Source organism: Amphibalanus amphitrite, unplaced genomic scaffold (genome assembly GCF_019059575.1).
Source record: "Amphibalanus amphitrite isolate SeventyFive unplaced genomic scaffold, NRLGWU_Aamphi_draft 000149F_arrow, whole genome shotgun sequence".
In the NCBI taxonomy this organism is placed as follows: Eukaryota; Metazoa; Arthropoda; class Thecostraca; order Balanomorpha; family Balanidae; genus Amphibalanus; species Amphibalanus amphitrite.
In genome coordinates, this window is record NW_024881644.1 from 122,551 (window position 1) to 248,337 (window position 125,787).

The following is a 125,787-nucleotide window of genomic DNA, read 5'->3' on the forward strand; positions in this document are numbered from 1 at the left end:
TCATGAATGAAAGTGCCTTGACGGGGCTTACGCGTGGTGAGTTTGAGACGGTGATTGACGTTTTCGCATCGTTCTCTTTTTCTGTTTGAGAATCTATAGGCATGGATTTTCACTATGCTTTATATTATTTTCATAAGGACTTGTAACTCTCATTGCTATCTAATGTGGTCATTTTTATTCCATTAGGTGTTGGTACATGCGATGAAAATGAGAGCCACGATTTCCGGTCCCCTCCCATCACCGAGGTTTACGTTACGACGCACGGGCTGACGTACAGCAGTGCGAAAACGGAAAAGATTTTATCGGCCGCCAGGTGTCAGGGCTATCACCTTGACAGATGGCGCTGGCAGTGCTCGCAAACTAATAGAGATGGGTCACGAATGCTGGCTACGAGGTACTGTGTAGGATGTAAATTTACGATTGAGATAATTTGTACACTGGTGTGTGTGGGAATGAAAATTTATCTTTTATTTTTCAAGTGTCAATAATTTCTGCTAGCACAGTGATTTCCGATCCCACGCAGGGCCTGAACACAACAGTGTCTGTACCTCAGCGCACTTGTCCGGACTGTATACATTTGCTGAGGGTCTTGAGCTTTATTGATTACACATTGAGAGTGAGCCCTGTTCCGACAATGAAAGTACTATTTTTGAAAGCACATCCATTTGATCATAAGATCACGAAGTATGCCTCCCCTGAGCACGCTTGCTATTTGCTTTCTTATGCTTTTAATGTGGATATGTTGAGCGGCTGTAAGAATAGCTCTGGATTCAGTGTCTTCATTCAATTTGAAAAAATGTTAACCAATATGAAAATAACGCAAAAAACGTCTTGATGAATTTGTGCGGCAGTTTCATCAGTAGTACTTTCTTCTCGAAAGTACTCTCATCACATCTCGACCACCTCTAAATACAGGTACAGTCGCCATTTTGAATAGTCCGACGGTGAGTTTCTTTTGTGTTATTTGTCAAGGTTTTTGATACGCTTGTGTAAAATGTTCAGTTTTTATTATTGTAAACGTAAAGTTTGAGTAAAAAACTACTCAACTCTGTCTCATCTTGGTATTTTCGGTGCTAAAGAGGAGTGTAAGAGCCGTCCGAAAATTTGACCCGGATAGACCGAATTGTGGCGCGACCTTGCGCTATCAACAAGGCGAAAAAGTATCTTTCGAAATTATCTGTTTTCGAGGTGTGTTTCGGGTGGATATGGTAGATAAGTGTCTTGTATTTAATTTCTGAGTAGTTAGGTGCTGAATCTGTCTGCAGAAGCAAGGTGAAATATTTATTTTGTCATTTGTGCTTGTGGTGTAATGTTTATATTTCTGAATTAAAATGATGGATTTTTCATGATTGTTTCGAGTTTTTACATTCTTTATGCTTATATAATATTGTTCTGTTTATGCCTTTGGGAAATTAGAAGTTGGTAGTTTCTTTCATGCTCAAGGGGTGCAAGTAATTATTTTCCGAGATTCTTAGTAAACAGCATGATTGACGTAGATAATGTACAAGCATTGGAACTTTTACTTGTTAGAATATTGCAATCATTAGTTATGCTTATTTTTGACAGCATGTTAACCACACAAGCCATTAGCTAAATAACTAAATAGCATTAGGTTAATGATTGATCCTTTGCTTTTTAAACTTGTCTGCTTGTGATTTTATATAAATGTTTTTTCGGCTATTATTTCTTAGCTGAGGCAGTAACATGCTTTGTTAAATCAAGAACTTGCTCCATTTTATGCATTTTGCTGTCAAATGTTTGTTGAAGTAGGCATGTGATTCTATGCTTGTTGTCAAGTGGCACCAATTTGTACCTGTATTTTTAATCCTTATTAAAAAACCCTAGTGTTTATTCATGCATTGCCTGACTTTGTGTTTGAATGACTGTGATAAATGTGTATGTCTGCATTCTGCTGTACTGTGTTGTGGTACTAGCTGGAAGGTATGATAGGTACAGTAACTGGGGCCCTATTTTTATTTTGTATGAAGATTTATATCCCTCAACAGTATTTTAACCATTTTGGATTCAATAGCTTATTGTAATACCTACAAAAGAAAGCTGCAGCTCGAGTATATTTGAACTTGCTCTGCTTGCTTCCAACTTATTTTCTCTAAAAATACCTACCTAGGCATTTTCTCAGTCTCATTGTATGTTGCTGCTTCTTTTAGAACTTGATTCATCCACAACTCACAGCAATGCATGGTATAATTGAGTACAGTACACTTGATAATGCACAGCCTTTATCATTGTTTACAAAACTTGCACTTGTAAAATGTGTAATGTGTTTTCATTATCATGTTGTGATAATAATTATTAATTTTCAAAGCAATTTGCTTGCTTGTTTGTTGAATGCCTATCTTAAATTGTTTTGATCACTAATGCCATTAATAGTTTAAGCACACAGTTCTAATTGGACTTAAAGAAGATAAGGTGTCTCATATTTCATCAAAAGATGTTAATTTCTTACAGGAATGTGTTCTTGGTCAGTATTTGTATCTAAGTACCTTATGAGATGGGCTTTTTCAATAACCTACTGGCTACCTACTAGTTAACTTCAAATTTTGTCCCAGACCTGTATTTCTGTGCATTTTTCTATGATTGTGATGCTGCAAGCTTGAAGCTACACATTGTTTCAGTTTAATGCATGTTTATTATTTGTCATGAATTTCATCATACTTCTCATTTCACTCTTTTTTGTCATTTTATGCCCACAATGATTTCAGTACATTTTGTTTTTATTGTCTATGGGCCTTCCCCTACACATTCTCATTTTATTAAATGACAAACTGAAACAGTCCTTTGTAATATGGTTTGATTAATAACTATAACCTGCACTGATGAAATATCATTATTATATTCAGCCACCAATAAAGGCCAGCCATAATTGGTATTCCAGGTTGACAAGCACCAGATTGTTGTCATAATCACCTATTTTTTAAGTGTGCATGGAACATGCTGTGATAAAAGGTCAGCATTGCTATTATCCTCCAGTCTCAAATATATAGCAGACAAAATGTTTGTACTGGTCAATGCTCTTCCTGACTCAGTTAATAAATGTTGTATTAAAGATACTAATATTTTATAAGGATTTTTAATTGATAAGCATATTGCAATATTTGCTTCATAATGTAAATTATTTCATGACTTAATGATGGGTTGCAAGTTGAAGTGTGACCCAATACAGAATTTAGTGCTACTGATGTGTTAAGATTCCTCACTTATTCATGACTGGAAATGAATTGTGTGGTGTGGAGTTGGTAGTGTCTGAAAAGTGGCCACCCCCTCCAGATGCTTTTAAACAAACAAAATGATTATTTGAAAAATTGACTCTAAAAAAATAAGCGTTCTTATTATTTGCATGAACACCTAACTGAATGACCAGTCATTATACAATGCTCTCCATCTAGAGTAGGTATGTGAAGAACAAAATGTATAAACCTGACCACTTGACCTGACTTGACCAATCATCTTGATTTTTCAATCAAGTTTTTGGTGGGGAATGGTGGATGGCCCACCAGCAGATCCTTCACAATCCATATCTCTCAGCATGTTCTTGGTAATATGCTTTCAGAATCATTTTATTATTAACTTATACCCATGCAACTGTGAATGCTGAAATCGAAAATCTCATTCTATGAGCTTGAATTGCAAACCACTTTTCCTAGCACTTTGAGTGTGAACTGTAGTATAATTGATATGAATATCCAAGTTTTCATTGAGGCACTAAGCACAGGGCAGGGTGGTTTATATGCTAATGCAGGGCTTGCCATAAAAATTGGAGATAAATCATTTGAGCACTAGATCATTGCATCTGTGGGTGACAATGAAAAGTGCAACCTTGATGCCCCTTAAACCATCAAAGCAAACCATCAGAACATTAAAATCCAGCAGGGCAGCAACATCAGTCATCACTTGAATGTTCAGTGCTCATTGCTGCAATACCCAGTCCATCTGTTTTCCTGTGATATACTTGTCTTGCTAGTATAATGTGTCATCCAGTCCCAGCCTTTTCTAGTCCTTGTGTCTAGCTAGCTGTCTGCTTTAACCCGCGTCCCGCTGGGCTATTCAGCCATACGCGCCCTGCTGGGGGGGGGGGGGGGGCAGATTCTGCCCCCCCTGTCTAACTTCCGAACCGATGGTCGTAGAAAGACGGGGAAAACGGCAATCGAAAGCTCTCAACAAGGCGGATCTTAAGAGCCCAATTTTTTTGCTCAAGTAGGTCAGAGGTCAGGTCAAGGTCAGGTCAAGGGTACAAAATGCAAGTTTTTACATTATCGGCCTTACACCGTAGTTGCCGAAGAATGGACTGAGACTGATTGCCCAAAACGTATTCTTAGGCTACCAAGACAATATTCGTTGCATACAATATCATTCAAAGGTCAAGGTCAAGGTGAGGTCAGGTCACCAAAAACAAAATATAGAAAAGGGCATGTGCGACACATGTTTTATGGGTCATTTTATTCATAGAATTCAATAGGCACACTCAATAAGTGATATGGACCACCTCTGAATGAATTTCAGGTCGAGGTCAGGTCAAGGTCAGGTCAAGTGAGGTCAAATTTTGAAGTTGGTTGTTAAGGCATAAAAAGGTGTCTATCTGATGCAGTTTTTCTCGGCGAATCGAATGGTGCTATTTTTGTTTCCGTACGAGGTCTAGAACTTCCAAAAAATCATTTTTCAAAATGTTTGTGTGTCGTGACGTCTTAAATTTTGAATAACTCTCACATTTTTTAACTGAAAATTGGTATGTAGGTGCACATAGACCACTTCCCTGAGATATATTCCGTTTTTTTTTTTCGATGCACTCAAAATTTTGGATTTAATAATTATTTTGCCAAAAAAGTCAGTTTTTTTTTAAAAATATTGGGCCAAAATCAAAATTTTCAAAAACCGAGATAGCCATTTGATAGACAAAGTAAAACTACGTATAACCTTTTTTGTTACGTCTTGATTCCTTTAAGAATGAAGATGTTAGCGGCGTTTGAAATTTTGCCGTTTTTTTAGGCGAAAATGGTGAACATGACGTCACTTAAACGGCATTTTCTCAAAAAATTTCCGACGGATTTCGCTCAACTTTTCAGGGAACGTGTCAAATTGATGTATGATAAGGTACCTACTGAAAGTTTTACGTCGCTGGCGTAACGCGTTTAGAAGTTATTGGCGAAAACGGGAGGGGGCTGATTTTGCCCCCCCCCCCCCCAGCGGGGCACGGGTTAACATGCTTGTTTTACTGGTATAACGTTATGGGTGCAAAATGACCACCTAAATCTGTGCGCCCTGAAGCCCTAGTAAACACTAACAAATAACAGCCGGTATGTGCCATTCTGGTTTATTTTCTGGTGCATTTTCTATATCTGTATGCCAAGCGGATATTATCATGGAATGCCTCACCACAATATCCTCCGCTCGTGCCGCCAGGTTCGAGCTGTCATGGCCGCGCTGTGGCTGGACGAGTAGCGAGCCGCCGGTGTGTGTGTCGCGTCACAGTGCAGCAGTGGAGTCCGTTGAATGCAGCGGAGATGGGTGACCACCTCGGTGATGGGCCTCCCAGCAAACGGTCCAAGTTTGGAGACGGCTTCGGCTCCTCGGGCCTGGAGCCGAGCGGCAGCAACGGTGAGTGCCAGCGGCCGAGTGACGCGGTCTGGTTGCTTATTTGCATTGTTTTGTTTTACTTATGCTTTGATTATTATTTCAGTAAAGTTAATGCTACTAACTGCATAAATTAGCATTGTGATCGCAATAAGGGGACCGCGATGATCGCCAATGGGTCCTAACTCCTAAGAGAATATTTTTCATGTTTTGATTTGGGTTGGTTGCTAAGCTGCAGACTGAAGTTTACTCTTTTGGTGTTTACCTTGGTCAAAATAGTTGCAGTGTGGCCCTAGAGTCGACGTTCCCGTGAACGTAAACAATCAGGGCAAACAAAAGCACTTCTTAGCTAGTCGAAGAAATCAGATTCATCGGAACTTGGAAAGCTTCATGACAGGCGATGCATAACCATTTTTTTTTTTCTGGAAATTTGAGCTGGCAACTTTTAGATAAGGCTGTGGATTGTAAAGATGTCATCAACATTTTGGCCAAGTGAAATAACTTGTGACATGATCTTCACACGTCCTGACTATGACAATAGGATATCTTATTTTAGGGTAGCATCTCCCTTTTCACCTGCCAGTGAGGGAGCAGAATCGACGCAGTACTTGCTAGTGTGAAATTTGATACATTTTTAGATTGCTTTGTGGTAGGTATTTGTTAGATGACGGATGTCAAAATGAAGGATAGATATTTGTTATTTATGTCAACATCTTACCAAACAGTATGGTTGAATGGTATTCCAAAGCTGAATCTTATTATAGAATGTCATCTAACTGTGTCTTTCCGACGTCTCTTAGACCCTAATCACCGCCATTTCTTCCATTTGTATTTGTGGGTCTGTAATTTTTGTGTTGCTAGCGCGCCTTGGCGTGGCGCCCTCGCTGCACCTCACTGACTGTCGGTGCGCGGTGCCGGCAGACATGGGCGTGTCGCTGGACTTCTCCTCGCTCGAGTTCTCGCTGCCGGACGAGCTGGAGACGGCCGGCGCCAAGCTGCCGGGCGCGCCGCAGTACGGCGCCGCGCCCACGGCAGTCTCCGTGTCGGCCGGCGGCCCGATGGTCAACGGTGCGCTCGACTCGGGCCACATGCAGCACATGATGGCCGGCAAGCAGCAGCAGCTGGTCGGCGGCCTGGGCGGGCCCGGGCGGCCGGCCGGCGGCATGGCCAAGGGTCTGCTGGCGCGGCCCATGGACGCGCCCGGCATGCAGCAGCTCAACAGCGTGCACGGCCGCCTGCCGCTGTCGAGCGCGGCCGGCCTGCCGCCGCAGCCGGCCGGCGCCGTCAGCCTGCAGGCCAGCGTGGCCGGCGGCGTGCGCCAGGCCGGCGGCGTGTGGACGGGCCGGCCGGCGGCGCCGCAGCACATCACCAACGGCCAGCCGGCCGGCGTGACGCCGCAGCTGCAGCACCAGCTGATGCAGCGACAGATGGCGCCGCAGACGGGCGCGCTTCCTCAGATGCAGGTCAGTCAGAGCCAGAGGGGACGCTTAACCACCGGAGGGATGGTGGTTTATTTTATCAAAGGATATTTTCTCAAAGGATAATTACAGAAAATGCACATGTCACCGAATATCACGCCTTGTATGTTTCATGCGCTCAAACGCAAATGAAAAAGAGAGCACCATTTTGCAGCTCCAATTATTTTTAGAAGCCCGCGGTTCATTCGGACACTTTGTCCATTCTCCTGATGTTTACTGACACTGGCTGTCTGGTCTGGCTGTGCACGCGCAGGGTACTGTGAACCAGATGGGCGGCCAGCAGCTGCCGCCCCAGCACAGCTTTAATTTCGCCGGCCAGCAGCAGCAGCAGCGGCTGCTCGGTCCCTCGGTGTCGGTCAGTAACGGCACGGCCGGCGGCGTGTACCCGGGCCCCGGCGGACAGGTGCCGCAGCGCTTCGCCGGCGTGGTGGCCAGCAGCGCCAGTTCGGTACAGCAGCAGCAGCAGCTGTCTGTCCAGCAGCAGCTGCAGCGGCAACAGCAGCTGCCACTGCAGCAGCAGCAGTCCCTCCAGCAGCAACAGCAGCAGCAGCAGCCGCCGATGCAGCAGTTACAGCTGCAGCAGCATAGGCAACAGCAGCAACAACAGCAGCAGCAAGCACAACAGCAACAGCAGGCGCAACAGCAGCAGCAGCAACAGCAACAGCAGCAGGCGCAGGCGCAACAGCAGCAGCAGCAGCAGCCGCCCGGTGCTCGCGCTCCCTCGTCCACTGGCGATCCTGAGAAGCGCAAGTTGATTCAGCAGCAGCTGGTACTACTGCTGCACGCGCACAAGTGCCAACGCCGCGAGCAGACGGGTGGTGACCACCCTGAGGTGAGTTCCAGCAGCTCAGCTCATTTACTTTCCAGGCTGGAATTCATTTGGTGCTTTATATGATGTTCACTCATTGACTTTTGTAAGTTGAGGCCTGTGCTCTATAAAATATGTTGGAATGATATTTACCGTGCCAGTATGCTTGTGTCATTTTTGCTCTCAAACATGAAGATTATATTAAGATTGAGATGTGTGTGGTACTTGGAACTGCAGTCCCATGCAGCACCCACTGACCATATGCGATCTCTGTGTTTCAGTGCAAGCTGCCCCACTGTCAGACGATGAAGGACGTGCTCAACCACATGACCTCGTGCCAGGCCGGCAAGGCGTGTCGCATGCCGCACTGCGCCTCGTCCCGGCAAATCATCACCCACTGGAAGACGTGTCACCGGCCCGACTGTCCCGTCTGTCTGCCGCTGAAGCAGGCGGAGAACCGGCGCGGTCAGCAGCCGCGGCCGCCGGGCGCGCCGCCGGCTCCGGCCACCGCCGCCGCCGCCGGACCCAAGCCGGCCGCCGCGCCGGGCCAGTTCGGCGCGCCGGCGGCCGCCACCACCGGGCAGCCGACGCCGCCGCCGCCGCAGCAGCCGCCGCAGCTGGAGAGGCCGCGCCAGCTGCCCGGCTCGCCGGCGGCGCTGGGGGCCGAGCCGGTGGCCTCGGCGGCCGGCGTGGGGCCGGCGCAGCCGCCGCCGGGCGCCGCCGCACCCACCGGCGGCCTGCAGATCAACAGGAACGACCTGCCGAGCTGGGCGACCGACCACGGCTCGGACAACGCCACCACCGTGAGTCGGGGGCGCGGCCGGGGCAGTGCTATCGGCGGGGCGCCAGATAAAAGCTATCGTTCTTAGCGGCCACCAGTGCCGAGGATCATGTATATTGTATAAGCTTTGCATAACGTCAGCAACCTTCATGAATATCTTGTTTTTTTGTCATTTTTCACAGGTTATGGACTGATTGCCATATTTGTATTTATTTTCTAATGATTTATTAGTTTGCTTTTAAGAGCCGTTTTAGCGTATCAGAATAATTTTCGCTTCCCTATGAAGTTCCATCACCTTCCTTCACTTGGTGTACCAATTAGTCGGTGAACTGCATGTTTTTGTTTGCGGTTTTAATAACGCGGATCTTGCGTCCTCAGGCGGGTAACGCCGACTTCCGCGCCATGCTGGACCCGGTGAAGGCGGCGCCCGTCCACAATACCAAGGAGTGGCACATGCAAGTGACGCCCGACCTGCGCACCCACCTCGTCAGAAAACTGTGAGTAATTACACTATTGGCGCTGGACTGGCTCGGAGTTACATGAGCGGGTGGTCTGAAGTGGGCTGTGTACTCTTATATGTCGCGGGCATTTCATCTTGCTGTTACTAATGCATATGTTGGGTGAAGAGTATAAAGCTAGCAGGCACGGCTTTCCGTGTGTCGGACGCCTGCCTTATGTTTGGCTTCGCCTGCTCAGTGTTAACCCGTTCCGTCCCGCCCGCAGTGTCCAGGCTATCTTCCCGACGCCGGACCCGAGCGCCATCCTGGACAAGCGCATGCACAACCTGGTGGCCTACGCTAAGAAGGTGGAGGGCGACATGTACGAGATGGCCAACTCGCGCTCCGAGTACTACCACCTGCTCGCCGAGAAGATCTACAAGATCCAGAAGGAGCTGGAGGAGAAGCGCCAGCAGCGCCAGGCGGGCGCCGCCAAGGTGTCTCCGGGCGCGGCCGGCCAGCTGCAGCGGCCCATGGCGCCGGGCCAGCCGCCGCCGCAGCCGGCCGGGCTGCGCCAGCCGGGCCTGCTGGGCGCGCCGCAGCCCACCACCTCGCTGGCGCAGCTGGCCACCTCGCTGGGCCAGCCGCCGACGTCGCTGGTGCAGCAGCCCGTCACCTCGATGGCCCAGCTGCCGACCTCCATGCCACAGACGTCGATGGCGCAGCTGCCCGGCTACAGCGGCGCCATGCCGGCGGTATCGGACCCCTCCCAGCAGCTGCCGCAGCAGACGATGCCGCCGCCCCAGCAGCAGCAGCAGCAGCAGCAGCCGGCGGCGGCGCAGCAGCAGCAGTTGGCCTCGCCGGCGTACCTGCAGAAGCAGCAGTTCACCAACGGTCTGCCGCCGGCGGTGTCGGCGGCCGGGCCGGGCGGCGAGCTGCGCACCTCCCTGCCGTCCGTCTCGGTGCCGGGCGCCGCGCCGGGCTCCGAGTCGTCCACCGGGCAGATGGCCGGCCAGCCGCTCTTCACCAGCTCAACCATCAAACAGGAACAGGTGAGGGCTTCAATACCAGGAGTGGCTTGAGTTTAACTTTTTGTGGGTGATGTATGTCAGCTTAGATCTGTGAGTTGTTGGTAGATGATGTAAATTTCGTACTTCTGTAAATTATTGAGCAGTTGGGTGAGAGCGTCTTATAAACGGCTGTTACTGGTGTGGGTTAAAATTGGATTTAAAGTTATTGCAGTCATGTTCGCTGCTCAAGTCTAGCAGCTTTAGAAGACTAGAGTTCAGGTCAGGGAACGCCAGTTTTAGTTAATGTTATGTTTGTTTGTAATGTGTTTGCCTTAAAGGTAGACTGCCACCTTTTTTCCACAAAACGGTTTTCACTAGAGCTGAGCCACCTATGTCCCAGACTGAAGTCGGTTTTTCGAAATTCGAACCCGTTTGCGAGAAATCGGAGACCAAAGTTCAGTTTGATGCCATTTTTTTAGTCCAAGAAAACCGACATCTCTACTGTTTATCGATAACTTTGAAACATGAATTTTCTTATCTTTTGGTAAATATATGTCAAAACTTTGATTGTTTTGAGATCAGAGAAGAATTTTGGAGAGTCAAAATAAAAGTTAAACTTATATATTCAGTAGTTCATTTTTTCCAAAAAAGTGTGGGAAATGGGGTTTAACATGGGCCAGACCCATTCCAAATGAGCCATGATTTTTAAATGTTTTACGAACTTAAATGCAAAATAAATTAAACATGGCCAATTTCTTATGAAATCATATATTAGTAAATCATAAAATACCTTACTTTTTCAAATAAAATGTAATAATCTTATGACCTTGAAGTCTAGTGATGTGTAAACATTGTCGCTAGACATTAAAGGGACCCTCCCACCTTAACATTAGATTTGAGTTGAGATAGCCAAAATGGGGTCCCTGGCTCACAATTACCGGTTTCGGCACTCACAACATCGAGAAATGCCTTAAATCGGAAATATTGAATTTCAAAATTGCAGCATTTTGATTCAGAGGGGCTAATGCTAAGGAATACCCCTCTGAATGTGTGACGTCAGCGCAGATATCTAACGATTTTTAAATGTTTGACTAAAACGTTTTGTAGCACGCGGTGGTATATGCTATTTGCGCGCAACATCTGCCGCAAACGCCGCACTTCTAAAATAAAGTCGCTAGAAACAGCGGAGATCCCAAAAAAGTAAACAAAAGTAAAAGTCTAATATTTTGAAAACCGGTGAATATTTTTCGGTGAAATTTGGTAGATATTCATTTTCGCTCTTTCTGAACCGAGCAACATCACTTTCATGCCAATTCATAAACTTTTTTGAAGGTGGGAGGGTCCCTTTAACCGATTGATAATTGTATGATAATCGACAATTTTTTTCGCGATTCACGTGATGATACTTTGTCAGGTGAATTCTAAAATTTTGTTTTGTCCAGGGAATAAATCATAGGCCGATCTGAGAAAACTTTTTGAAGGTGGCAGTCTTCCTTTAAAAATCGCCACGCTTACATAACGTAATTCAGGCTGGCATACCTAACAACAGAAGGCTTGGAAGGCTGATGGCCGTTGTATTTCTTAGGAACTAGAATGGCCCTTGTTTACTTAGCTGTCGCCTCTGAGTAACCGCCTCCTCTCCCTATTCTCAGGAGAACTCGGCGTTCGACAACCTGTTGCGGGACTCGACTCCGGTGCAGTCTCAGCCGCAGCCGCCGCAGCCCACGCCGACCCCGCCGGGCACGGCCGGGCCGCAGGCGCCGCCGCCCGCGCCGCTGCCGGCTGAGGTCAAGATGGAGACCGACACGGCGGAGAGCGGCGGCGCGGCGCCGCAGGGAACGCCCGGCCCGGCGCCCCCGGCTGGCCCACAGCCCCATGTCGCCGGAGTCAAGGCGGAGCCGGCGGAGGTCAAAACAGAGCCCATGGACGAGAGCAGCTGGGACGGCGCCGTCGTCAAATGTGAGTCACCGGCACTTCAGACTAGTCCAATGGCAGCTTAGGGGCTCCCTGATAGCACAGTGGTATCATTGTGCTTTACCGGGATGATTATGAACATTAAGTGCTGATAAGTTTGTGGCAGCTTGAGTGGTTGCGTTAATGTAGTTACGCTGCATATCGTTCGTAATTTACTTGGAATGGTGTATTTCGGCTGTCGACCTTATATTTTGTTCGTCCACTGAGCACCCTATCAATGTGTGTCTGCGTGCAGCCGAGCCTGGCACGGTGAAGGAGGAGCGCTCCAGCCCGCCGGCGGCCGCCACGCCCTCCACGCCTGCCGAGTCGGCGTCGGCCTCCGGCTCGGCGGCCAACACGCCGGCACCCACCCCCGGCGGGTCCACGCCCAAGACCGAGAAGAAGGTGCACAGACAACGTGAGTATGACTGACGGCCTGCCCAGGACTGAGTCAGAGTGCGGCGATTTGGGGATCGTGGATCGAGGTTCGAGTCCTCGGCCCCATACTGGTTTTGAGATATGCTTGCTGTTTTGCGCTAAATATCGAACAGTCGTTGGGGATCGCCGTTTGTTTTCGTGCGTTTTGTCGTGAACTTCGAGTTTATATTTTTATTCGAATGCCAATTCAGTATTCGTATTTCCATTTGTCTTTGGATTTGGACATTCGACAGGATCTACCACGTCTTGTTTCCTTGGTAAGTAATTATTGCCTCTGTAGTCAACAGCAGCTACTTTTTCGCAGGTATGTTTCTGGCTTATTTGGACGTCCATGGCACCCAGCCGTGAATGCTGCTATAGCCCGTTGCTTGTCCCAGACTCGGCCGAAGAGCATTACCCAATGCCTAACACCATGCTTGTCTCTGTCCGGCAGTGTTCTCTCCGGACGAGTTGCGGCACGCGCTGATGCCCACTCTGGAGAAGCTGTACCGCCAGGAGCCCGAGTCGATGCCCTTCCGACAGCCGGTGGATCCGGGAGCGCTCGGAATCCCCGACTACTTCGACATCATCAGGAAGCCCATGGACCTGTCCACCATCAAGAAGAAGCTGGACACAGGCGCCTTCAAGGATCCGTGGGAGTACGTCGAGGATGTGTGGCTCATGTTTGATAACGCCTGGATCTACAACAGGAAGACGTCGAAGGTGTACAAGTTCGCCTCCAAGGTACGCATAACATTGTTGATGGAACTGGTAGGTTGATCGTTGCTATGAGTCTTTGTACTTTTTTTGTGCAGCGAGCAAACCAAAAGGGATTTAAAAAACGGTTGTTAGGATAATTTTTGTCTTCCGATGGATAGTTGTCTGTACAGCCCAGGCACCTTAAGTCAACCAACAACCTTTTTTAACACGCGCAGTGGAAGGGTTGCGAGTACTACGCCCAGTGGAAGGGGGGCGGATGTCGCCCCCCCCCCCCCCCTAAGATCTCAGCTCCCACTGGAGCTAGAAAGACGAAATTTGGAGGGTAGGTGAGGGCCCTGGGGAACTCTGTTGTGTGTGACTTTCATGATCCTAGGTCAATATCTTCAAGGTCAAATGAGGTCAAAAGTGGTCAAATCTGCCATATTAGTGACTTTTTTGCGTTTACACTCCGATAACTCAAAAAGTTACCGGCCGATTGTCTTTTTTCTTTCACTATACGAAAGAACATACATTGGTGAGCATGTATGGTGAATTTCTTGTTAATCCAACAATAGATATGGCAGTTAGAAGCCTGCTAAGCGTAAGATGTCGCCGGCTGAAGCGGGATCGGCGGACGCGGGAAACGCGGCAATCACAATTTTGTGTTTACACACTCATAACTCAAGTTGTTACCGGCCGATTTTCATAATTCTTTGACCATAAGATTGCCTGTTCATTTCTTAGTCTTCTAACAAAATTTGACGCGAATCGAATATAATCAACGGTAAGGAGCGCGATGTAAAGACGGGACCGTCCCGCCCCGGCACAGTCTACAATTCAGGCGGCGCGTAACGGCTAGCGCCGGCCGCCGCGCCGCCGCGGCGGCAGGATGTTTGACTTTACACCGCTATTACTAGAAAAGTTGTGACCCGATTTTTTTTATTTCTTGCACGAGAAGATCCGCAGTTCAATTCTGGACAGGTAGCCAAAATTTCACATGGGTTAATATCATGTTTGCGGCGCGAGTTATTGGTGAAAAACAGGAGGGGTGGGCGAAATCCGCCCCCCCCTCCCACTGCGCGTGTTAACAGTTATGGTGGAGCTAAATTGAGCTGCTCCACGGTAAAGGTGTTTGTGATCGGTGTCAGTGCAGCCATGAGCCAGTGTCTAACCTCCGCCCGTCCCCGCCTCTGGCAGCTCTCGGAGGTGTTTGAGCAAGAGATGGACCCGGTGATGCAGCAGCTCGGCTACTGCTGCGGCAGGAAGTACACCTTCCAGCCGCAGACCCTGTGCTGCTTCGGCTCCAACTCGCTCTGCAGCATCCCCCGCGACGCCAAGTACTTCAGCTACCAGAACCGCATCACCTACTGCGTCAAGTGCTTCAACGAGATCGAGGGCGACACGGTCAGCATCGGCGAGGGCGAGCCGACCCAGCAGAACATGTGAGTTACTAGCGACTGACTGCCGTGGGACGACTGAGGCCCCTGCGCCTGGGGTGGGAGCCCTCGCATGATCCCTTATACTTGGGTTGTCTTATTTTATGTCCTTGATATTGCTAGGAATGTGCATTTTTACCGCCCTTAAGATTAGGTTCCCTTGCGTCGAATTTACGGGACAAAGCTCTGACGCAAATGGGCGGCGGCTGTATTAGGTCGTGCGTCACGACGCTCTGAATTTGCGTCAATTACCAACACGATAACACGTTGGCGTGTCGCTCGGTGCCCGCAGGACCATCAAGAAGGACGCGTTCGTGGAGCTGAAGAACGACAAGTTTGAGATGGAGGCTATGGCCGAGTGTACCGACTGCGGCCGAAAGCTGCACCAGATCTGCGTGCTCCACATGGACAGCATCTGGCCGCAGGGGTGAGTGGCACCAGACGAGAGGGACAGACGGACGGGGGCAGTCGGCTCAGCGCCTTGTCCGTATGCTGAATAAGCGCCGGGGTTTAATTTGTTTAGACAGTATATTTGAATTCAGTTGGTGTTTATTGATGTTCAATATTTCGGGAGATTGTGGTGGATAGTTTGTTTGAACTCGTCAAATTATTTGAATTGTTGATTATGATGCCTTCATGTTCCACAATAGTTTGAGCGAATATTGTTCATGAATTAAGTATCTGTTTGTCTAGCTGCAGCGCATACTCAACTAACCTTGATGACTTATTCATATCGTCCTACTTTGCATTAGTGTTTATCATTGGCCGCATTGGAGTATGACCTCAAGATTCTTAGGAGTGACGATCCATCGTTCCATTTTCAGCTTCACCTGTGATAATTGCCTTAAAGCGAAGGGAATGAAGAGGAAGGAGAACCGCTTCAATGCTAAGCGGCTGCCGGCCACCAAGCTGGGCACCTACATCGAGAACCGAGTCAACAACTACCTGAAGAAGAAGGAGTCGGGCGCCGGCGAGGTGTTCATCCGCGTCGTCTCGAGCAGCGACAAAATCTGCGAGGTCAAGCCGGGCATGAAGGCTAGGTGAGTGCGGACTAGCAGACGACACTGATGGGGGGGGGGGGGGAGGGGGCTGCAGTGGTATGGGACGCAGACTGGGGAAACTGAGACCTGGGCCCAATCTTACCAATGCCGTGAATAGGATTTGGCAGCACTGGCCGGACTTTACGGCACTGATATCAAAGATATCCTTTTTATTTACCTCCAGGCAATTTTGTCCAATGATTTTGATAGCGTGAATGATTATGAATGTCGCCAGAACGAATGAATAAGTGAATGTGGAACAGTTCTGAATGTTACCAAATGCCGTGAATGCGCATTCACGGCAGTTGGTAAGATTGGGCCCTGACCTGAGTTACGTCATAGTCCAGAGGAAGAGGGGAAACTAGGATATAATTGGGACTTAGGGACTTGAGCTATGTTTTAGGCAAAGCTTTGTGAAAAGGATTTTGAATCTGTTTGTCGTTTCACGATGGTTTTACATAGTAGGTTTTCACAATGATAGTAATTGTGCTTTGCATCATTTGATCCTCAAGGTCGCCAACTACAACAGACTTACTGTGACCATTCGCCAAGACACATAATGTACACGAGCAACTCCTGCAGTTCTCACGCCCCCACTCCTGTGTGCCGTGCAGGTTCTGTGACGCCGGCGAGATGCCGGCCAAGTTTCCGTACCGCGCCAAGGCGCTGTTTGCCTTCGAGGAGGTGGATGGCCACGAGGTGTGCTTCTTCGGCATGCACGTGCAGGAGTACGGCTCGGACAGCCCGCAGCCGAACCGGCGCCGTGTGTACATCGCCTACCTGGACTCGGTGCACTTCTTCCGGCCGCGCCAGTTCAGGACGTCGGTGTACCACGAGATCCTGCTGGCGTATTTGGATTACGTCAAACAGCTCGGGTGAGTACTGAATGTGTGTCGCCACAGTGGGCGTCGATGGTTAGTCAGGTGTCAGGCGCATTGAAAACGTTCGGTAACGCTGAATTAGCTTTTATGTTGGTGCTTTTTCCTGCAGTTTAATCGTGCCGAACTCGAGACTGATCAGCCACGCGTATTTCTGGCTTGATTCTTGGCTGAAATGGTTTTTGCATTGCGCCGCCGTCCATGGAGAACTAAAACGTGAATATTGTTTCAATATTTGTGTGTTGTTTTATATGTCAGGCTGCGTTAAATGGCGTAATCACATTTGGTTATAGAGTTGTCGGTCCCGTGTGCTGCACCGAATGCTGAGTCCCGTGTAGTAGCGCTGCATATTCTGATTGAGACTGTGTGTCACCACAGGTACACGATGGCGCACATCTGGGCGTGTCCGCCGTGCGAGGGAGACGACTACATCTTCCACTGCCACCCGGCCGACCAGAAGATCCCCAAGCCGAAGCGGTTACAGGAGTGGTACAAGAAAATGCTGGACAAGGGAATCATCGACCGCATCGTCATGGACTACAAGGACATCCTGAAGCAGGCGGCCGAGGACTCGATCCGCACGCCGGCCGAACTGCCTTACTTCGAGGGCGACTTCTGGCCCGGCATCCTGGAGGAGAGCATCCGTGAGCTCGACCAGGAGGAGGAGGAGAAACGAAAACAGCTGGAGGCGGAGGAGGCGCGCGCTGCCGCCGCTGCCGAGACCGAGATCGAGAGCCCCGCGCCCGACGGCAAGAAAAAGGGAGCCATCAAGAAGCAGAACAAGAAAAACACCAAGTCGAAGACCTCCAGCAAGAACAAGTCGAAAAAGTCCAATCAGAGTGGCAACGATCTCTCGACCAAAGTGTTCGCTCTGATGGAGAAGCACAAGGAGGTGTTTTTCGTGGTGCGTCTGCACTCTGCGCAGTCGGCGGCCAGCCTGCAGCCGATCCAGGACCCCGACCCGCACATCCCCTGTGAGCTGATGGATGGTCGCGACAACTTCCTGAGCATGGCGCGCGAGAAGCACCTCGAGTTCTCCTCGGAGCGGCGCGCGCTGGCCGCCACGCAGCACATGCTGTATGAGCTGCACAACCAGAACCAGGAGACGGTCGTCTACACGTGCAATACCTGCAAGAATAATATCGATACGCGCTACCACTGCACCGTCTGTGATGTAAGTTGGAATTCTTCAAGGGATATTGTTACAGTTTTGCTGACTTTGGCATTATCTTCAGTTAAGTTTATTGAGTTAAGAAAACGGCTGCTTGGTTCTCGTTCAGTTGTAGATTACAATTGTAGCGCTTTCTAGGCGTTTTGATGAACTTCAATGATTTTTTGTGGAAACCCTCACTTTTTAATTTTGTCAGTTTGGAGATTTATGCCATTTCATTTTATTGTATTTAATTTTGTTTTGTTTCGCGCTTTCGTGGGTACTGATCATCATGTGTGCCCGGCAGGATTTCGACCTTTGCGCCACATGTTACGAGAAGGAGCGGCACCCGCACAAGATGGAGAAGCTCGGCTTCGACCTGGACGGCGAGACGTCGGACCGGGCCGGCCAGACGGCCTCCGACCTGCGCCGCCAGTCGCTCGAGCGCTGCATCAAGTCGCTGGTGCACTCGTGCCAGTGCCGCGACGCCAACTGTCGCCAGCAGAGCTGTCAGAAGATGAAGCGCGTCGTCTCGCACACCAAGAGCTGTCGCAAGAAGGTCAACGGCGGGTGCCCCATCTGCAAACAGCTTGTGGCGGTGTGCTGCTACCACGCCAAGTGCTGCAAAGAGGACAAGTGCATGGTGCCCTTCTGCGGCAGCATCAAGTCGCGGCTGGCGCAGCAGCAGATGCAGGCTCAGCTACAGCAGAAGGCGCTTCTCCACCGGCGTATGGCCATGATGCGATCGTCGAGCGGCGGGAGCATGGCTGCCTCCGTGCAGGCGGCTGCGGCCGGCGCCGCCGCCGCCGCTGCCTCCTCGTCCGCCGCGCCGTCGGCCGCCGTGTCGCAGCCGGCGGCGCCGCCGCAGCAGCCGCGGCCGCTGCCTGGCGGGCCGGGCGTGCCGCCGGCGACGGCGGCCGGCCAGCCGGGCGGACAGGGGCCGCCTGCCAACGTGCTCATGGCCGTCAAACGGGTGAGTGATGCCGGAGAACGCCGCAGCGTCTGCTGACGCCCGCTTGACGTGGGCTAAACGTTGGATCTTTGCCTAATGCATAGGGATGGGAAGGAAAGTCACAATCTAAATCGGTTATTTGCTTTTTGGGATTGCCTTAGGCTGTGTTGTGTATATGAATCTGTTCTTCAGTATTCGTCTCAACTTCGCATATTTAATCGCGATGGTATTTAAAATGTCAGTATATACTATATAACGTCATTAAAGGGACCCTCCCACCTTAACATTAGATTTGAGTTGAGATAGCCAAAATGGGGTCCCTGGCTCACAATTACCGGTTTCGGCACTCACAACATCGAGAAATGCCTTAAATCGGAAATATTGAGTTTCAAAATTGCAGCATTTTGATTCAGAGGGGCTAATGCATAGGAATACCCCTCTGAATGTGTGACGTCATCGCAGATATCTAACGATTTTTAAATGCTTGACAAAAACGTTTTGTAGCACGCGGTGGTATATGCTGCTTTGCGCGCAACAAGTGCCGTACTTTCAGCTGCCAAACTATTGCTTCCAAATAAAGTCGCTAGTAATTAATAGCGGAGATCCCAAAAAGTAAACAAAAGTAAAAGTCTAATATCTTGAAAACCGGTGAATATTTTTCGGTGAATTTTGGTAGATATTCGTTTTCGCTCTTTCTGAACCGAGCGACATCACTTTCATGGCAATTCATAAACTTTTTTGAAGGTGGGAGGGTCCCTTTAAACGACCAGTCCTGAGTCCAGTGCCCTGCTCGGGGACTGCAATTACTTTTCAGGTATGAACAGTTTTTTTGTGAGCTCTCCATTTTTTTTTTTAAATTCCACCTGTTTGTGTCCGTTTGGAGTTTTTGTTTCCCGGCCACAAGGCCGCCCGGTGGACACGTGTAACAGCGGCATCGCTATCCCCCGCAGGTGCAGGAGGCCGCCGCCCGACAGCACGCCAACCAGCCGGCCGTCGGGTACGGCAAGAACAACCCTCCCGTCGGCGGCATGACACCGCAGCAGCCGCCGCAGCAGCAGATGCAGCCGCAGCAGATGCAGATGCAACAGCAAATGCAGCAGCAGCAGCAGCAACAGCAGCGGATGCCCATGCAGCAGCCTATGGCCAGTCAGGCTGCGCGCATGCAACTGCCGGCAATGAACGATTGGGGCAACAGGTACGGCACATACATTTAATTCATGATACGGCAGAGAACGGGGTCGCTGCGGTTGCTAGGACATGGTCACCGTCGTCACTTCGATGTTCAACATTTTTATGTGTGTCTGGAAATCGGCATGTAAGTCGAGGATTTGAGACATGTACGCCATTTTTTCCGCAGTTGACCTGTTGACCTTTATCTGGCCATTCGCCAAGTACTCAAAAAGCAAGCTTTATTACTTGAACCACGCTTTGTGTAGAACCGCTATCCACGTATAGATGTGGGCAGTACTGTTCGGATGCACGTTTTTGGATGATAACTGGAAAGCTGCACCGTTACAATATTTTTAATGCACATCACGTCGAACGTCCCTAATTTCCAGAAAACTATGTTGCCGCCCTTCGTCCATTCGTATATATTGATTTTAATTACGGGGACTGGGATGGGCGCCTCCTCCTTAACCACTTTGGTTTAAATATCCTGATTTTAATCACCCTTTTCCATAGAAGAGATTGAAATGTCGCATATAACTTAATTTCTGATCGTCATGGCGCAGAATCATCTGAATGTCGTTTGAGAGTTTCGTGTCATAGCTTGCGTTTCTTCTCACATTTTGTTTGAGATTCATGCAATTTTAATGCTATCATGTTAGGGTAATTATTTGATCAACAGTAATTATTTGATCAACAGTAATTATTTGATCAACAGTTCCAGCGTCTTTAACTTATCTGGTAACGGCATCCAGGCGTGTAAATAACAGATGACCCAGCTCCTCCGTAACTCGACCTTGGTGTGCTATATCTTGTAGCTGCAGATACTTCTTTGTATTCATGCTATTGATTCACCTGAGTGCTGCCCCAGTCCTGAGACCACTGAGCTTATCCTGTGCTGACCGCAATCTCCGTGTGCGCAGGTTGGCGGGGCCGGGCGCGGCCGGGGCCTCGCCGGGCGTGTCGGTGCCGGGCGCCGGGCCGGCGCTGCAGCAGCCCGCTCCCGTGGCCACGGCCGGCGCGGCGGGTCTGCTGCGCGGCGCCGGCGGCCAGCAGGGCGCGCCGCGAAACAACATCCCCGGACTGCAGGAGTTGCTGCACAGCCTCAAGAACCCGACCGGGCCGCAGGCGCACCAGAACGTGCTGCAGATCCTCAAGTCGCACCCGCAGCTGATGGCCCAGGTGATCAAGATGCAGCACCAGAAGCAGCAGAACCAGCAGCAGCGGCAGATGGCCCAGCAGCAGCAGCAGCAGCAGCAGCAGCAGGTGCCGGACGGCCAGCAGCCGATGCAGATGCAGCCGGGAGTGATGCAGCCGCCGGTCCAGCAGCAGCAACAGCAGCAACAGCAGCTCCAGCAGCAGCGGATGCCGACCGGCGGCATGGTGGTGCAGAACCAGATGCAGCCGGGCCAGATGACCCAGCAGCAGGCTTGGGCCAAGCAGCAGCAGCTGATTGCCATGCACCGCCAGCAACAGCAACAGCAGGCGCAGCAGCAACAGCAACAGCAGCAGCACGGCTTCCAGCAGCCGCAGGCGATGCAGTACGGACAGCGACCGCGCATGGGCATGGGAATGCAGCCGCAGCAGCACTTCCAGCAGGACGGCAGCCAGTTCGGCGGCCAGTTCACGCAGCAGCAGCAGCAGCAGATGCTGATGCAGCGGCAGCAGCAGTCGGCCTCGCCGCACCAGTCGCTGATGGGTCCCCCTGGCGGCATGGCGCCGTCGCCGCAGCAGATGCTGCAGCAGGTGGTGTCGCCGCCGCCCGGCTCAGCCGGCCTGCCGGTACGCTCGCCGCAGCCGCTCAGCTCTCCGCGTCAAACGCTGGGCGGCTACCACGCGCCGTCACCGCACCGGCCCGCCTCGCACTCACCGCACCCGGCCGCCGCCGGACACGGCATGGCCGGCGCGCCCGAGCTCGGCACCAACGAAATGCTGCTCTCGCAGCTGACGGGCGTGTCGGCGGCGGGCCACGGCGGACTCCAGCTGCCCGGCCACCCGGGACAGCACCCGGCCGGCGCCGGCGCCGACAACGCCGACAAGCTCTCAAAGTTCGCCGACACGTTGTAGCGCCGGCCGGCCCGCCGCCCACCCTAGCCGGTGTCCGTGAGTGTGCGTGTGATATTTGTATTGTGGGGCGGCCGGCCTGCATGTGGTGGCCGTGGCCGCTCGAGCGCCCCGGCGGACGGCCCGCCGGCGAGGGCGGGCCCGTGGACCAGGGGGCCTCGGAGGGACACGGGCCGCGGCGCCCGCTTGCCAATGTTGCGCCCGCTGTGCCGCGCATCGCATTGAACTGTACATAGCGCATTGTCCAGATTTTATTTCACATGTGCATCACGTTTGTGTTGATTTGTGTACAGATGGTACAGTCTCTTCTCTTTTTTACTATTTATCATAGCTGCTGGTGTAGACAGTGTTGCAGATAGACTGGCCCGGTGGAAACCGAATACTGAACTGCTGCAGCGCCCGGGCGTCTTAGAATGTGACATTCCACCGAACTTTCTCCTATCTTAGAGGGGCAGTGAAGGGAGGGAGAGCGACGCGCGTCGGCTGCTGTTGCGTCGCCGCGGTTGTTATGTTGTGCTGAGGCAACCCGACTTGAACCTGTACAGTACGTGCTGCTTGTAAAGAAAACGAGAAAACCATTTTCGCGTCCTTTTTTACCGGGGGTAATCAGTACAAAAATGGTCATTGCCCTAGTTGTTAGCACATTGTAAGATGATCATTGTAATAAAATCTCAACAATTATTGGATTTGGTGCGATCGCAGTTTTCACCTAGTCTGCTTGGTCAATTGCCAATTTATTTCAAATGAGAGTTCGACTGAATGTGTTAAAATGGCACTGACTTGCGATTTGTTCTGATATGTTGATTGTTGAACAAAATCAACTGCATAGGGATTGTCCTGGCGAGGAATCGTTTCCGTGCGAGACCTAAACTGATTAGTTTTGAGTGCTCGTGAAAGGCGTTACTGTTTTTTATTCAAAAGAACGGGAGTTTTAACATGTGTAATAACTGGTAATAACTGCAAGTGTGAGATGTTTAGGAATGTACGGAGAGTACGTTGAGCTAACTGGTCAAAGTATGGCTGCATTCAGCTCGAATGGAAAATAAAATGTTTTGTGAAATATCCTGAGTACTCGGCTCGTAACAGGGCTGAAGTGTTAAAAAATGCCGCATTTTGGAGGGTCTGACGGAATACGAAGGTGTAAAGGAAGCGAACGGAGTAGCCAGTTATTCATGCTGGACTCTGCCAAACCTGCAGTAGCGATGCAATTTGCTAACCTGAGATGCACGGAACTTGAAATAGTTGGGTTCTTGGCTAATAAGTGACAGGTGGACCACGATGAAGGCATGGGAAGAAAAGGTAGGGCCATTTATGAGGCTCCCAGCGTTCCCACGCAGCGCTTAAGTGACATGCTGGAAATGGAGCTCATCTATGCACCAGGGCACTAAAGACTAAAGAGTCCTATGCACCACATGACTAGTTAGTGCCGCTTAGTACCGACACTACAGTGAAGTTGGACGCCTGGGTCGAAAGGCTACACGTCCTTCGACCCAACGTGATCCCAACAAGAACAAAAAAAGACACACGCGCACGCCTGCTGAGGCAAGGCCTTGGCTGAGGCTGGCCAGCGAGCCGATACCTTCCTCTTGACATTTCTGGATTGTTTATTGCCCTGCCCGCCCCTCTGTACCCTATATCAGGCCTTGCTCTGTGCAGTAGCGGCGGCACCCCTTCAAGTGGGGGGGGGGGGGGTGTTGTTGTTGAAGAGTTAGGGGGGGGGGGGCACAGCCGACTTTTCGTTCCATTCTTTCCATGCAACGTCCGTAGGGCTAATGTTAAAATGGCAAAATCAAGTGGGGCACGGTGCCTTGGTGCCGCCTCCCCCCTTTCCGCCGCCATAGAGAACTCCCGCACGCATTTCCCGCACGTGAAATGAAAAAGCCGTACAGGTAATTCACCAGCTACCATTTGTCACGTGATTTCTGGTTAAAAAGAGATGTTTAAATATTTAAATATTTCACAGCCATTAAAATATTTAATGATGACCCAAAAACTATTGTAAAATCAATATCATTGAGAAATATAAAGAGATATAGACCATAATTCACTTTATTATCTGAGCATAATTGCTAGAACCACGTGGTATACTGAACTAGCCCCACAGCCCTTGGCCTTGACCAGCCAAACACTTGCGTCCCCACGTGAGGTGTTTCTAGTTTTATGATTGTCAGCGTGGGTTTCCTGATACTTGTACAAGGCTAGCTATTCCAAATTATTGCTGCCATCTATATCATTACCATTCTTACGCGGGCTTTTTTGCCCTAACCGAACGGTAATCATTGGTAAAACCAAGGTAAAACAAAACACCTACCTGACCCTCTGCGCCACAAATGTCTCAATTGCGTGCCTATCGAAATCTCGACTCGTTTTAAGATATTTCGTTTTAAATACATAATCAGAACTAAGGCTTGACCATATCTGAAGGAAAATCCAGACTACCTGTGCCTTGTGGTCCTTAAGTAAAGTATGTGCGTGTCCCACATTTGATCATGATCGGGTTTGCTTGCGATCTGTCTTGCTCAGAATAAGACTGAGACACGTCAATAGGAAATATAAATGGGTTGGCTGCACTGTGGGTCATGCACATTCAGTCAAGAAAATCATGAATGATATGGACGATCAGTCCAGAAAAGCCTGATAGGCCAGATTATCAGGATTGGCAGTGCCAGTGAAGCTTCAAATGAAGCTCTGAGCTCTTAACTTTTTTCCAGAATCTGTGTGTTTCTGTGACATGAGACAGTTGTTGCCGCACTATGTGAATCCAAGGGATGGAATTAAGCATTATTTTCATCATTTTTTGTCTTAATATCACTCCATATCAATATTAGCTTTCCCTATGTTCCCTTAAAATTCTCTGTCCTTGTGAATTCTTTCATTCAGATCAAGATAAATTGTATAAATTTGCTATGATATTTATAAGAATACCTTTTCAGATGTAAAAATACAGCTTTTCTCTCTGATGCCAGGTTCCCTCAAAGCCTTAACATCTCAAGCTAAGGCTATGAATGAGGAGAATGTGGAAGGGGCCACAGAGGTGGAGAGTGCTTTTGAGGCCCTGACCAAGCCAGGGCCTCTTTGTCAAGAGGAGCTTAAGGACCAGACAGATGACCTGGAACTATGGATCGTGCGTGCACCAGCACAGGTCAGTGCCCACACCAGCATTGTCGCTTCCCTTCAGTAAAGATAATGCAACAGATTCATTTCAGCAGTCAATATATTCTCCATGAACTGGGCACATTGAGAGACACCAGCAGGTATGTTGGGCACAAAATTCTGGAGATTCTTAGGGCTAAGGGTTGATGTTTGCCCAGGTTCACTGGAGCACCCTTTGGCGCTGTGTAGGTTTGCTGAGTGGTTCGGTTCTCTGGGGTAATTTGATTGGACTTAGGTTAGACCTGTTCCCTATCCATGCTCCCTTCGCCCAGCTATCGAATAGATGCTCTTGGCGCCATCTCTAAGTTCTGGCAGACCGACAAGCAAGAGCACCGTCCTGCATGAAAAGGCTGGCTGACCTGATTTTTCTTTAATTTTGGTCCTACACCGTACACGAGTTTTATGGGCCTTCAATATGAGTGTGTCCCTCCAATACCGTCGGACAATTTTCCCAGACACCAGATGATTCTACAGTGCTCGGATTTCCTAGGTGATTTCGTCATGACGATTTTGGCGACGTTTGAAATGCGGAAGAGCCGCCCTGATTGGGGTCTATATTTGACGCTCCCCTTCTCCTCAAACTTCTTTTACCAACGCGCCAACGCTTAACCCGCGCCCTGGTGGGGTCTGATTATAACGCGACCTGATGGGGGGTCTATTTTTGTCCCCTCCCCGTATCTCCGAAACTCTTGGACGGATTCGCAAAACTCGAACGGCGTTCGATAATATCACAGTTCAGGTCAAAGCTAAAATGTTTTGCCGTTCACGGACCTTCTAGGAAATGCGTTGTACGTCGAGCAAAACGCATTTAATCGAAAATCATTGGTAAAGCGTCGGTTCACAATTGCCTGGTACAGTCTGTCTTAACCCTCGCCTGATAGATGTTTTTCCAGCCGCGAACGTATAAGGGGGGGGGGGGGGTCCGTTGGACGGTAACCGGACAAAAAAGGAATAAAGTCAAAAGACAAATAGTCAAAAGACAAAAAGTCAAATGCAAAAAGTCAAACGGGATAAAAGTCAAAAAGATAAAAGTCAAAACGGATAAAAGTCAAAAGACAAAAAGTCAAAAGCAAAAAGTCAAAATGTGCAAAAGTCAAAAACGCAAAAAGTCAAATGACAAAAAGTCAAAAATGCAAAAAGTCAAAAATGAAAAAGTCAAAAGGATAAAAGTCAAAACGGAAAAAAGTCAAAGGACAAAAAGTCAAAACGGGTAAAAGTCAAAAGACAAAAAGTCAAAAAATGAAAAAGTAGGTATAAAATAGAAAAGTCGAAGTCAAAGTCTGAAATAAAAAGTCAAAAGGATAAAAGTCGAAGCATCGATCTTTTCATCTTTTGAAAAATATTATACAGCGCAACGTACCCTACCCACTGAAGTTGTGAGGAACATGTGAGTACGCGAGGGATTCTGACAGGTACCGGGGTCCGCAGCAGCGGGGCAGGGACGCTGGCTGCGGTGGTGGGGCCCACGCTCAACTCACAGGCCACATGCTCCCCATAGTGAACCTTCATCCTAGGGGGGTTCGGTCCCGGAGGGGTGCAAGCTGCACGTGCCAGAGGCAAAAAACGTTTTTCACGGAAAACGCTCTAAAACCGTCATCTATTGAGCTAGCACCATGAAACTTGGCACACTGATAGAACTCGAGAAGCGCTACAAGATGCTGAAAGAATGAGCGCTCTAGCATAAACGTAGCACGTGATATGACCAAAAAACTTTACAAATAGAAAGGTCGCGGGTTCGAATCTCATTCCAAACATTTTCGCCTCCGATTCTGGTCCAAGGCAACACGGTAGTGATGCCGGCGTCTAGTACTAAAATATGCGCAAGGGTTGCCCCATCAGCTTTGCAAATTCTCATCACGATCCGCCGCGTCGTTCGGAAGCTATCGCGAGAAAACGTCACGGGTCGCATCGACCCGCTGGTCATGCGAGGGTTGATACATATGTTTTACAATGATACAACGAACGACTCTTGACTTTTGACTATGTCTTGTTTATCTTATTTCCATTTGAATTTAACCGTTTTCACTTCAAGTGGCTTTGACTAAGGTTTTTTTAGTTTCGTTTTACAATAAGACAATACAAATTATTAATATTTGACTTTTTTCTTTTGACTTTCTACATATTTGATTTTTGACTTGTTTCCATTTGACTTTTATTAATTTGACCTTTTGCGGTTTTGACTTTTTGCTTTTGGCTTATGGTTTTTGACTTTTAGGAATTTTGACATTGATCATTTGACTTTTTGTCTTATGGTTTTTTAGATATATGACTTTTTACTTTTGACTTCTTCTTATTTGACTTTTTCCATTTGATTTTTATCATTTTGACTTTTTGCCGTTTTTTTTACTTTTTGTCTTGACTTTTCGCGTTTTTTGACTTTTTGCCATTTGACTTTTTGCTTTTGACTTTTTGCGTTTTTGACTTTTCGCCATTTTGACTTTTTGCCATTTGACTTTTTTGCTTTTGACTTTTTTCGTTTTTGACTTTTCGCCATTTTGACTTTTTTCCATTTGACTTTTTCCTTTTGACTTTTTGCGTTTTGACTTTTTGCCATTTTGACTTTTCGCCATTTGACTTTTTGCTTTTGACTTTTTGCGTTTTTGACTTTTCGCCATTTTGACTTTTTTCCATTTGACTTTTTGCATTTTTGACTTTCGGACGTTTTGACTTTTTGCCATTTGACTTTTTGTCTTTTGACTTTTATCCGTTTTGACTTTTATCCATTTGACTTTTTTCCATTTGACTTTTATCCATTTTCACTTTTTGCATTTGACTTTTTGTCTTTTGACATTTTGTCTTTTGACTTTTTGTCCTGGAATCCCGTTGGACCCCCCTTGCCGTTTCGCCCCTGATCGAGCTAGATTTTTGCGGAAAAACGAGCGTGTTGCCCGTGACGAGAGGAAGCCGATGATACCCAATTTTAAGGTCCTAGGTCATCGGTTGACCTTCCAAGTCAGGTCAATGACCCAAAAGTCGGGAAAATCGGGACCTGTTAGAAAGTCGTAAAGCGTGGCTGCTAAGGGGTTTTCCGGGGTGCTGATCACGAATATCGTTTTGATCACAGATGATGTCGTTAAGCGTTTAGACCAGGTCGGGTCAGGTCAGGTCAGGTCAACCGGTAGGGGTCGTGACGGGTATTCGTAGTACCTGTCATCCGCCTCTGACAGCTTCGTAACATGTTACGAAGGCACCAAAAGTACTTCGTAAATGTTCAAATGGTTGCTAAATTCGAATTCAGCTAAAAAAACTAGCCTAGAAACATGTAAAACTCGAAAAAGTGAACCGAGGTCACCAAAGGTCAATGACCTGACCTGACCTTCAGGTGACCTTGACACCTACCCTAATGCATGGGAGCAACATCAAATCACATGTATGAACGTTTGAAACCACGAAAAGCTTGCAAACGCGCGGCTAATGCGATTCCGGCCAAATATGGTCTCGGAAAAGAGGTCAAAGGTCATTTGGGTCAGGGTCATGACATTTTCAGGGTAGGTGTAAAATGGATCAATGCGAGGGTACTGAAAGTTTCGTTGCGATCGGCCGCTTTTTACGCGAGTTATTCGCGAAAAACCTTAGGGGGTTGCATCAACCCCCCCCCCCCTGTGCCGGCGAGGGTTAAAAGTACCGCGCAAAGTGACAGCGGATCCATCAAGCCTGACCGAGGAAGGGCAAGGCCTGCTATAATGTGAAAGTCACCTGACCAGTTGACCTGGGGAATGGACGAGGATGTCAATTGCTTCGGTGACTCAAATTAAGCAGACCGTTCCTCGGTCAGGCTTGATGGATCCACCGTTACTTTGCGCGGTACTTTTAAGACAGACTACATAATATGTTGCTAAAAGAGGTCACTGTTACCAGGTCAGGTCACAGAGGTCAGGTCACCAAGGGTCAACACATAACCCAACTTCACTAGGGCCGTGTGATCATGTTTTATTGCAAATTTTTCATTTCCAGCTCATGATGTTGGTTAGACGACCATCAGGGATAGTTAATAACGTTCTAGGGAGGTCAGGTCGAAAAAGGTCAAATTTCGAAGTTGATGTTTTTGCATAAAAAGGGTACCTATTCGAGGCAGCTCATCACGGGGAATCCCATGGTGGTCTTAGTGTTATTCCACGTGGTCTATAACAGCTAAAAACTGAGTTTGAATATAAGACGTCATCAATTTTGAGCAGTTTTTTCCGCCAAAACTTCGCCAAGAGTAGTTACCAAGCTCAAATTTGATATGTCGATAGCAGTCTTATATGTTTGTAACATATATTCTGTTTTTGTTGGTTCGAAATTTTGATTTTTGTTCTTATTTTTAGGGTATTATTTTTTAATCACCTTTTTCAATTTTGGGGTCAAAATAAAAAAACTCCAAAAAAATCCGAGATGGTGGTTTTGTAGCCCTGTTAATTTTACATCTTTCTGATTTTGAACATTTTGCTCTAACCAAAACTGTACGGACAAGTCTTCCCGCTCTTCCCGCAAAACCTTTTTTGGGTCGAAAAGGGCTGAATATGATGTCACTCTGACGTCATTTTGGCCAGCCTATCCTAGACTCTTGAACCATTATTGACACAAGGTGTAAAAGTGATGTATGAGAGGTTACTGAAAGTTTTGCGACGATCGGCGCAGTCGTTTTAGAGATAATGCCAAAAGACCGGAGGGGGCAAAAATAGACCCCTTCCACGCAGGGGGCGGGTTAATACTTAATGGTGATAACTGGTACTCTAAACTCATCTCCTCTTTGCACCCACGTGTTCCTCTAGCCAACTCATGATCAGTTCCCCTCTGTGGCTGGCCTTTCAGGTGAACATCTCTGAGCTGCGTAACTGCAAGCTGCCACTGAGTGAAGGACGAGTCACGCGCAGTGACACGCTCGAGCTCACTGCCGAAGCATACGTACCAGAAGGACTTCATGTGCTGCTGCCCAACAGGAAGGGGAAGAAATTGAAAATGGGTAGGTGCACTGCAGCTCGAGGGCACTGAATATGCTTCTATTAGGCCCAGGGTGCTGGAGTTTGGGTACTGTTTGTACTGCTGTCTGTCTCGGGTGCCGGTACTGGAGTGAGTGCTCTGTTTGTGACCACACTCTGTTCGGTTTTCTGACGGTGTCGCGCGGCCCGCAGTGCCGGTGCCGCTGGCCGGTCAGGTGCTGGTCCACCGGAGACTGGACGCGCCGGCCGCCGACCCCGCCTCTGTGCCGGTTACCTCAGCGGTTCCCGAGCCGCCCGAGGCGGGCCCGGACCGCCACCCGCTGCTGGGCGTCGGTGAGTGCCGCGGTGAAGGAGGCGCGGGGGGGGGGGCGGGAATGGCGCTCCGTGCGGTGTGCGTCAGGGGCGACAGGGCACGGATCTGCTGGGTGACAGGGGACGTGTCTTCAGAATGCGGGACCACTTTTACCGTTTGCGTTGTTTAATACATAGTGGCGTCAAGGCACTCGTCAGAATGCCCGTGTTCCTTATAGTTGGTTTAGATAGATTGCCCGCTGTTATGCACATATTTCCTTTATTAACGCATTGTTACCTGTTTCAGGCTATAGGGAAACGTTAAAACGATGCAGTGAAGCTCTTGCATTATCGAACTCGCTTGACTCCCGGCATGCCAGCCCGAAGAAAAAGAAATCGTCGAAAGCAACAGCGTCCGAGCCAACACCGGACACGGGAAAGAAGAAAAGAAAAAAGCTTCATTGATTCAGGTTTATTATGATGACATGACATGAAAAGTGTGTGATATGCCATGCCTCTTATTATTGTGTATTTTCACGTACTTCCGTATTTCTAGGAATACAAGTGACAAAATTTAGAATTATGTCAATGCTTTTAAATCTTATCAAACGATTTAGTGACGAACTGTGATAGAAGAGGTTCTGTCGCGGAGATTCTCGATCTCGAGCACCAATGCCTTTTATGGTGGCTCTTTTTGAAGTTATAATTTTATCGAAATCATTTATTATATTCCGTTTCCACTCGCATTTGTCGCTAGCCAATCATGGTTGGTGGGTTGATGAGGCGGGAATGGTGACAACTGACTGCCAAGATCTAGTATTAGCACTCGCACCACTGTCGAATTGACGTACTTAAATGATCTATCTGCTTCGAATATGTTGATATCACCTCGGCGACCTTGAAAGATTAACTAAATTTCGCCTATTAGTAACTTAGAACTGTACTAGGCCGATCGAGATGAAACCGCCACCAGTCCATACGCTGTGTGCGATGGCGTTTTCGATTACGTTAGGCTAGGTAGACGTTAGGACGTTAGATAGACGTTAGGCTGACCTGTTAAAGGAAATAGTTCACTTTCCTGCAATTAGTATTTTGCTATTGATTTATGATTTTTTATGCTCAAAATGATCATGAAATAAAATAAAACCTTTTTGTAAAAACAATTATTTTCTATATTTTTATATAGGACAAACTATATTCTTTGTAAAATAATGTTTGACGCGGAAGCTTATTACGTGTTGACCAATCATATCGCGTAGTTCAAACCTACGCATACTGCATTGGCTGTAAGCAGCATGCTGATTGGCTGACGATGACGTGGCTGCATTCCTGTGCAAGGCACACATTCCTCTGCAAGGCACTCTTTTCGGAACGAGAAATGGAATATCTTCGTCTAGGGTGATCATTGAGCCGTAAAAGCTCCTGATTTGTGCTAGTCTCAGCTCAAGCTACGTAACTGCTATTCCAGTTCAAAACCCCATGTTAAAAGTGAACTATTTCCTTTAAAGTCACGGTGGTCACCTGCGGTTACCATATTATAATCGGTCCATCGGCTGATGAAATAACATGCCGCGATTGGACTGGTGCCGCTTTCGTCTCGATAGACGCGGTAGTCGTCACTCGTCAAACAGCGAAAACATTAAGTTGACCAGTGTAGGTCACATGAGGTCGCAATGTTCGCATGTGCAAATGATTTTTTTAATGCAGTGAATCGAATGATGGCGACTGGCGTTCTCGTCTCGATCGGCGGAACAGTCTTCGGGTAATAAATGCGGACAACGCTACTCGACCGCACCCTTGTGTTGGGGAGCGGCGGCCGTTCGTATCGGCCGCCGGCAGCGTGCGCCGGCGCTGCAGGCGCTGCAGCCTGCAGTCCCGGCCGGCTGGTGACGTAGGAGACGTGGCGGCCGCTGATTGGTCGGCGGGCGCCCAGCCCCCCTATATAATGCGGCGCATCGCCGGCGGCGGCAGTCGCTGAGCGGGTTGCTCGGCGAGAGGGGCTCGGGGCTGAGCGGTTGGCTCGCCAAGGGGAGCTCGGGGATGAGCTGGCGGACAGTTGGTCCGGCCTGATGGGCAGTCAGTGTACTAGCGTGTAATGAGCCGATGTGCATAGATTAATACATTAGTTAACTGAGCCGTGGTGTTTACCCGAGAATGCGTGTTCCGAACAACTGGCGCGGTCGGTAGGACGGTTCGGACACTAGCGGACGCGCATTCGTTGGGTTGCACCATTTAAAGTAAATTTTATCTTTATTTTATTTTGAATCGGCTCAGTAGAGTAACGTAACATGGAAAGAGAAATTTTACTTTTAGCTAACTTTGAAAATTTCACGGGGGTAAATGATCAATCATGGGGTCGATGGTACCGACGGTTTCGGGCGAAAACGATCGCGTTCTCCGAAGAGAATCGGCTGCAGGGCCTGGTCAGCCTGCTGCAAGATGGCGCCCTGGACTATTTCGCCTCACTGTCGGAGGAGGTCCAGAGCAACCTCAAGCAAACTGTGGCCGCACTGGAGGCCCGTTTCGGCACAGCGAAGAAGGCGATACAGGCGCACGCTGAGCTGGCGAATATCCGGCAGCAGCCCGGTGAAGCAACGCGCGACTTCGCCGACAGGGTACGCCAGGCAGGCCAGGAGGCGTACCAAGGAATGGCAGCCGGTGACCCTGCCGTGGAAGCGACCGTCGTCAGCCGCTTCGTGTGCGGCCTCCGTGAGGAAGAGCTGCAGACGCGGGTGCTTAGAAAAGACCCGTCCAGCCTCACCGAGGCCATGAGGATCGCGGATAAATTCCAGCAGCAGCAGGACGCACTCCGGGTCATGCGTCGGCCCATCGGGGGCGAGGTATTGGCGGTCCGGGACCGGGACGCGCCCGACACCGCTCGGCTTGACGCTCTGGAGAGGGCGATTGGAGAGTTGCAGCGCACCCTTCATCGCATTGAGACGATGGAAAGGCGGGACGCGTACCGCACGGGACACGGGACGGGAGCCAGGAACCCCCGACGAGGGCCACGGAAGGCGAACAGGCGGGGTAACGGGCGCCGCTGTTTCCGTTGTAACAGCCCTGACCACTTGATCCGTGACTGTCCGGCGCGGCACGCACAGGCAAATGAGCAGGCGGGGTGGTCCTTCCCACGCGGTCATCAGCAGGCGGGCCTGGAGTGGGCGGAGTGCCCCCGTGGTCCGTCTGAGGAGGCCGGCGGATGGACGCCTCTCTGTCGCGGGTGCAGCCGTGGGGGTCAGCGATGGGCGGGACGCCCGCCTGCCCCGGCGACTGCGGCCGTGGGCATGCCTGCCAGCCCGACAATGGGGGGCCCCACAGCGCACGCGGGTCACTGGCAGCGGGGGGACACACCGGCAGCGGAGTGCGGCCGTGAGTGGCAGCGGAGGGTGGCTGACCCACCTGCACTCTACGGTCCACCCACCGCGGGACAGCCCACTCACGCGGGAGACAGAAGCGCCACACGACAGTGGGAAGGGTGCCCCCACATCTGCGGTCACGCCCGCGGGAACGCCGAGGTCATGTCACGCCAGCCCCCGGGAACCACACCGTCGACCGTGTGCACGGTACAATCAGAGCCGGCGGGGAGCGAGGCTCCGCCAACATCCCAACCCCCGCTCGATGAGATCGGGCATCACGAGCAGTCGGGAACCGCGAGCTCCGGTTTGGTGAGGCGCTGCTCACAGGTTTGCGCGCGGGCAGCGGCCCTCGTGACTTGTACCGCTCGGGCCGTCTTCAAGTCAGCACTAGCAGGACTCGACCGAAGGCGACAATGGCCGACCCCAGTGGCCTCATGCGTGGGCCCAGTCGAGCCCGACGCGTCCGGGGCGAGCCGTTGCGGGGGCGGGCAGCCCAGCAGCGGCTGCGTCGAGGTCACGGTGACCTCAAATGGGTCAGAGTCGGATAGCGTGAGCCGCGAGGGCGGGTCGCCCAGCATCGGCATCGCAGGCCAACCTGACCGGCAGACCGCCCAGGCCAGCGGCGAGGTCAACTCGGCTGGCGATGTGGCGGGCGAAGAAGCACGCGCCATCAGCCGTCCGGGCGTCGACGGCGACGCAGGGGACGCTAGTCCGGTGGAGTGGAGCGGCACGCAGAAGGCGCAAGACGAGAGCCCACCACACAATCACGCCCGACAGCGCCTCAGCCGTCAGACGCCTTGCAACACCTCTGTGCTGGAAAAGTGGGGCAGGGCCTTGGACTTTGGAGGTCAGAATGATCGAGTGGTGAGGCGAGAAAGGCCCGCCCCACCTCCAAGGGCGCCGGTGCAGATCGAGCCGGCCACACGCCCCTTCGAACGCGAAGCTGGTGACGAGCGCGACTGCCGAGCAGCAACTGGAGGGCAGCCAAAGTTAGGCCTGCGGCACAAGGGCCCGTGGGGCCACGGACGAACGTGCAGTTTGCCGCGGGAGGTGACCGCCGTATGGTGCGCACAGCACCACCCGGATCGCGGCGCGGGACTCGAACCGCCTCCAGCCGCCCTCAGACCACCAGCGCCGTACCGAATGCGGCACGGGTGGCTCAACCGTCGTCTTGCACGGTACCAGGCGGGAGGCTCGTGAGCTGCGGAGATTGTAGACACCGAAGCGTTCGGTGGACCCGATCATTGTGCGCTCGAGAACGTGTTTAAAGTTTCCTTTGTGTGTGTGTGTACGCGGGTCATGTCGTTGTAGTGATTGTAGTATATGTTTTTGTTAAATGTTGTGCATGCTTGTGAAATGCGAGCGGTTGTACACTTCTCTTGTGTAGGAGGGGTGTGTGTTGGGGAGCGGCGGCCGTTCGTATCGGCCGCCGGCAGCGTGCGCCGGCGCTGCAGGCGCTGCAGCCTGCAGTCCCGGCCGGCTGGTGACGTAGGAGACGTGGCGGCCGCTGATTGGTCGGCGGGCGCCCAGCCCCCCTATATAATGCGGCGCATCGCCGGCGGCGGCAGTCGCTGAGCGGGTTGCTCGGCGAGAGGGGCTCGGGGCTGAGCGGTTGGCTCGCCAAGGGGAGCTCGGGGATGAGCTGGCGGACAGTTGGTCCGGCCTGATGGGCAGTCAGTGTACTAGCGTGTAATGAGCCGATGTGCATAGATTAATACATTAGTTAACTGAGCCGTGGTGTTTACCCGAGAATGCGTGTTCCGAACACTTGTAGCCATTCTATAACTCAGGAGTCAGCAGGAATCTTTGGGCCGATCGGTACGGACGACGGACGAGACGTCATTCGGACGACGGACGAGACGTCATTCGAATCAGGGGTGAGACTTCATCAGTCTGTTCGAATATGGTGACCTCAGGTGACCTCGGTGACCTTGAAAGGTCAACTTAACATATTCGCCTATTGCAGCCATTCTGTAACTCAGCCAGGAACTTCTGGGTCTATCATGACGAAAACATCACCAGTCGATTCGCCGTGAGCGATTTCAAGTTTTGAATATGGTGACCTCAAGTGACCTCCGTGACTTTGAAAAGCCAACTAAACGTTTTCGCCTATTGCAGCCATTCTATAACTCAGGAACCGATCGAGCCGATCGAGCGAAAACACCAGACGAATCGCCGTATGCGACTTCGTCAGCCGTTTCGAATATGGTGACCTCAGTGACCTTAGGAGGTCACATAACCTTCTTCGCCAATGGTTTTCGCCTTTGAAGGTCACTGAGGTCACCTGCAATCACCACATTCAAAACGGCTGATAAAATCGCATACAGTAGATCGACACGTGGTGTTTTCGTCTTGATAGCCCCAGTAGGCAGTGTGTTGTTCCTGAGTTATGGTATGACTGCAATAGGCGAAAAGGGTTATGTGACCTCCCCTCCCAGGGCCACCGAGGTCACCTGAGGTCACCATATTCCAAATAGCTGATAAAACCGCATGGGGCGAAGCGACTATATAGTGGTGCTTTCGTCTCGATCGACCCAGTAGTTCCTGAGTTACAGAATGGCTGCCATAGGCGAAAACGTCAAGTTAACCTCCCAATGTCACCTAAGTCGCCTGAGGTCACAATATTAGAAACGGCTGATGAAATTACATACGGCGAATTGACTGTGATTGGTGGTGTTCTCGTCTCAATCGGCCCAGTAGTTGCTGAACATAGAATGGCTGCAATAGGCGAAAATGCCGAGTTGACCTCTCAAGACCACCGAGGTCACCTGATGTCACCAATACCACATTCGAAATGTATCCCCTGAATCGAATGGTGTTTCGTTCGTTCCGATCAGCCCAGTGGTTCCTGAGTTATCGAATGGCTGCAAGGTTGGCGGTCGAGTCGTGTTGTCCCGGAAAGGCTGTCATATACTAAAACACCTCATAGCATATGGCAACACAATCTGGGGACCGTTTAGGAAAGAGGACCAGAAGAGACTCGAGTGCGTGCAACGACATGCAACGAGAATGGTCGCGAATCGAGCACCTCCCGTACCCTGAAAGACTCCTTCGATTGGGACTGCCACCACTCTACTACCGGAGGCGCAGAGGCGACATGGTGACCGTATACCAGCTGCTGCACGGAGGGTTGGCCCTGTCGCCAGAAGTCTTCAGGACCCGGAACAAATCAACTCGAACCGGGGGCCACGAGTGGAAGCTCGAGAAACCCAGAGCCACCAAACTCGTGCGCAGGAATGCGTTCAGCTTCAGAGTCATAGACAACTGGACTTTCTTTTGAGTGTAGTGGTCATGCACAGTCCGTAAACCAGTTCAAGGCCCGGCTGGACAAACACTGGGGCGGCATTATGTGCGATGCCCCCTATCCTTGACCCGCGCACCGACGGGGTCCGCGCCAACTTAAAACCGACGGGGGGGGCGGTTGACCGCCCCCTCCCCTCCCCTGATATCTCGAGAACGAAGCAAGATAGCGACAAGCGGTAAATGGCATGGGATACGCATGGACAAGGTCTTTAATTTTTACTAGGTCATTTCCAGGTCAGGTCAAAGATGACGTCACAGGGGGTCAAAAATGTCCAAATGGCGGCGCTAAAAATGAAGCGAGTTTTCCCCGAATAACCTTCGAAGTAGCCAAGCTAAGAACTAACTAATGGCACCATCGTGATCCTCTCGTCAATCCGCATCGAACCTTATGTGTTGACCTCGAAAGGTAAAGGTCAGAGGTTGACCTCAGGTCACGTGACCTCAAGGTCATCATGTTTATCATTCGATGCGCCTTAACGAGCTGAACACACTGAGACCATCCGCGCGGCTGTATCTTGTTCCTGTAAGGAATTATTAGCAAAAAAATCTTTGGTGACCCTTGATGACGTTGCATGACCTTACAGCTGTCCAAGAGCAAAAAAGGCCTAAAGGTTGTCAACGTTGATCGTATATGAAGTCATTCATAGTAGGTATATTGGGCCATTTCGACGCGTTGTAGTGGAAAAAACAAGGGGTTGATTTTTTCCCCATTGACAAGTAAGGAATGACAAGGTCTTTACTTGATGAGTATATGAGTAAGGTCCCCAATGAGTATGCCAGTATGAGTATGAGTAGAGTAAGGTCCCCAATGAGTAAGGTCCCCATTGACAGGTAAGGAAATTGACCTGACCTTCGGTCATCCATATTGAAATACCGAGGTATACAAATTGTAACACATCAATGACCTCGTTACATCCTACGACTTTCAAAGGCCTCCGTCATCATCTGTAGCGATCTGCCTCTGACACGGTGACAAAGCTGCAAAAAAGTGATTCGAGGCTGGGTCATTCGAACTTAAGTGACCTGGACCTGGTGACCTGGCCTTGAAAGGTAGGAGGTTCAAACTTGCACACAATGTGTAGGCATAATTGATGAGGGAAAACTCATGCCAAATTCCCGCTATTCGCCAAAAACCTCGGGAGGGGGGCTGCAGTTAACTGCCCCCCCCCGTCGGTGCGCGGGTTGAGAGCCCAGCCTGTATCCCGATACGAGCTCGATGAGAGCGGGATCCCCAGGCTAAGTGGCCTTTTTCAATCCCGATCACCACAAAGGTAAGGTAAGGTAAGCTGACGCCTTGATTGAGGTCACCGAGGTCACCTGCGGTCACCACTCACCAATGTTTGAAGATTCTATTTATATCGTACACAACAAACCCACTGATCGCACCCGTCCGTCGTTTCCATCCTAAGGATAATCAAATCCTTCTCCTCCCTACCGCAACCCTCGGTCCGGGCTAGACAGGCAACTTTATCTCGTGCGGGCTGGCAGGCTGCTCCCTTGGAGCGGCTCCGCTGCTCTCAAGAGAGTACACCCGTCTCCCTAATGTCCCGTCTACCCAATGTCTCCCTCTAATTCCTATCATCCTTCCGGGTCTGAAATGGTCTTTTCGGACAGAGAAAGGGCCTAACCCAACAAAACAAACCAGAACCGACTGATCGCATTTTCGTTTGGATTGGAGGCTGGAGCATGTGGTTCGGGGTAGTCGTCTGCACGAATGACTGTGGAATAGTTGTCCTTATCTTCGAGCCTTGTTTGATACAGTTATGGCGCGGTAGTGTCATTTTGTCGAGCGCTTTGTGTGTGTGTTCGTTCAAAGAAATAGCAGATGCTCTGGGAGTGCGAGACTTTGAAATTCAGAAGATTGTCAGATTGAGGCAAAAACCTACAACGGAGAAAGGAGATGAAAGAAATGCAAATCAGAACCAGAAAACGAAACCAAGAATACTCCTGCTGAAGCTGGGATCAAAGGAGCATGTGGAGCTTTTGTACAAAAGGAGGTTTGATCTCAAGAGCAAAGGCATAGAAAATACCTACATTACAAGGGACCTACCTCCCGAAGAAAGGGAGAAGCAGAGAAGACTGAGAGAGGAGTGGCTCAAGAAAGGGCGAGAAACCCATGTCATTTCTCGGGGGAGGGTTGTCGAAAGGAAGGGAAACAAAGTAACACAGTAAGAAGGGAAGAAAGCAGGGATGGAAGGTACAGGAAACAAGAAACAAACAAGGGGTCGAAGACCTACAACCAGGAAAGTAGAAAGGTTTACAAATTGAATCTCATTAACATACAAGGATTAACAAAGCAAAAACTGGCAGAACTAGAAGAATTGTTAGCCTACAGTTGTGACATCTTATGTATTACTGAGACCCACCAAAGATATGATAAACTTGAGATTGACAAGAACTTGATCAAGATAGAGAGCATGAGAAAACAAAAAGACAAGAAAGGAGGAGGGCTCATGTTTTTGTATAAACAAAACAGTGGTGTTGCTTTAAGTAAAGCCCCTTCAGAGAATGAAGATGTTTTGGAAGTGAGGGGAAGTATATTGAACAAACAGGTAAGGATAATACTTGTTTACATGTCAGTTGAAACAAAACCAGAAGACAAAACACGAAATGAGAAAATCAAACAAGAGCTTGAAGAGAAGCTAGAAGAAAGTCCAGACATGGCAACAATGTTGTTGGGGGATTTTAATGGACATGTAGGGTTCCTAGGAAGCCAAAAAGAGAATAGGAACGGAAAATTTGTCATTGATGTGATAAACAAAAACAATATGATTCTACTGAATGGTGATGACATATGTGAAGGCTTGTATACATGGGGAAGTAAAGAATACAGAAGTGTTATTGACTATGTGCTGGTCAACAGTAAGATGCATCAGTCTATCCTCAAGATGAAAATTGATGAAAATCAAGAACTGCTAGATCTATCAGATCACAACATGATCACAGTGTTTTTCAAAGATGAAAAGTCACTGAATCTCAATAAAGCCAAATGGAAAGATGAATACTTCATTAAGACAGACCAAGAATCATTGTCGGGCTTCGTGCAAGAGGTACTACATAGAATAGAAGCTGATAACATATGCCTAATGGAAGACCTCAATCTGATAATGAAGGATGTGGCAGAGAAACTGCTTACAAGAAGGTACAGAAGAAAAACTGACAGAAAGAATGACAAAATCCAAGAAAAACCATGGATGACCGAAGAAATACGGAAACAAATCAAGCAAAGGAAAGCCTTCAACAGACTCAGGAGAAATGCAAAGTCAGAAGAAGAAAAGAGCAGATTATATGAAAAATATTATGAGCAGAAACGACTGACGAAGCTACTCATCAAGGAAGAAATAGCAAAGCATGAAAAGAAAGTGACTGACGAAATACGTTATAGTAGCTACAAAAGCAAGGCACTTTGGGAGAATATCAACAAACTCAAAGGGAAGCAAAAGGAAAACAGTCAAGTTCGCCTATTCACAGAAGCTGGACAAATGCTGCAAGGAGAAGAAGAAAAGGAAAACTTAGCAAGTGTCTGGAAGAAAATCTATCAAAGACATGAAAACAAGTTAGAAGAAGTGTGGAACGATAGGACGAAGCTAACCTATACTGCAGATCTGGAGAAAGAGAAACAGGACCAGATACAAATAAAAGGATATAGTTTCCCAATCACACTGAGAGAACATATGGATATGGCCATGAACAGTAGGAAGAGGATGAAGAAGATGGAAGATATACAAATAACTGAGGAAGAAGTCACCAAATGTATAGGCAGGCTTAAGAACAAGTCAGCGGCAGGACCAGATGAACTCAAGCCAGAATTATACAAAGCTTTGATAAAAAATGACAAATGCTTGAAGATACTGACAGGCTGCTACCAAGAAGTCCTCGAGAGAAGTGACACGCCATCAGAATGGAAGATATCAAGGACGAAAATGATACCAAAGACGTCTAAGCCAACTGCCAAAGACTTGAGACCAATTGCTTTAACGAATGTGTCCTATAAGATCTACATGTCAATTCTAAAACAGCGACTAGAAGATCATCTAGAAAGCGCAGAGCAAAAGTTAGAGACACAAGCAGGGTTTACGAGAGGAGGAAGAATAGAGGACAACCTTTTCCTATTACAGTACTGTGTGGAAGAAAGCTTTAAAATGAAGGCACCTCTGATTGTAACTTCAATTGATTACAGCAAGGCGTTTGATTCCATCGATAGAGCTAAGATGGTAGAGGTGCTCATGAAATACAAGATTCACCCCAAAATGATTGATGCTGTGGCAGCCACATACCAAGGAGACAGAACCTGGATTGAACTAAATGAGAACATAAAGTTAGAGATTTTAGTAACAAGTGGTATACGGCAAGGGTGTACAGGATCAACTGCTTTCTTCAAGCTCATGACTTATATCATCACAAAAGTAATGGAGGCAACAGAAGCAGGGTTCAGAAGCTGCAAATTTACACTGCCAATCCTATTCTTTGCTGACGACGGGCTCCTACTGAACCATTCTATTGAAGAAACAGAGACTAGCATCAGAAGACTGACAGCAATTAGCAAGGAGTGTGGGCTGGACATAAACAAGAATAAGAGCAACATTATCACATTTAATCTGAAAGAACAGCACAGAAGCATAGAAGATATTGAAGTAAAAGAAAACATAAAATACTTAGGTCTGAAAGTAACAAATACAAGGGATGTGTTCAGAGGGCAGAAAAGAATCATGATTGAAAAGGCACAAAAAATGGCAAACATGACCTATTCAGTAATTGCAAAATCATGCAACAAACTACTGATTGGTAAGACCTACTGGAAATCCTTAGCGCTGCCATCAATACTGTACGGCTCCAGTGTCATGACAGTCACAGAGGAAGAGACCAAGAAGCTGCAAGTAATCGAAAATGGTGTCTACAGACAGATCTTGGGGGCTCCAAAGTATGCACCAAATGCTGCATTGAGAGGAGAAATTGGAGCATCTCTGATGACAACAAGGATTAAAACTGGAAGACTTCAGTACATGAGAAGCATATTGCAAGGAAAAAATCAACTACTCAAAGAGGTGTTAACGGAAATGATGGACGAGGGCAAGAACAAATGGATGAAGGTAACCTGTTCCATTATTGAGGAAGTCGGACTCAAAGTAAAGGATATGTACCAGATAAGCAAAAAAGACCTTAAAACACACATGCAAAAATGGGATGGAAAGAAATGGAAGGAGGAATTGTTAACTAAAACTACTCTGTCCCTGTACATTGTCTGGAAAAAGGAGATGAAGGAAGTAACGTTTATTGACAACCAGCAAGCATCAACAATATTTTTCCAGGCAAGAGCTAACTGTCTTCCTTTAAATGAGCGCAAGAGATACAAGAAAGAAGACACAAGATGTATGATGTGCAATGCAGAAAATGAAGACCTCGCCCACTTTATATTGAATTGCCCAGCTTATGAAGAAGAAAGACAAGAATCAATGCATCTTCAGAAACCCTATGCAAAGGATATTTTAGGGATGTTTCTGTTTGAGGAGGAAGATATCGAAGAAAAGAAAGAAGTATTGCTTAAGCTGTGGAAGAAAAGAAGACTGCTGGAAATAAAACAAACTTCTCCATCCTAATTGACCTTCATCCTCCCAACACCCAATCCTGTCCCCTAGTGAGAATCCTAGCCACACTAACCAACCACAACAATGCAACCCATCGATCAAAGTAAAAGTTAAAGTTTAAAGGAAACAGTTCACTTTCCTGAAATTAGTATTTTGCTATTGATTTATGATTTTTTATGCTCAAAATGATCATGAAAGAAAGTAAAACCTTTTTGTAAAAACAATTATTTTCTATATTTTAATATAGGACGAACTATATTCTATGTAAAATAATGTTTGAGGCGGAAGCTTATTACGCGTTGACCAATCATATCGCGTAATTCAAACCTACGCATACTGCATTGGCTGTGAGCAGCATGCTGATTGGCTGATGATGACGTGGCTGCATTCCTGTGCAAGGCACGCATTCCTCTACAAGGCACTCTTTTCGGAACGAGAAATGGAATATCTTCGTCTAGGGTGATCGTTGAGACGTAAAAGCTCCTGATTTGTGCTAGTCTCAGCTCAAGCTACGAGACTGCTATTCGAGTTCAAAACCCCATGTTAAAAGTGAACTATTTCCTTTAAGAACTCAAGGAGGTGCCGATACAAAGGCTAAACCTCCGATAACCATCGCATCGCATCGTTCGTCGCGGTGGGCTTGGAAAGGTCTGAATATCTTGTATTTATTAATTTATTTATTGCGAGTTAACAGTATTTGATGAGTTGAGAGGTTAGCCTCTAAAATGTGTGAACATAATTGTCACTTGAAGATTATGGTCAACGTAATATGAAAGGTTGTGACTCCAGGCCATAAATTGAAATCTGAATCCGTGGGGTTGATTGTCGATTGATAGGTATTTTGTCCTTTTTGAAGTGGGAAAATGAAAGAAATTCAATGCATACCTTGATATTTAAAATAACAAAGCCTGCATTTGAGCAATGCAGAGAAGAGTTAAACACTTTGCCTGTCCCGTAGCTCAGTTGGTAGAGCATCGGACTCCCGGTAGTGAGAGCCCGGGTTCGAGACGCTCCGGCGCTCGATATATGAGACTCCTGACGGGGATGGTCTGCGGTTGGTGGGAGCAACCGCAGCCAGTTGAAGTCAGTTGAGTGGGACAGGCCGTGTCCGGCTTTGAAGGGCACGTTAAACTTTGGCATCTAAATTCTCCCGTTACCCGGAATTGCGCGATCGGACGGTAGGGGTCGGGGTCTACGCAACAAGCTCTGCTTAGCGTGGACTCCGGCTCTGTCAATCCGTCCATTCAAACATTCGAGCTAAATTTATAAAAAAAAAAAAAACACTTCCTTGAGCCGTTTACTGCCGAACTTTATCGCACCCATACGATTACATGGATTGGTCCAAGAATTTGGAATGCTATGATAACTCCACTCTTTCCACATGCCAAAACTGAACGAGTATCAAAACAGAAAATCAAAGAAACATCAAAACAACTAATAATCGCGGAATACTAAAAGCAACTACATGTTACTCTGTGTGATAGATAGGAGAGTTTATCACATATAGTGGATATAACAAAAATAGCACAAAATAATACAGAATACCTCAAAACAGTCACCTAGCAAATAAATACGCACATTGCTAATAAATACAATAACTTACAGTAAATGTATTGTATACGCATACAGTCAACTCATAGAGTACTTTATGTTGAAGTTTATCACATATAGTATATACTTAATATAACACAAAATAACACAACATAATACAAAATAGTACCAAATAGTCACCCACAGATGATGTTAGAGGCAGGAGGGCCTCTCGGCAACAAGCTCCGCTTAGCTGAGGGCCACCCTGTGCTTTAACAATGACCTCTGCGTGAACCTGACCAGAGCCTCACCTACCCGTGGAAAAACTTCTGAGTATGAAAGTATATTGCATGTCTTGGTTATTTCACTCAATGCCTAATCCCTCCTTTCTTCTGTGTCCCATGTCTGCATGCCTTTCTTATATAGACAGTCATTTCGGGATCGTAGTGGGGGGCCAGTCAGTGGCTTATGAGCACATTGACTACTTTCTGACTTCTTACTGAGCCTTGCCTAATTCCTTGCTGCCTTCTTGGTTTACTTTTATGTTTTTTCCATTTCTTAGCAGGGAGTGCCACGACATTGCTTCTTTTGTTTCTTGGTGTTAACGCAAGGTTCTGTGTGTCGTTGGGTTCGAGGGTGGGGGCACTCCTGGTCACCTTTTAATGGGTGGCGGTGTATTTCTTAAAAAAAAAAAATGCACTGGTGTGTGCTAGTACCAGTGTTCTAAAATTGGATTTTGGTTGGGTGTGCTGAATCTGATGAAGAAAAAATCCTAGGATGAGAAAAAAAGAAAGTAAATAAATAACTGAGGTATTTTTTTGCAAAATGGTGTAATGCTAATTTTTATGCCAACTGATCATCCAGGATTTCATGTCAGGATCTTGACAGGGTGTGAAACAAAAGGATGTGGGTGCATCAACTGTCAAGTGACATGTAAACTGGCTGTTCGAATACACAAAACCTTTTTCAGAGATGAAGTAAAGTCAGTCATTCATATTTTAGGGATGAAAATGTTTTCACCATCAGGTCACAGGTGTGATTTGCCACCAAAAAATCTGAGAAATAGAGCACTGGCTAGTACAGTGGCTGGCTGGTGTACTGTATACAGTACAGTGACTGGTGAGTGAGTCACTATTTCTTGTGTGGGCCCTTATTGTGACAGGGCTTGAAACTTGGCCTTTATAAATTATATGTGTTAAAGATTATTCAATAATGAATAACAAAAATTGTGTTGGCTTCCTGAAGAAGCTCAAATACGCCTGGAAAGGAGGATAGTTGGATGAAATGTTAATGAAAAATGGACCTAACCCATCAAAATTATTTGTGTTGAATCATACTGAATGAGTTTGGTGTCCCTAAAATGCCTTGAATAAATTTTTAAGTCTGAGGTCCTTACTAGATTTTTGAACAATGCCCAAGGTTCATAAATCATGAAGGACTGTGGTTTTTGAAAGCTTATCACATGCCAAGTTTGGCATGCATGTATTTTACTGTATGCCAACATTGAATTAGTTTCCCAGGCTGAAGCTCATAGCCAGTTTTTAAGGAGGTCTTCCCAAAATCTTGGTTCACATTGCAAACTGGTGTAACATTTTTGTCTGCTCAGTGCTCAATTTGTTAACACCATTCCCCCCCCCAGCAAATGTATTTGCTTAGGCCAGGCATGCAGTAAATTTAAGCACCACAAATAATTTACTACAAGGTGCTATTGGAATGCTATTATCTTTGATCACCATTCCAAGATTCCCCAGCTTCTCTTAGCAGGATTCATGTGGTCTGTGCATATTACCAATAAGATACTAGTAGGTAACAATAAGATAAGATAGGTAAGATAGGAGCAAGTGTGCCAATGCTCAACCTTATCCCATATGTTGATGCATATGTGAGGAAGGGCAATGTCAATGATGTGTGGTGATGCAATTTAAGAATGAATGATTCAGTAATTTGTTATGCATCCAGTGTTTATTATTCATATGCATCAAAGTCACATATTCAGTGGTGTCTTTTAAATCATGCTTGAAATGTTTGATATTTTATTTTATCTTTCCAGGTGATCTGAGCTGATTGAGCTGCCCAAGATAAACCAGCAGCCATGACAATTCTATTTAGTATGATTTCAAGAGGCACCACCATCCTTGCCAAATGCGCCACCTGTCCAGGCAACTTCATGGAGGTGGTGGAGCTGATCCTCCCCAAGATTGGGCTGCAAGATTCCAAACTTACCTATGCCCATGGAGACTATCTGTTTCACTATGTCACTGAGGCTGGAGTTATTTATCTTTGTATCACAGATGATGTGAGTACAAGAGCTTATTTTATTTGAGACAAAGCTTACATTGTTCTGTGTTTCAACAAAATAACTTCTTTGCTTCAGGACATTTCACCTCTAAAAAGACTGCAAGTCAGTTGGTTGTGGGGATGCTGAGATAGTGTCTTCACTCTTCAGCGTATGACCTGGGCCAGTCAGCTGGCTACTCATGCTCATTATTTTCTGTTAATATGTAAAAGACTTTGTTTCACTCTCACTCGCAATAACCCCACATTTTATTCAATGGATGTAAATTACTTGTTTACATAGATGAGACGACCAATTTTACAACACGATGATAAGCACAGATCGATACTCGGCTGCCCCGTCGGCAACTCTAAAAGTGTGTCGCCGATCAGCCAATTAGGTGTACCCTAGAAATGTAACATGACATCGCGTTTCTGCGCCGTTTACCGACACCCTTGCTTAGCGTGCGTTATTGACACAACCCAAACTCCCGTGCACGGCTACTGGCAGGCGTTCGAGCGTTCGCGGGCGTTCAGCTTCCTGCTGGAGCTGAAGAAGCGCTTCACCACCGTGTACGGGTACCGGCTGCACTCGGCTCTGCCGTACGCCATGAACAGCGAGTTCTCTCCACTGATGGCCAGCGAGATGGTAAGCACTGGCGGCGGGACTGGCTCCCAGACTCCCGGCCGGGGTTCATTGTTCATCACACCGACGGCTGGGAAAGGAAAGAGGCGATAAGATGGATGAGAAAGAAATCATGTCGGAGTGAGACGTACCTTCCAGTCCCTGCCACTGTCTTTACAAGCTATGACAGTTTTTGCTAACGTCATTGTTTTCTGCTGGACGTCAACGTATCACGCATGTCGGAGGTGCTCAATGACAAGTGAACGTAATTAGAAGTCCAGTGAGAAAAAGCAGTGTTTTTGGGCTCCTTAGTTTATAAACTTAATACACTACCGACATCTGGAAAAGTTTTAGACTGTTTTTTTTTTTATTGAGTGAGGAATCGGAGATCAGTGTTAGGAATTGGAGGTCATCCTCCCTTCTGTTTGAAAGTCATCACTAATTCAAGAAAAGGGCGAATTAATGTGTTTTATATTAGTAGGATTCTTGCTGAATAACTTTCCACTGAAACAGAAGCCATCTCAGACTGGCTATAGTGAGGGTACTCATGGTGCTCGGTGCTGTGTGCGGCTCGCTGGCGGGACACGCCGGCTCTGGCCGCGCTAGCCAGTGACTGGTGACTCGTTGGGGCGATTTCCAGGACGCTGCCAGACGCCTAGATCGAATGTTGATAGCGCTGCCCGTCGTATCAATAGTTGATGTATTGGATATCATCGCAAAACATTCCTGTTCCTTGTCACCGGGTGGTCACGGGAATGGCATCCTTCTTTTTTATCATTACGCATAGCTAATTGACGGCGAAAAACGGTACAGTTTATAAACAATAGAACGTCTTTTTATTTGTTTCGTTGTCATTAGGGCAACCACCCCTGTGTAGCACGGGCTAACTGCTGGTGTTCTGTTGACAGAGGCGGTACTCGGAGTCGAGGAGCACCCTAGCCAAGGCCCAGGCAGATATGGATGAACTGAAGGAGATCATGGTGCAGAACATCGGTAAGAGGACACCGGTAACGAATAAATACGGCGTCATTAGTCGATTTTTTAGCGCAGTCACCTGACCGTTATCAGTCTTCAGTTCCCACTTTTTTATATCCTACTGTATTTCCATTAATTGAAGGCGTCTCCTTGCATTATCAGTCATGAGGTAAAAAATCCATGTTCGATGTAGCCCTGTTGTAAACACAAGCAATTAAAGTGTTGTTCAGTGTTTTTTTTTCTGCGTTTTGTTTTCAGACAGCATCGCGTCTCGAGGAGAAAGGCTAGAGCTTCTCGTCAGCAAGACGGAAAACCTCAGTGCAAACGTAAGCCATCGCTTGGTTCTTACTTCAGGTAGCTCAGGAAGCGACGATAGAATGCTCAATATGGCTTCCTTTTAAGGTCATTGCACATCAAATTACCTGAATAACTATGTGCCAATTACCAAGCGCCATTGCTCACGCTATGACCATTGTGCATTGATGTCAATCCACCTTTGTTTTATTAGGCAAATCAGTCATCACTGGCGTTCGCTCCATCCATTTACAATATATTTAGTTGCTAATAGAGGTCGGTGGCGCACCAGGAGAGAGCGGACGTGTGCACGTACTAACTACCCCGCATTATCTGCGACAGAGCGTGAGTTTCCGGTCGACCAGTCGGAACCTAGCCAGGGCCATGTGGTGGAAAAACGTCAAGATCATCGTGGCCTGCGCCGTGGTCTGTCTCGTAAGTTGCCATCACGCAGCTGATACTTGATAGGCGATTGATAATGCTGAGCTTTGATATATTGGTGTCGAATGTCAGTGCCGTTTTTAGCGGTGCAATTATCAATTCATCCACTAATTGCTCATAGTCGGTTCTTTGTATCGGTATAAACTATAATAAAAGCACACAATGGTTTGCTAATGTCAAAAAGTAAATGTCTTTCGACCATATCATATTTATAATGCTTACTTACATAACTTCGAAACGAAGTGACACGAAAATAGATAAAAAATTGATGCAATGATTTTTTGTACCTATGGTAAACAGAAAAGAGGCATACATTGCGGTTGGCCATACGCAATAGTTGCGTCATATGATTCGCCTTTGCTATAGCGTGCATTGTTATTGCGTCGTTGCGTCGTCTTGGCATTTACGTTACGTGCAGTGTGCAGTGTGCAGCCCTCCACCGCCCGACTGACGCGCCACCTATCTGGCCCGTTCCAGCTGGTCCTCTACGGCATCGTCACCTACGCGTGTGGCGGCTTCAAGTGGAGCAAGTGCACTTAGTGTCAGCCGAGGGAAGTGACTCCGTCGCCTGTCGTGAACGTCGCCGGTGCGGAGCCCGGACGTCCGCTTCTCCCGGCAGGAACCGGTCCATTGTACTTCTCAGCTGGACTGCGCGGTCCTAAACATTGTCTACAGTTACAGCTTCATTTCTGTGTGCTACGTGGTCTGAGTCGGCTGATTGGATCGTCTATATGGGAGCCTCTGTCAGGTATGTCTGAGGTGGTGACTGATTGAATCCAGGCAGACGTGAAGGCTGCCGGCTGCTGATGTGTGTTAGAACAGTGGCTGGCTGGTGTATACGGTGAGTTTGAGTCGCTCTTCTTGCTGGGTATGCTGTGAACTCAAGTGCTAACATTGTCAGACAAGATATCAAGATATTTGCGTTGATCTGCCACACTACATTAAATCGATTCAGCTTCCCATCAACTATACTTTCCACCCCATCATGCGTCATGCGTATTCGTAATTCATTCCGGTCAATATGATATTCAGACAACAGACAATACTTCCTTGCATCACTTGCTTGATCTTTCTGAGCAAGCCTTCATGAACATTACAGATTGGCTGATGGTTAGTGCATTTGGCAAATCTGGTTGTAAGTGGCAGAGACCGGTTTAGATGTTGGTCGACTAGTTTCAGCTGCGATGGTAGATGGACGACTTCTTGTATGTACCGCAGGCAAATATGCGTGCCTGTTTGGGATCGGACGGTCCACCTCAGACTAAGCGCGGCTATACGGGTGCCCTGAACCCCGGATGTAGCCCAGTGAGTGCCGGTGTGTATATTGATATATCCTTTTGTGTAGGCTGTGTTTCCTGACCGGGAGGATTTGCTTCATCAAACGTTATCTGGGTGCATATGTACTTAGTATCTACCCGCAGCTGCAAGCGGTGTTGCGTTCGTCCCTGAATTCCAGTAACCCTTCCGTTGCGTATAGATATCCTAGGTATCCACTGTACGGTATTCAGTTGGTGCGCAGGTCTTGATGGCTGCATACTTTTGATAACTTCCAACAACCAATGTACCGATGGGCTATATACGATCTGTTTCAACATCTACAATATATTGGGCTGTGTTGTGAATATGATGATTAGCAGATACGTATTTGTTTGATGATGGGATTGCCATGCCAAGATGTGAGATGTGAAATATAACTCAGTATTGCATGTGCGCAATTATTCTTGTGTAATAAAAGCATCATGATGTGCGCCTATTTCAATTACTGCTGAAGGCAGTGTCGTGCAAATCTACATTTGTATCATGATTTTCAGCTCAGGCGCTGCAATGGATGGAGTGGGTGACTAGTGACTACCTACTGAATGCCGAATGGCTACCTTTGGTTTGCCTAGACTCGTCTCACGTCTGTGATTGAATTGCGTTGGTTCTTGGCTCCCAACGCGCGTGTCTGCACAATGCACAGTTATTTTGATATCGAAAGAACGGACCCACGAGCAAAGTGGTTGAACGCGCTCCAGCTCAGTGATGTCAGTAGTCAGTACACAGATGACAAAACTGGAAAACATTGCGGAGTTTTATTGCACAGCTCATGGTAATACTGGAAGCAGCGGAGAGTCGCCGCCGGGCGCCAATTGTGCCATTGCACATCAGTGTACTGCATGGAGGGCGACGCACGAATGGTTGAGTCATAACTTGACCTCTGCCAAGAGAATACAAGCGACTCAAACAGCAGGTCAATCAAACTTAGGTCAGTTTTGGGCAGATGATGAATCAATGAACCCACGTCAATACAAGAAATATTTATGGAAACGTTATGAATGAATGAATGAATGACAATTAAGCTGTTTGAACATCGCAGAACACTGCCTTCAGAACCTTCTAACACCACTTTGGCCATTGGCCAACCATTAATGCCTCACTAAATTGTAAGAAGATGTATTCAACAAAAAAATGGACGAAATTCTGGTTTCAACCCTCTCTACTGAAGGCAATATTATACCATTCACGACATGGAAGCGACACAATCCATTTAGCGTCATCCACTTGTGACAGCACAGCACTCGAGGATCATTATCAATCACAGATCAGTTCACTGGTCCCCTTTAGACCTCACAAAGTGTCTCCAACACTCCTCTCCCGGCCACTTCCTTCCCACTACAGCGAGTAGATTTCAACTTTGACGGACGTGTCCTTGAACTCGGAGCGAATCATAGCCAGGACCCGGTCCCAACTGAGTCGGTCCAGCCCGCAGCCGATGCGTGGCATCGCCAAGTGCTTCACGTCATGCGCCACACAGTGCTCCTTGAGCGCGTGCAGCGACCGACGCAGTGTGTCGTAGGTCGGCCGGTCGCTGTACTTTTGTTTGGTGACCAGAGCATAGATGAAGCGCTCACCGCGCCGCAGGACGGCCACCTCGCCCGGCCGGCAGTGCTGCGAGCGTATCTCCGGAACGCCGCCGAACTTCATTTTGAATGTGAGAGCGATGCCTTTGCCCAGCCTGCAGTCGGCAGAGATGCAGTGGGCCATGCTGTGTGAAGATGGGCAGGAGAAGATGTCGCCAGAGACCATGGTTACATTTGAGTCCATTGCCATATGATGAAGAGAGGTGGCAGCCGATTTTCCCTTTCAGTCAGCTAAATTCAGATGAGGCTGTAAACAGACCAAGGTCAGGGCTCACTGCATTCCCAGTGGATCACACTCACTTCAAAAGCAAAATTCAGAGCTATAGGGGTAGAGGATTTCATGCCTTGTATGTGCTTAGCTTATGAAAAACAAACTCTAAGAGCTGTGTTTAAGCACATGATGTTACCTGACACGGGTGACACCATCAGGCATTGGTGCTTAGCATCTATGGAAATGTAGGCAAGTGAAAATGGGCAAATCTTCTTACATTTCCATGCAAACTAAACACCAATGCCTGGTAGTGTCAGGTAGCACCATGCAATGGAACAGGGCCCTAGCCCCTAGCATCCTGATCTTGTGTAACTACTAGTGGCACGAAATACTTGCAATATCTATGACAAAATTAATCCCAAAGTTGAAGTTACCCTTCCCACATCTTGTGCTCGACCTTCTTACATTTGATTTCCAGTTGATTTCCAGATATTTCCAAAAAACAAGCACTTACTCATTGACTGACTAAATGTGTAAATAAGCCAAAATTACTGCCATTGAGGGTGTGATGGTCCTCTAAGAGTCTAAGGAGCTCATATAATGATATAGCTATTCAATGATTTTTAGAAATCATTACTGTGGACCCCCCCCCCCCCCATATATCCACCAAGTATCCACAATATCAACAACATAATATTGATCAAGATATTGATATCTACAACATTCACTCAATATACACTGTCAACACGCCGCCTCGCCGCCTCCTCGCGTGTGCGCCACAGAATGTCGCACAGCTTCTGTTTATAAACAACCTTAGCTCTTTCCAGGAATCGGTCTTGTGACGTCATTTCAATTTTGCCAATCAAGATTTGTATAAAATAACTACATTATTTCACTTTACAATCCAGCGAACTTGTTTTGCTGATTTTTTGAATGATTTCAACTGAGAAGAAAAAAATGTCGCATTTCCCCTGATGAATGCAAAGTTGGAGCATGAAACTATGAAATTTTCTTTGAAATTGATGACGTCATTTTTAATTTCATGTGGATGCACGAGAGGAATAACTCTCGACCTAACTTAAATAATTAGCCCATCTTGCGACAATTTTACGCATATTGTTTGGATTTTTCAACCAATAGTGAACATTTATTAAATAAATATAACAAAAGCTCCCTAAATGAATAGGTCTGTACCTAGGTACCCTTCTTCTAAGTGATCTAGGTATTTTTTATCCAGACTACCTACACTGACACTCAAACAAATCCAGCCGCCCAGCCATCAGTCAAATAAAATTGATTCAGACAATTGTTTCAAAGAAAAATTTGCCAGCAAACATTTGATGGCATACCCAGCATACCTATGTATTGACTTCAATGTCAAATAAGCATAAGTATATTGATTCATGTTATGGTTTCAGGATCAGTTTGAATGTGTTTTGAACTTGAATAAATCCTGTGAATTCAATTTGTCAGCAATGCCGAAGAAGAGTGTTACGAAGGAATGCCCGGGCTGTGAGCGACAGGTGAGGCTGACAATTTTGGCATCATTCATACAGATGTCAGTTTGGGGCTCATGAGATCCTGTCAATAATGCATGCATTTCTTGGTATTTAGTTGGGTACCTACTTAATACCCATTTGTAATATTTAAAAGGTCACTTCTCATATCTCGCTGGTCCATGTTTTTCATTATTTTTCTCTCTGGAATTTTGCTTGAGATTAGGTTGTAATCACTCACCTTCATTTTTCATGTTTACTTATGTACCTACATATTGTAATTGAACTATACTCTCAACAATTTACATAATCATTTCTGTCAAAAATGCTAAAGTGCTGATAGTGTGTTGATGCATCATTCTTGAACTTTTCATCCTTCATCCATGTTACTCATTTCATTCATCCCATTCATCTTATTCATTCATTCCATTTTTATTAAAAAGCCTTCATTCATGTAACCAGATTTGTTCTTAACATCATACAGCATGTGCCCATCATTTGCCCACCCCAGATCAGATCATGTTCACATGTTTATCATTCACCTCAGCTGCCGGTGGCCTGCAAGACGTGTCCGTGCGGCCACTCGTTCCGCAAGTCGAGTGACTCCACGGTCTCGTCAGCGGCCCCGGTGGGGTCCCCCGGCCGCGCGCCCGGTGCTGCCAAGGAGGGCGAATCGCCCGCCCGACGCCGCACCGAGCGCGTCAAACGGGAGAAGCCCAAGTTCTACGACGCCAGCCAGTACGAGAGGGCGCCGCGGAAGCGGGTGAGTCCGGGAAGGAGTTCGAAGGAAGTACGGCAGATGAGTCGAGCAAAGGAAAGAATAGCAGCTCATTGCTTGATGTAGACTTATTGGTAGCGAGGACGTTGATTAATTATTAATATAACCCATGGTATTAAATGCGTGAGCCAAATACAAATTAGCCATTGCAATTTTTCAAAAGCTTGCAAATACGAGGTCTGAGCCAACTTCGCAAGGAAGAGGTGGCTCTGGTTGCCTGTCCCAACTGTATCGAAACGTAAGCAGCGTACCTAGAAGCGTTAAACGGGTTCGGAAACTGCAAGGAGATTATATCGACAGTGTAAAGCTTCCTTCCATGACTAAAAATGACAAAAGCTAATCAAAGGTCATATTTTGCGATCTTCGGATCAATGCTGACTCTACCTGACGAACGACGTCGCAGCTTTGTCTGCCTTCTTTAGCTTGTTTGTCTATTTCCTTCTTTGTCCTCCTTCCCTTCAGTTTACAATCACCGCCGTTTACAATGCCCGATTTTATCAACCCCATCGGAGCGGGATATCCTGGCACGCGGCTAGCCAATAGCCAAAGTCGCCGCTGGCCCTCGACCCGTGCCCAATTTGCATACTGCTTTGGCAGGCGCACTGTTCGCTCCTTCAGCGCCACGAGGGGGCTGGTGGCGAAGGCCGCGTCCGCATAAATTAGCCCGTTTGAAGGAAACGCAATCTCCGCGGAAATGAGCCGGCTACTCAGCGGTGACGATAGGGTCACAGTTGGACTGGCTGGAGATCAGATTCCAGCGGCGTATCGCCCGTCCCGCGATGGCTCAGAAGGCAAATGGAAAATCAGCCCCAGCCACTAAGAGTCATCTTGAGGCGTCATTAATTAAGTCTTTTTCAGCGCAGTCGATGTCCCAATAATTTCATTTGGTTATATTAACTATGAATGTTATGGTTTAGGCCGTTTTTGCCTCTCAATTTAAACGTTTTGAAGATGCAATGTCGTGATGCGCTTTTATGCCTTACCGAGTGTTTTGCTTCGAGTTTGTTTATAAGTTCTTTTTTACGTGTGCCTGGGATCTCATTCTGACGCTATCGCTGCTTGCCGATGTTTGGCACTATCATCTCATTTCACTACTTTCCAATCGAATTGTCCGACGCTATTGACTACACCTCACACACACACACCCGACCTGACCTCTCCACCTGACTCATTTCCCGATCTCGTTTTCAGAAGCCGAAGCCGGTGGAGCCCGACACAAAGAAGGTGCGCATTGACGAGCGCCGCTCGCTGAAGGAGAAGGTCAAAGAGGAGCGGGAAGAGGTAAACGGTGGTGGCGGGGCCGGCGCCGGAGACGAACAGGAGATGGTCTATGAGGATATCATGGCAGACGCGACGCGAGAGGAGACGGCCAAATATGCCATCGTGCTGTCAGAGATCAACCGAAAACTGTGCGTGGTGAACCCGACCTTTTGACGCGATCGGAGACTCAACAGTGTGGAGTGGTAAGTGATGAGTGTAGAGTGTGTGGACTGTGGAGTATGGTTCAGTGAAGAGTTTGTAGTGTGGAGGACTTTGAGACGCGTGCGGATGCGTGGTGACCGAGAAGGGGCGTAATGGGGAAAGATGCATGGTGACTGGCGACTGCCATGTCGTCTGCTCAGGATGGTGCAGAGATTTGAGCGGATGGTCACGGAGAATGATGGGAGTTGAGTGTAATGGCGTGTGTGGTGGACGCCGCGTGTACGAAACTCGCATAGGCTCTTCGTCATGAGCAGGCAAAAACATTGAAGTGTGGATGTGAATCTGTTCGTTTCACCCGTGTCATCATTCCAATGTGCTTCGTTCACCGCATCGAGTGTAAGTTGTGTCGTAATTCATCCTGTACAATGTTTTATGTGCTAAATATCACTTGCGCGCTGCCGTTTTATTCAGTGCTAGTGCTCGTGCGTGGCCCTCGCCGTAAAAAACTCGTGTTGTTCTTTTACTATATAGGCGTAAGGAAGAAGTTTGTGGTATAACGGCACATACTGACTTTGAGAGATCATCAACGGGGGCAGTGGAGACCGGGCGCTGGGAAGGGAAGCGGCTGTGAGGTTCGGACAGCGCCTGGTCTACTTTCGGTGTCATTGGCTCGTTGTCAGGCGCGTAGCCACGAGTCTGAAGTTACTGGGGACCACGTGGAAGGCCGCGAAGACCAAATATAATATTTCAGGATCAGCCTTCGCCCGAGTGTGTGGGGGGAGATGGTGGGGGGCGTTTTTGGCCACACCTGCCATTTTTTTTTTGCGCGTGTAAGCACAACCGCGGCGCGCACCGACACAGGTAAACATGACACACTGAACCGGAAAATTGCACCTGTGACCCCTTCTATGCCTCTGAGATCATCTCAGGTCATGAAACATCTCCAACAGTTTTTTTTTAACCATTACTTTAGGTAGAAACATGTTAGAGCGTTAACACCATGGATGTGTTCAACTCAACAATACCAGTCGCATGACATGCAACATGACCTTTTCCTTCCATGCGTCTCGACGAGACCAACGCGATGCCGGTAAAATCAGCGCTATGCTATTTTTGAGTCAAAAGTTATGATACAAAAACCTTTCCCGCAAAACGCCGACCTGGAAGCTAAACCGTTGACCTTAGGTCAAAACTGGGAACATTGCTCAGAAAGGTCTTTGAAAAAGCTATCGAATGCGCTTTCCCGCAGCACTGCAGCTCTATTGGTTCCTGACGTATGCGCCGATTTGTGAAAAGTTGTCAAAATTGGGAATAAAAGTTTGTGAAAATTTTACCTTTGGTGACCTCCAGTGACCTGAGCGATGACTTGATCAAAAATGACATAGGTAATTCTGAAAGATACCGTAGCGAGCTATCTGCTGCTTCTTACCGCGTCTTTCTAGCTTGCTTAGGTAATCTGGTGTGGCCAAAAGCCCCCCTTCCCCCCCCCCCCCCACCATGGCTAAGTTGGTTGAGAGGCCCACCCGGGCGCTGGCTAAACAAAACATCCAGTTTTGTTTTCCGTTGACTACATATTACTCTTCACGTCGATTTAGAGACAATATTTGGCTATTCAAGCAAATTGAGGTCGTCGGTTTTACTGGGGACGGTCCCCAGTAACCCAAAAGTTACTGGGGACCGGTCCCCAGTGTCCCCAGTGGTGGTTACGCGCCTGCTCGTTGTATCGGTCCAGTTCGAGTGAATGATAATTGATGCATGTTGAAAATGACATCACTCGAATATTGTCGTAATTTGTTCCGCTATTTTGCTACGTTGTTCATTCAACTAAAAATAAAACTAATAGACATCAACCTCTTCATATGTGAAAATGATCCATTACATCGCATGGCTATGCATAAGAAACAATAATATACACTGCGATTCGGGCATTGAAGTCTGCTATTTTTCTAGCTTTGACTACCACCTCGGATCGTCAATGCATTCAGGACACCGCCGGTCCATGCTCGCTCTGCGCTGGCGCTAGTTCTGTATGGCGGACGGTGCGATGACCCGTCCATGTTCCGATTTCCGTGGAAGACCAGTGTCTGGTACCGACAGCCTCCCGCGCTAGTGCTCGATCTCCCCACAGGAGGGCAGCACCGACGCGGGCAATCAATAGGCCGCGGATTTGTATCAAAATGTTGTGTTTGGGATATTATGTAACCGTTGAGCATAGATCGAAAGAAGCCCATAAGAAATGTGTTCCGTGGAACAGTAAATGTGTAGTTTTCAGTACCGAAGAGAAACTGCCGGCCCACCCGAGCCCTTTCCATGCGCCTCTGAATGAATATTACGATACCTGGCTCTCAAATGCAAATCCCCAAACAAAACCAATTATGCCCTACCAGCTGAGGGCTAGCCGCAGAGTGCGCTGTATTTTGTAGTTGCGATACATGTTTGAAGCCGCAGAGTGCGCTGCGATATCAGTGGCGGAGCGGTGCGCCCGGCTGCGCGGACCGGTGTAACGTGCAGTGTCCGTTCAGACGGTGGCCGGGTCCGGCGCCGCCAGCACCGGGGTCCGGAGCGCAGAGGAGCTGACGGAGGCGACACTGACGTCTTCGAGCTGCATCGAGCCCCGATCCGGCGGCGAGCGAGTGAGTGAACCTGAGGGGGCGTCGGGGACGTTTCCAGCTCCATAAATACGTCAAACGCTGGCACTGCACGTTAGATACCGGGTTTGAGACGCGATTGAGACAGTGGGTTGTTACCGATGATATGCAGAGGAAAATGTAGGTATGTGTCCGTAGCTCTGGTAGATTGGCCCATTTGTTTTCAAAATGTTGACTCAAGTTGGTATCAGTGCGGTGCGGCGCGGCGGTATGCGGCCGCCTACACTCGTGGGATGCACCGCGGTTCAGCATAACTCCCAGGCGTCTTTACTAGTGCCATCTATAGGCGGGGATCGAAACACTCTGTCTTGCGGTACAGTCTACCCACGCAGGTTGTGGAACTGCTAGTGCCATCTAGGGACGGGAGGCTGAACTGAGAATAAGAAAATCCCGACAAACGCCGGTAATTATTTAACGCCGGCCAGCGCTTTGGACGTTACCCGTCAGGCATTTACTAGCAAAACTAATCGAGCATTTCCTCAGAATAGTTATTAGTTTATGCTTCTTATGGACTTGTCCGACACCATGGTCGGCGTCGGGAAACAGTTTGTGGTGTTGTGATGTCTGAAAGTTACCTGCTAACTGAGATGAGATAAACAAAGAAGGCAGGAATGCTTTAGGATGACCCAGGGCATATTTTAAGGCACTTACTGCGTCCCATTCTGGGACGCAGCCCCCTCGCCTTGGAACGTAGCCCCTGCTGATTTGACCCACTGCGTCCCTGCCCTATGCCCTGTCCGGTTCCCTGACCTGTGCCCTGCTGTGTGCCCTGACCTGTACCCTTCCAGTTCCCTCTAAAATGTCCTGTGCCATGCCCTGTAACCTGTCGTGCTCTACTTTCTGCCTGTTGCAATTCCAAATTAAAGAAGGTATAAATACACCAGGCGGATGTATTTTTGATAGTCAGCAAAATGAACAACCATGGCAGGGCAGGGCAGGGCTCCGACTCGGCCCAGTACAAACTCTGCACCAAAATAAGCCTACTCCATGAAATGAGAGCCTCGTTCATGGCTCCCCAACCCGTGAATATCCTCCCTGAATAGGCGCGTTGCCGTATGAAATAGCGACCTTGCAAGGCACGCTCAAATGTTACGAACAGCTCCGCGAATATGCTCGCCGAACAGGCCGCTCAGACTAGTAAGGCTAACATATTCACGGCGCTGTGCTATCGGTGGTTGGGTCCAAAAAGCGAATGTGGAATGAGCCGGACAGACTCAGTCCCAGATTTAGACCCTCGAATGCATATGCGTCGCCGAGTAAGCCGACAGCAAGCCTCTCAGACGAGTCTGCCGACGTCCCCAGCAAACGCATATAACATTCGAGGTCCCAACGCACCAGCCGCGACAACAGACATGAGACATTGCCCGACTGCCCTCCGCCGGCGCACACTCACCCGACCTCGCCTCACAATCACGTGGTCAGCAGCCGACCAATCACTGCACGAGTCCGCGCCGCACAGCCCCGCTCCAGCGAGAGATGCTGTGCCGCAATACAGCGGCCGCGCGTCGGCCGAGGAGAAATACGGGCGGCCGAGCCGACACAAGCGGGCGAAAAGACGATAACTAAATTGACAGTTCTAACATACTCCCCACCAAAATGGGGTTCGCCACATTTTTTTCACTCAAATTCACTCGGAAGAGTACCGCTTCACTCGCATGGTCCTCTTAGTCGCGCCGAAATACTACTGTCCGTGACATTGCGATCGAGCTTTCTGGAGCGCCAGCGTCGCTCGAGCACCTTCGGGCGGAGAAGCAGTCACTTCGACGCGCCGAAAACGCGGCACGTTCAGGTGCAGCACCGGCGCATCTTGGCACGGTGCGGCAGCTTTGTCGATTTAGCAGCACCGGGCGCATGGTCGCATCCCTCGGGCGGAGTGGTGGTCCTTCCGACGCGCCGAAAAAGGCGGCCCGTCCAGGCGCAGCATCGACGGCGTCCCGGCACGGCGCAGCAACCATGCCGGCCCAGCAGCCCGGTGTACGGCCGGTAAAGGAAACTGAAAATAAGAAAGAAAGAAACACTTCGTAAGTAGAGGGCAAACAAACATTTAAGGCAATCATGGCAACAGGGCCACTGCCAAATGGCCACAGACTCAGCCGCCAGACTGAGTTTGCCCTCACAAATAAACAACATTCATACACTTATCCTAAGCAATAAACAGATAACCCTCTTTCTCAGGGGATCAAACGGTCCATTCTCAGCTGGGGATCTGTCAGGGCACCGTGGTTCATGGCCAGTTCTTCCGGGAAGAACTCTTCCCCACAGCGCGTTTCACTGCCAGAAGCCTCCCCACCATGGGACAGCCTCGGGGATGAACCCAACTGGGGCGCGTTGCGGTGGGTTCACCCACGACGGCGCCACCGATGCCACCGCCAGATCCCGCCGGGGTGCTTTCTCCGCACGGACGGGATGGGTCGGGGGCCGACGATCGAGGGCGCCTCTCGGCACCACGACGGCCGGGAGCGGCGGCCATATGTCGGCCTCTCGTCAGAGCCCCAGATCGGGGGCGGCTCATGCAGCTTCTCACTCCACATCAGTTGTGAGTTGGAGCGAGAGTCGTTCAGCTCATTGTCATGAATGCCAGTTGGGCTCGCGTCCCAGTCAGCAGCATCGGGCCGACTAGAAGGGCACTGGCTCGTGTGGAGACCATCATTGTCTCCACCTTTCAGCCCATAGTCAAAAATAGTATCGATGGCTCTCAGCCCATCAGCCTCCAACTGATCCTGTAGGACGACCTGATGCACGTCATCAGCCGCTACGAGGACGTCAACCTCACCGCCCCGGAAATCATCAGCCGTCTGGATCTCAGACGGCAACCGAGGTGGCTGAGCAGTTGGGAGCGGTGAGCACAGCACGTCTGTGCTCTTCATGTCAAGTTTAACTGACGGGCTTTCGAAACGACTTTCAATATCAACCTCATCTCGATCATAGGCGCATGGCTGCTCGGTTCTCTCATGGAACCCGATGCAGACAAATGTGTCGGAGCCCTTCTCAGGTAGTCCCAGTTCCTGAGCCAGGGAGCTCCTGACATAGGAGGCATCACATCCTCCATCAAGGAAATCACATGCCGGCGTGCGGCCATTGGGACCTGCTGCCACAACAGCAGCGGTTTGTAAGAAGCTCTTTCCTGTAGAGCTGACATTATATCGTTGACGGCTGGGCAGCTCAACACCGTGCGTCTCAGCCTCTGCACAAGTACCCGGAGCAGGAGGCTCAGGAGGCTGGAGTGGTTCAGCATCAGGGCTTAACTCAGAAACTGCTGAGGGTGAACGCTGCGTTCCAAACTCCGTATCATGCAGCAGCGAGTGATGCTGGCGGCCACGCTCAGCACACGGACTGCCCAGACATTCCCTGGCCAGGTGTTCAGAGTCGAGGTCTCTGGTGGTCACCGAGAACGTTGCTGGTGGGTCAACAGCAGAGCATTCACTATTCGGGCCCCTAGCAAGCTCTCTGACCCGAATTTCCTCCTTCAAAAACACCAGGAAGTCATCAAAGTGGTGACTCGATCGCCGGGCCCACTCCAGACGCCAGTCTTCGGGGATATTGCCCTTCACCATGGGCAGCAGCAGGCTGGATAGGCTCTCTGAGGAGACACCCAGAGTGCTGAGAGCTCTCGTGTGCGCAGACAGGTGATCTATGAAGGATCGCATGGCCTTCAAGTCACCGTGGCGGACTGATGACATGTTCATCAGCTCCTTCAAGAGAGTCTCCCGTCGCACATTCTCGAGGTCAAATCGCGCTTTCAGAGCTGACACCGCCTGCACATACCCGTCACCCGTGACTGGGATGCCCTGGATGGCCCTCAATGCCGCACCGGCGAGATGCGACTTGAGGATCACGAATCTCTGAACGTTTGCGTAGCCAGGGTTGTCGTGAACAGAAATCAAAAACAGTTCCCAGAACTCGGGCCATCTCATCACATCACCATCGAATGTGGGAATCGCCACGGTGAGTGCTGCCCTCAAATTGGCGCTACCAGCCGTGTTCTGTGACTCAGAGGCTCTGGATTGAGCTTCTTCAGCTCTCTCGAGACGAGCCAGGAGGCGGGATCCGAGGAAGGCCTCATCCTCTAGAGTCTGAACATGATCAGTCTCATCGGCTTGACCCTGTTTGTCCAGCTGAACCTGTATGCCCTGTAACTCAGTCTGGATCTTCTCCACGTGGTGGAGTTTTAGGGCAAGCTGATCCGGGTCTAGCGCTTTCCGATCTCCCTCCCTGTAGGCCCGGAGATCGTTGCACGCTTTGGTAGCCTTTGTGCGGAGACGCGACCTAGCAGCCAGTAGCTCCTCCATGTTTGAGTGAAATGGGAACTAAATCAAAGTACAAAGTGGACTGTATGTTCAAAACAAACCATCAATTTACCCAGTGGACTCAACAAATTAAATGTCCGGTAGCCATGGGGACTGTGCCCTCCACTGAATAAATGATCCGACCCCGGTGGACTATGTTGCAATTCCAAATTAAAGAAGGTATAAATACACCAGGCGGATGTATTTTTGATAGTCAGCAAAATGAACAACCATGGCAGGGCAGGGCAGGGCTCCGACTCGGCCCAGTACAAACTCTGCACCAAAATAAGCCTACTCCATGAAATGAGAGCCTCGTTCATGGCTCCCCAACCCGTGAATATCCTCCCTGAATAGGCGCGTTGCCGTATGAAATAGCGACCTTGCAAGGCACGCTCAAATGTTACGAACAGCTCCGCGAATATGCTCGCCGAACAGGCCGCTCAGACTAGTAAGGCTAACATATTCACGGCGCTGTGCTATCGGTGGTTGGGTCCAAAAAGCGAATGTGGAATGAGCCGGACAGACTCAGTCCCAGATTTAGACCCTCGAATGCATATGCGTCGCCGAGTAAGCCGACAGCAAGCCTCTCAGACGAGTCTGCCGACGTCCCCAGCAAACGCATATAACATTCGAGGTCCCAACGCACCAGCCGCGACAACAGACATGAGACATTGCCCGACTGCCCTCCGCCGGCGCACACTCACCCGACCTCGCCTCACAATCACGTGGTCAGCAGCCGACCAATCACTGCACGAGTCCGCGCCGCACAGCCCCGCTCCAGCGAGAGATGCTGTGCCGCAATACAGCGGCCGCGCGTCGGCCGAGGAGAAATACGGGCGGCCGAGCCGACACAAGCGGGCGAAAAGACGATAACTAAATTGACAGTTCTAACACTGCCCTCCTCAGTGCCCTACTCTGTTACTTGCCCTGTGCCCTTAGTCGTAGCAGTAGCACGTGCCCTCTGCTCAACTTTGGGACGCAGTAAAAATTTGTTACTTAAAATATGCCCTGGGATGACCTGCCAAATCAAATATGATATGTCACCCTCGCCCCGCTGGGGGTGGGGTGGGGGGCAGAATCTGCCCCCTCCCGTTTTTCGCCAATAACGTCTAAACGCGTTATGTCAGCGATGTCAAACTTTCAGTACCTTATCATACATCAATTTGACATGTTCTTTGAGAATTTGAGCGAAATCCGTCGGAAATTTTTGAGAAAATGACGTTTTGGTGACGTCATGCTCGCCATTTTCGCCTCAAAAACGGCAAAATTTCAAATGCCGCTAGCATCTTCATTTTTAAAGGAATCAAGACGTAACAAAAAAGGTTATACGTGATTCTACTTTGTACATCAAATGGCTACCTCGGTTTTTTGACAATTTTGGATTTTGGCCCAAATTTTTCCAAAAACCGACTTTTTGGGGAAAATAATGATAAAATCCAAAATTTTGAGTGTATCGAATATGTCAGAAAAGTGGTCAATGTGCACCTACATACCAATGTTCAGAAGAATCGGTTCAAAAATGTGAGAGTTATTCAAAATTGTATGACGTCACGACACACAATTTTTTGGAAGTTCTAGACCTCGTAAGAAAACGAAAGTAGCACCATTCGATTCGCCGTGAAAAACTACATCAAATAGACATCTTTTTAGGCCTTAACAACCAACTTCAAAATTTGACCTCACTTGACCTGACCTTGACCTGACCTCGACCTGAACTTAATCCAGAGGTGGTCCATATCACTTATTGAGTGTGCCTATTGAATTATATGAACAAAATGACCCATAAAACATGTGTCGCACATGCCCTTTTCTATATTTTGTTTTGGTGACCTGACCTGACCTGACCTGACCTGACCCTGACCTTGACCTTTGAATGATATTGTATGCAACGAATATTGTCTTGGTAGCCTAAGAACACGGTTTGGGCAATCAGTCTCAGTCCATTCTTCGGCAACTACGGTGCAAGGCCGATAATGTAGAAACTGGCATTTTGTACCCTTGACCTGACCTTGACCTGACAGCTGACCTCTGACCTACTTAAGCAAAAAAATTGGGCTCTTAAGATCAGCCTTGTTGAGAGCTTTCGATTGCCGTTTTCGCCGTCTTTCTACGACCATCGGTTCGGAAGTTAGACAGGGGGCAGAATCTGCCCGCCCATGGGCAACTTTATTTCCTACGGGTAGCTCCACCCCATGCAGGAGCAGGCCCGTAGCCGGGTGCGGTGACCGTCAGGGGGTTGAGTGGCCTGTCAACGTGATGGGCTCAGCCCCGACGGGTCACCAGGGTGCCCGCCCAGACCAAGAGCTCCCCCTAGTTCCTATCATTCTTTCGGCTCTGAAGACTAGAAGGGTCTTCTTAGACCGAAAGAGCCTGATTCAACGAAAGAAAAAGAAAAGAAAAAAGAAACGGATTTAATATGTACTGAACAATATCTGTCCAAACATTCAAAGTTACCTTATCCAAACAGTGTTCTTGAGTCGACGCACCTTGGCATAATAAAATGCGATGGTGCCAAAATTGATGCTCGGGAAAGTAAGCGTTTTTACGAGTCATCAAAATGCCTCCTTTGTGACGTTCGTCTTTTCCCAATGATCATTGTTTGACCTGGACACTTGACATTTCGATCCATTTGTTGTGACTTTTGACCATCAATCGCTCGCTTTCTTTTCCTAGAAGCTCTATGTTATTAATTCGTAATTTAGAGTGAAACGGCAAGAGAGTTGCAAGAACTCCTGTCTCGATGGAGCATGTAGAGAAAACCGAGTGGTTTGGAGAGGGACCGGTAGTTTGATTAGTAAGAGTGGTACTATGAAATAAGCTTGCTGAATGCCTTTCATATCCCTAACCCTCGCCGGCACAGGCCATTTTGAGTCCTTCGACGGCACAAGGGGGGGGGGGGGGGGGTTGGTACGACCCCCCCTCGCGTTTGGCCCCTGATCGAGCTAGAGCTTCGCGGAAAAAACGAGCGTGCTGCCCGTCACGAGAGGAAGCCGATGATACCCAATTTTAAGGTCCTAGGTCATCGGGTGACCTTCCAGGTCAGGTCAATGACCCGAAAACCGGGAAAATCGGGACCTGTTAGAAAGTCGTAAAGTGTGGCTGCTATGTGGTTTTCCGGGGTGCTGATCACGAATATCGTGTTAGTTTTGATCAGAGATGATGTCTTTAAGCATTTAGACCAGGTCGGGTCAGGTCAGGTCAGGTCAACCGGTAGGGGTTGTGACGGGTATTCGTAATACGTGTCAACGGCCTCGGACAGCTTCGTAACATGTTACGAAGGCACCAAAACTACTTCGTAAATGTTCAAATGGTTGATAAATTCGAATTCAGCTCCAAAAACTAGCCTGGAAACATGTAAAACTCGAAAAAGTGAACCGAGGTCACCCGAGGTCACCAAAGGTCAATGACCTGACCTGACCTTCAGGTGACCTTGACACCCACCCTAATGCATGGGAGCAACATCAAATCACATGTTTGAACGTTTGAAACCACGAAAAGCTTGCAAACGCGCGGCTAATGCGAGCCGACATGCGCCGATTCGCGATTTCGGCCAAGCATGGTCACAGAAAAGAGGTCACAGGTCAAAGGTTATTGGGGTCAGGGTCATGAAATTTTCAGGGTAGGTGTAAAATTGATCAATGCGAGGGTACTGAAAGTGTCGTCGCGATCGGCCGCTTTTTACGCGAGTTATTCGCGAAAAACCTTGGGGGGGGGTTGCATCAACCCCCCCCCCCCCCTGTGCCGGCGAGGGTTAATTTGAGGCACCACGCAGCCTTTCGACTTATCGGATGTATGCGGAAACTAAGTATGATCAAACTATAATGCTATCGAGGTCATAATCCAAACATATCCATAGTAAATGTTTCTTACGGAACTCAGACAACTTTGTAGGATAAAGGTGTTTGTGTTTGTAAACAGACGTCGAAGTTCTGACGCGCTCAGCTACTTGGCGGCAGCTCTTAATGTGAAGGACGTACGCCAGTCGATAGCACCCTTCCCGTCTCCTGCCCCACAATTCTGCCCTCCCTCCCCCTCTGGCGCTCCAGATTTCCGGCCATTCCGCCGGTCTGGCCCTCTCCCATCGATCCCTGCGCGAGAGGAGGCCGGCCGGCCTAGTTGGGTCTCCTGCCGTCCGATGGCAGCACCGCCTTAAATCAATAGGCCGGGAAGTTTGATAAAACGGCGCTTTGTAGTAGAACGTGTCTGATCGGGCGTGCTTCTTCAGATCCGATTAAAATCGAGTTTGTTGTTGTGATTTTACACAAACTGGACATCAATGACGCAGTTGAACTCCATTTTCAACAGGATGAGAGAAGACGAAGTAGTTCATTAAATTTGTCAAGTTTAGTGAGCGTAATTCGTAGAGTAGGTATGTGGCTTGGAGGAAAAAGAAACGAAACGGAAAAAAACGTGAGCAGCATCGAATGACTTTTAAGCCCATTAGCTCGCGTAAATCTGTAGAGCTGCCGCTAACACAGGACAAACACCAGGCCTTTTGCAGGAGCTCACAGGCCGTTTTATGACACTTACTCGCCGAGCAAATTGACCGGGACACCCTGTCAATGAGCACTACCGGCGCGCTGCAGGCAGCGGTGGTCGTTTCCATTAGGAGTGGCGGTGCCAGTGGTGGCGAGGCGCGCGGGGCTGCGCGGGCCGGCGGCGGACGACTCTGCTCAGACGGAAGCCGCCTCGGGCACGGTCAGCACCAGGGTGGGAGCTGTCAGGTCACCGCCGGGCCCGCACGACACCCCGATCAGGTCAGGTCAGCGCCATCAGCTGTGCATGGGACTGTGCGGTGAACGTCAGTGTTTGAGAAATTAGTTGATGAGTGTGTGTAGGTGTTTGGACGCTCATTAGTTAAAAGCTTTGTCCATTAAAACTGTTGATTGTTGAATCGTTTCAGGAAGTGGATTCATCGTACCCTTAATCTAGCGGAAAGGGGCTTTCAGATCAATGGCGTTGCATTTTGTGTTGAGGGTGGACCGTTCAGCTACGGCTCTATGTTATGAATCATTGGCATCGTATACGGATATGCATGAATGGATCATTGGATATAGTATTGAAGTGTTGATAAAAATATGCTTTATTTTGAGCCCAATGTAAATTACTCATTCGGTGTCTCATTATGTAAACCAAAGACTAGCTTCTGTCGTTTGATATGATTTAAAACGTTGAACATTGTATGTGCCAAGGTTCAATGGGTACGACTTTGTGCGTACACTTTAATACGCGCATGACTGGGTATATCTCTTGACACGGTTGATTGTAGGGTGAGGCTCTTCATCAAAAACCACCCCGGTCTTATCTTAAAGAATAAAACGATATTTGATAGCCCTGAAAAATACTATCGAACGAGAACTTAAGTTTCTACCCTCTGGTTATTGTCCACGAATAACGTTACAGGTCAGTTCAAGGAAATAGCATCAAAATTAGGCATGTTCATTGTTAACATTTCGTGCTCAGGTGGTCACTGAAGCAGTAACATCAAGTTTCATTTTGATCTAAGTTCTCGGATACCGAGCGGCGAGCCTGGTAGTTTGTTATGGGTTAAATCTAGGCCAGGCTATGTCAAGCTTGGTCACTGAAATGTCGAGATATTTTATGGCATTTATACTTAGGTCATGAGACACATGTTTTACGGTCCATTTGAGTCACACGATTCGAAATCAGTGTCGTTTGTATACCGTTTTAGCCTTCGTACTTGGGGGGGGGGCGGGGGGGGGGGTTGAACGGACCCTTCCTCCCTTTTTCGCGAATAACTCGCGAAAAAGCGGCCGATTATGACGAAACTTTCAGTTATACGCTCGCGTAAATCATTCTTATATATGCCCTAAAAAATTTCATGACGCTGAACCAAATGACCTTTGACCTGTGACCTATTGCTCGAGACTATGTTTGGCCGGAATCGCGATTCGGGGCATGTCAGCTCACATTATCCGCGCGTTTGCAGCCTTTTGTGGTTTAAACGTTCAAACACGTGAAATGATATTGGTCCTATGCACTATGGTGGCTGCCAAGGTCACGTGAATGTCAGACCAGGTCATTGACCTTAGATGATCTAGGTTAATTTTTTCGAGTTTTACATGTTTATAGGCTAATTTTGAGAGCTGATTTCGAATTTAGCAACCATTGGAACATTTACGAGATAATTTTTGTGCCTTCGTAGCATGTTACAAAGCTGTTAGTGATGGTTGACACCTACTATGAATACCTGGCAGGACCCCTACTGGTTGACCTGACCTGGCCTGACCCGACCTGGCCTAAATGCATGAAGACTTCATCTGTGATAAAAACTAGCATGAAATTCGTGATTAAAACTAAAAAATAATTAACAACCTCACATTACGAAGTTCTGACAAGTCTTTGATTTTACCGACTTTTGGGTCATGGACCTGACCTGCAAGGTCAACCAATGACCTAGGACCTTAAAATTGGATATCATCAGCTTCCTTTTGTCACGGACAACATAGTTTTTTTCCGCAAAGCTCTGCCTCGATCAGGGGCGGAACGGCAAGGGACTGGGAGGCGGGCGGGTCCTACGGACCCCCATACGTTCGCGGCTGGCAAAACACCAATACCGGCGAGCGTTAACCCGCGAGTTACTGGGGGGGGGGCGTTAAACGCCCCCACTTTTTTCGCCGGGCCATAGCATAAAAACGGCGCGCCGCAGGCGCGCCAAATTTTGGGTATCTGTAGGGAATTGATTGAAGTTTATTGTGACAAAGTTTCAAAAAAATCGGTCGGAAAATTTTTGAGATATCGAGGTTTTAGTGACGTCATGATTTCTGAGTTTTCGACCAAAAACGGCATATGTTCAAAAAATCATATAAAATCACAGAATAGACATACAGACATGCCGTAAACGCCATTAGACTGCCAATACCATGAACAATCAAATGGCTATCTTCGATTATTGATTATTGCTCCGCATTTTCCAAAATCTTGAACTGAATCTTGGCAATTTCTCGTGACTACCTCACGACCATGATACATGCATTTCTTAAATTTAACTTTTTGAGCCAAACGCGTACACATATGCTAAAATGAATGGCCCCATCGTGTTCTACGCCCCAAATTACCCATAAAACATGTGTCACAGGCTGCGAATATCAGTTTTGATTTTCGGGGATATGTGCCTACCCGGTTGACCTGACCTTGACCCTGACCTATGCTTGACTGACCCCTACATGGAGCTGACACTCTTTTAGACCTTATATGATGCATTGTGCACCGTTTTGACAGAGTTTATGACGAGAGGCGCCCATTGCGAAGTCCTGAAGTCCATGCTACTGAAAGCCCGATTTCAGGTGTTTGACCTGACCTTGACCCGACCTGTGACCTCAAAATTCAACTTTAAAGTACTCATCTGAAGCGTCTCGTCGCGTTCTTTCGTTTGCCGCCTCGTGCGTTTCGCTGCGCCTATTGGTTCTCGAGTTATCGTCTGGGGGCGTTTAACGACCCCCCCCCAGCAAACGGTGGGTGGCGAAATACCCCAGCAACTGCCGGGTTAAAGGGACCTTCCCACATTAAAAAAGTTAATAAATGGCATAAAAGTGATGTCCCGTGGTTCAGAAAGATGACAAATAAACATTTACACAATTTCATTGAAAAATATTCACTGGTTTTCAAGATACTAAACTTCATTTCATTTATTGAAAAGAGCCATTCTCGCACATCATACCTACCTATTGTGTTTTTTTTTTTTATGGAAAATAACGAAAATGACAACGCTTTTCAGTAGGTAGGTAACTAGAGCATCATTGTTAATGTAAAAAAACGTAATACAATCAGCAGACAGCAGCGGACAGCAGACAGCAGACGCGCAATCGCACACAGTCGCATACTCACATTGTTCAGTCTGGAGCCTCCAGACTGACAATTTGAGTGTGCGACTGTGTGCTGGAGGTAGATGGACGAGGGGTGGCCGCTCTGGCGGCGCCCGAGCGGCGGCACAGTGGCGTGCTAGATCATTATATAACGCCGGCCCATGACAAGTAAAATGGCGGCGTCCCATTAAGTCATAGACCGGGGCACTGGCGGTAACTCATCGTGTCGTTAAGCACGCTCGGTCGCCACGCGAGCTTCCGCTACAGTAGACAGCTCGGCCGCCAGTTCAAAGCGCTCATCAAAGCCACACCACGGCTAACCTCTGGTATGTAAGAGGGTCTAACTATTCAAGTCCTTTTCTTAGCGATATAATATCTCAAAGGCAAGTGTTTCACTATCCCGCTTTGATTTGTGGTCTGCCTACGAGACAGAGATCGGAAGATTACCAGTATCAGCTGGAACGGTTACACTAGCCACACTAACAAGGAGGCACAATATTATGACAACCAAGAGATTGTTGATCTTTCTCGGGTATGTTGACAGGCGCAAAGGAAATGGACAATACGAGATAAAGGGGAAAGGATAGAAAGAGAGAGAGAGAGAGGGGGGAGAGAGAGATAGAGAGAGAGAGAGAGAGAGAGAGAGAGAGAGAGAGAGAGAGAGAGAGAGAGAGAGAGAGAGAGAGAGAGAGAGAGAGAGAGAGAGAGAGAGAGAGAAAGAGAGAGAGAGAGAGAGAGAGAGAGAGAGAGAGAGAGGGAGGGAGGAAGAGAGCGAAATATTTACAAGCTGGTAAAACGCCAATAATTTACGTACCGTACTTGAATGCAAAAACGCCGATGCATGTCTGTCTGTTCGTGTGTAATCATCATCCTCAGCCGTTTTGAGGATTACCTTTCAACATGATGTTATCAGGATTTTTTGTCTTTTCGCCGGCAGCATTCTTTCATTCTTCCCTCGTTAGGTGTCAGGGCAAGCATTTTTTTTTCAATTGCTAATTATTACGATAATGTTTTTCCACAAAGGCGTTGTGATGTCTCCCTTTATAGTGAACGGTCAGTATTCATAACATTTATGATTAAAGATGTTTTATCAGCATTCTAAACAGCATCGCCTTTCCCGGGCACCCCACAAAAACATCCAGCCCAGGAAAAATCGCGTCTCTCCGTCTGCCGAGCGCCGGCCTTGGTCGTCTATCCGAAGGCAATGTCTCCATAAATCCTGCGTTAGCCCGGCGCGGCGGCCGGTCGGCGGCCGTTTTCGCCTCGCTCGTAGATCGATGTCGCTCTGGGGCCGTCCCCACAGTCGTTGCCGGTGCGGTGACGGCCGCGGCAGCTGTGACCGCTCGCCGCTCCTCTCCCCAGGGAGCGCCGCTAGACGGGGCATGAGCGCGTCCGGCTGCGTCCCGGCCTACCGCCGCTGAGAGAGAGAACGAGCACACTCCAGCGTCCATTCTCCAGCAGCGGCAGCAGCGATGGGCGACCACGGCCCGCAGAAGCTGGCGCTGGAGCCGCGCCCCTGCGTCACCGCCCAGCACAGCGCCAACGGCACGCCCCAGACGCCCAGCACACAGGTAACGGATAGACACATGTCCGGTGATTAACTGAAGCTTGAAAGAGCCCCTAGATGCGCAGGCTTTGAGGTGGTTTAATAGATTTGGTATTGTAGGTTTTATGTAAGTACTTCGAAACAGAACATAAGACTGCTAGCTGAGCCTAAAGGCCTTTACCCTGTTGCACCACAATACGTTGCATATATACATAGTTCTTGAATTGTTTTGCTAACACCAACAAACGTGCTTGAGATGGCCCTCCACCATTCCACGTAGCTCCTTTTTCATGTTTCCAGAAACGCGCATCTGCCCCTGACCTGAACTTATGGTGTGTCTCCTCGATCGCAGGTCATATCGTTGAAGCCCGAAGAGCCGGAACGAGAGACCTGGTCGGGCAAGCTGGACTTTGTTCTCTCGGTTGTGGGCTATGCAATCGGCCTGGGAAACGTCTGGCGGTTTCCATATCTTTGCTACCGAAATGGCGGAGGTGAGTGTTCAGCTTGTAGTCGGTAAACAGTTAACTCACCCCATGTTTCTCAAACGTCCAAAGAGCGGATCATGTTAAGGTAGCTTGAAATACGCACGATTTTGGACACGATTTTGTGGCGACAAGTCGTGCCATTTTGTGCCATTTTGTGGCACGAACTGGGAGGCCCCCGCACCGTTCACGACAAGTTCACGCATAGTTCACGACGAGTTCACGGCGACCTCACGAATAGCTAGTTTACGAATGGGCGCATTGAGTTTGCGCATTTCGAAATTCGTGAAAACTTGGACACCTCATATAAATACAGGTCATATAAATAATCACAATGCGTCATACAAATAATGACAGCCCAGTTCAGTCCTTTGGAATGGGGAGTAGTGTCCAGGAAGACCCCGCACCGAAGAGAGCGCAGTAGTCAGGCAGTATAGTCGTGAACTACTCAAGAAATCGTCATGAACTACTCGCGAACTCATAGTAAACTGCTCGTGCCATGTGCAAACTATTCGTTACGTGCGTAAACTAGTTATAAACTATTTATGCCATAAATGCGTGAAGTATGCGTGACGTGACTGTCTCAGTGCAAATGGGAGGGTAGGTGCGGCCGTGTTGCGATGCCCACCATTTCGTGAATATGTCGCAAATTACCTGTGAACTCGACGTGAGGTGTCCGTGACCTATTTGTGGCAGTTTGTAGTTCGAGCAAAGCGGAGACTGATGCGTACTCATTCGTCAAGTATTTATTCGTGAAATCATCGTGAACACAACGTTAGAACTTCCAATAATTACCTTTCAAACGTCTTGTTGTACTCGGTTCATGTATAACATCTTCGGATCTTCGTTCCAATATAATCTTTTCCTCTTTCTTTTTCCACCTCATTCTTTCGCCGTCCCGCTTCCACGCTCTAAACACCAGGAGCGTCTCGCGTTGTCCTTTCTTTTTATCATCACCATGGCGATTTTCTCCGTTCCGCTTCTCCTCCCATCTTTCATCGCCCCTGCAGCTCTGCCCAGAGGTCGTCTCGCGGATGCAGCCTGCAGGGCGCCTGCCCCTCCCCCTGCCCCCCCCCCTGGGCGGCTGGGCGACAGACGCGTGTGAGATGCCGTATTGATTGGGCCGGTGTGGGCCTCGGAGGGCGCCGCTGGTGGCTGGCAGGCTGGCCGCGGCCGCTGCCGCCGCCTCCGACCCGGCGCTGCTCTCCCGGCGACCTGGCACCGTGCCAGACGCCGCCGCCGACGGCCGGCGGCCCTCTAATGACCTGGCGCGAAATTTAGCGCGCCACCGTGAAATTAGTTAAGTGACGAGCTCGTGAGAATATGAGCCTAATTTGTGTGCAAGGGAGGCTGATAAGCTGCCTCCTAACCGCAGTCTGTCACCGACTACAAGTGAAATATTTGTTTAGGATGCTAGAAGGCCTTTACGTTTTTATCAACATATTAGGTAGACACTTTAATCCTCGCCGATCCTATCGGCTTTCTACACACTTTAGGTACACACTTTCAGGGAGGTCGGTGGAACCGATCTCACCATTTCTCCCCTAATTGAGCTAGAGCCTCGCAGAAGAGAAGACGTGTGCGCCGTTACAAGACGCAGCGACTGGTACTCGATTTTAAGGCCTCAGGCCAGCCGGTTACCTCTGATGTCAGATCAAGAATACAATGTATGGGCCCGTTTTTTGCAAATAATTTCACCTAAAATGATCGCAGGGCGTGGTTTTGGCACCATCGTGTTTGTCATGATCAGGCTCGTCGAATATTTTTTTTGCGCAGGCCATCTTAGGGGGTTGACCTCAGGTCAAGGCCAGGTCACAGTCTCTCAGGTAACTAAGCTGGTCGAAGGAGACGTTATTGCGTGTCATTCGATTCGGCAGGTTTTTCTGAGTCCATTGATGGCTTTCCCGACTCGCTAGCTCAGAGGCCATGTGACCGCCCTGACCTCAGATGACACTCAGGAAAAATCTCAGATACACGAGTACAAGATGCGAGGCCTCGGAAGGTTCACGTCTCATAAGTTGCATCTTCCTGCAAACGCTCCTCTGGCACTGACGGCATTACGAAGTTACGACATTTCATGACCGTTCAGAAGTTCAATTATTATAACGTCATAACTCATAGGTCAGTGACTTGACATGACCTGAAAATGTGGTTGTTGTCACAAGATCTGGCTTGAATATAGCATTAGATATGCAAGATTACAACTTCCTATAGATATCGCGCTCCGACTTTTTGCGGAAAAAAGTCAGGGGCTGGCAACCCTTCCCCACCACCGGCTAGGGTTAAGAAAAGAATCCATTGAGAGCCCTGTGAACAAATGAAGTTTCCATGAAGATGAATAAGACTGTAGAGTGTACCTATGTAGATACAAACTGATAGGATTCGAGTGCAATATTTTCAAAGTTTGGTGGAGATATCATAACGTCAGTATTCCTAATTTGAGGTCGTCGGTGCCGTTTTGCTGGACTCGCGATTTTTGCGATAATCTGCGCACCTAATCCCTCGGGAACTGTACTGTCCATTCCCACCTGCTCCTCCAACAGTGGCTAATTAACACATATTTATCATATTTGCAATACATCTTAGTTATCCATGCTGCTTCCAATACCGACCTTCCTCCATCTTTTCGCGTATTTGTGAACTGTAGGAGGGACCTCTGCTCCCGTAAACATTACCCGTGGACTCTGAGAGACAAACACCTCGCCATGCACTGCTGACTGATGATCGTTGATATGCTTAATAGCCCCTGCATGCAGTTATGTACTCTGACTCTGACTGTGTCGTCCCTTCTGTCGCAGGTGCGTTCCTGATTCCGTACCTGCTGACGGTGGCCACGTGCGGCGTGCCCATGTTTCTGCTGGAGGTGTCACTCGGCCAGTACCTCTCCATCGGCGGCCTCGGAGTGTGGAAGATATCACCTGCTTTCAAAGGTGAGTTCAACCATCGGTTCAAGTGTCAGCCGCGCTCGACCTCCCCCCCCCCCCCTAAAAAACCGGTAGTCCTCATACAGATGGCACTGCTGGCTGCAGTTTAGAGGGTGTTGAGACTAGTTATGTGAAACAGACAACTGGTTAATCAAGTTCTCCTCACTTTTTCCATTGAGGTATTCCTGCTCTTCATCTGTTCAAGCGTGCATCGGCCTTTATCTTGTCATGGAAGCTTGGTAATGTCGATCAAACTGATGTTATCCATGGTCAATATTTGGCGTTGCATTGCCAATTCGGTTCCCCAATCACTGGCTATCCGTCAACCCGACTAACTTTTATTGGACGTCTTTCACTAGCGCTCAAGAAATGCAGCTTTGCTGACTGAATCAGGATAAGCTCAATGTACCTGGCGGTTTATTTTCGATAACAGCTTGCAGACATATAAATCGTGATCAACGTAGCACAAACAAATGATGAACATGTCGAACTGTAGTGTCGAACAAAAAAAATGTCCAAGAAGTCTAAATACGACTGATACGGGTTTGGTGTACCTATGCGCTCTGCCCGTGAAGAAAGGTGTTATAAAACGCTCATCATTTCAGCATTTCTCAACACACAGATAAGTTCAGCATTTATTGGAGCTGTTAAACTGCCAGAGACGTTTCTTTGTCTTGATTTTGTTCGTCAATGATTGTCCTTATGTTCGACACCCTGATGCTGTTCAAACGAAAATATTCCATCCTCTCTTCATTTCCCGCCGTCTTGGGCCAACTTTCAGCACCTTGTCCTTATCCTCTCCAGTCACCAAAGTGGGCGTCACCTCAGCGCTTCCCGCCCCGCGGCGGCGCGGCTCTGAGTCCGCAGGCCGCCCGGGCAGACGCCGTCGGCTTCCATTCGGTATTAGGGTCCCCTAATAAAGTTTAGTGGCCCCTCTGGAGTGTGAACTGTGAAGACCAGCTGGGTCGGAGGTGGGTTGGGGGAGCGGCAGTCCGTGGGGAGGGGCGAGGGCGGGGAGGGCGAGGGAGGAGACGAGAGGACAGACGTCAGTCAGTGAGAGGGGACGACGGTGACAACAGAGGCGGGCCGCGAGTGGCGCGTCTGGTGGCGTGATTGCGCGTGTGTGGTAGGATAGCGTGCGTGTGCTGGCATCACGCAGCCTTTATCGTGCACGGTACGGTGGTGAGAGCCAGAGCGGGACGCGGACCATGGACTCCGCGCAACACTACGGACCCGGCACCGTTGGAATGGCAGGTGGGTCCGGTCCGCCGGTATCTGCATCGTAACCACGTGCTGTGTGCAGTGTCGGCTGTATGTATCGTGTTCGGCGACTGACCTGGGAATGTTAGGTCAGTTCGGTACGAGGCCTGGCAGAGGCCGGTTCGGACAGAGGCCGGTTCGGTGAGGCCGGTGCGGACAGAGGCCGGTTCGTGAGGCCGGTGCGGACAGAGGCCGGTTCGTGAGGCCGGTGCGGACAGAGGCCGGTTCGTGAGGCCGGTGCAGACAGAGGCCGGTTCGTGAGGCCGGTGCGGACAGAGGCCGGTTCGTGAGGCCGGTGCGGACAGAGGCTGGTTCGTGAGGCCGGTGCGGACAGAGGCCGGTTCGTGAGGCCGGTGCGGACAGAGGCCGGTTCGTGAGGCCGGTGCGGACAGAGGCCGGTTCGGCGAGGCCGGTTCGGCGACTGACCTGGGAATGTTAGGTAAGTTTGGTACGAGGTCTGGCAGAGGCCGGTTCGGACAGAGGCCGGTTTGGTGAGGCCGGTTTCGGCGACTGACCTGGGAATGTTAGGTCAGTTCGGTACGAGGCCTGGCAGAGGCCGGTGCGGACAGAGGCCGGTTCGGTGAGGCCGGTGCAGGCAGAGGCCGGTTCGGTGAGGCCGGTGCAGACAGAGGCCGGTTCGGCGAGGCCGGTTTGGCGACTGACCTGGGAATGTTAGGTCAGTCCGGTGCGAGGCCTGGCAGAGACGGGTGCGGACAGAGGCCGGTGCGGTGAGGCCGGTGCAGACAGAGGCCGGTTCGGCGAGGCGGTTCGGTGACTGACCTGGGAATGTTAGGTCAGTTCGGTACGAGGCCTGGCAGAGGCCGGTTCGGACTGCGGCCGGTTCGGTGAGGTCGGTGCGGACAGAGGCCGGTTCGGCGACTGACCTGGTAATGTTAGGTCAGTGCGGTACAGGCCTGGCAGAGGCCGGATCGGCGACGGACCTGGGAATGCGAGGTTCGCACGGCGGGCGACACGACGGGGTCTGAGGCCAGAGCGGCTCGGCGTCGGACGCTGGTTGCGGCGCCAACGGGCGTCGGTCAACGGGCGCGGCACGCCGCAGACGGCCTGTCACCGTCTGGGGATCCGCTGGTTTATGTCCACAGCTGGTTTATAAGCGCAGGTGTCCTTTTATGGCAAACCGTATCCAGCGCCGTCCGGGGCCGTCGCGAGGCGTGTTATATGACCGTGTTGGGGGACCGCCGCGCCGCGCCGGGCCGGCCGAGGCGGGGCGGCGGCTAGGCGGGGTCGCCGCCCTCGTTGGGCTCGGACGGTCGGCTGGGAGGAGGAGGGGGGTCCCGAGGGGGAGGGGAAGGCGAGACGAGTATGACAGTCCTGAGACAGTACAGGGACCGTCGTGCTGGCGAGCGAGTGGCCCGGGTTTCCCTGCCGTGGGTTATATGACCGTTGGGTGACCACCGCGCCGGGCCGGTCGCGGCGCGGCGGCTCGGCGGGGTCGCCGCCCTCGTTGGGCTTGGACGGTCGGCCGGGAGGAGGATTCCCCCCCCGCCCCGGGGGGGGGGGGGGAAGGGGAAGGCGGGACGAGTATGACAGTCCCGAGACAATACACGGACCGTCGTGATGGCGAGCGAGTCGACCGGGTTCCCGGCCATGAGAGGCATCCGTGTAACAGTAACGTGCCCATATAGTGGCGGTAACGCGTGAGTTGTTCCGAAATAGTCTGTGACCGGGCTCCCGCCGGGGCCTATGAGGCGGGTCAGCGTTGCTGCATTGCGGTCTGTAGACGGTACGGCCTGATTAGCGTGCCGGCTTCCGATGACACGCTCACTTACTTCGTGGGACATATGAGACGTGCGGGACTAGCAGTGGCCAGCGCGCGGCAGTATCTGGCAGCAGTGAAACGCCTTCATCTACAGTGGGGGCGGCCAATGGCGGTCGGGATACCCCCCTAACCCAGCGGCCGCGTTTCCGGGGCTACGGTGGGGCGGAGCCCCGCAGGCAGGCGCTCGACATATCCGCGCTTCGACGGCTGGAAACGCGTTTGGGGTCGTTATTTTCATCGGTCTTGGACCAGCGGTGCGTGTGGGTTGCATGCATGTTAGCGTTTTACGGCGGCCTGCGGAGCAACGAATTCCTTTTTCACCGATCACGGACGGGGTCTACGATATGGCGATGGGTAATTCACACCCGTTGGCATCAAGAATCCGGGTCGGCATTCAAACCAGCCGGCTGCGTGGACCGTCGACCTACGTTGAGCTCCCCACAACGGGCACGTCTACCTGTCCGGTGCGGGCCATGCGCGTGTACCACCAGGCAGGGGCTGCGGCAGACGGGGCGCCGCTCTTTACCCTGGAATCGGGGGCAGTGCTCACGCGGCGCAGTTTGAACAATATTTTTCGCCTCGCGCTCGGACCCGGGTTCTCTTCTCACTCCCTAAGGAGTGGTCTGGCCCAGACTGGCGCGGCGGCGGGTGTGTCCGACTCGGTACTGGACTGACTGGCGTACGCACTTACTTTGTGGGACATACTATGTATGAGACGGGCGGGACTAGCAGCGGCCAGTACCTGGCAGCAGCTGGCAGCAGTGAGATGCCTTCATCGCCTGTGGGCTCGGCCATTAGCGATCGGGCTGCCCCCCCCCCCCCTCCCAGCGGCCGCGTCGCGGGAACGCCGAGGCGGCGGGCCGGCGCATTGGGATCGTTGTTGTCATCGGCCCCGCGCTGGCCGCTGGGCGTCAACGGGCGGCGGTGACGCGAGCGGGCCGCCGCTTACAGCTGGTTATGACCGTTGGCCCCTTTTATGGCAGGTCGGCCCTCGGCGTCGGTCGGGACACCCTCTGGGGCTCGTGTCCGTGCACCTCATGTCTGTTGGGGGTGTCACGTGACTGACTATTGGAGTGTCACATATATCTGTGGGCTTCGGGCCGGCGCCCGCCGGCAGGCTCGGAGCGAGTGTCATATGCCTGTAGGGGGAGCGACGGAGCGCCCCAGGCGGCACCGCGGCCATAAACGCGGCGCGCCTTCGCTGGGCTCGGCCGGCGGGGGGTGGGGGTGGCGGTCCCTACCTGGAGAGGGGATGGGACAGCGGGACGTGTACGGCGCCTATTACGGCTGTTGAGACGGTAGGTACCCGCTCCGATCTATCGCCCGGGGGTGGTGGTCTGGAACACGCCAAGTCTGGGACAAGGAGGTCGGGACGGCGACTGACCTGGGAAGTAGGTCAGTGCGGTGAGTGGCGTGACCTGGCGAGGTCCAGACGGCATTGGCCTGGACAGTGGACAGTTAAGTGTTCGGTGATAAGACCTTGCGAGGTCCGTACGACATGCCCTGGGAAGTAAGGTCAGTTCGGGGACGTGCCTGGTAGAGGTCCAAACAGCGGTCGCCTGGAAAGTTAGGTCAGTTCGGTGACGTAACCTGGTAGAGGTCCGAACGGCGTATGCTCTGGAAAGTTAGGCCAGTTGGGTGAGCGATATGACCTGGCAGGAGCTCGGACGGCGACTGACCTGGGAGTTAGGTCAGTTTCGGTGAGTGGCTAGCCTGGCAGGGGTCCGGACGGCAATGACTTGGAATCTGGGTCGGTTCGGTGACATGGCCTTGCCCGCTCGACATGACCTGAAGAGTAAGGTTAGTTCGTTCGGTAAGTGGCGTGGTCTGGCAGGGGTCCGGACGGCAATGACCTGGGGTGTGTGACGTGGCCAAGTTAGATCTGGAAAGTTAGATTAGTCCAGTGACGTGCCCTGGCAGAGGCCCGGACGGTGACCGACCTGAGAGTTAGGGCGGTTCGGTGAGTGGCGTGACCTGACAAAGATCCGGGCGGCAAGGGCTTGGAATGCTCGGTCAGTTCGGTGACGTGACCTAGCAGGGGTCCGCTCGGCAATGCCCGGATAAGTTAGGTCAGGTCGGTGGCGTGGCCTGCCGTGTGTAAGCGTGTCCCTCGACGAGTCGCTCCGTCGTGTGACGTCCCAAGTAGCGGAATGTTCCTTGTCCCGCGACTTATGGCGTATCCCTGGATATACCAAGATGGTTAAACGTAAGCACGTGCTGATGGCGTTTGAACGATTTGGTTTATTGATGTTTCACCCAAGTGACCGTAATGTTTCATGCTTCTTAGGTATTCTGCGCTTAAAGTATCTGCCTGGGCATCCCCCATGCTATTATCACCATTATTTATATATATATACATAGCTGTGTCGTTTGAATATAAAGCTGGCCAGCCATTTGCTTTAGCCATTTCGACAGACACTCTTGCGACTTCACGTTGAGCACAAGAAAAAGATCCATCGAGTCAAGCTGCCCTGGTGTTTGAGGGGTGTCGATTGACACTGCCCTGGTTTTGAAGGGTGTCGATTCACACTGCCTTGGTGTTTGAAGGGTGTCGATTCACACTGCACTGGTGTTTGCGAAGGGTGTCTATTCACACTGCCCTGGTGTTTGAAGGGGTCGATTCACACTGCCCTGGTGTTGAAGGGTGTCGTTTCACACTGCCCTGGTGCTTGAGGGGTGTCGATTCATACAATTCCTTGGTGTTTGCGAAGGATGTCGATTCACACTGCCCTGGTGTTTGAAGGGTGTCGTTTCACTCCGCGCTGGTGTTTGCAGGGTGTCGATTCACAATGCCCTGGTTTTTTGAAGGGTGTCGATTCACACAATTCCCTGATGTTGCAAAGGATTCACACTGTCATGGTGTTTGAAGGGTGTCATTCAAACTGCCCTGGTGTTAAAGGGCGTCGATTCGCACTGCCCTGGTGCTTGCGAAGAGTGTCGATTCATACTGCCCTGGTGTTTGAAGGGTATCGATTCACACTGCCCTGGTGTTTGAAGGGTGTCGATTCACACAATTCCTTGGTGTTTGCGAAGGGTGTCGATTCACGCTGCACTGGTGTTCGAAGGGTGTCGATTCACACTGCCCTGGTGTTGGAAGGGCGACGTTTCACACTGCCTAGTGTTGCGAAGGATGACATTCGTTGGGTGAGCACTGCGCCTTGTGTGATGGGCCACCGGGCATTCAAATAGCACTTTTTCTACTCTCGAGAACCAGTCCTTCTGGTAGCTTAACGAGGAGAATCTGAGTGTGCCAATCTCCTACCATTACCTGTCGGTTCCAGTTGGGGCTTTTGGTGGCGGATGAGGAGCGCAACCGAAAAATGGGTGAGTACGGCCAACAACAGCCAAACTGGAATGGGTCGCAGCACGGGACACAGTAGCGACAGAGAGGAAACACTAATCGGTATTAGGGTCCCCTAATAAAGTTTAGTGGCCCCTCTGGAGTGTGAACTGTGAAGACCAGCTGGGTCGGAGGTGGGTTGGGGGAGCGGCAGTCCGTGGGGAGGGGCGAGGGCGGGGAGGGCGAGGGAGGAGACGAGAGGACAGACGTCAGTCAGTGAGAGGGGACGACGGTGACAACAGAGGCGGGCCGCGAGTGGCGCGTCTCCCACCCCCCATCCCCAACGGCGCCAATGTCCTCAGCATTGTCTCCTCCGTCTCTTTTTCGTTTTTTTTTTATTACTTCTCTCCCCCTCTCGTCCGACGTCGTCTCACCCACGGTTGTGGCGGATGAGGAGCGCAACCGAAAAATGGGTGAGTACGGCCAACAACAGCCAAACTGGAATGGGTCGCAGCACGGGACACAGTAGCGACAGAGAGGAAACACTAACCATCAGTTCTCGGCCGGTTTTGCTGCCGGCCGTCGAGCCCAGGCGAGGGCGGCGGCTAATGGGTGCCGGGCGACGCCACGCGTCACTTTATGGTGACGTCGGTGCAGTAATGGAGACAGCTGGGAGAGCTGCCACCGGGCAGATAGGCGCGCGGCCGCGGCGGCCGGAATCGGACCACCGCCAGCGACGGCAGCGAGAAAGACGAGCGTCGGAGACGACAGCCCGACGGCCGAGCCGAGTTAGAGCCGGCGGAGACAGGGTGGAGATTGGTTGAGGCCGAGTGGGATCAGCACAGCGCTGAGGAGAGATGGAGGTGGCAGCGGACGAGACGAAAAAATGGATAAAGGCACCGGGACCAGCCGGAAGCATTTGAGAACGGGAATAGATCACGCGGAGGCTCGACCGATAGAAGAGCTGGGGTTGGCTGGAAATCGGCGATTGGTTATAATTAAATGGTCTGAAGTAGATTTTGATCATGCAATTAGAAGAAGTGGAGCACATTTGAGTCGACTGATGAGAAACTTAGACAAATGGCCAGCGCAGAGAGAGATGAAAACATTTGATTTGATTGGTTTAAGCCAGTTGGACGGCCTGCAAAAGGAAGGAAAAAACGCCTCAGGCATAGACTGAAAAATGAAAGCAGTGACAGGAGGAAAGCTGACTGTCGGGTGTATGCCTATGTCACATTTACATAGATACAGAGAGAAAATCCGGATATGAGCTGTGGCATAATTCGCCCGTCACCATCTGGTCCACCCATTGGACGTTTTCATGGCTGTCTGGCTGGCGGTGACGCTGCACTAAGGCCCAGCGCAGCTGCACTACGGCTCAGCTCAGTGGTGGCGCAGTGGCGGACCGGGCCCGTATTCCTCCAGGGCAGCCGGTGCGTTGGGGTTTGCAGAACGGGGGGGGGGAGCGGGCTTGGGGGCGGCATGAGTTCAGCGATGGGACAGCTGGGGCTGCAGGATAGTGACTCAGGGGTAGCGATGGGTCACGAGACAGGGAGGGCTCAGGGGCCGCGGGGCTGTACTGGGAGCTGGAGGACGGGGAAGGGGGCTCAGGGGTCGCAGGGTCTAGTAGTCGGAGCTGCAGGGGACTCGAGGGCAGCGGTGAGGTCACGATGGGCTGTAGTGGGATCTGCAGGATGGGTGGAGGGTGGGATGGGGGAGGGAGGGAGGTCAGGGGCAGCTGGTCTGTAGTGGGAGCTGCAGAACAGTGGCGGGGGGGGGGGGGCAGGGGTAGCGGCACGGAGAGGCGCCCGCCGGGCGCCAGCTGTCGCTGACGGCGCTCGGCCGGCGTGGATTACCGTAACCAATTGGCAGCGTCCGCTTCCGCTCCGCCCAATACGCTCAATCAGGCCTCACACCAGCCTCTTTCACATTCACATCGCGCGCAGGCGGGCGCCGCTAGTGCCGCTAGACACCAGGGAAATGCAGAAAAGGCTTGGAAGGAAAAATAGAAACAGAGAAAGGGTGGATGACTTTAAGGCTGGAATGGTGCTTCAGATGGTAAAAATAATACTGCACTGCAAGTATTGGTATATAATGATCTATGGTGCAAGGAAATAGGAATAATAAGATAAGTAGCTCATGACAAAGGAACGTCATTATTCTTACCATATGTCGTGTCCTACCTATATAACCGCAATGTTCAGCGCATGCCGTAATTACCTATGTTTCAGTAGCCCTACGCATCTTGGAGGTCACCAGGCTGCTGTATCATGTTCTGTTTTCTTTTACAGGGGTGGGCTACGGCGCCGTTCTGCAATGCATCTGGCTGGACAGCTACTACATTGTGGTCATGTCATGGGCGCTGTTCTACTTCTTCAACTCCCTGACAGCATGTAAGGATGCGCGAGGGCGTCGTGGATTAACCTCCGACATATAACCCCGATATAAACTCCGATATTACAGTCATACTCAGGAGTTCATGCTCGACATTTCGATTCGACTATCTCATATTTGAGAGGGGCATCGGCCTCAAAACTGTCAGAAATGAAGCAGTACGTTAACGCTTTCTTTGTTACCTTCTGACTTCTGAGCAATTATTTATGATCAAATTGATCCGTGTGATCAAAGTGATATGATCCTCAATGCTTCTTGTATCTAAAAAGCTGATCACCGTTTTTTCTTACTAACTCGATTGTGCTCGAGCTTGATTGCTTATTGTTGTCTAAACAAACCGTTTTCCATTGAAGAAAAGTGGTTCGATTAACGAGATATCACCCCTCCCTCGCTAAGCTGCGGGGGAGTTAGTTCTTTAACGAACGCCGGTCTACCCTATTCCCGTCTGTGCTGCAGCGCTTCCCTGGGGCAGCTGCGGCAACTACTGGAACAAGCCGACGTGCTCCAGTCCCTACACGAGGAAGTCACTAGACTGCTGGACGGAGCAGATCAACAGCACCTTCAACTCCACCTACTGCATGGTCGGCAAGAACGCCATCCTCGAGAAGGACCTCAGCGATCCCGTCCGAGAGTTCTGGGAGTAAGTGTATATAGTTTTTTAGTAATTGTTCAGAATTTCTTTGGATGCAAGTGCTTATAGTTTCTTTGGAAATAATTGTTCAGCGTCTCTTTGGTTGTATGTTCTGAGGGTTTTTTAGGCGTAAGTGCTCAGCGGGAGTATGTAGGTGCTCAGAGTTTCTTTGGGAGTAAGTGCTGACAGTCTCTCTGGGAGTAACTGTTCAGAGTTTCTTACAGAGTAACTGTTCAGAGCCATAAAAAGATGTTGAGATCGCACCCAGCGACGACCTGCCGATGTCTGGCGACCCCCGCGGCGGCGGGGTACCGCTGTGACCGGGCGCCGACCTGTGTTACAGGGGTCGGACCCTGAACATCACCGACGGTATCGAAGAGGTCGGTGAGGTGCGCTGGGAGCTGGCCGGAACGCTGGCACTGGCCTGGATCATCTGCTACTTCTGCATCTGGAAGGGCGTCAAATACACCGGCAAGGCACGTGCAGATGTTCCTAAGTGCATTGTTTATTTTTTTCAAAATCGTTACAAAACGTTGTAACACGTGCCTTTTAGACGTCTCTAGTAAAAATGTCTACAGGTGATGACAACCATTTTCTTGCCCTACATATACGCTATTAAGATTTTAGACTTTTAATAATTTAGCTTGTGCGCTGCATTAAATCATTAGAAAGCCGTTTCGTGGCACGACCATAACTCCACACTTCTTGTGGTGAGAAACAGGATGTAACAAAGTGACGTATGACGCTGCTTTCAATCAATGGGTCCAAAATTGTTTTTACTTTTTACTAACGACCTTATGTCTCATTTACCCAGTGGCAAGCAGGTCATGTACGCCGATGACATTCAGTTTATTGAATCTGATACGGTTTCTAATTTGGACGACCTAAAACGGCGTATGGAGTGTACTTTGGAGGTGGCTCTCCGATGGTACACCCAGAACAGGCTAAAAATCAACCCAACTAAGACTGAACTTTTGCTAGTAAAGCCGCAGAGAAAAATATGTAGTGTAAATTTTACTATTGACTTTGGCATTTGCGAAATTAAACCTAGTCACGAGATCAAAATTTTAGGTGTGTTCTTTGACTCTTCACTGACCTGGGAGAAGCAGGTGTCGTTGGTGACCCGCCGCTGCTACCATGTACTAGTCGGCCTATCTAAGTTGAGACATAAGCTACCGTATGAAGTAAAAAAGATGCTTATCGAGGCCCTTGTATTCCCCCACATAATGTACTGCTGTACCGTCTGGGGAGGCTGCTGCGCAACCCAGAGGCGACGTGTGCAGAAGGCCATTAACTTCGCGGCGCGCATTGTAACAGGACTGTCTAAACGCGACCACATTAGCGCAGCTCTGGAAGCTCTCGAATGGCCGAAGTTTGACAAGATGTTGGAGGACCGAGACATAGCGATGCTGCGTAGGATTCTCTCGTCGGATGCGCCGCCATCTCTAGCTGGACTCGTGATGCGTCGCTCTGATGTGAATAGGAGGCTCACTCGCGGCACATGTGGGGATCAGCTGGACCTGCCTAAAATTAGAACAGAGCGAGCTAGGCGTACTTTTCATTTTAGAGCAGTAAAATCGTGGAACGGTCTCCATCGTTAGCTTTCTGGCAAACAAGCTGTGATGTATTTTGTGATGATTTTTTTTGCGCTGCTCACTTTTATTTACTTTGTCTACTTTTTACCCGCGTATTGTGCATTCTTAACTTCACATTTTGCCATCTGAGTATCTTACTGGTACAGACAATTCTCTTTACTTTTATACTTTGCGTCATTCTTATTGATGTGTGTTTTATACCCACTTGTAGTTTTATAGATTGTGAATGATTGTATGACGAGAGCACTGAAAAACCATTCACATGGAGGACTCAATACATGATTGATTGATTGATTGATTGATTGATTGCTTTGCCTCGTTTCCGTGGGTTGTCTGGTTTTATCCGGTTAGCCGGCAGACGGGCATAGCTCCGGCACATGTGCAGCTTTGCAGCTTAATTGGACTGTAAGCAAGGGACTAGCAGTCGTGTACAGTCGTAGATGTTACAGCCGTTTTAATGGCGTTAGCTAAGGCACTGAATACGCATCAATGCTCTCCGCCTGTCGCTATCACCTGACGTCATTCTCTGTTCCACAGGTTGTGTACTTCACGTCACTGTTCCCGTACGTGCTGATGTTCATCCTTCTGATTCGAGGTGTTACCCTGCCGGGCGCCATCGAAGGAATCAAGTTCTACGTGATGCCCGACATCAAAAAGCTCAAAGAAGTAAAGGTGAGAAGATAGCGGTAACTGGGTGCTGTTACTCGGAAAGCTGGAAGTTATTATTCTGTCTACCGAGGTTAAAACCGCAGCCGTCTGAGGTGTTTAAGCATATCAACTCAGTTGTGTGGGTTGGGGAAGTTAATTTCTTACTTAACTTCTTACGGAGGTGGGGAGGGAAGTTTCGGGTCCCCGGCTGGTTTTCCGCTCTGTTCGAAATACTTTTTGCTCAGTTAGAGGGGACGGTGAAAAGCTCATGACATCCATAACAATAGCAGCTACTCTATCACCAACGGCAGCGAAGACATGTTGTCGATAAATACCTGACATACCTGTCTGCTCAGGCCAGGTCAGATTCGATTGCAACGACGGACTTGTGTCCCATTTCAGGTGTGGATCGATGCAGCCACCCAAGTGTTCTTTTCCTACGGACTGGCCCTCGGCTCGCTAATCGCTCTCGGCAGCTACAATAGGTTCAATAACAACGTCCACAGGTGAGTAAAACTTTTCACGCACTGTTGTGTCTGATCTCATCACCAGTTCGATCGAATGAGATAAAATATGTGGAATGTGGGGGGGAACTATACAACTTTGCTTTATAGCAAAACTGATGCAACCGGCAACGAAAAACTTCATGCTACAGTAAGGTTTATACATAGTGCGTACTTTGCTATATAAATTGTTTTCAATGCTGAATTTCCCTATAACTATGCGAGAGGAAGAGTTAACGTGACATTTGAATGTGTGCGTTTTCTCGACAGAGACGCGATGCTGATATGCACAATAAACACCTGCACATCGATATTTGCCGGCTTCGTCATCTTCTCCGTCATCGGATACATGGCCACCGTCCAGGGAAAATTAGTGGAAGAGGTGGCGAGAGGAGGTAGGTCCGAGGGACTATCGGCGGCGAACTTTCCATCGGTATAAAAAACAACAAAACATGCATTAAAAAGTTGCATGAAATGAACAGTAGATATAATTCCACGTGGTGGTACAGAAGCATTGATTTTCATTTCCTAAGAAATGTCCTGAACTTTGAGAGACATCAGCACGACATCGCTGATGGCATGTTGCTTTCCCAATATGTAGAGGGTCATAAACTGTGACGACTAATGCAGCAAGATCTCAATTGTTATTATATTCTTTTTTACAGGGCCGGGGTTACTGTTCCTGGTGTACCCGTCGGCCATCCTGGAGCTTCCTATCAGCCCGATGTGGTCGGCACTCTTCTTCCTGATGGTGCTTATGCTCGGTCTGGATTCTCAGGTAAGATGCAAGCAATTTTCCACTTACACCTTTGTCGGAATAAGAGAATTGACGAAGCGGGAAACTAACGGGCCTACCTTGCTGCCTTTTCATTGCAGTTAATGGAAACCTTTGGTTCATTTCATTGCTATAATTTTACATAAAATTTCACACATTTGTCTTTACGACGACTTCCGCATGTTAAGTGCTATATACTACACATACCATCGCGACCATGCCAGAGCTTGTATAATTTATTGGGCTACATCTACACGCAATTTTCATTTTCATTTTCGTGCAGCTAACAAGAGATCATTATCATTTACTCTCTGCAAGCTCACATCCACTGACCAAACCTGACACCATCGTTTGCTTTCACTGTCCACAGTTCTGCACAATGGAAGGGCTGATTACGGCCATTGTGGACGAGTTTCCGTTTGTCCTCCGCCGTCCGGGCAGAAAGGAGGTGTTTATCGCCGTCTACTGCTTCTTGTCGTTCCTCATGGGGCTATCCATGGTGACACAGGTACGATACGTGGATGAACGCGGCCTAACAATGCCGTCATTGTTGCCGACTAGCCTTCTTTTTTATTGTTTTTGCTTTTTGTTCTTATCTTGCAAGCTTCACCAGCCTACTGTTATGAGTTGGACGTCTATATATGACGTCTATATATAGTTATAACTATGCAAACGCATTTCTAACCTAAACAGATTTACGTAATAGTGCTCACAGTTTACCTATGTGTATTTCTTTTGTTAATTGCATATTTTTTTTTTCAACTTGTCATCTGATAAATGTGGATGGATAGTTTCATGTTTTTTTCATTCTTTTTCAGGGTGGAATGTACGTGCTGGTAATATTTGAAGATTACGCCGCCTCCGGTCTGGCTCTTCTGACTCTCATCTTCTTCGAGTGTATTGCCATCGGCTGGGGCTTTGGTGTGAACCGCTACTTCGAGGCCATCAAAGAGATGGTCGGCTACTATCCGTTCCTGTGGTTCAAACTCTGCTGGACCGTGCTCTGTCCTGCCGTGACTCTGGTGAGATTAACAAACACTTTTAATCTAACGAAATCAACGCAAACAAATTTATCTGAAAATAGAATTAAGATGCTTTTATGCCATGGATTCTTAATTTTGTTGTGATTGTAAAGTGAAATAGTTCCTTTGACTTCATCAATAGGTAATTCTGTGAAAGGCTAACAATATTCTTAGTTGTGAAAAGTGCGTCCTACACTTTGACAGCTCGTGTTTTGTCTTTGCCCAGGGCGTGTTTCTGTTCAACGTGGTCAACTTTACACCTGTGAAGTACGTGGATTACGAGTACCCGTGGTGGGCCCACCTGATCGGCATCCTGCTCGGCCTCTCCTCCATGCTCTGTCCGCCGCTCTACCTGCTCTACTCGTACTGCAAGGCGCAAGGCACAATGAGAGAGGTGAGCCTGTCCTAAGTTTGCATTTGGATTGGTCAAGCTAGTCCGAGTCAAAATATTCCGGTGAAAGTAATGTATCAACTTATTTTTTTTTTCACATCTCATAGCTAACACAACTGCGTTTGTTTCAGCGATTCGCCACTATCTGTCGGCCTGAGTTAACGGATTTCAAAAATAAAAACGTCGGCAAGTTTGATTCGATGATTTAGCCTGCTGTAGCCAAACAGCACCAGCATCTCCTAGACAGAGGATCTGTGTCTCCGGAAGACTGGTGTTCAAGAAAGGACATTATAGAGTCTGTCGATGGAGATGCACATTGAGACTTTCCGGGGCTGCGTAGGTCCTTCATGTCACCATGTCGGCGAGGTTGGCTACCCACCGGACAATGGGCACTACGGACTCTAGGTCTCTGACCGAGGGCTTCATCGGACCCTCCCTGTGTGACAAACTGTCTCTTTCCCGCTGTCTTCCGACTTATGTACACTAGACATCGTCTTGTTGCGAGCCAGCTCACCACGTTTAGAGGATGTTTGTAGAGGTGATGCTATACTGTTGGCGTGCGCACAAACGTATACCGATTCCTCGAAAAATTTTGTACTTGAGATGAGACGGTGCCATGTCTAACCACTAGCTTTATAAAAGTTTCGTTAACGTTCCCCAACCATGAAGGGGAAGGCCAGTAGAATACTTGTTGAGTAGTTTCTAAAAAGCTGTCTAATGAGCCCAACCAGGTCAGTTTTGAACACTGAACCACTTTTTGGGTTTGCACAAAGTGGTAAGTAGTTGGTGTTGTTCTTACCCGTGACCTGTAGTTGGGCACTGGGTAGTTTGCTGGTACTGGTACATAGAGTTGCGCTCTGCCTACAAAAAGGCGCCGTGCCACAAGAAAACGGCGGGGCATGCGCCTTTCCTACTGGGCACGAATTGTGATGTAATTCAGATCACTGCTTGGTCTTCGAAACAAGTCTTCCAGTGAGCTATCACTAAGCGTCTTCCATTTTATGACGGCTTTGGTCAATGTTGTTGGTATTTCTTAACTTCGATGACTTTTCACTGTGGTTCATTCCAATTGTTACCCTCATACTTATCGCTTTTTCCACCTACGAATGGCCAGCATGATGCTGGTGCCCATTTGAAAGTGATCATGTGCCAAATAGGTTGTTGCATGCTTCCTGTTGCAATTCATACACGTAGGCTAGACACGTTAAAAATAGTCCTGAGTGGCTGCTTGACGATGAAGCGTCTAACGGGACATATGAGTAGTGATAGGACGAAAAGGATGGATGGGAGCTGGTGCTGGACAAGAAGGCCTGACATCTCTGGAAGAGATAGAGACGAAGTTCTTGTTCATATTAATCATTCCTTTCCCAGTTATGGTGTAGGTCTTGTGACAGATTATTGCGGATGATGAGTAGCAGGGATCATTTGAAGAGACTGGATACTGAATTTGGCAATAGAAATGTCAATACAAATAGGAAGTATAGACATTAGACATATTTGCGCAAACATTAGTGCGTCGCAGTCACTAGCTTCTTAGAGCGACTTTGAAAGACGGCACCATTTCAGGTTATAGGTCGAATTCAGTCCTTCATGGTGCAGGATAGACGATAAGCCAAATCCGCTGCTCCGTCGCTGTAAATTGCCAAAATTACAAGCGATTTAAAATCGTGAGACATGCTTGTTCGATGTGTGCGTGCGGACAGCATAGCTACGTAGTTTTAAAGTTCAACAGGTGAACGCCTTGGCGTTTTCTAGCCGGGTAGTACCCATATCATATATCATATCACGGAACAATGAAAACGCTGCTCGATTGAAGTTGTGAAGCAATAGCTCGACAAATTTGAGCTCAACAAAACCTTAGGCATATCATTGTTGGTGCGAATCTATCGTGGCACTCTGAATAAAGCAGCTAAAATGCGACTTTAATTAATCTATAGTTACATTAGTTATGTTATCAAAACTATTTTATGTATTCCCGCAGTGTTTACTGCTTTGTTTGAAGTGCCTTCCTTTGTCCAGCCGCGAAGGAAGGCTCTTCAGACATTGTAGGATGTCACACATTGTTTTTGGTATGCTTAGGGTCATCACAATTGAAGGCTTGTCTCAATATTATTTTCAGCTTTTGTACATTTTAGCTGATATGGCATATGCATACAAGCTGCAATATTGAAGGATTTCTTCCTCTTTTTACGATACATTTATGCTTTTCTTTCTCGAAAGTGGAATAAAACACATGCCAATGTAAAACCTATCTAATTGGTATTCCTCGTAAATTATTGGTTGACTTAAACAGTCGATTATTTGAAGCGTAACATTAAAAGTGGATTTGATTGTGGTCATCGTGATTACTGAGTGTGTTTGCAATGAGATGATTGGGAATGCAGGATGAATGCTGGTTTTGTGTTATGCATTTCGCAAAGCATCGCGTCGCTAAGCTAAGTTTATCTTGCTACAAGAGTACGTCGTGCTGGACTCGCGTTAGTTGATGTGCTGCTTTACAAAAATGCCCGCGGTGACCTAATATTTATCCAGCCATAAAAATGAGGTCATAGAGCGCATTTTGCTACATGATTTCATTTCCGAAAAATAATTGGGCATGAGTTCGAACGTAGTTCAAGCTTACCTGTGAGTGCGTTATACATTTGAAACATATTTGTAATCATATATCTATGTCCCCAAAGGTGTCATTTTTCTTCCTTTTAATAATTTGTCTGTGAGATTTAGTTAGCATTTTCCAAGCGTCCTCATTTCACTCATCGACCACACATCCAGTGTGTTTTATCTATTGTTACACTGTACATAAGCGTACCGCCGTACGTGTAGATGTTGTTGGTGTCTGAAGGACTTCTCCGGCCCTGTTCTGCCCTCTCCATGCGCTGACCTGAGAGAACCGCTGTGCACCTGTACCCGCGCTGGCCGTTGTGTCGTTCCGTGTTAGCTGTGCGGTGACAGGTAGGCTGTCCTCCCCAGTTGTCTGTGCCGGCCGCCAAGTAGCGGCTGACGGACCGGGCAGGGCCGACCGGCGCTGTGTGGCTGGTAGTGCCTGCCGGCCGGCCACAGGCGCCTCCCGCGGCCGTCAGTCAGGGCGTTCGAGCCGGCCTCGAGCGCTGCGTCGCTCTGGGTGTGCCCCCACCGGCGGTAGCTCCCCTCGCGCGGACTGAGCAGGTCTCAGCCGCTCCCGCACCGCGCTCAGTCGGATAGGGTTCCACTGGACCCGCCGGGCGACTAGCGTGCCACTAGGGGTGCATGCAGTGGTTTAGTCTGGATCTGCATTCTTTTCTCTTCCAATAATACACGACAAAACTCGCATTGTGTTTGGCATGAGCTGAGTGAGCTCGTTCCGGATAAACGAGTCTGATTTGCTGACCTATAACGTGACTAGGGAGCGAACTATTGAAATCGAGTTCCACAGGCGTTGACGCTGTCATCCATGTCATACTCCCTATAGGCTGCACAGTGCACACAAACATGCACCGTTCAATGTGACCGCGATAGCTTTCACAGATATCATGCGTAACTGGTTAGCGCAATGTTTTCACGCTAATATTAGTCTGCATATCTTGCGATGTCAGTGCAAGTTTGCATAAGATAGGGGGACACTGATATTAGTGGCTCTAGTGCGTGTCCCGATGCTTTCATACTTTCATGATAACCGTTTGTAATGCATCATTCTCCTTCCCCTCCCGTTGCGCACGGCTCTCCGCAATCTCGGGGCCATGCGGTACAGTATACCTTCAGGCGCTCACCCGTGCTGCCATCTAGCGGGAGAACTGTTAGCTAACCGGCCTTGCGTACCGCGGCTCCGGCACGCCGAAAGGGAGAGAGAGAGAGAGAGAGAGAGAGAGAGAGAGAGAGAGAGAGAGAGAGAGAGAGAGAGAGAGAGAGAGAGAGAGAGAGAGAGAGAGAGAGAGAGAGAGAGAGAGAGAGAGAGAGAGAGAGAGAGAGATTCGCTACTCACGCGCAGTCTTCATTCATCTCCACAGCGTCCTGCCAGACATCCGAGAAGTGGCCATGAGCGAGTTGGAGCTGCTTGGCGCGCCTGTGCACGACGACCAGGTGCGACGTAAGCTTCTACAAGGTCAGCTTATGGTGGAAAAGCTCATCAGACGGCTGCAGGCCCTGGAGGAGGCACACCAGGCATTCTTCTTGCTGAAGAGCTACGTCAGCCTTCCTCGCGTTTTGTACCTCTTACGAAGCTCCCCGGCCTATCGCCACCCTGCCCTGCTCGTCAAGATCGACGAAACCGTTCGCTGCGGCATGGAGGCAATCACGAACGTCCGACTGCGAGGCGACTCATGGCGGCAGGCGACGCTGCCCGTCAATCTCGGCGGACTTGGTGTGAGGATGGTGACTGACGTGGCCCTTCCTGCCCACATCGCTTCACAAGTGGCCTCCGCTGACACGATCGCAAGTATCTACGGCTCCGCCGCTGCTCGTGTCGGTGAGGCGACGCGATGCCTGGTCGAAGAGTGGGAGGCTCACACTGGTCTGCCGTCGCCAGATGTGTCCAGACAGCGCTATCAGCGTGACTGGGACCGAGCAGCAGCAGAAGCGATCAGTCGGCAGCTGCTGGATGACTGCACGACTGATGTGGACCGGGCGCGGCTCCGAGCTGCCGCACAACCGCACTCCGGCGCCTGGCTGAACGCCTTCCCAGCAGCCAGCGTGGGCACGCTGCTCGACCCAGACACCCTACGAACAGCCGTCGCCTTGCGGGTCGGCGCAGAGGTCTGCGCTCCCCATCGCTGCCGCTGCGGAGCGGACATCGACGAGCGCGGCCTGCACGGCCTCAGCTGCCAGCTGAGCGCCGGCCGATTCCCCCGTCACGCTGAGCTCAACAGCGTGATTAAGCGCGGACTCGCGGCCGCTGGACTGCCATCGGTTCTTGAGCCGGCTGGCTTGGACCGCGGTGATGGACGACGCCCGGATGGCATCACAGCTTTCCCCTACGCAGAAGGGAGGTGCCTCGTCTGGGATGCTACCTGTGTGGACACATTCAGCGCCTCATCAGTCGCCGCGTCAGCAGCCCGGGCAAGCGCAGCCGCGACCGCCGCCGAGGGACGCAAACGCCGGCGGTATGAGGCCATCAGTCGGCGCTATCTGTTCCGCCCGGTCGCCGTGGAAACATCCGGAGCACTGGGCTCGGACAGCTGTTCTTTTTTAAAGGACCTCGGCCGACGCATCGTGCAGGTAACCGGAGACCGGCGGGACATGGAGCGCCTCATTCAGCGGATATCGGTGGCAGTGGTCCGCGGAAACGCCACGGCCATACGATTGGCGGGAGCCCACGACAGACCTGACGTCAGAACTGCTGTCACCAGCTTTGACAGAAGCGGTGGCGACAGCCGTGGAAACAGCCACGACGTGGACCGCTGCAGCAGGAGCAGCTGCGGCGAGAGCAGCGATGAATGCGGCGGCGGCAGCGGCCGAGGAAGCGGCGGCGGTGGAGGTGACAGAAGCACTGGTGAGATCAGCGACGGCTGCGACAACACTGGCGAAGGGAACTGCAGCGTCGGCTGCAGCAAGGATTCAGCGACAGCTTTGCGACCCGGTCCAGTGATGCCAGTCCGTCCATCTGCAGGGAGTCGCAGTGAGGAGCCTAGCAGAAACCCCCTAGATGACCCAGACCTGGCCTACTACCTGCTGCCCCGCCGCGAGTCTCCACCGCTTACGGATGCGGACTCGCCGACGACGCAGCAGCTCGCCGAGCAGCTGTTATGCCTCTCTCCCAGCTTGGCACAGGACACGCCCCGACCGCCGCGCCCCAATGCGCTGACCGCATATGCCGCGCTCCTCGCAAAGATGCGTGAGAGCATCCGCGACCACGGCGCTGCTCCAGAACCGCTGTGAACGGTAGGCGCACAGGTGCAACTCGAAGCACACACTCAGTGCTCTCCGGGGCCCGCGTTTTTTTATCGTGTGTCGTGGAATTGTCATGTGTCATTTGTCCGTCCTTTTTAAGTAATCATTCTTTCTGTAACTGTAACTTCATCAAATGTTCAATGTGTCGATTGATCAATATATTCTAGATCAATCTCTTCATTCATTGTTCCATATGGGACAGCGAACATCAAATGAATCAGCAGTTGCCAAAAACTAATATTTTTCGTTGTGCCGTTGCTTTTTTTATTGGTATAATTCATAATGCCTGATAGCAGCCGGCCTTTTTCCATTGCTTCTTTTCCCAGTAGATACACAAAATTACACTAGAATACAGAACTACCGGAGCATCAGCCAGCAGCTCCCATCCACATATGTCATGAGCCGGACCTGCGCAACTATCAGCTTTCTTCATTCCACGGCATCTCGGCACCATCCACCAACCGTCCCCTCATCTCCCGTCACTAGAACAGCTCATCAGCCGCCTCGTAAGTGCCATCACCGCCATCCCGGTAATAAAACAGACTCAGCTCGGGGTCCAACTCATCCCGCTTCGCCTTCAGCTCTCGCTCCTGATCGCCCGAGCCGGGCTCGGCCGCGAAAATCACGTCAGCCTCGAGGAAGGCGAACAGGTCCTCGGCGCTGTTGACGTCGACGTTGTCGTTGTACACGCTGATCTGAGTCCACGGGAACAGGTCGGGCAGCGGCATCACGCTCCAGAAGTCTCCCAGTTGGCTCGGCACCGAGGGCAGTATGTACAGGTTCTGGCGCACCTCCTCAGTCACTCGCTTGTAGCTGCCGGCGGGAGGAAAAAGGCTACGATAGAAACAGTCTGGAGCAGAGTCCGAAACAGGTATCGGGGAATAAGTATATAAAACATTGGATTTTATTGATGCAAGTTCGATGGCCTATATATCGAATTGGAATATACTGTAGTGTAGATATATTGGTAATATTAGCCATGAATACAGGAGTAAGTCCTTGTTTTTAGTTCCATGATAGTAGTTAACTCTATTTATCCGCCGTCTCGCTCCCGAGGAAAAGGCTGGCGCGTGTTCAGGAATTGTATTCGTCAGGCATGAGGCAACACAATGGTCAGTCACAAAGCCAGCCTTTGTGAGGTGACCCGCCCACACGATATAACACTATGCCTTGGCGAATACCTTCCGAAAATGACGGACCAAACAGGAATCCGTTTTCCCAAATGACAGATATGAGATAACTCTGAAATCGCTGAAACGTATGCAGACGAGCGTACCCGCATGGGACTGCATACCATATACAGATACAGTCTTCATAAAACATGGCATAACGTACATTTACAGCATCGCGTTATACATTATATACAGTATACACAGGTGGCAGTCGGGGTGGGGGTGGGGTGGGATGCTGGTCGCGACCGCTCGGCGCGCCGTCCAGTGAGCGAAAGAGCCTCCGGCCTCGTCCCGGCCGCCGCGGTCGCGCGCCTGACGTCACGAGGTCAATCCTCGGAGCTAGAGCGTCCGATAAATGAGTGTTCGGGTACGGTGCCTGCCCGTCCCGAAAACTAACCCTCGCCGGCCGAGGGGGGGGGGGGGCGGGTGCCGCCCCCCCCATAGGGTTTTTTTCGCGATAGCTCCGAACACGCTGGCGATAGAGAGCTGAAACTTGGCATACCTGACCTTTGATCCAAGCCGCATCTTTTGACACCAACCGCATTTTTGGGTCAGGTCAGGTCACTGACCTATGACGTAATAAGTGAACCTCTGCACGGTCTTCAGATGTCGCAACTTCGCAACGCCCTCACTGCCAGAGGAGATGTCACAGGGAAATGAAACTTGCAGGATCTAGTATCCATTATGAGTCTCACAACTTGTATATCTCGGATTTTCCCTAAAGGTCATATGAGGTCAGGTCATTTTCGTGACCTCACCATTATAAGTCAATGGGGAAAAATTCAAACTGCTATTCTGGCGCCGGGAACGATCTCCAACTATCTCAAGCACACAGAATCGTGATTTGATGCACTCCTTGCAAGGTTAGATGCGTCACTTTTGCAATGTTGACCTTCCGTGACGTCATTTATGACGTCATCAAGGTCATATTAGTTTTTCGTCAACAACTCCCGATCAAATTGAGCTAGCGAGTCGGGAAAGCCACCAATGGACTCAGGAAGACCTGCCGAATCGAATGATATGCGACATGACCTCTTTCGACCAACTTCGTGACCTGGGGGTGCTGACCTGACCTTGACCTGAGGTCAACACCCCAAGTTGACCTGACCCGGACAAAAAGTATATCATTCGACGCGCCTGATCAAGGCGAACACGATGCTGCCAAAATCGCGGCTCTGCGGCCGTTTTTTGCGAAGTTATTCACCAAAAACTGAACCGTACCCTGGGGCACTTGACCTGACCTCAGAGGTCACCGGTTGACCTAGGACCTTAAAATTGGGTACCAATCTCTGCGTCTCGTAACGGCGCACACGCTCGTTTTTTCCGCGACGCGCTAGCTCCACCAGGGGCGAAACGGCGAGGGGGGGTCGTACCCGCCCCCCCCCCTCGGCCGGCGCGTATGTAGAAAACCAATAGGTCCGGCGAGGGCTAAGTGAAATTCATAAGATTGCAAAAAAACCTTACTATTTTTCCGCTAAATCGAAAGCATGGGATCGTTATGAATCGCACCATTGTATCTTCAGCTGCCTGATACCATTTACCATGCATTTTACCAAAGAAGAGTGGTGGATGCGAACCACGCTATCTGCGCGGTAGCCCGTGACCACGCAAAAAGGAGCGACGATGAATAACAAAGGACCACCCTCGCCTTATCTGTCTGCGCTTCGCCGCCCCACGCACCGATGAGCTAGTGCAACCTCATGTGCTCGATAACTTCATTACTGTTCTTCATACCCCGGCCATAAATCATGCTTCTGAACCGCATTGAGTAATCTTAAATCGACAGCCGGTGATCAGAGCTGCCGTTCATCTTGGACATGTTTCACGGGATAGAGTCAACAATTTATGACCCGGCTTAGAATACCACGTTTGCTCTACTTCCGAGATTCGCACCAACTGCGAATAGCAAACTTAGCAAACCCTCCTCACCTTAGGCATAAAATGGATTGAACATATTTTCTATGTTCCGATTCGTGGCGCTCAATGTTTTGTAATACATTTTCTAAATTTAATTTGCTCATTACTACGAGCACATACTTAAATACCGCTAATACTCCAACTCCCACATCATGCCCAGTGCGTATCAGACCACCGGCCTTACTCACATTTGCTCCTCCTCTGAGATGGGCTCGAGCTCCTGGTACGGGTCGTCGGTAAGGTTATACACCACCGTCCTGCCCGGGCAGAGCTGGCAGTCGGCCGACAGGTACACCTTGTAGATGGACGGGTCGCCAGCTGCCGGCGAATTCAGACAGCGTAACGAGCGGGACTCACACAGCAAGACTCGTTCTGAACTGATGGGATACTTTTTATGTACCATAAATCAAAATATTGTTGCACATAACTCGAAAAGATGAAAAGAAGCTTTGATCGGATCGTTAACTCCATTGCTTCGGAAAACATAAATGTTTCCGTAAGTACGATGAAAAAAGTCAATCACTTAGAGTCAATTTTCAACTTTGTCCGTCCCGATAATCGGACTATTGCAATGCCATTAACATTTTTTTTGCCGGTTCTAATCTCCATCGTGGCCATAACACCCGAGTCCAGAACTGAACAATGCGGTTTCAGTAAGCCGTCAGTTCTGAAAGGCTTCAGATGTTTGAGTGGATATAGACAAATGTTCTTATGTAACGGCCTTTACCGTCCGCGCTCCGCTGACATTTACGGCAAGCATTAACGTCCAGGAACGAAATGCAAGAGACCCATAATGCAAAATGCTGGAACATTTTTTTTTATAAATATGCACTTCACGTGTGCATATTTTCGTGTGGGAATCATTCATGACACGCTAGTGCTCGAATGAAACACTAAGCCTATGTAGTAGACTCCTGAGCGTATTGTCAGCCATAGCGTCGCAACCACTCATGCGCCACTCACCCCCTGGGAAGACGAGCGTGGCGCTGTCGGGCCGGAGTCCTCTGTAGTTGAAATGCCGTGTCAGACTGGTCTCGCCACGGGTCAGCAGAGGAAAAAAACAGGCTGCGGCCGTCAATCGTCATGTTCAGCAGTTCCTGTGGGAGGTAAGTGTAGTCGCATCAATCGTGAGAAGTGACAAAGTCTTACATAATCCGCAACAATGTGGATTATATGCACTTCTGATTTGACACCTTAGCTGTTGACGTTGCTGGACGTTGCTTGACGTTGCTGGAGAATATAATCACAAAACCGTCATAACATTAGGCAGCACATATTCCTCAAGCAGATAATGAACGCTCCCATCTCCTTTACAAGATGTGACGCGACCCCAGTTAGCACCACGTGTCCCACCTCTCCTCTGCCGATGATGTCTATCAGGGTGGGCAGCAGGTCCAGTACAGAAGTCGGCTGGCGCATCACGTGCGGCTGCAGGGTGCCCGGCCACAGGAATATACCCGGCACTCGGCTGTCGGTGATGTTAGACACCGAGGATCCTGTGAGGGTCGGCGAACTTTGTAATCCGGGATGAAACATATCATGAGGCAGTGATAGACCGCAAGCAACTCGCTAAATCCCCTAAATCTATCACGTTTCGGACCCGTAGTATTTCTGACAGCTGAGCGCGGCATTGTTGAAGAAGAAGCATCCGGATGATGCAGTCGCGGTGGAAATAAAATGAGTAACGTTACGATCCCGACCAGTCAAAAATCGCTAGTTCCCATGAGCATCATTTGATACAGAAAAAAGAACATAGTCAATCCAGCCGTCTAGTACTAACGAAATGACATGAGGTCATTGTAGTCGGAGGCGAAATAGACGACGGTGTTGTCGAGGATGTCCAGCTTCTCCAGCTGGTCCAGGACGCGGCCGACGGCCCAGTCCAGCTCCAAGATGCCGTCGTAGTAGGGGTTGATGTTGCTGGCACCCACCCGGTGTGGCGCCGCGATACTGGGCTCATGCACCTGCGGCAAGGGCTCAGCATGAGCTATCAACACCAGGGGCAACAGGAAATGTGAGTTAAATCGCTACAACAGCTGATGCTGACCTACGGGATATGCAGAACTGACGTGAATAATTTAGTAGTAAATATATTTAACACCATAATTTCCCATCGCATCCGAAGCTGAGTAAGCGCCTACTCATTCCTGTGCTGAAATATAAACGATCAATTGATTTAATTTGTTCTTTAAACGTTTAAGCATATACATTGTTTTCTTATGACTGCAACTGGTGGCATCCGGCATCATAGCATCCTGGGTAGCATCTTCTGCATACCTGCCACAAGCCGGCAATATCGCTGAGGATTAATAAGGAAGCCCTATCGACCCCGGCTCGGCTGGCACCGTTCCACGTTGTGGCGACCGGCCTTCTCATTTTGCGGAGACAAAGCTGGCAGTACGGCTTAAATTTATGGCCGTCGTCGTAAACCAACCAGCAAAAACCCAATAATGTTCCGACAGGCGGCTTTGAAAATAATTTGCTGCAACTCATGACTTCTAGGGTCTAGCACGAAAAAGGCGGAAGTCTTGGTCATGATATTGAGCACCGAACACTGAACAGTTAGTGTCTAAGCTGAATCAGTGTAAAACCGTCGCTGATCTGTCCCATACTAAAATGTTTTGGATCACAGCTGAATACTAATACTAGCTTTAAAATAATCACCCACAGTTTAATAAGTGCCATGACTCTTCTCGGTATTCTAATGCTCGTAATCGGAAGCAATATTAAATTGCACCGATTAGCCAGTCGTGTCCCTCCCAGCCATCCGTCCAGTATCACACCTACGTGCAGGAAGGTATGCTGCAACAGGAACGGCCTCCTGGCGCGGTGGTTGTCCCGGATAAACTCCAGCGACTCGGAGAGAATCGGCAGCGTCATCCCCTGCAGCGTGTACGGCCACCGCTCCACGGCGTCATCGCGCACCAGCAGTGCATCCAGCTGGTGACGCAGCGACTCGGTCAGCATCGCCCGCTCCTCGAGAGTCCTGACCTTGCCTCCAGCCCCGGCTCCGCGACCGTCGTGCGCCGCCAGCGCCAGCCACTGATACCAGGCCGTCTCGGCGATCGGCTGATAGATGTCGCGCAGATCTGTCCTATTGGCCAGGGCGGCCAGGTAGGCCTCGAGAGCCCGCATGGGCACCAGCTGGCTGTAGGAGAGGTGGCCGCCGCTGGCAGGGGCGCCGCTCAGGGGGACGCCGTAGAACGAGTCGAATCCGTGCTGGAGCGGGCCGTGACAGTGGTCTGCCCACGACCGGCAGCCCCAGCCCAGCTCCCAGCTGCCTGCGACAGAGGAGCGGCGTCGGTGTTCCGGTCGGCTGTGACTCGGCTAGCGAGTTAGGCCTCCATTTATTACTGTAGTATCGCATCTCTAATTTACATCAATTTAAGCAATCAATAGATTTTATACTATATAATTACTAAACATCAGTAGCTCGTTGAATTCATTATGTATGTAGTTGTATATCTTTTTCAAGCCCCATGCACCGAGTGACCTACCTGCAGCTTTAGTGCGATACCCAAACTTTTTAAAAACCTCTGCATATGTTTGTGTGTTCACTGGCAGACCGGCACGGCTGAGGGTGTGTAAAATTTGCCGGACCCCGTCTTCACTTTCTTGAAGCCCTGCGACCGGATAACGAGACAGCCCATCAAAAACCGTTACCACTCGCGCTAACAGACAACGCGAGGCTGACACATTTTAGTCAGCTTTTGCACACCTGCATTTTCACAAATAAATGCATCTCGGGAACTAAAACGGACATCGCTATTCAGCGTGTGCCAACGGAAACGCCGAAAAGAAGTGCATAACAATGCACGTACATGCATCCATACACATACATTTATCCATCCATCCATCCATCCATCCATCCATCCATCCATCCATCCATCCATCCATCCATCCATCCATCCATGCATGCATTGCATAAATACAGGTATACATACCGGTGACCCGATTATGTACCGTACAGTTAGTCCACACTCCACAGTCCCGTGTCCGGTACATGCATGTGTGAAAGTATAGCCATGTTATATCATCCATGGTATAGCCTTGCTTTAATTGCATCAAAATAAAAAACTTCTCCACTGTTACACCACATCCATTCCATCATAGGTCAAGGTAGGTATCTGATAGCTCGATAGCTGCATTAGCATAACTGGTTCTCACTGTCGTTAAATAATGCACGTAATGCAAATCAATACCTTTCTAAGTTTCATGCAAACTGCTGAATGAAATGAAAGGTAATTTAGCTTGTTTTCCCGCGAAGAGATAAGTCTTCAAACTATGCATCAATAGCAGCAATGGTATTTTCATTTTGACATTTAGTGCACCGATATTAAATTAACAAGCTGCTGCTGCAATAGTGGCACAGCAGCTTGGACATATATCAAATCTGCTGAGACTCTATTCGCCACAAAAACAACTTGTGAATGCAAAACACCTCTGTATGACAACGTGGACATTCCTGAAGGAAAGCTCGTTTAGCTACTGAAAACAGACTCCCACGCTGCTGACACTGCAATGCGAGTAGATCCGACGTCTCAACGGACACTTACGACGCGCTTTTGGAGAGAAATGCCTTTCATATATCAGCCTGGCGTCTGCCTGGATTACGCTGGGCCTTAATGTCACCGGTTTTTGTTATAAGCCAGTCGCCAGACTGAGTCGTGGGTGCATTGCTCAGCGAGGAGACGTGCACCGCTTTGGAGTGTCAGGTGTGCATACTAATCGTGCATCGTGCAGTGTTTGCATCGTAAACGTACTACAGTCTGCACGAGCGAGATGTTGTGCATGCACTTGCACATCCGTCTGAGACAGGAAGTTGAGCCCATGTAAGAACGACAACACTGCATGCTTCGACAATATAACACTACAACATTACACGGTTAAAACGGTCCGGAGAATATACCGTAGATTACTTGTCACTTTACATATATGCATTACACATTTAACAATTAACATGGTAACATGTAAAAGTATCGTAACTATCTAACCATCGTATCTAAATTCTATGAATGTGGTTTGTTTATACCGGAAAGTTAAGTGGCATAATATAAACTATCTTGTGAGCAGCTCGGCATCTAGCACAGAGTTCACCCTGCCCAATAGTCGCATCGTGGATAGAGCTTAACGTACCATATCGGAAGGGCAGTTGACCGGTGATGTGGGCAGCCCTGTTGGCCGTCAGGGTCAGCGCCGGAACAGTGTGGTGCTGAAGGAGCGCCCCTCCAGCCGCCAGCCTGGAATATGCACGGGAAAAATGTTTTTTAGCTTTCTGAGCCCAACCCGTAGATTTATTATACTACGTATCTATTTAATATTTCGTAGCTTTAAATTTAGATTGTGCCTTTTATGTATTATCTATCACGGTAGCATGTCCAAGTTTGTTGCTTCCTTTGTGCTTGAAGCAACTTTGTGATTTTTAAAGGAAGCTGGGTGTGCGTTTCACTTTTTAATACCATCTATTTATCAATAGGGTGATACATATATGTATGGTCGACAAAAATAAAATACAAAGTTGTGTTGGCTTAGTACACGGTTCTTAATTGAGTCGTAGAATAAATAGAAATGTGAATTCGCTGGTTCTCGAAAATATAGAATTCACTCTCGGCTGTTGGCAAAGAGGTACTATACGCGGGCTGCCTTATAGCATTTTGTTAATCGGAGCGTTCGCCATGGGCTGGGCCAGCCCAATGGGCAATGGGCTGGGCTGGGCTACGGGCTGGGCTGGGCCCTCAAATATGAAGGATCGATGGGCTGTGGATGGGCTGGGCCAAGAACTGTAAAGTGGAGTCAGGGGTTCGCAGCTGAGACAAGAACTAAAACTAGCTTATTGCTGTGCAAGACTAAAAAACGAGTTAATAAAGCACCCATGCAATGTCCATTGTGCATCCTGCTCGCAAAAGATAGTTTCTTTGCGAGCTTTGGACACCTGTGTAGTGTCAATAATTGTTAATCCATTCATTTTTGACGGGCTGGGCCGGGCTGGGCTTTGACGCCTTTACCATGAATGGGCTCGGGCTGGGCCGGGCTGTGAACCCATGGGCCTTGGCTGGGCTGGACTGGGATTTTGCGGCCCGTGGCGAACACTGCTCCGAATGATGATGCTTTGAATATGTGCAGCTTTTGAGTGATGGGCACAAGTGAATGTATGTAAATGCCATGGTAGACGCCCGCGTGACAAACCTCTTTGTCACCTATGTAATTTGTTTGACACTGGAAAGAGACGAAAAAGAGAAAATAATACCAATAAACAAAAACAAGCTGAGCTGTGCAACAGGTTTTTGTTCGGCGATAGATGGTATCTGAATGTCATTGGTCTGCCAATATGGGACAGCGTCCAATCTGATGACAGTGCGGTTTTCAAGGCTAGTCGAGAGCGGACGCCAGCCAGCAGCCTTGGACATCCAACAGGATTACAGGGAGAGGACGAAAGTAGCACCAATCCGCATTGTCCACGGCTGCACGACAGCTCTGGCGGTACGGCCGTTAGCGAACTTATGTCAGTGCCTTCTGACATACGGGGTGTGGATGCAAGTACACAGAAGCTTATTGTCACTATCGTCACGGGAGCATACACCATGCCGTCCATATCAATTATCTCTCGTAAGAATACCAACACGCCCTTAGGACAATGTCAAATACAGTGACTAGCAAGACTTGAAACTTCTATGCAATGGAAAACAGACTGAAATTGGACTCCAAGATATGGAAGAGTTAAGCTTCATTTCACATGCAGAGACCATATTCCTTTCAACAGACATCGAAGGACGTGCCGTTGCATATCAGTTCGAGTTCATAGATAGTATCGATCCAGCTAGGACTGGCCTTGTGGAATGTATAAAGGCTCCGACTGCTGGCTTACATTGCGGCCGGATTCATGAGATTCTTTAGTGAGCTTTGGGAAGCACCGAACTTCGCCAGGAACCTTATGGTGAAATACACAGGAGTCCATCTGCATCGGTGACTCGGGGGAAACGCCGTGTTAAGGAACATTGCCGCACATCTACCAAGCGTATTATGTGAGCTGATTTTGTGGATATGGTTTGATCTCTCATGAGAACTGCACCTTTTCAATTCTATCCATTCAGATATTTGAGAAAAAAACTGTTAGAACTCTTCATTTAAGACACTATCTTGCAAGAGCATCCAGCGCGAAGTAATAAATCACATGCATAATGTGCATATTCTGTACTTAACTATACTTATAAGAACACGCATTTATTTCAACCACAACATTCGAGAGCAAAAATTTCCTATACGTGACCGTTATATTCAGTACCAGAAGAGAACACCATCAAAACACAGTTACAGCCGCTGGTGGATTGAAATGCCATCATCTCATGTTCCTCCTCTCTAACCCCATGTTCCGCTTTACACACCGACACCGATTCGATCTTAAAGGGACCCTCCCACCTTAACCCTCGCCCTGGCAGGGCATTTTTCATAACACGGCCTGGCAGGGGGGGGGGGGGTCGATGCGACCCCCCCCTCGCGATTGGCTCCTATGGCACCTAGAAACACCAAATTTGGTAGGTAGGTGGGCCCCCTGGAGTTCTCGCCCCTGTGCAAATTTGGTTGCTCTAGGTCAATATTTAGGGGGGTTTTGGGGGGTATAAATGTAAAAATTTCGCTAAAAACAGGTCAAAAGTTTTTCGCTTATAACTTTTGATCTAATTAAGATAGAGCAAAAAGAAAAGCACCAGTGAACTCAGCACGTCAAGGCGCGTCGAATGATATACTTTTTAGCTTGCCTAAGTGTACTTAAAGTTTTTCTTAAATTTTAAGTAAACTTAACTTAATAAATTAAGTTCTAGTTAACCAAATTGCATCATATCGCATATCATTCGATTCGGCTGATCACCAGGAACACAATGATACCATTTTTTAAGCTCTAGCGTCATTATGTGCCAAGTTATTGGCAAAAACGTCATTTGACCTCAGTTGACCTCATTTGACCTGACCCATGGATAAGTACACCGAGCAAAGAAGCACCAAGTGACCTGCTGCTAATTACTGTGGTTTCAAAGGACAAAAGTGATAGAAAGAAGCGGATATCTCCATTATTTTCCGAATTTAGTATTTTCCCATAGGCTTAACATTACGACGTAATGACCTCTAACTGACCTCAGGTCAGTGACCTCAAAAAACCCGAACTATATGTTATACAACTCGGTGAACTTAGCACATCCTGAAAGTTTGAAGGAAATCAGTCCAAAACTGTGAGTTGGACAGGTGCAAAAAGAAAATTGAAATTTGACCATGACCTTGTACCGGTTTTTCTGACCTGGTGACCTGACCCAAGGTCACCCGGACCTGAAATTTTCAGGTCATATGTAAAAAGGTTGCCCCATAGGCTGTGCCAAATTTGGCGGCGCTGCGCGCCGCCGTTTTTACGCTATCTTCGAAAAACCTTAGGGGGGGGGGGGGTCGCATCGACCCCCCCCCTGCCAGGGCGAGGGTTAACATTAGATTTGAGTTGAGATAGCCAAAATGGGTCCCTGGCTCACAGTTACCGGTTTCGGCACTCACAACATCGAGAAATGCCTTAAATAGGAAATATTGAATTTCAAAATTGCAGCATTTTGATTCAGAGGGGCTAATGCATAGGAATACCCCTCTGAATGTGTGACGTCAGCGCAGATATCTAACGATTTTTAAATGTTTGACTAAAATGTTTTGTAGCACGCGGTGGTATATGCTGCTTTGTGCGCAACAAATGCCGCACTTTCAAATAAAGTCGCTAGGAACAGCGGAGATCCCAAAAAGTAAACAAAAGTAAAAGTCTAATATCTTGAAAACCGATGAATATTTTTTTTTCGGTGAAATTTGGTAGATATTCGTTTTTGCTCTTTCTGAACCGAGCGACATCACTTTCATGCCAATTCATTAACTTTTTTGAAGGTGGGAGGGTCCCTTTAAACGGCTGTAGTGATCGCGTCTTTACCTGGGCGGATGCCCATGTGAGACAAGTGTCTGTTTATACGATCTGTGACACCTCCAGCTGTGCGCTCCGCCCAATAGCCGTTTGTATTGTCTTGTCTCAGTAGTAGAGACACACAGACTGATGGATTAACACAGGCAATTGGCCTGCCCGTGCCGCCCCCGACGCTGGGACACCACCGAGTGTAAGCGCAGCGACTCGCCCACCCAGGCGAGAGGCTAGGTCGGCACGGCGGAGGAGTAGCCACAAATTATACAGGTATGAAGATGAGCTGACACTGCTGACAGCTGTTGGACACGGAATGGGGAGCACGACTTGGGTAGATTGGGTTCTCACAATTAGCTAGGAAGTTCAGGAGCAGTGATGCCGATTGCGTGCCAAAACTGATAGTTGAGCTCAAACTTTTAAGGGTACCTAATGCAGCAAAGGAGAATATGTTTGAATATAGACCTCTGTATACAGAGGTGTATGGTTTGAACATATATTTTATACAATAACCAATTAATAATCGTTGAGAATTCGATAGCTAGATCAAGATGGCCGTGCTACTGCGCACGGCACATCAAACACATCTGATGTGAATTTAATGCAGCACAAGTCGTTAACTTCAGGACACAAATTATCATATCCCAAACGTAGAACCCAAGAATGGAGAGCGTCGCAGTTCTTCCTTCGGTTGCCATGACCCGTGACGCGACATACGGCATGCCTTTCGGTAAACCTGCCGTCTGGACGCCGCAGAGCAGGCAGTAAGAAGGAACTGTGTAAAATCTGGTCAGTGCCCCGTCACGTGTGGAACTTGGCACTATAAGGTCACCTCAGAACGGCGCCTCTCCATTAGACGACTCCATTGCCGGCCATGCTGTATTTTCAACGAGGCATAGGTCAATAACCCGTAATAAATATGCAGAATAACTGCGTCGCATCCAGTGCTGGAAATGAGGCCGCTTTCTGGTCCCGGCGTTTTATTCTCCGGGTGAGTTAGCCCCGTCTAGCGCTTAGCCTTTCGGGACCCTCTCAGAACGGCGGTTGTTTTCGCCGCTCGGCCCATTCGAGATGCAAAGTTGATAGTCGCACGAAGTTTATTTGGGGCTTCTGAATATGCGACTTCGAAATTAATTGATTCTACAAAACCTTTTTCTTTCATCTATATGCATACATTTACCAGTAACTCCAGACTAGACTGGTTTGGCTGGCCCTAAATAAGCTTCGTGTGACCATTAACTTTGCATCTCGACTGGGGCGAGCGGCGAAAACAACCGCGACCCTGAGTGGGTCCCGAAAGGCTAAACGCTGGACGGGATTAACCCGCGAGGAGAATAAAACGCCGGGACCAGAAAGCGGCCTCATTTCCAGCACTGGTCGCATCGTTGTAAAGAAAATGTGAATTTATTAGACAATCGATTAGGCATGTCCCTCGACAATCGACATAAACTCAGCTTGCTTGTCATAAATCCATTAGCTTGTCAAATGTGTAAGACGCATTTGCCTCTTGAACTGTATGGTAAGGTGGAGCATAAACTATCGTTTATCTGTAATGTAGCGGCTTGGCACAAACGAATTCCGAGCTAATACTAAGCTCAAGGCGAGAAGTTTTTTCTACTTAGTCAACAGCAGCAAAATATAGCAAAATATATGTACGTTTTGGAGTCATTTAGGCTTTTAACAGAGGTTTCCCGGAAAGAGACGTTTGATGACTTACCTGTCAATTGTAAAATATCCATCCTTACCTGTCAATGTTTGGCGTCTGCACCGGCGTACCGGGGTTGAAGCAGCTCAAGTCGTCTGCTCGCACATTGTTGGCCAGAAGCACCACAATATTGGGCTCAGCCGATGATGAGATGAACACGCCGAGTAACACTAATAGACCAATAACAGTGGATGCCATCGAGATCAGAAAAGCAGAACGGACGGACGGACGGACGGACGGACGGACGGACGGACGAACGGACGGACGGAGATGCAGTAGAAACGTTATCACGGATATAAATAGTGAGTTTTCTCTATTTCTGTTGCTGGTAATGCCACTACAGCACTATATCTGACACAAGTGACACCACTAGCACCACCGTGATACCACCGTCACCACCGTCTGCACCACCGTCACCGCCGGCACCAACTGCACCACCGTCACCGGCGCCGCGGCGACTCATCTGTCACCGGTGCCGCCGCGGCTCTCCGGACCGCGAAACCGGTCCTCAGGGCCCGCTCGACGCGCGTCCTGTGCTCCCACACACTCTCCGCCGCATCCGGGCCGATCACACCTGACCGCAGGCTCTCCCGGCGAGGTCACGGTCACGGTCAGCCGGGTCACAGAGGTCACCGCTGTCAGAGAGCCCAGAGCGCGCGGCGCGGCGGCGCGGCGGCGGCGGCCACTCCCATAGCGGAACGGCCGCCGGTTGAGGCCGCGAGGCGGGCCGCTCCGGCCCCAGAGCGATCACCTCACAGCCTTGGATCGGTCGGGCATCCTGCGTTTGCATAAAGACCCCGCCTCAATCAGACAGCCATTGCTTTTGTAAGGTGACACGCCGATCACTGCGGCTGTGTTTGGGACGCCGCTCGAATAGATTTGCATGCGAAAGCAGCTGGATCGGGGATCGCGTAGCCTCCTACTCGTACACCCCCGAAACGACATTGATAAGACCAATACCCTCTGTTGGTGCGTCACGGTGCTCTAAACAGGGGGACGCGGCGAGGAGGCTGTTGGGAAATCTGCATCGAAGATGCAAGCTCAGGCTCAGCTCTCGGTGCAGTTGGGACATTTGCCCCTTCCACACCGTCCAAAATAAAATTAATGTTTCCCTCTAACTTCGAAGAAACAGTATTCATTAAAGATGTTAGTGATAAATTTTAACTTGTCAAGCAATGATATCCGGAAGTGAATCCTGGAGCACTTTTGAAGAATTGTAGCAAGTTTGCTTTTGGAGAGAAGGGATGACCTCCCAGCGTCAAATAGGTACTATTGCCTATGTGGATCATCCACTGCCCAATTTATTTTCATTTAATAAATTTAGTCCGATTTTTTTTAGCCGGAAGGATTTACAGGGACAGAGCCTCCGCTGAGCGAAGCTTGTTGCGTTGACCCTGCCCTCTACCTATACCTCCGATCGTGCAATTCTAGCTCTATGACAGAATTGGCCAAAGTTTAACCCTCGCATGTGTGCGGCGTTTGCCAGCTTCTAATGTGTAGGGGGGGGGGGTCGGTTGGACCCCCCCTTGCCGTTTGGCCCCTGATCGAGCTAGAGCTTCGCGGAAAAAACGAGCGTGTTGCCCGTGACGAGAGGAAGCCGATGATACCCAATTTTAAGGTCCTAGGTCATTGGTTGACCTTCCAGGTCAGGTCAATGACCCAAAGTCGGGCAAATCGGGACCTGTTAGAAAGTCGTAAAGTGTGGCTGCTAAGGGGTTTTTCGGGGTGCTGATCACGAATATCGTGTTAGTTTTGATCACAGATGATGTCTTGAAGCATTTAGACCAGGTCGGGTCAGGTCAGGTCAGGTCAACCAGTAGGCGTCGTGACGGGTATTCGTAGTACGTGTCAACCGCCTCTGACAGCTTCGTAACATGTTACGAAGTCACCAAAACTACTTCGTAAATGTTCAAATGGTTGCTAAATTCGAATTCAGCTCAAAAAACTAGCCTAGAAACATGTAAAACTCGAAAAAGTGAACCGAGGTCACCCGAGGTCACCAAAGGTCAATGACCTGACCTGACCTTCAGGTGACCTTGACACACACGGGAGTAACATCAATTAACATGTTTGAACGTTTGAAACCACGAAAAGCTTGCAAACACGCGGCTAGTGCGAGCCGACATACGCGAAATCGCGATTCCGGCCAAACATGGTCTCGGAAAAGAGGTCACAGGTCAAAGGTCATTTGGGTCAGGGTCATGAAATTTTCAGGGTTGGTGTAAAATTGATCAATGCGAGGGTACTGAAAGTTTCGTCGCGATCGACCGCTTTTTACGCGAGTTATTCGCGAAAAACCATGGGGGGGGTCCATCCGACCCCCCCCCTACACATGCGAGGGTTAACGTGCGCACATAGCCGCGCACGGCCGGTCCCCACTCCCCTCACTGACTTCTCGACTGGCTACGGCCTGCCAAGTGCCATGCCAACCGTAACCATACCTGACGGCTGACAGGAGGCTCATAAACATCAGGCGCCCGTCGCGCTGCGAACCCGGATCTATTATACCGAACTGTTATAACCGGAGCGCGTGCTACCCCGTTCCGTCGTTTCCATCCTCAGGATACAGAAATCCGGAACCAACTGATCTCGTTCAGCGCACTGGAGTCACTAGGTGCCACTACGGCACCCCGCACGACTTTACTCGCATAGTGTTGCGACCCAGCCGTCGGCCTATTAACAGACCCAGTCTCTCATCGCCGCAACCTAGTGAGAGTAGATAACGACGCGTTCAACCAACGTCTTTTCTACGCGGACTGGACCCCTCTCATCCATGGCCAGACCACAGCAGAGAAGTGGCGGACGTTTCTGGATATGTTTCTACCGATGCTGGACGAAGTGGCCCCTCTCCGACGAGTACAGCAGCGTCAGATCAGGAGTACGCCAATCAGCGCCGACACCAAGCGGCTTATTGACCGTCGCCAGGTGGCGCTGCGTAACGACCTGCCAGAGTACAAGGACGTCAACAGGCAGTGCCGCGCGGCGATCCGTAAGGATTGTAAGGCACACTTTCAGAGGCAGCTCGCTCAGGCTCGGCCGCACGACCTGTGGCGAGTGTTGCGGCCGCTCATTGGTGCTAAAAGCAAACATTCGTCGATACCCAACGCTACTCCTGACGCTCTCAACAATTATTATGTATCGGTAGGACGGACTACAGCAGCCAGCGTTCCTACCCCGGCCAACCCTGTGCCGGTGAGGCTGCCGCGTGTCTCAACCAGCTACTTCTGTGTACACGCCATCGACATGGACACGCTCTTCGCGACCCTTGCTAGCATGAAGAGCTCCACGTCCACTGGTACCGACGGCATCAGTGTTCATATGATGCAGAATTTTTTTCGAAGGACTAGGACATGCTCTACTGAATATAACCAACTCGTGCCTGACTACCGGCGACATACCAGCTGAATGGAAACATGCGCTGGTGACACCTATACCCAAAGGCAAAGTCAGCAGTGAGCCATCGAACACGCGACCGATTTCCATATTGCCTGCAGCGATGAAAATAGTCGAGCGTGTAGTGCAACGACAGCTGGTCACCTACCTCGAGAATAGCCACCTGCTGTCTAGTACTCAGCACGGGTACCGGAGAGGCTACTCGACTGACACTGCCCTGCACGTCGTCACTGACAAGGTTCTGCGGGCGATGGATAGCGGAGAGGTGTCGTCACTTGTGCTAATCGATTTATCTGTAAGGCTTTTGACGTTGTGCCGCACGACAAGCTGCTCGAGAAACTAGCGTTGTACGGTGTGAACCCGAAATGGTTTGCGAACTATCTGTCAGGCCATACGCAACAAGTGCAGGTACGCCGCAGTGACGGAAGCGTGTGTTTCTCACAGACAAAGCCAAACAGTATCGGTGTGTACCAGGGCGGGTCGCTCAGTTGTGCATTGTACACGCTGTACACAAATGACCTCAGTCTGTACGTACCTGAATCCGTGACCGTTGTGCAGTTCGCCGACGACACACAATTCCTGGTAACGGGTAAGAAGCAGGACATTCATAGCATGGTAGAGACGATGGAGCAGGCACTGGACTCTTTATATCACTGGTACTGTTCTCATGGAATGAAGTTGAACGCGACCAAAACACAGATGATCGTGATTGGAACGCCGGCTATGCTGCGACATATGCCCGCCGTTCAGCTGAAATTCTGTGGAGCGGCTGTAAACGACAGCAGAGTAGTGAAAAACCTCGGTGTCATCATCGACAGACACCTGACCTACCAGTCACATATTGACGAGATGACACGTAAATGCAACGGCGTCCTCGTTGCGCTGAGCCATGCGAGACATGTGATCCCAAGGCGTGCGCTGAAGCCAATAGTTCAAGCTCTTGTTATATCAATCGTGAGATATTGCATGTCAGTGTACGGGACTTGTGGCCAGACCCAGTTACACCGCGTTCAGAAGATTCTGAACTTCTGTGCACGTGTAGTGTCCGGGAAACGAAAACGGGACCATATCTCCGATGTATTCCATGATATGGGGTGGTTCACTGCATCTGAGATGGCGATGTACATACTGCCGCGTGTGTAGTTTGCGCAGCGTTCTTGTCAGTGGTCAGCCCGAGGAAATAGCCGACACGCTCGGTCAGACGGCGAGACAGAGACACGCTCATAATACGCGACGCGCCTCTGAACTTGCTCTCCCACGCATCCGAACGGAAGCGGGACGACGCAGGCTGTGCTATGGGGCTGTGCAAGCTTTCAACCAGCTCCCAGTTACCGAGCCAGGTGTGTCATTCAAACGCCAGCTAAAGCAGCATATTTTTAATATAAGGAGTGTTTAAAACATCGTCACGTGCATCCGTGTGGCCACTTTGGCTTTGGCCGACCTCTTCCTGTTTTTAACGTTTGAATTGCTGACGTGCGATTGTGAAAAACCATGTGTGTTAATGTGGATCTTTCGCCAAATAAATCTGAAATCTGAAATCTGAAATCCTTCTCCTCCGCACCGCAACGGGCAACCCCCTACGGGCTGGACAGGCAACTTTATCTCATGCGGGCGGCTCCCTTGGAGCGGCACCGCTGCTCCCGAGGGAGCGCAACCCGTAGCTGGGTGCAGAGAGTGCTTGGGGAGCTGGTCGGCCTGTCCATTTGCCTTTGGACGGGCTTAGCCCCGGTGACTCTCTAGGGTGTCTGCCCAGAGCAATGTCTCCCCCTAATTCCTATCATTCTTCCGGCTCTGAAATGGTCTTGTCAGACCGAAAGCTGGCCTAACCCAAAGAAGCAAAAACGCGTGCTCTCACCGCGCGGAGTCCTCAGTCCAACGCTCTACCGACCGAGCTACGGGATCGGCATTTGCTCTATGATGCGACATCTTCCACTAATCATGCCCGTGGCCGCATACTATCTCTGTGGAATGCAAACAGAACAGGGAGCGCATAACCGGCTCGAATCGAGACCTCCTTTAAGTGTCGGAGTTGGTTCAGGAGGCCAATGGCGACGTATGTCAGCTCAACTGTACCCACAAAGGCCCTTATTGACCGTTTTTATTATCTGTGTCTACCTGAAGCAATTGTTGCAAAGTGAGCGGGCCAACATATCTTCTTATCATGCCTTTTTCAGTGTTTGAGATATCAAAAACATACATTGTCATGACGAATATAAATTGCTGGTAACGTATTGCCCGAAAACTGGAAATAAGTGTCAGATACAACGCAGCTAAGACGTAACAGGTGTGTGCGCAAACCAAACGCCCTGTTCAATAATAAACATTTATTAGGCAGTTGCCAGGCGACCAGCTGTCTCACATGGTCGTAATCCAATTGCCCGGGCTCCAGGTACTGCTGGCATCTGATAATTGGAGCTGCAGAACACTTATTCCACATTCGCTTGTTTCCGTGTAAAAGCCAAAAGGCATGGACCCCGCCCTCTCACACTGTTAATTTTGTCAATAATTTTGTCAATAATTTTGTTAATGATTGTGTCCACGGTGTATAGAGAGCTGGATGATTCATGTTGATGGTTATTTGAAGTCAGAGTATATCTAGCCAATAGGGCCAGGAGGAGCCCCTATATTACCTAGGTATTTATTAAAGGGACCCTCCCACCTTCAAAAAAGTTTATGAATGGGTATGAAAGTGATGTCGCTTGGTTCAGAAAGAGCGAAAACGAATATCTACCAAATTTCACCGAAAAATATTCACCGGTTTTCAAGATATTAGACTTTTACTTTTGTTTACTTTTTTGGGATCTCCCCTGTTTCTAGCGACTTTATTTTAGAAGTGCGGCGTTTGCGGCAGATGTTGCGCGCAAATAGCATATACCTTGCGCGTGCTACAAAACGTTTTAGTCAAACATTTAAAAATCGTTAGATATCTGCGCTGACGTCGCACATTCAGAGGGGTATTCCTAAGCATTAGCCCCTCTGAATCAAAATGCTGCAATTTTGAAATTCAATATTTCCGATTTAAGGCATTTCTCGATGTTGTGAGTGCCGAAACCGGTAATTGTGAGCTAGGGACCCCATTTTGGCTATCTCAACTCAAATCTAATGTTAAGGTGGGAGGGTCCCTTTAAAGTTTGTGAAATCGGCATGCATACTAAAAGATTCAGTCACTAGATAAAGGGGGCATTTTGGCCAAATGCCTCCTCCCCCCGCCACAGCCGTCTAAATTGGCGACAATGCGTTTTTAGATTAAAACAAAAGTTTTTTTTTGTTAGAACTTCCTATTTTTTAAACTGCACAGGACTGCATAAGGAACCAAAGTTCAATGAGTTTTTGGAATTTCAAGATTTTTTTTGGGAGTACCTATCCCCTAGCAGCCTGCAGCATCCAAAATTGTCATTCTGGATCTGCCAGTGGACAGTGGATCCAGTGACAGTGTGGCATAATTTTCTGATTGAACACTACAGAGTACAGACTAGGGCGGGTCATCCGAGAACTTTTTTTCGAGGACACGTAATGAAGACCGAAACTCCTACGGAGCATGTCACAAGAAGACTGTGTGATTTTTTTCATTTTTTTTTGGTTGAGGTTGCGGGTCGCCGCAGCCAATTAATCAACCGGGTTTTTCGCTACATTTTCACTGCACGCGAGTTTTAAGCACAAATATCATATGATTAATTATTTTCAAATATATACCTCGAAACTTCAGCTATTCCTCAACCTATTCTGCAAGTCTGTTGGCTGTATCTCTTTAACTGTGGCCATGGTGCCATGCTCTCTGTATCGCTTTTCCGCAACTCGATCGCAGCGCCATCTCTTGAGAGGACTGTTAACCTTGCGTCGGCCGAGACAATATGCATTCTGCTGATGCGATCTTAGGACGCTGATGAAAAAAAAACGTAAGGCACAGGAGCGTATATAGCGTGAAAGCTGTCAATTTCAATTAAAGTAGCCATGAAATGTACATATTGGGGGTTCACCTAACTTAAGCACAGCCATTATACGCCAAGTGCGATAGTGTCCGCTGGACCTATTAGTCATTTGATTCTGCGCTGAGACTTCAGCAGCATTATTTTCAGTTTAAGCTTCGATTATTTCATTGCATGTAAATTTAACCTTTCTTTTGAAATGCAAACCTAGTGTTAGAACTGAACAGTAGCAGCTCAATTGCAGAATAACTAAGTACTAAGTTAGCCTCGTCAACTTAGCCCGGCTTCATCTGACAACAGACTGAACTGAGGATGAGTTGCGAGGTATCCTGCTGATCGGCGATCCGCGTATCATAACACTGCCCGAGTCGCGCGTTCTCATCGGACCATCAGATCCTATTTTGATGACCTATTGGGGCTGGGCCACCGCAACAAGCAGTGGAGCATCGAGCTTTGAGGGAAACTGACCTCATAATAACCGCGGTAGTAGCTGCTAAGTGGTCTCCGACGCAATTTGTGATCCCAATCATGTGACATTGTTGCAGTTAGTGGAGAGGAGCCTCCATGTCGAAACGGAACTAATGCCGCGTGGTGGTCCTCGGTGACACTTCACATTCTGTTGTCGGATAGGCAAGTGATTACAAAGGAAATGCCCTTCTGCATTTTACGTGCATAAGGATGCGTCGTTTATCATGATAAAGAGGATAGCCGTGCTGGATCATCGGCTATGACGAGCCTGTTGGACGAGCATATTGCTTCAGTAAATGAGCCCGGTAGTCAATGCTTATTCTATTTTACACCAAAATCAGACAAGGGCGAAACTATTAAACAAGTTTACAAGACTTGTGGAAAAGCCACTGGACTAAAGCTGCGCCGATCAGTGGACCATTTACCAAGAGTGCCTGTGCATCGAGCAGGAACCGTTCGTGCCGTTTCGGGCAACGCCATGCAGTCCAGATCAGAGAACACTTCTGAGCAGCCCGGAAGCAGGCGTCACGCTCTTGACAAATCCTGAGGTAGCTGTCAGTAAGGAAGCTTGAGCCCTTGAATTTGGTAAAATGGCTTACGTTGGCAGCTTGCAAGTTACGTATTCCGTCGCGATCGCCCATCATACAACATACATTGACCAGCTTCGAACTATCACCGAGTTCAATGTTGTTCACATGTCCCAATGTGGTCCGAAATTACGGAGTAAACATTGCAGAGACGGATTACTCCAAAGCATCCAGCTATTGCGAGACCTCTCAGCTCACCGGTCTGTGTTATTCGCCCAGTGATCGACAGGAATAAGTACCGGGCTCACTATAGGAAACTTTTTTGGGCTGTACTGGCCGATACAGACAGCCAGCAAACAGTGCATACACTGCGATGCTTGCTGAACTAAGGAATGATGATAAAAAGACTCGAGACACTTATGGCAAAAAAGTATAGGAAGCGAATGAGGCAAGAGACATAAAGATATGCGATTCTATCAGCATTTTGCAATAAACAAGTCATGCACTACATGCAGCTCATAGATCGGTCCAAAGAACGCGTTACAGAGTCACCAATAGCAATCTCGCTGGAAGAGAGTGACCTTCGACCCGCTGCTTAACAAATTAATTTCGATCCGGTGCATACCCATACTCACTACTCAGGCAGTGGAGCGAGCCGTCCGGTTCCTAACTTAGGCAGCATACGTTGCTGTTATTAAGAGAGCACGTCTCGGTTACATCACGTGTGCCATCAGCAGGGCCTATTTTAACATGTTAACTGGGGTGGCAAAACCCACCCCAGTGGTGCGGTTTTCCACCCCAGTCGTCTAACTTTGCCACCCCAGTGAAAAACAGCCCAAAAGTCTGCCCACAGATATTAGCTGCCGACAATCCCGGAGGCCACACATTCTTGGGGCGCAACTCAGCTTGACAGGGGGAAAAGGGCTCACTGAGGCGCCACCACCACCAATGGGGTGCCCTCTCACTACTGGGGGTGCCCTGCCGCAACTGTGGCGCCCTACTTTGATTGGGACACACTACCGGCAACGGGGCACCCTACCACGACTGAAGAGCCCTATCAACATTGGGGTGCCCAGATACGATTGGGGCGCCAACCACCTTTGGACTTCCTATCAGAAATGGGACGCCGTACCACTACTGGGGCGTCGTAACACTACTGTGACGTTCCACTGGTGCACCATACCGCCACGAGGCGCCCTACCACCACTGGGGCGCCCACCACTACTTGGGCTCCCTACCACTACTCAGGCGCCCTCCTACAAGGTGGGCGCCCTGTCACTACTGGGGCGCCCCTCAGGGACGCCATACCGCTACTGGATCGTCCTACTGAGGGTTACTTTTAAAGGGGGAAAGGGGAAATTTCCCCCTTCGAAAATTACGCTCCCCCTTTCAAATTGTGTCAGAATGGCTAGGAAGGGAAGGGGGAATTTCCCCCTGTCAAAATTATTTTTGAGACCATTTTCGATTAATTCGCTATTCAGATTCTATAGTCATCGTTATTCAGATTCTACAGGGCATATTTCTTTATTTATTCTGTAGCAGGGCACATTTTAACAAATTTTTACTGCGTCCCAAAGTTGAGCAGAGGGCACGTGCTACGACTAAGGGCACAGGGCAAGGAACAGAGTAGGGCACTGAGGAAAGCAGAAAGTAGGGCACGGCAGGTTACAGGGCATGGCACAGGACATTTTAGAGGGAAGGGTACAGGTCAGGGTAGACAGGAGGGCACAGGTCAGGGAACCGGACAGGGCACAGGGCAGGGACGCAGTGGGTCAAATCAGCAGGGGCTACGTCCCAAGGCGAGGGGGCTGCGTCCCAAAATGGGACGCAGTAAGTGCCTTAAAATATGCCATGGATTCTAGTCATAAATCAACGTTGCTGGCGCTAAGATATTATCAATGAGTGTGGGCAGTGGCACCGCCAGGGCGGAACTTGGAATATCCGGAACTCCAGATTTGACCCGATACCGATCGGATGGTCGGTGAGACCGTCTCTTGTGTTGTCTCTTCGCACTCACTCAGGGGTGGATCCAGGAAAACTCCAAGGGGAGGGTCGTGAATCGAAGTGGTGCCCCTACCTATACCCAAAATTAAAAACTCAACGGTTTTCGGCCACTTAATTTTGGCGGTGCCCTAAGTTCATTTTTTTTTGGGGGGGGGGGGCTGTGGACTGTGGTGTCCCTGTTAGGCCGCAGGTGCCTCTGACAGGTTCGCTAGGTTCCTCTGACGTGGTGCCGCTAGGGAAGGAACGTGGTGCCCCTGACAAGTCAGACGTGCCAAATACAGGCCTGTGGTGTCCCTGACAGGCCCATGGTGCCCCTGCGAGACCGGTGGTGTCCCTGCTAGGCCGGTGGTGCCCCTGCTAGGCCGGTAATGCCACTGCTAAGCCGCCGGTGCCCCTGGTAGGCCTGTGGTGCCACTGCTAAGCCGCCGGTGCCCCTGGGCCCTGACAGGACTGTGGTGCCACTGACAAGCCTGGAGTGTCCCCGACAGGCACGTGGTGCCCCTGACAGGCCTGTGGTGCCTCTGGAAGGGCTGTGGTGCCCCTGGGCTCTGACAAGCCTGAGGTGCCCCTGACAGGCCCGTGGTGCCCCTGATAGGCCCGTGGTGCTCTTGCTACACAGGCCTGTGGTGCCCCTGGCAGGCCTGTGGTGCCCCTGGTGCGCCTGGTGCCCCTGGGCCCAGACAGGACTGTGGTTCCCCTGACAGAACTGTGGTGTCCCTGACAAGCCTGAAGTGTCCCCCGACAGGCCCGTGGTGCCCCTGCGAGGCCGGTGGTGCCCCAGGCAGGTCTCTGGTGCCCCTGACAGGCCCGTGGTTGGTGCCCCTGCTAGGCCTGTGGTGCCCCTGTCAGGCTTGTGGTGTCTCTGATAGGCCGGTAGTGCCCCTGGCAGACCTTTGGTGCCCCCGGGCCCCAGCGGGTTCAAGACCCATGCGACCCCCCCCCCTTGGATCCGCCACTGCACTCACTGACATCAGTACAGGCGTCGGCTAGAAACCGTCGGGGGACGGGGGTCATGACTTCCCCGAATTTTATTCCATCTCTCAACTTTTCCTGTAAAAGTAACCCTGGTGCTACTACTATTAAGGCGCCTTACCACAACTGAGGCGATATGTCGGTACGGCCTACGGGTATCAACGGTGCATCAATGACAAATAGCAATATACAAATTACAACAGTGGCGGCAGAACACCTTCACCTTCTGGCGACGGGGCACCGCCGACTTTTGGTCGCATTCTTTCCATGGAACGCCAAAAGGGCTAATGTTAAAATGCCAAAATCAAAGGGGGGCACGGTGCCCCGGTGCCCCCCCCCCCGTTCCGCCGCCTACTAATTACAACACTGGTCACCAATGCATCTTTCTTGGCATTACAGAACCATAAGCGCTTCAAAATCTGGAGAGCGTCTCGGGGCAGTGGCGTGGCGAGATATTTAGATTTATCTACAATCAACAATGGGGTGAAGTTGTTTGGAAGTGAAGTTGGAAGTTGGGGGGGGGGGCGCCCACACAAGAGACAGGGGCGCCACCACTGCCTGGCCACCCCAGTCCAATTGTTTTAAAATAGGCCCTGGCCATCAGGACGCAATGCAACGCTCTCATGCCGGCGTTTGAATCAATTATCGAAGTGTGATTTTCTGTCCTAGGACGGTTAGGTGGCTGGCTACATTGCATTCAAAAATGAACATACGGTTTGGACTGATGTTATCTGTCTGCAAAACTTAATTTAACTGATAAACATATAGGTATCAAAGTTAAGCATCTCGCTGTTTTCTTGGCGAAATCACTATCTTCCGGAGCAATTTATGATTCCTGAAGTATTTCGGATCGAATGGGTACAACTCACCTAGTGTCAAATAAGAAACATCAGACACTAGGAACACCAAATAACACCATATACCCGACGTGGCAGCGGCTGCGTCAGCTTTTAACGGTCGGAAAGCCGTCAAAATCAATGTTATGCCAAACTCGCTCAATAGATGGCGCTGGTTTCGTTGCGCTCAGAGCGCCGATGCTAATCGCTATTCTGAGCAAGGCCCTAAATACAAGAGCCCCGTTTACATAGGAGTTGCCAGATTCACATGCCAGCTCGATCTACTTTCAGGTGTTCGGCCTCCGCCATGTCGACAAATGCTGCGCAGCAAATACAAAATCCAGAAATGTGGTAATGGAGTTCTGGCCACCAAATAGAAAAAGCCTGCCAAGTTTATGATGCTCTTCATGTTATGTAGTTTTGATAATAAACGACGCATGGGCTTCAAATGAATTGTATGCCGTACATTTGGGCATTATATGAGTGGAATATTGCCAAGTTTTTACCCAACATTTAAGCATAAGACTAAGTTGCTTCCATGAAAGCGATGAAAATAAAGCTGATTGTTGAGTTCGATGCACTCCTTGCAGCTTATATTTAGCGGATTGCATTTATTCTTATTCTACATTCATTTATAGAAAGATCAAATATGTAACACCCCTTTTCCCGCTTACCTTCAACCTCTGAGCAGTGACATTTTCTTGATCGATTCAAAAGGCATGGAAACACCAAGCAGAAACTGAGTGCGTAAGATATTTGGTAGCAAGTATCACATACGCTCTAAATGACTTTCTAAGCAGATTCGAGAGTCAGTAATTACCTATTTAATCACGTTGCGCTCATTCATGAAGTCAAACAAATACCTAAACCGATTGGTAGCGTCATCTAGGCGATCATAAGTGCCAAACTGCTAGTTGAAGACTTATATTATAGATGGCACTGCTAGACAAGCCAGAGCACAAGCCAGAGGATTTTACCACCGCCGTGAAAAATTCCTAACCAAAGGCGCACTCCGGTCCCTCAACATAAAACTCTCAATATTTCTCTGACCAATCAGAGTAAGCCTTGCTCGGCGCTGATTTGCTAATCAGAAAATGACGTCATTAGGGAGTCACGGCGTTCAAGCTATTTTGTGGCGCGGCTCAGGTGATCCACTTAGAAGTCATATTTTGATGTTTTTAGAAAAGTCTGATGAATGCTTTTATATTTTCAGAAAAGAACCCTTAATGTTGTTGTTGATAAACCCAACTTCGTTATTTTTGCCAATAGTAATAAGACAGGAAATCATCTGTTGGTGGGTCTTCACGCTAAATCTACCACCCCCAACTACGTCATCATCGTTCCTAAGCATGCTGTACTTGGTCATAACTTCGTTGCCCAGCACTAGTTAGCCTTGATTTCCGCCAATCAGAGTGCAGAGCTGTCTGCCGATAGACAGCAGTACTCGATATTAGTGGTGGGCCAAATACTTGTTTTCTAAGATGTTTTTCTTTAGAGCCTTTTATATCTTACTTTTGTTTATATTATATATCGCTTTATATTTTGTTTTTGTAAAGAATATCTGCATATATTGTGATTTATATAGCTTGATTTAGCTAATATGGCAAAGTGTTTACGAAGGGGTGCAGGGAGATATGGCAGCAGATATGGTGCTTGCAAGTAGTCTTTATACGCATGAAATAGTACCCTTTTTTCGAGCCGAAAATAACCTATTTATTGCAATTTATTGATGTATCATGCCTGAATTCCGAAAAAGTGCTCTTTGTAGCATTGAATACAGTCACTTGTGTAGTTGCAAAAGGTCACTGGCCAGTTTTGTGATATCTCTAGGCCAGCTAGGGAAATGTCTAAATGCTATGTAAACAGGGTTAAGGTTGCACGGACTTATTTCTACTAAACCTACCAGAATATAGTTTCACGGTTTATTATTTAAATAATTATTCAATCAAAATTTCTTTATTATTATCTCGTAATCATTTATAAGCAATTTTATAAATCAACTTTCAATTTGCTTGCCTTTTACTAGCAAAATAACTTTTCTAGTATTGGGTCAACATAGTGGTGTAGCAGTAGGAACCACATCTGGCAAAACCCCAATGCCTACATACAGCAGAAAAGCAGCCACCAGGTGTCGCCACAGTCGCCACTTGGTCGCCACACAGATGTCGCGCGCGTCGCCAATCGCCACACTACCGATTTCCATAAGGACGCATATGTACGGATATGTATAGGAAAGTCGCTTACATCCTTTGCTTATGAGGTCGGTGGTTGGAAATTGGGAAGGGCTCAGCTATTTTCGACCACGGATGTGCCTTTATCACATGATGAGGAACATGCTGATAAGCGTTTTATGTGTCATAACAGCACAAAAGTATTTTTAATCATTTTTCAAAAATAGCCGTTCTGCCGTATCTTTCAGTGCAAGGTGCCGTCGGTCATCCCCGACGTGACGTCACGCCGGGGATTTCCAGATTTTCCTACTAGACTTCGACGCCCCTTGGACGCCCCCTGATTCTGAGCACGATTCTGCCACTGGGGTTTCCAAACTTTGTGAAGAGGTGGGGGTAAGCATGTAGAACTAGGAAAGTGGTAAATATAGTACCTTTCTCGAATTTTTCCCACTACATTTTGCAAACAACGAGGAAAATTAGCAAAAGTGGTCTCGAAAAACCGTTGACGGCGCGCCCAGTTCCTTTTCAAAAATTCGCAAAAAATATGTTTTAACCGTTTTATGGATCAGCCCGTAGGAAAATCGCTCTTCACTTGGAAACTTTTTCCATCGACCCGCCCTAGTACAGACAGCATGCTTCTGGAAAAGATTCGATGTTTCTTAAATTCCTCAGTTTTTCTGCTTGTGCATTTCTGTTTAATGTAAAAGATAGACCCTTACCTACCTTGTCAACTCGCCCTGCCGCTGGGCCGGAGGTGTCTGGACACGCATCAGCCATCCTTTGCGGTTTTTCACATTTTTTATATCTTAAAAAACGGTGGGGCGGAGCGCCACCTTTTCTTGCACACCTGTTCATGCATCTTGTGGAGTGCCACCATTTCTTGCACACTTATTCCTGCATCTTTTCCTCACACATACCTACACCTACCTCACATGCAAAAATTTCAGACCCAAGTCGTGCAAGGTCAGGTCACCAGTTCACATCAAGTGACTTCACCTCAGAGGTTAAAATGCTCATCATGGCTACACCAATCAAACGATCGCCTTGAAACTTTCAGCGATTGATTTGAATAACGTAACAGTATATGTAAACTATCACAGAATTTTGTTATCAGTGACCTAAGGTCAGGTCAATTTTCCGACCTCCCCATTATGAGTCAATGTGAGAAAACTGAAAGGCGGCTGTTGGAAGAACGCCATTGTAGATGTTCTCAAGCATCAGGATACGGGTAAATGTGATACACTGAAATTGTAAGTTGCTCCTGTACTGGGCTGTGGCCCCTCGCTATGTCTCCAAGGTCACCGCACATCATGAACCCCCAGTAGTTTTTGGGCAATAATTTCTGTTAGAGACATGCTAGAGTGACGAAAACACCTCAGCTGTGTTCAGGTCGACTATACAGATTGACTGATTTGCAACACGACCTTTTCCAGTTATGTTATGACCTTGACCTAAGGTCAGATTTTCAAATTGACCTTTTAAGGTTAATTTATAGTTCACTGGACGCGTCTCGACGAGTGGAATACGATGCTACTAAAATAATTGTCTTACGTTCCTGGGGTCGAAAGCTATTGCAGAAAAACATGTTTCGTGAAAGCAGCTATTTTTTCCAGTTTTTGTCCTCTGGAGGCTAAACCGTTGACCTGAGGTTAAATCTGAGGACACACTCCAGAAAGAGCGTTAAAAGGGTTATCGAATGCGTTTTTCCGCGGCGATGTAACTCTATTGGTTCCCGAGTTATGCGCCAGTGTTTCGAAAAATGTTAAAATAGGCAATATTTTACCTTTGATGACCTCTGGTGACCTGACCTTTGATTTGAACTCGGGGGAGGGGAGGGGAGGGGGTTGTTCACATCCGCCCTTCCCCAGCAGGGCGTGGTTTATTACAAAACACTCGAGAGTGGGGCTCGATTAATTGTTAAAATGACCCCGGCCCCTGCCTCCGACTCTGGCTCTGTGAGTCCAGACATCTGGGTGAAGTGATCTCATTCACATTGCTGCAGTCTCGAACTACCGTCATTGAAACCGTGCAAACAATGACGTCACTTTTTATATCCCGGCCGACCCGATACCATAGTATACCGGGCCGTGCTGTAACCCCCGCCGGCTATCGGCGTCACATAGCGGTGTTATCGAGGCTTCCGTTGCCGAGAAGCCGCCCACGCAACATTGGGTCATAGGTCGCCAGTTGGTGCCACCGGTAGTGAGGGTCGGAACGTGTCGTGGCGCCCCGTGGAGCTAAAACGGCCTGCCGGGACTTCGTGAGTCGGCACTGGTTAGCATTCCTAACGAACAGCAAGTGAAGTTTTAACGTCAAAGAGATTGGTCTTCGATGCTAGGTTGTTGTTTCTGGGCGCATCATCTGTGATTGGTGTCGAAGATATATGTTATCATAGTTCTTTCTTTGGTTCACTCCGCCACGAGAATTCCGTCAGTCATACAAGCCGCATTTTCCTTATATCTGACCCGCCATGCCCGCCATGGATCGACGTACTAGCGC

The 125,787-nt window shown here is 49.3% G+C and overlaps 7 protein-coding genes across 35 annotated transcripts; 5 read left to right on the top strand and 2 right to left on the bottom strand.

Moving 5' to 3' along the window:
- Nucleotides 1-1,185: 1,185 nt before the first annotated feature.
- Nucleotides 1,186-22,540, top strand: LOC122382866 (histone lysine acetyltransferase CREBBP-like). The gene is made up of 20 exons (XM_043368726.1): nt 1,186-1,272; nt 5,419-5,613; nt 6,511-7,052; nt 7,321-7,655; nt 7,879-7,885; nt 8,157-8,303; nt 8,481-8,678; nt 9,035-9,153; nt 9,380-10,145; nt 11,756-12,062; nt 12,313-12,474; nt 12,928-13,217; nt 14,370-14,614; nt 14,901-15,035; nt 15,433-15,648; nt 16,263-16,523; nt 16,905-17,700; nt 17,984-18,649; nt 19,579-19,823; nt 20,719-22,540. Exons 2-20 carry the CDS (start codon nt 5,520-5,522, stop codon nt 21,860-21,862), a joined length of 6,675 nt encoding a protein of 2,224 aa, XP_043224661.1. The 5' UTR covers nt 1,186-1,272; nt 5,419-5,519; the 3' UTR covers nt 21,863-22,540.
- Nucleotides 22,541-23,939: 1,399 nt separating this feature from the next.
- LOC122382875 lies at nt 23,940-30,808 on the top strand. Of its 10 annotated transcripts, none has more exons than XM_043368751.1 (5): nt 23,940-24,005; nt 24,826-25,001; nt 29,807-29,957; nt 30,127-30,267; nt 30,533-30,808. In XM_043368751.1, the coding sequence occupies exons 2-5, from the start codon at nt 24,861-24,863 to the stop codon at nt 30,688-30,690; spliced, it is 591 nt and encodes a 196-aa protein (XP_043224686.1). In that variant the 5' UTR covers nt 23,940-24,005; nt 24,826-24,860; the 3' UTR covers nt 30,691-30,808. The 10 variants fall into 10 exon arrangements, with proteins under 10 accessions (XP_043224686.1, XP_043224681.1, XP_043224679.1 ...); XM_043368746.1 differs by having other exon boundaries at nt 23,960-24,152; XM_043368744.1 differs by having other exon boundaries at nt 23,966-24,000; nt 24,793-25,001.
- A 12,022-nt stretch (nt 30,809-42,830) lies between these two features.
- On the top strand, nt 42,831-50,356 carry LOC122382877 (vesicle-associated membrane protein 7-like). Of its 12 annotated transcripts, none has more exons than XM_043368767.1 (7): nt 42,831-42,942; nt 46,050-46,295; nt 46,785-46,922; nt 47,807-47,891; nt 48,132-48,199; nt 48,510-48,602; nt 49,086-50,356. In XM_043368767.1, exons 2-7 carry the CDS (start codon nt 46,092-46,094, stop codon nt 49,146-49,148), a joined length of 651 nt encoding a protein of 216 aa, XP_043224702.1. In that variant the 5' UTR covers nt 42,831-42,942; nt 46,050-46,091; the 3' UTR covers nt 49,149-50,356. The 12 variants fall into 12 exon arrangements, with proteins under 12 accessions (XP_043224702.1, XP_043224701.1, XP_043224703.1 ...); XM_043368766.1 differs by having other exon boundaries at nt 42,860-43,117; XM_043368768.1 differs by having other exon boundaries at nt 42,890-42,928.
- Nucleotides 50,357-51,073: 717 nt separating this feature from the next.
- LOC122382880 (ADP-ribose glycohydrolase OARD1-like) lies at nt 51,074-52,509 on the bottom strand. 4 transcript variants are annotated; one of them, XM_043368779.1, is made up of 2 exons: nt 52,457-52,509; nt 51,074-51,755 (listed from the first exon to the last, which is right to left on the bottom strand). In XM_043368779.1, the coding sequence occupies exon 2, from the start codon at nt 51,696-51,698 to the stop codon at nt 51,261-51,263; it is 438 nt and encodes a 145-aa protein (XP_043224714.1). In that variant the 5' UTR covers nt 51,699-51,755; nt 52,457-52,509; the 3' UTR covers nt 51,074-51,260. The 4 variants fall into 4 exon arrangements, with proteins under 4 accessions (XP_043224714.1, XP_043224713.1, XP_043224712.1 ...); XM_043368778.1 differs by lacking the exon at nt 52,457-52,509 and adding an exon at nt 52,410-52,429; XM_043368777.1 differs by lacking the exon at nt 52,457-52,509 and adding an exon at nt 52,387-52,425.
- Nucleotides 52,510-52,795: 286 nt separating this feature from the next.
- On the top strand, nt 52,796-56,177 carry LOC122382879 (UPF0547 protein C16orf87 homolog). Of its 4 annotated transcripts, none has more exons than XM_043368771.1 (4): nt 52,796-52,905; nt 53,138-53,242; nt 53,763-53,978; nt 55,185-56,177. In XM_043368771.1, exons 2-4 carry the CDS (start codon nt 53,195-53,197, stop codon nt 55,425-55,427), a joined length of 507 nt encoding a protein of 168 aa, XP_043224706.1. In that variant the 5' UTR covers nt 52,796-52,905; nt 53,138-53,194; the 3' UTR covers nt 55,428-56,177. The 4 variants fall into 4 exon arrangements, with proteins under 4 accessions (XP_043224706.1, XP_043224707.1, XP_043224708.1 ...); XM_043368772.1 differs by having other exon boundaries at nt 52,819-52,837; XM_043368773.1 differs by having other exon boundaries at nt 52,840-52,858.
- A 1,751-nt stretch (nt 56,178-57,928) lies between these two features.
- LOC122382876 (sodium- and chloride-dependent GABA transporter 1-like) lies at nt 57,929-92,713 on the top strand. 3 transcript variants are annotated; one of them, XM_043368756.1, is made up of 15 exons: nt 57,929-58,048; nt 71,538-71,746; nt 72,074-72,212; nt 75,002-75,133; nt 83,739-83,840; nt 84,298-84,481; nt 84,816-84,948; nt 86,605-86,739; nt 87,118-87,221; nt 87,489-87,613; nt 87,884-87,996; nt 88,364-88,501; nt 88,812-89,015; nt 89,242-89,409; nt 89,538-92,713. In XM_043368756.1, the coding sequence occupies exons 2-15, from the start codon at nt 71,648-71,650 to the stop codon at nt 89,613-89,615; spliced, it is 1,854 nt and encodes a 617-aa protein (XP_043224691.1). In that variant the 5' UTR covers nt 57,929-58,048; nt 71,538-71,647; the 3' UTR covers nt 89,616-92,713. The 3 variants fall into 3 exon arrangements, with proteins under 3 accessions (XP_043224691.1, XP_043224690.1, XP_043224692.1); XM_043368755.1 differs by lacking the exon at nt 57,929-58,048 and adding an exon at nt 66,969-67,106; XM_043368757.1 differs by lacking the exon at nt 57,929-58,048 and adding an exon at nt 66,981-67,111.
- A 3,244-nt stretch (nt 92,714-95,957) lies between these two features.
- LOC122382881 (arylsulfatase L-like) lies at nt 95,958-109,525 on the bottom strand. Its single transcript, XM_043368780.1, has 9 exons — nt 109,032-109,525; nt 103,494-103,597; nt 101,855-101,980; nt 101,145-101,638; nt 100,138-100,321; nt 99,711-99,853; nt 99,321-99,454; nt 98,546-98,675; nt 95,958-96,081 (listed from the first exon to the last, which is right to left on the bottom strand). Exons 1-8 carry the CDS (start codon nt 109,187-109,189, stop codon nt 98,600-98,602), a joined length of 1,419 nt encoding a protein of 472 aa, XP_043224715.1. The 5' UTR covers nt 109,190-109,525; the 3' UTR covers nt 95,958-96,081; nt 98,546-98,599.
- Between the last annotated feature and the right edge of the window lie 16,262 nt (nt 109,526-125,787).

Bases quoted from the DNA above. Each gene is read 5' to 3' on its own strand.
- LOC122382877 (XM_043368767.1), top strand. From the start codon at position 46,092: ATGACAATTCTATTTAGTATGATTTCAAGAGGCACCACCATCCTTGCC. The intron at 46,296-46,784 runs GTGAGTACAAGA...GGCTACTGGCAG, and splicing joins ATCTTTGTATCACAGATGAT to GCGTTCGAGCGTTCGCGGGC. The intron at 47,892-48,131 runs GTAAGAGGACAC...TTTTGTTTTCAG, and splicing joins GATCATGGTGCAGAACATCG to ACAGCATCGCGTCTCGAGGA.
- LOC122382880 (XM_043368779.1), bottom strand. From the start codon at position 51,698: ATGGCAATGGACTCAAATGTAACCATGGTCTCTGGCGACATCTTCTCC.
- LOC122382876 (XM_043368756.1), top strand. From the start codon at position 71,648: ATGGGCGACCACGGCCCGCAGAAGCTGGCGCTGGAGCCGCGCCCCTGC. The intron at 72,213-75,001 runs GTGAGTGTTCAG...CTTCTGTCGCAG, and splicing joins TTGCTACCGAAATGGCGGAG to GTGCGTTCCTGATTCCGTAC. The intron at 89,410-89,537 runs GTGAGCCTGTCC...CGTTTGTTTCAG, and splicing joins CGCAAGGCACAATGAGAGAG to CGATTCGCCACTATCTGTCG.
- LOC122382881 (XM_043368780.1), bottom strand. From the start codon at position 109,189: ATGGCATCCACTGTTATTGGTCTATTAGTGTTACTCGGCGTGTTCATC. The intron at 101,981-103,493 runs GTACGTTAAGCT...ATCCGGTCGCAG, and splicing joins TCAACTGCCCTTCCGATATG to GGCTTCAAGAAAGTGAAGAC. The intron at 100,322-101,144 runs GTAGGTGTGATA...CCCTTGCCGCAG, and splicing joins TGCAGCATACCTTCCTGCAC to GTGCATGAGCCCAGTATCGC.
- LOC122382875 (XM_043368744.1), top strand. From the start codon at position 24,819: ATGCCAGGTTCCCTCAAAGCCTTAACATCTCAAGCTAAGGCTATGAAT. The intron at 25,002-29,806 runs GTCAGTGCCCAC...CTGGCCTTTCAG, and splicing joins TCGTGCGTGCACCAGCACAG to GTGAACATCTCTGAGCTGCG. The intron at 30,268-30,532 runs GTGAGTGCCGCG...TACCTGTTTCAG, and splicing joins CCACCCGCTGCTGGGCGTCG to GCTATAGGGAAACGTTAAAA.
- LOC122382866 (XM_043368726.1), top strand. From the start codon at position 5,520: ATGGGTGACCACCTCGGTGATGGGCCTCCCAGCAAACGGTCCAAGTTT. The intron at 8,304-8,480 runs GTCTGTCTGCCG...CCGCCGCCGCAG, and splicing joins GTCACCGGCCCGACTGTCCC to CAGCCGCCGCAGCTGGAGAG. The intron at 19,824-20,718 runs GTACGGCACATA...CCGTGTGCGCAG, and splicing joins ATGAACGATTGGGGCAACAG to GTTGGCGGGGCCGGGCGCGG.
- LOC122382879 (XM_043368771.1), top strand. From the start codon at position 53,195: ATGCCGAAGAAGAGTGTTACGAAGGAATGCCCGGGCTGTGAGCGACAG. The intron at 53,243-53,762 runs GTGAGGCTGACA...CATTCACCTCAG, and splicing joins GCCCGGGCTGTGAGCGACAG to CTGCCGGTGGCCTGCAAGAC. The intron at 53,979-55,184 runs GTGAGTCCGGGA...TCTCGTTTTCAG, and splicing joins AGAGGGCGCCGCGGAAGCGG to AAGCCGAAGCCGGTGGAGCC.